At 36.4% G+C, this 144,179-nt stretch overlaps 3 protein-coding genes and 2 long non-coding RNA genes across 10 annotated transcripts in view; 3 read left to right on the top strand and 2 right to left on the bottom strand.

Moving 5' to 3' along the window:
- PNPT1 (polyribonucleotide nucleotidyltransferase 1) overlaps positions 1-15,247 on the top strand; it is a 50,612-nt gene extending 35,365 nt beyond the window's left edge. Inside the window, exons 22-28 of one of the 2 annotated variants that reach the window (XM_077915446.1) lie at positions 422-505; positions 821-904; positions 1,956-2,062; positions 2,141-2,196; positions 3,069-3,147; positions 5,607-5,654; positions 15,156-15,247. In XM_077915446.1, the coding sequence (XP_077771572.1) occupies positions 422-505; positions 821-904; positions 1,956-2,062; positions 2,141-2,196; positions 3,069-3,147; positions 5,607-5,654; positions 15,156-15,170 (473 nt within the window). In that variant the 3' untranslated portion in view covers positions 15,171-15,247. Of the gene's footprint in view, positions 1-421; positions 506-820; positions 905-1,955; positions 2,063-2,140; positions 2,197-3,068; positions 3,148-5,606; positions 5,655-6,760; positions 7,134-15,155 lie in introns of those variants that run through there. The other variant, XM_077915445.1, reaches the window with a different exon arrangement.
- The window catches only part of LOC144324173 (uncharacterized), a 164,945-nt gene extending 147,113 nt beyond the window's left edge, over positions 1-17,832 (bottom strand). The window contains exons 1-4 of one of the 3 annotated variants that reach the window (XR_013389584.1): positions 17,416-17,832; positions 13,608-13,710; positions 6,468-6,512; positions 1,549-1,607 (exon numbers count right to left, since the gene is read on the bottom strand). This is a non-coding gene — a long non-coding RNA (uncharacterized LOC144324173). The remainder of the gene's footprint in view (positions 1-1,548; positions 1,608-6,467; positions 6,513-13,607; positions 13,711-17,415) is intronic. The other 2 variants (XR_013389582.1, XR_013389583.1) reach the window with 2 other exon arrangements.
- A 65-nt stretch (positions 17,833-17,897) lies between these two features.
- Positions 17,898-79,168, top strand: PPP4R3B (protein phosphatase 4 regulatory subunit 3B). 2 transcript variants are annotated; one of them, XM_077915443.1, is made up of 16 exons: positions 17,898-18,276; positions 19,580-19,635; positions 28,807-28,905; positions 35,870-36,493; positions 41,311-41,388; positions 42,484-42,600; positions 44,176-44,292; positions 57,082-57,213; positions 58,313-58,415; positions 60,700-60,741; positions 62,374-62,532; positions 65,772-65,941; positions 68,383-68,522; positions 68,942-69,105; positions 70,926-71,128; positions 77,499-79,168. In XM_077915443.1, exons 1-16 carry the CDS (start codon positions 18,135-18,137, stop codon positions 77,592-77,594), a joined length of 2,442 nt encoding a protein of 813 aa, XP_077771569.1. In that variant the 5' UTR covers positions 17,898-18,134; the 3' UTR covers positions 77,595-79,168. The 2 variants fall into 2 exon arrangements, with proteins under 2 accessions (XP_077771569.1, XP_077771570.1); XM_077915444.1 differs by having other exon boundaries at positions 17,901-18,276; positions 68,921-69,105.
- Positions 79,169-81,224: 2,056 nt separating this feature from the next.
- CFAP36 (cilia and flagella associated protein 36) lies at positions 81,225-110,353 on the bottom strand. Its single transcript, XM_077915450.1, has 10 exons — positions 110,072-110,353; positions 107,749-107,813; positions 106,463-106,564; positions 93,672-93,786; positions 89,499-89,586; positions 87,527-87,578; positions 85,306-85,408; positions 82,198-82,337; positions 81,908-82,057; positions 81,225-81,389 (listed from the first exon to the last, which is right to left on the bottom strand). Exons 1-10 carry the CDS (start codon positions 110,181-110,183, stop codon positions 81,288-81,290), a joined length of 1,029 nt encoding a protein of 342 aa, XP_077771576.1. The 5' UTR covers positions 110,184-110,353; the 3' UTR covers positions 81,225-81,287.
- On the top strand, positions 109,465-142,391 carry LOC144324172 (uncharacterized). Of its 2 annotated transcripts, none has more exons than XR_013389580.1 (4): positions 109,465-110,790; positions 115,945-116,060; positions 137,640-138,603; positions 142,254-142,391. It is a non-coding gene; the product is annotated as an uncharacterized LOC144324172 (long non-coding RNA). The 2 variants fall into 2 exon arrangements; XR_013389581.1 differs by lacking the exon at positions 142,254-142,391 and having other exon boundaries at positions 109,466-110,790; positions 137,640-137,781; positions 138,522-139,671.
- Positions 142,392-144,179: the final 1,788 nt, after the last annotated feature.

Below are 144,179 nucleotides of genomic sequence, written 5' to 3'. Positions count from 1 at the left end.
TTTTTCTAGTTTACTTTATTGTAAGAATACAGCATATAATAGATCTACAAAATGGGTTACTAAACTGTTTCTTTTTTTTTTTTTTTTAAGATTTTATTTATTCGAGAGAGACAGAGAGAGAGAGAGAGAGAGGCACAGACACAGGCAGTTGGAGAAGCAGGCTCCATGCAGGGAGCCCTACGCGGGACTCGATCCTGGGTCTCCAGGATCACGCCCTGGGCTGAAGGCAGCGCTAAACCGCTGAGCCACCCGGGCTGCCCGTACTTAACTGTTTCTAGTCAACAGTAGGCTATTAGTAGTTAAGTTTTGGGGGATCAAAAGTTGTACATGAATTTTCAAAGTCGGGGTGGACATCCCTAATCTCTAGTTGTTCAAGGATAAGCTATAGTTAGAATTTTTATTATGTTTTTATCTTTCATAGTGGCAAAGAGGGAGATACTACAGATTATGAACAAAACTATTTCAAAACCTCGAGCATCTAGAAAAGAAAATGGACCTGTTGTGGGTAATGTATTAAAATTATTTATTCCATGACAAGGTAAACATTAATATATAAAGATATATAATTAAATTTTCTTTAACTCCATACACAAAACAAAAATATTTTAACTTGTTTCTATAGTTTAAATACTTTAAATTTGGAGAGATATTTTTAGACATTAGACCTTTCAGAAAGTTTAGTTAAGTAACTATTTTTCTATTTCCCATGAAGTATTTTTACATGTGTCTAAGTGAAAAAAAAGTTTCTCTGATCAAGATAATGTTTTAAGTTTATATATGTTATTGCATTATTTATAATTTTGTCTGTACTGCATTTCAGAAACTGTTCAGGTTCCATTATCAAAACGGGCAAAATTTGTTGGACCGGGTGGATATCATTTAAAAAAGCTCCAGGCTGAAACAGGTAAGAGCTGTATGAAGTTTGGGGATTGTGTTTTATTATTTTTATTTTTATTTTTCTTAGGGAGGGAGAAGGGAAGAAGAGGAGAGAGAATCTTAAGCAGGCTTCATGCCCAGCCCAGCATGGAACCCACCTTGAGGGCTCCATCTCAATCCTGAAATCATGACCTGAGTTGAAATCAATAGTCAGGCACTTACCTGACTGAGCCACCCAGGAGCCCCAAGCTTGAGGGTTTTAATGGTAGGCCATCTAGGTTGCCATTTCAGCTCTATTGTGTTGCTCCAAAAATATGTTTGAGAAATTAATAAGAGAAAAGAATGTAACACTGGCATGTCTTTACTGTAGGTTTTTCTGTATGCCTCTTAATAAATCAGCATTCTTAACTATACTCAAAGAAGATGACCTAGAATTAATCAATTTCTTTGCAACATTTTAAAATTGAAGATTTAGAAAAATGTTTAGTTTTTACTTTAAAGGATTTTGCTGTCATTTTCTATTCTGCTATTTTTCACTTATTTAGACTCTTGTATTTAAAGAGAATGTATAGAAATAGTATGCATTGTTTTTTCTGGAGGCAGTATTTGAGTTACCTAGTACTTACCAGCTTTGAGGTTATTGAAGGAAGATGAGAAGCAGAGTTACCTTACCTAGCTCTTTAGATTGAGAAACCAACATGATTTCATCCCTCATCCATCTGTGCACCACTCTAAAGAGTAATAGAAAGAAGAAAAGTTGAGGAAAAGATTCTAGTAGAGTTTCTACTCATAATTAAGAAATCAAAACTAAACCTTCCAAAATGAGAACTCATATCTGCTTTCTCTTAAACTGTGAGCTCCAAGAGCACAAAGACAGTGACTCACTGTTGTTTCCCTAGGACCTAGTGCAATGTCAGATACATAGCAGGTGTGCAATGTGTATTTGTTGGTGAATGAATCTCTTCATTCCTAAAGCAGTGACTAAATATAATACAACCCTGTCTGCTCTCACATCTACTTCTAAGACTACATTGGAGTAAGCAAGTTAACTTTAATATGTTAAATTATCTTTTTAAAAGGAGTAACTGTTAGTCAGGTGGATGAAGAAACATTTTCTGTATTTGCACCAACACCCAGTGCTATGCACGAAGCAAGAGACTTCATTACTGAACTGTGCAAAGATGATGTAAGTATAGATCTTATAATAGTTTCTTTTCCCCACATTTTGTTGTTTATTCACTTATGGCTTATTTTGCACTTACAGCAAGAGCAGCAACTAGAATTTGGAGCAGTGTATACCGCCACAATAACTGAAATCAGGTAATATCAACTAAGGCTATGCTGATTTTTTTAAAATTTTATTTATTTATTCATGAGAGACACAGAGGGAGAGAGAGGATGAGACACAGGCAGAGGGAGAAGCAGTCTCCATGCATGGAGCCCAATGCGGAACTCGATCCCAGACCCCCAGGATCGTGAACTGAGCTGAAGGCAGATGCTTAACCACTGAGCCATCCAAGTGCCTCTGGAATAAGGTTTAATATCACAGGTGAAAAACTAAGAAACGGTGGCTTATTTTAGTAGACTAGTGAAAAGAAGGAAGACAAATTTTTTAATGAAATAAGTATGCTATTTTATCCAACCCCCTTCCTTAAATCATTGCTTAATAGGTTTATGATTAATCTACACTACTTTAAAATATTTAATGTTGCTTCTCTGTCTCCTCCCAGCACATGCTCTCTTGCTAGCTCTCTCTCAAATAAATAAATAAAATCTAAAAAATAAATAAATAAATAAAATCTTTTTTAAAAGGTGGGGAGGTGCCTGGATGGCTCAGTTGGTTGAGTGACTGCCTTTGGCTCAGGTTGTGATCCCAGAATCCTGGGATCAAGCTCTCTACTCAGAAGAGTCTTCTCCCACTCCCTCCCCTGCTCATGCTCTCTTTCTATCTTCTCTTTCACTGACTCTCAAATAAATAAATAAAATATTTTTAAAAAATAAATACAGGGTGTGTGTGTGTGTGTGTGTGTGTGTGTGTGTGTGTATTCAGTTGAAAAATAAGAATCTCTTTTAGATAATCCTACTTATAATTTTGTGTATGTTTACTTTGCTCTCCAATAAGTACATAATCAGTTTGATTAGCAGTAGATACACAGATACGTATGTTTTAACCAGGCTTATTTCCTTTTCAGAGACACTGGAGTAATGGTTAAACTATATCCAAATATGACTGCAGTACTACTACATAACACACAGCTTGATCAACGAAAGGTAAAAAAAACAAAAAAAAAATTACTTGATAATTTTTAAAACTGCCTTAAAATAATCATAGTGAAATTACCTGGGTTGGTAAGGATTGTCCACTTTGTCCACTACTAGCCTAAATATAGAAAACTAAAAATGACAGGGATGTTGCTGACAAAAATGTTTTTACAGTTTAACACATTTATGTTCATTCGTCCTTGTATGATGGAATAGAAACACTCTTGAGTATTATATCTAGAGTTAACGTATAACGGTTACTTTTTAAAAATACCTAGCTCTACCCCTGTCTTTCCAATTTTCTTGGCCAAGCATGGCAAAATAAAACTAAAAATATGAAACTATGCAAGAAAACTATGGGGGTAAAGGGATAATAGTGTTTGGTTTACCAAATATTGAAATATAAAGCTATACAGAATAAAACAGTGTATTACTGACCTAGAATTAGACAAATTACACAACAAAAAATTAAAGACCAGAAATCATCCAGTTATATATATATGAGAATATAATACATACCAAAGTTGCATTTTCAGTCTGAAGAAATAGATTATTCTTCAATACATTGTACTGAAATAGCTGGTTTTCATAAAGCAGGATGCCTACCCTACTTTATTGTTTATTTATTTATTTGAAGTTTTTTAATTTATTTATTCATGAGAGACACAGAGAGAGAGAGAGAGAGAGAGAGAGAGGCAGAAACATAGGCAGAGGGAGAAGCAGGATCCTCCTAGGGAGCCTGATGTGGGACTCAGTCCCCGGACCCTGGGATCACGACCAGAGCCAAAGGCAGATGCTCAACAACTGAGCCACCCAGGCACTCCAAGTTTCTATTTATTTTAAAAAGACTTATTTTAGAGAAAGAGAGTGTGAACACAGGAGGGGGGGAGCGGTGAGACAGGATGTCAAACAGACTCCCTGCTGAGTGTGGAGCCCCATGTGGTACTTGATCTCAAGACCCCAAGATCATTACCTGAGCTGAAATCAAGAGTCAGATGCCTAACTGATTGAGCTACCCAGGTGTCCCTGACATTTTTTAAAAAGTATATGGCAAAATTATAAGGTTGAAAGACAAGTAGCAACTTAAGGTAAAGAAATGTATATAACATATGAGAGAGGCTCCACATGCAAAGGGCTTGTAAGAAAGGTCAATATCAAAGCAATTTTTCTTACTAAAGATTTATTTATTTTTAAATTTTAGACAGAGAAAGAATGTGCATGAGCAGGGGGAAGGAGGTAGAAAGGGAGAGAATCTCCAGCAGACTCCATGCTACGTGCAGAGTACAACACAGGGCTTGATCATGGCCTGACTGAAATCAAGAGTTATATACTTAACTGACAGAGTCTCCGAGGCACCTCAACAGCATTGTTTTAAATGCAAATAAAACTAAGTTAAAATTTTCAACTTTCAGATACTTAAAATTTTCTAATGTGGGTAAGAATATGGAAAATAGACATTCTCCTATACTTGAGATACTGTTGATAGGAAGGTAAATTGGTACAAACTTTTTAGAGAGTGTTTGGTAAATTGTATGAGTACCTTTGGCCCTAGAAGTTCAACATTAGGACTTTGTTCTTAGAGGATAATTTGAGTAAATGAATACATAATCATTGCAACACTACAGTTTCCTACAGAAAGGTTGAAAAAATAGTACACTGAACACCCATATATACCTTACATCTAAATTCAGTAATTATTAACATTTGCAATACTGGAATTTAAGGGGCTCCTGGTGGCTCAGTCAGTTAAGCATCTGCCTTCAGCTCAGGTCATGATCTCAGTGCCTGCGAACGAGCCCCTATTGGGCTCTCGGCTCAGCAGGGAGTCTTCTTCCTCTTCTTCTGTGTCCTCTCTCACTTGCTTTTTCTCTTCTAATAAATAAAATCTTATGATGAACACTCAACTCTACTGTTTGATTTATTGATATAAAAGGATGTCCTCAAAAAAAAAATTAAAAAAAAATAAAAGGATGTCCTCAACATATTATTGAATGAAAAATGAACATATTCTAAAACAACAAGCTCTGTAAGGTCCATTTTAACAAACGCAGTACACATTAAGTAGGATACTTGTTGGAGTATAAGCCGTAGTTATCTAAAAAGTAGAGAGGTTTTGGAAGATTGTTGCTATCATCTGAATACTTACGTAAGTCTTGGTAATCAACAGATTTTATAATCAGATGTTCCCACTTAAAAAAAATTTAAAAAAAAAAGGTGAGCAGCCCCGGGGGGCTCAGCGGTTTAGCACCACCTTCAGTCCAGGGCGTGATCCTGGAGACCTGGGATCAAGTCCTGCATCGGGCTCCCTGCATGGAGCCTGCTTCTCCCTCTGCCTGTGTCTCTGCTTCTCTCTCTCTCTCTCTGTGTCTCTCATGAATAAATAAATAAATTTTTTTTTAAAAAGTGTACTACTATGGATATTAAGAAATTATGCCCAGCAACTAATAAATGAGTATGTTCTCTTTCAGATTAAACATCCCACTGCCCTAGGATTAGAAGTTGGCCAAGAAATTCAGGTACTTGTATTCAACTTTTTAAAGCTGTAAATTGTACTCGAAGTTTCAATTTTTTTTTCCAGAAAGCTAAAAGAATCAAATCAACACTTGTGATTTATATTATTTATGTTCTGTACCTTTTTAACTTTAGGTCTGCTCTTAAATAGACTAAGGATTTAAGATGTAATTCTTTCCCTTAGGGAGCTTATAGTTTAGTTAGAACAGTAGTCTCCCCCGCCCCCACCCAAAAAAAAAGAACAGTAGTCCCCTTTAGAGCTTTTAAAAATACAAGAGGTCAGTGATACCTATGCAGTGTTTTACAGGACAGGAAAACTCTGAAAATTTAACTCGGTTGAAGGCCTTGAATGTCATATTTGAGACTTTAATTGCTTCCTTACAACTACAAATTTTTGAGTTTGATGAAAGTCATCACGTTTGACCTTGTGGATAAAGGAAGTCATTATCAAAGAAAAAAAAAAAAAAAAAAGGAAGTCATTATCAGTCTGATGTAGTTTGGTTTTTGTTTGTCCATGCCACATTTTGTTCCAGCTATACCTATTACCTACGACCTAAGTAACCAAGGCTTCTAGTTTATTCCCAATTTGTAATCCCATTGTTCAAGTAGCCCCGAGGGAAAAATAAGAACTAAGACGTATTATCTGTATAAAATTGTGTTTTTACATCAGAAGGGACTGTAACATTGTCACATTCCTAAAGTCAAGCCAAATAATCTCAACTGTGATAGTCCTTTGAGGAAGAGTGAATGGCATGACCATATCCTGTATAGTTTATAGCATCATTAGCCTCAGAAAGCTCTTGCTTAGAATCACTCACCATGGCTTTCACTGTTTCACTGTTCTTCCAATATAGGGACCTGGCCTAGAGAAAATAAGGCACAGTTAAGTCTAACAGATTTTAATAGGGCAAATAATTGCTTGTCCTTTTAATAATGGCTATTGAACCAAATTATATTAGCATATACCTCTATTTAGCACTAAGCTATGCTTTCAGCAAAGTAGAAACATTAATCATTGTCTTTTTTGTATCAGGTAAATTTAAAAATCTTCTAATTTGGATGTCAATCACAATACTGTAACTTTAAAAGTAAATTGGCTTCTATAATACAGGTGAAATACTTTGGACGTGATCCGGCTGATGGAAGAATGAGGCTTTCTCGTAAAGTCCTGCAGTCTCCAGCTACAACTGTTGTCAAAACTCTAAATGACAGAAGCAGTATTGTAATGGGAGAATCTATTTCACAGTCATCATCTAATTCCACCCAGTGATTTTTTTTTTTTTAAGGAGAATTCTAGAGTGATATCCTGTAGAGCAAAATTTCAGCAGTGTCTTCTAATGTGTAGATTTATACATAGTATAAATATATTCTAATGATTTGTATGAAATTATTCATTTTATGTGGTCTATTTTTTATTTCAAGAGTTACCTATATTCTCTTATTTTTATTTACATTATAAATCAATAAATATTATTAAAACTAAACCATTTATATATCTAAAAAGATTGCCCTTTAGTGCCTATAATTCTGAAATCGCTTAAAACCTTAGAAAAAATAGATCACATTTGCTATTGCAATGGATCTGTTCCTACCTATCTTCTTTTTCTTCTTTGTATATTGTGACAGTTTAGTCCTCTAATGGCTCACCTCTGTACAAGAGCTGTATTTGCCTACTTTTATGTTAAAGTAGGCTCCATGCCCAGTGTAGAGCCCAGTGCAGGGCTCGAACCCATGACTCCAAGATGAAGGGTTGGACACTTAATCGACTGAGCCACCCAGGCACCCCAGGACTTATGTTTTAAACAGAAGGCAAGTGAGAATTAAAGATTTTTGTCACTATTAGAGAAAAATCAAATGTATAAAGCATATAGTTTATATTTAATGTCATTTTATTATTTTTTTAAAGATTTTATTTGACAGCGCACAAGCAGGGGGTGTGTCAGGGAGAGGGAGAGGCAGAAGCAGGCTCCCTGTGGAGCAGGGAGCCCCATGCTAGTAGGCTGGATCCCAGGACCTTGGGATCATGACCTGAGCCGAAGGCAGACGCTTAACCAATTGAGCCACCCAGGCACCCCGAGTTTACTATATTCTTTTTCCAAGGGACCCAGTTACTACTAGGAGAAAAATGAGGCTAGTTCTTAAATTCTAGAGACCATGGTTCCACAAAGTGACATAAAGTCCACAAACCACCAAAAAGATTCCATTTCCACTTAAACCAAGATCTTATTCTTTAAATCTGAAACTTTTATTTTTGTCTTCATTCACATCTTGGTAGTTTTTCCTGCTCTCCATGAAGTACTTCCAAAAGTGCAATTAAATGCTAAAAACACTAAAATGACTAAAACTCAAGTGCCCATCTCTATTAGTACAATGTGGGTACTTACAAGACTTTTTTCTTCATATTTTGTTACTGACACTCCCCTGTCCATAAATTATGGCTTTTTGGGTTTTTAAAATTTTTTTACTTATTCATGAGAGACCAGAGAGAGAGGCAGAGACACGGGCAGAGGGAGAAGCAGGCTCCATGCAGGGAGCCCGATGTGGGACTCGATCCCGGGTCTCCAGGGTCACACCCTGAGCTGAAGGCTGCGCTAAACCATTGAGCCACCCGGGCTGCCCAATTATGGTTTTTATACATTTTTTCTTTTCTTACCGAACATCTTCTAGATCTAAAGATAATACTATAAATATCAGTATCTTTCTTAGTTCAGTTCTGCCAAGCATAATATTCATTAGTTCAACACTTATACATCAGTAAACAAATACATCAGTAAACAAAACAAAACATCAAGTTCCATTGCTCACATTCTAGTGGATGGAAACTAACGAGTTTTTTTTTTTTTTTTTTTAAGATTTATTCACAAGAGAGAGGGCAGAGTTATAGGCAGAGGGAGGAGAAGCAGGCTCCATGCAGGGACCCTGATGTGGGATTCGATCCCGGGACTCCAGGATCACGCCCTGAGCCGAAAGGCTGTCGCTCAACTACTGAGCCAGCCAGGCGTCCTGTAAACTAACCGTTAAGAAGTATATAGCATGTCAGGTGGTAGTAGGTTTTTTAAAGAAAAACAACTGAGTAAATGGATAAAGTGATCAAGAAAAGGTACTAATTTAGGTAAAATGGTCCAGAATGGCCTAAGCAGGTAACATTTGAGCAAACACCTCAATGAAATGTAGGAAGATATGCAACTACTCTGGAAAGAGAATTCCAAATGAAGGCACGGACAACTTCATATTCATTTGGTATTGTAGGTTTAGAATATGGAGCAGCTTGTTCATTTTATAAATCAATTTAACAGTCTTTTACTCCTTAATCCTTTGCCTTTTCTTCCCTAGAATTAGCAAATTTTATTAAAATACGAGAGAAGGCTAGTGCAAGGTGATATTTTCAAAGCACTTAATCAGTAAGAGTATGCCTGATTACTGGCAAAAAAGTAGACAATGAGATCATGTTAAAGTTCAACAGGCCTTTTATAAAATTCTAGGCTAATGGGAGTAGAGACCAGGGTGGTAGGCAGTATAAATGGAAAAGTGAGAATATATCTTGGTATCAAGGGACAGAAACAAACATAAGCTAAAGCGAAGGGGGAAAGGCGGGGGGGAGGGGAATTTATCACAGGGCCATGAATTTATTTTACAGAAGCCAAGTCACACTTCCTGTGCATCATAATGAACTAAAGGTGGTTCTCTCTATATACTTTGCTTTGGAGTTTCCTGGCCTCTCATTTGTACTTTGTACACAATAGCTTATTTTTATATACAAATATTAATGTGATGTATCCTATTGATTGATTTGCAGATGCTTACCATACTTGCCTCCCAGGAATAAATAAACCTTGATCACAGTATATGATTCTTTTAATGTACTGTTGAATTTGGTTTGGTAATATTTTATTGAGGACTTCTGCATCTATATTCATCAGGGTTATTGGCCTGGACTGTAATTTTCTTCTCTGGGATGTTCTTGTCTGAGAAGGATAAGTATTACATCTTTGAATGTTTGGTAGAATTCACCAGTAAAGCCATTTGTTGACTAAGACTTTTGTTTATTGGGAGGTTTTTGATTACTCACTCAGTCTCCTTGCGAGCAACTAGTTTATTCTGATTTTCTATTTCCTTAAGATTCAGTCTTGGAAAATTGTACATTTCTAGGAATTTTTCCATTTCTTCCATATTGTCCAGTTTGTTGGCATATAATTGTTTGTAGTGGTCTGTTCTGATCTTTTGTATTTCTATAGTGTCAGTTGTAATTTCTCTTTCATTTTTTATTTTATTTGAGCCCTGGGATGAGTAGGTCTGTGCATGGGTCTTTAAGAGTGGATTTTCCATTCCCTAAAGCCTTTTATGGTTGTAAGTCCTGTTAGTTTTCAAGGCCAGGGGCTTTGGGGGCTCATCTCTCTGATGCATTTCCCAAGGGCTGGAGTGCCTGGTATGGAGCACAAACTCCTCATTCCTTGGGGACAAAACCCTGTATTACAAGATCCCTCCCAATGGTTGGTCTCTGTGCCTGATGGGGGAGAGGTTCTTGAAAGACCATGTATTTAATGCCTCTCCTACCCATCTCAGTGTGGCCCTTTTATTCTTTGTTGTAGAGGTGCCATTCAGCTAGCTTTCAGGTTCTTTTCAGAGAGAATTGTTGCATATGTAGCTATAGATTTGTTGTGTTCATGGGAGGAGGTGAGTTTAGGATCCTTATATGTTGCCATCTTGAACTTCCTCCTCATAAACTGTCTTAATACAATATTGACAACAGCTATTAGGATCAAGTAGATCTGTGGGAATGCAAAGATGGTAAGAAATAAGAACATAATTCATTATAAAGATTACAAGAGAAAAACTATTATCACCAGATCAGAAGAGGCCATTTATAATTCCCAAGAGAGTTTAAAATACTAGGAAATATCCTTAACTCCGTAAGTGGTATCTATCAGAAATTAAGAACTTGTATACAATACTGGGGACATTGCCATTAAAGTCAGGAAAGAAATAAGAATCACCACTGTTACTCTCATCAGTGTTCTCGGGTCCTAACTAACATAATAAGATTAAAAAGAGGTTGAGGAGAAGAACAAAAACATGCAGGTGATCTTCTAAAAAACACTTTCAACGTTACAAAATAATTGGTTAGAACTAATATGTGAGCAATAACCATACAGGTATGCCAAAATAAATAGGTATCTTCTCCAGGAGTCATAAGTTGCCATCGTGTAAGCTCATTTCCACTCTTACTTTTTCCAGACTTCCAAGAGCTATCTTAGCAGTAAGTCTTCTGTTCCAAAGGTATCCCAAATCAATGAAATCTTTACCAATCTTAACCTCCAGCCCCCTTGATTAAGGACACTCAAAGTCCAATCCCAAATGTACCTCTCTGGCTCCTTAGTGTAGTATATGCTAGATTATTATTTCGGTTCCTTCAGTGTATAATCTTTTTCCTCCCTAGGCCCAGCAGTCCCTAGGTGGATTATGCTGAGATTTAGCCATAACTACCATAGCCTCTCAGCTAGGATAAGATATGAGAACAACTAAGTCTTTCTACAAGGGGAGAGAGTTGTTATCTCTTGTAGGAATTATGAGCCACTTCTGCAATCCCTGAGAGTCCAGGGGTATCTGCAGAACCGGTAACCCCCATCCCATACTTCAAGCTTCAAGATTACCCAGTCAGGACACTAACTGCATAGCAAATCCACCCCCACCCCCACCCCACCCCTCACCAACAAGCTGAGCATTCAAATATCTTTAGAGCTCTGTAACTCTGACAAATCCCATGTCTGTTCTTCCACTGCAGAAAATAAGGGCCTTTTTGTGAAGACCAAAGAGGTCTCCTAACTCCCAAACTTAGCTTTAACTGTGTATTAAGTGCCCTCAACTCAATATCCCTCTGCAAGCCAGTAGTACAACTTAATTGGCCAGCTCTGCTATCTTTGTAGGCATTGTTTTCCCCATATTTTTCAAATGCCTGAATCACTGCATAGACCATAGCATTCCCTCTTATGGCATGTCTTCCTAGGTCACTACTGGTCAAATCAGTAGTCAAGTGGCTACCTTGTGCCAAAGACTGAGTAAACTATTCCCCAAGCCCCATCTTACTGCCTGATTTCTTAGACCACTCCCGTATCACCTGTTAGTTCTGGCCTTCAAAGACACATATGACAAGAAAAATACTGGAGGAAACACTTTGTTAAGGATAAAATAGGCTCAGGAATTGACAGGGAGAGCTTATAGACCATAGCACAAGTTTGACCTCTGTAAAAGAGGGAAGGTAAGGAAATACTGGGTGGAAAGAGCTTCAGACTATAATGTAGCTCCAAGAAAGTCTCATCCAGCCTGCTAAGAAGTTCCCCATGCCAAAGTTGCCCGCTAAAGGAGTTCTGCCTGCATAGTAAAGGGCAAGTATAGTACCTGTGCTGAGCTCAGTTACTGGCTGGGAGCAGCTTGAGATCTTTATGGTCTCAGCTCAAATGCAATGGTGGATCCAAAAGGGTGGCAACTGGCTATCAGTCAAGTATGTTCCCCAGACTAGGGCTCTTGAAGGCAATCTAAATGGTGCACGGATATGGCCACCACATCAAGCAAACACCAAAACAAATAATAAACTATAGCAATTAAAACTGTCACAGTACAGTTGACCAACTAAAACAAAACAGAGTAGTGTTCAGACTCAAATCCACACACATGTATGGATATTGACAAGTGGCTCTCCGTTTGGAGGAGAAATTTTATTTATTTTTTAAAGATTTTATTTACTCATGAGAGACAGAGAGAGAGAGAGAGAGAGAGAGAGAGAGGTAGAGACACAGGCAGAGGGAGAACCAGGCTCCATGCAGGAAGCCCGACATGGGACTCGATCCCAGGTCTCCAGGATCATGCCCTGGACTGAAGGCAGCACTAAACCGCTGAGCCACCTGGGCTGCCCCGGAGGAAACTTTAAATGGGCATCCTACTTCACATATACAAAAAATTCCAAGGGGACTACAGAACTAAACATTAAAAAAAAAAAAAAAGAAAAACAAAAACATGTTAGAATACCTTTGTCAAAAATGAAAAATTAATTTCACACAGAATATAATTTTTTTTTAAGTACAGAGCCGAAAAGGCAAACAAAAGAGACAACAGCAGATGAGATTTTAACAAATGTCATTTGCATGGCAAGCAGCTGGTAAAGCAGTAGTGGACCTTAGCAGGTAACAGGAAGTTACAACCTAAATGGCCACAGAGGTAATCAGAGAAGAAGAGAACTAATTATCTCCACAACGAATCAGGATCAGGGCTGAGAATCTGAGGACAGGGTCAAAGTCTATACAAAGAGGGGCTACATACCTTTGTCCCCTTCGCAAACCCACATAACCAAAGAACTACCACCTCCCTCCACACATGCTCATGCATATATAAACCCTTTGAACACTTGCCCCCGCCACCTCAGGAAACATTTATTTTATGAAATAAGAGAGACTTGGAGACACTAGGTACAGTAGTGGGAGACTGGGACAGCAGTGTTAAAAGGAGTGATTAAGTGAAAGCTTAAATACTAACCAAATGGACCTCTTGCCTTCTTCCTCTGCCTTTACTCTCTCCGGGTATGAGGTACCTGAGGAAATACACTTACCCAGAGAAAAGACTTATAAAAACATTAGGTAAGGTGAATGGGAGGGGCTATGGTTGAAAAAGAAAGTCGCCCCCAGGGAAAATCAGTCTGAACAGTCCATAGCCTCACTCTTGAGAGTAGACAGCCAGGGTTTGGGTAGAGGCCAAACCATGAAGAGCTTTGCATACCATCCTAAAGAACCTTACTCTACAAGAAACCAGAAACTCGAAAGATACAAAAACAATTTAATATCAGATTGGTTTCACAAATATTCAGTAGTGTGTCAACACCTGATTACTTAGAAATAGAGATACCAATCTGGAGCTTTCAAAGATGTAATTTCATCTCAGTTGATTTGATAGGGTAGTTATTAAATTACCTGTTAGGGAGAATGTCCAATTGAGTAGTAAACTTCTAGATGAAACTTCAATCTTTCAACAGTTATTGAGTATTTGCTATATTCCATACCCTCTTGCTAGGCCCTAGAGATAAAATGATGAGAAAAAAACATAGTTCTCTGAACTCACAGAAATTTGTCATCTAGATGTGGAGACAGTTATAATCAGAAATCATAGAAATAAACCCAAAGCTATAAAGATGACAAATGCTAAATGGAAGGATGCATGGTGCTGTGTGTAGCAAAAGATTAAGTGGATACTCTGGTTGTCTTCCTACATCCGTTTTACCCATATCCTATGGTATAATATCCATGGATTTGGGTGGAATTAACCCTAAGCTCCAGTGACAGGCCCCCTGATTTACCTCAGCCATTCAGTGCTTGACATTCCCCAAACCTCAGATCTTTAGGTTCACAATGCAACTGGGAATACGTGAAGAAAAAAAAAATGCTTTTTTGCTGCGAATTAAGAACTGGAAACTTAGGAGCTCTTGGCCACTATCTTAAGATACAAAAGGAGCCAGCGATGGGATGGCTGGGTAGCTCAGTGGTTGAGTGTCCACCTTTGGCTCAAGTCGTGATCCCAGGGTCCTGGGATCAAGTCCCACATCTGGCTCCCACGCGGAGCTTGCCTCTCCCTCCATGTCTCTGCCTCTTTCTCTGTGTCTCTCATGAATAAATAAGTAAAAATCTTTAAAAGCAAAACAAAACAAAAAACCAAGAGGAGCCAGCCTCAGTATGAATTGGAGAGCAAAATACAGAATTGAAAGGCAGAAGGAAATCGAGTTCTCACTGATACTGTTGAGTCAATCCTACGTGAGGTTCCCCTTTATCTCTAGATTTTCCTTCTTATGAGCCAATAAATTCTCTTATCATTTAAACCACTTTGAATTGAGTGTTTTGGTACTTGTAACATTTCAAGGAGATACTATTATCTGGTCAGGAGAGTCAGAAGAGTCCCTTATGAAAGTGATTAACTGTGGCAACATCTGAAGAATAAAGCAAGAGTTGCCATAATATGACTGGGAAGGAACAACATTCAGACAATAAAGTGCCAATTTTAACTTAGATCAAGTAAAACAGGTTGAAAATATCCATAGCATTATTAATGTAGATATCTTAAGTTAGTTTATAAAGAGCTCTATGATGAGAGCAAGGGGTGGTGATGGAAACCCAAATGGGTTCAATTGAGGAATAAGTGGGAGGTGAAGAAATGAAGGGAGTATAAACAACTTAAACACTAAATAGTCTGGTTGTAAAAGGGAAAAGAAATAGGAATGTGGCTAAGAAGATACAGGTTATCAGTTTTGATGGATTATTGTAATGGAGAAGATTTAATCACCTTAAGGGAAAAAATTAAATTAAAAACTTAAAAACTTTCATAAAAACATCTAACAGAATGGGAAGGGTGAAAACAGAAAGTTTGACATTTCAAGGGCGTTAGTGAAATGGACAACCAAGTTTACCCTATAGAGATTAACATTTTTTTAAACCCTCAAGAATTAAAAAATGTAACATGTCTTCTTCCAGGAACACTGGCAATGATGGCAGATTATTTGGGCTGTCACAGCTGGAAGAGAGGATGCATTTCTACTGGCATCTAGTGGGTAAACATAAGGGATGCTGCTAAACATCCTGTAATGCACAGAACAACCTCTCACAACAAAGAATTATCCAGCCCAAAATGTTAGTAATGCTAACGTTGAAAATCCCTACTCTAGGAATTCAACATCAAGTATATTGTAACACATGAAATAATTTTGGTAAATTGTTTGAGGTAGGAAACTACTGGAAATGACACATATATAAATAGGAGGTGGTTTATTTTTTTATTTTTTTATTTTTATAAATTTATTTTTTTATTGGTGTTCAATTTGCCAACATATATAATAACACCCAGTGCTCATCCCGTCAAGTGCCCACCTCAGTGCCCGGCACCCAGTCACCCCCACACCCCGTCCACCTCCCCTTCCACCCCCCCCTAGTTCGTTTCCCAGAGTTATGAGTCTCTCATGTTCTGTCTCCCTTTCTGATATTTCCCACTCATTTTTTAGGAGACGGTTTAAATAAACTAGGGTACATCTGTACAACAATATGTATAGTATTCCATTATTTAGGTTTAAAGATACTGGTTTCCTTATTATCCCTCCCACTGTAGTCTCATGGCATTGTATTTGCTTTTCTGTTTCCTCATGCTCTCTTCCCTTTGGGGAAATGCATGGCTGACTGCCTCCCTCAGAGGCCTTCCTCAATAACACCACTGCCTTTCCCAAGCTCACTAACCTTTTGCTACCCTTATTTTTCTGGTATTAATATTTATCAGTATCTGGCGTGTATTAGTTTATTGTCTTCCTATATACTATAGTGCAAGCTCCATGAGAAGAGGGACTTTTCCTATTTATTCACCCTATAGTATCTAACACCTAGTTTATGGTCAACAAATACTGGAATGAGTAAATGCAGGAAATAACGCTTATTTCACAGTTTTGTCCAGTTAGTTCTATTTGTAGGACATTAACCTCAACACATATAAAGTGATTTCTGTATAGTCTTTAATCCTTTAATATATACATAGCTAGCTAGCTAGCTATCGTGTAAGTTCTTTTAGGCCAGTAACATACTCTATGACTTTGTTCACCCTGTCCCCTCAGCCTTGAATGGCTTCCCAAGCCAAAGTGCAAACTCCTACTTAGGGATCCTCTAACATCTAGTTCAAAACTTAATCTGTTTTCTCTGACCCAAGACAGAAATGTTATTTTCTCAAATATGGGCTCAAATGCATTTTGTCCACATCAATCACAGCTAGTAATGGGCTCTATTATTACATCTAACTACTTAAGTACATTTTCTGAGGTCCTCTTTAGATTTAAAAAACACATGGCGATGTATCCAGATTTTGAAATTATAATTTGTTTTTTATCAGGCGCCTGTTCTGTGTAAGACGTTTCACGTGTTTAGCGCAGCGCCCAAAGTGTCCACAGATAAGATCTGGTCAAAACAAAAGCACGTTTTGACAAAACCACTGATAAGACTACAACCCCCAAGATGCGCTGCACGGTCAACGTGTGCAGCGCTTCTGCTTTTCACCTTTCAGACTAATGGGTTGCCGGTAAAGCACTGACGACAGAAGCGGCTGAGAAAGTCTTTAAACGCGAGTAAAAGGAGCCTATCAAGAGCGAACCGGGACTGGACTGCCCGGCACGAATGGCACGCACCGGGCGAGGTTTGACAATTAGAGTGCTGTCTGATGACGTGAACACCCAGGGAATTCCCCCTTTGCTAATTCAGCGCAGACATCCCGAGAGAACGCAAGAAACGTTCGCAAGAGCAACTCAAAAGTATCAAGAACGATGCTCTTAGATGTGTTAGGAAGGCAGGTCCCCTCTGCTTCCCTAAGAGTCTCTGGAGACTTATCTTCCGAGTTACAAACACGGGAAGAGCACAGCACTTCCGTGAGGTGGAAAGCAGGCTTTTCAATGGCCAGCTACCAGATGCCCAACAGTGAGTGATGGGCTTTGGCGGGAAATAGGAACTTGTCAACACACTTCTGTACCGCGTCACGCTCGCCTGGAGATCGACAGGACACTTCCTGAGGAGATGCTGACTCTACGAGGCTCCGCAGCCAGCTTTAGTGGGCTTCGGGTCCCCGTGCTTCAAGGGCTCAGAGTTCTTACATGTTCACAGAAAAAAAGTCAAATTATTTTTCTCCCACAGGCTGACAGGTTTAGCTTCCCTTAAGCAGTGCGAGCACATTTCCTTCCTTTCTGCTCAGGGTTAGTCCCATGCGTACCTCCCAGGTATGCTTTACTTTTTCCTCACAGCTGGATCCCACGGCTCGTCACACCCCAGGCGCAGCCGGCAACCGCCCAAGGAAAGATCCGAGGCTCCGCTCTCGCCGCCGGCTAGGAAGAGTCTCGCGGCAGCAGAGGGGAAAGGAACTCGCGAGAACCGACCACCCGTCCGAGATCCCGCGCCGGCAGGCGGGACCGAGAGAAGAGGAAGTCGCACTTAGACCCTCCCACTTAGGGCCAGTACCCCGCCTCGCGAGAACACCGAGCGCTGCCGGCTCGGGAGGCGCGTGCGGAAAGCAGAAGTGCCGCGCGTTGGGCTCGTCGGCCGCCGTAGCCCCTGCTAGGACAGCCCGTGCGAGCCTGCTTGGAGGAGGAAGAGAAAGGCAGAGAGAATCGGGTTACAAGATGGCGGATCTGTAGTAGTTACCGCGGCGGCGGCGGCGGCGGCGGGCGAGCGAGCTCTGGGGGGCAAAGGGAGGGGAGGGTGGGTGTGTGCGGGGGCGAAGTGAGAGGTAACCGGGACTCCGGGCGGAGAGGTCTCGGTGACTCTTGTTGCCCCTTCCCGCGACTGAACCTTGGGAGCCATGGTGAACTCGGGCCTCTCCGGAGCCGCCGCCGCCGCCGCCGCCGCCACCGCCGCAACCGTCTCTCAAGAGTGAGGGGCGCGGACGAGGTGAGCGAGGAGGCGGCGGCTGGGGCGGCGGGGACGGCAGCCACCATGTCGGATACGCGGCGGCGAGTGAAGGTCTATACCCTCAACGAAGACCGTCAGTGGGACGACCGAGGCACCGGGCATGTCTCCTCCACTTATGTGGAGGAGCTCAAGGGGATGTCGCTGCTGGTTCGGGCTGAGTCCGACGGTAAGGTTATTGGAACATAGGATAGGGGACAGTCGGTGCCTCCGGTTTGGGCATCGCCCCGGTGGTTTAGGCCCCGGGCCGGGTACTGTTCCTACCACATCTGGGACAGCGCAGTGGTTTTGTGCCTGCACTTCTGTACGGTAAAAACAAACTACTTTGTCCGGGTTTTCCCTCAGTCAGACGTTGATTCTGTTCCCCCGCCTCCTGTCCCTATTCAGGATTTGACCCCTTCCTCTCCAGTCTCGCCTCTGAAGAGGGGAGAGTGAGAGGGGAGGAAGTAATGAGAGACGGAGTAGTTCTCTCCTCGTTCTAGGGAGCTGACCCTCCCCCTCCCTTTATTTTTGTTTTCTTATCTATTATACATCTGTTTCAAAAAACTCAGTGAAACTATACTTTCTGGGTGGCTTTTAAAAAAATTTTTTTTAAACCCATTTTTACTCACGAGCCCGTGAGTTTGCCCTAGTGGACAGGTGCTGGGGAAACCAAAAGACACCTTTTCCTGCGGTTATTGCAGACCGTTGCCACGATACATGCACGCACGAGCATATCTGTAGTCTGGATTCCTCCCAGGCTACTTTACAACCTAAACAAGTTAGGACACCAGAGCAGATTGTAAACTTGTGTCCGTTAATTTATTGTGCGAGTCCTGTGTGAAGTATTTTTAGATTCAAGTGTAGAGCATAATTAAAACCTTTATCACTGTAATCTGAACGCCTCGATTTGAGCAGTTATGTGCAGATAATAGAAAGGTAACAATCCCAGATTTATTCTTGTATTTTGTACTTTTGCACTTTCCCTTTAAAATAGTTACGGACATTTATTTCTATATGAAATGTCCTTTGTTCTGCTAAGGAGAAAAGGATAAATGAAGTCCTGTAATTTGTGTAACTAAGTACTTAGATTCCTGTTGTGGTCCTTTGTAATTTGTTTTATTTGTTAAACTGGAAATGAAATAAAATAACTTTGTTAAAAAGAGTTTGGCTTCAAGTAGTCTTTTAGACCTTAAAATTTTCATCTCAATAAAATTTTAATGGACATCTAGTCTCCTTATATTTTGGGTCTGAATGTTGATATTAGGTGGATTTTTTTCATATAAGGGCATATGCGGGATAAGATGGTGTGTTCTAAATTAAATATGAAGCCCAGATCTGGAGAGAAAAATGGGAATCAGGATACATTTGATTACTTCACATGTCTAGCTAAGGGAAGAGAACACAAGTTTGTTTTTTAAATTCATATTCTGATATTTTATTCAAAATTTTACAAAGTCAAACTTACAAATTTTTTTTTTTTAATCTTTCAGGATCACTACTCTTGGAGTCAAAGATAAATCCAAACACTGCATATCAGAAACAACAGGCAAGTAGTTGTTTATCTTTAATTTGAAAGATTTCATCTGTGGTCAAGGAAGTGTTAATCTGACAAAGATGGGAAAGCTTTCCTGAGAAGAAAAAACATGTTTGGTAAACAGTTACACATTATCTGTATTTCCCTGTAGGTGAAAAGTTTCAAACTGAAAAGTGAAAGTTTTTGTACTGGCAGTCATTTATTATCTTTGAATTGAGCCACTGTTATTTTATGTTAGAATACAGTGTATTCATTAATCTTATTTAACTACAGATAGGTATCTTTGATGCCCTGTACACTAAACCTTTTATTCTCAATCACGTTTAAAGGAAATGACATAAAAGAAAATTCAAAGAGATACTCTTTTAAAGCAAGGAAAGCCTATTTGTGGTGTGAAATTTGATCCTTTGACTCAAGCAAATGTAGAGTTTTTGAAGTAGAAGCATTTGAATCCTGTTCTTTAATTGTTGTATATTTTTAATATAATCAGTGGATACTTTATAAAAGTGTATCATGTAACGTTTTCTGTTAATATTTACCGTCTTTTGCGGGGGGGCGGGGGGGAATACCTGTGTTGTGTTTTAGTGTCCCCAGTTATTTAATCTGGAAATGGCAGCAGTGATTCAACCTCTTCTTCTGTGAATGTTTTCATTTTTATTATGAAAGATTTCAAAATTGAAAAGTGCCGAAAATACAGTGTGTGTCTGTGTAACACCACCAAATTTAACAATGTTAACTTTATACCATATTTGTTTCAAATCTTTGTAATGTTGAACATTGTGGATGGAGTTAAACCCCTCTTTGTGCCTGTCTCATTCTGTCCATTCTCCATCCTTCCTGTAGGTAACTACAATTCTGAAGTTGATGTATTAGTTCTGTGTGCTTATATACCTTTTCTGCTATGTATGTATCCATAAATAATATGTTGTCTTTTGTATGTTTTTAAACTTTGCACGGTTGATCTCTTGCTCTTACATGTATTCTGAACTTTCATTTTCCACTCAACAGTTAATTTGAAGATTTGTTGATGTTAAAAATGTAGATTTAGTTTAGTTTATTTTTTTAACTGTATAGTATTCTTCTGGTTGATACCACCTATTGTTAGACACTTGAATTATTTCCAGGGGTGTATGTGTGTGTGTGGTATGTAAAGTGAATATGGCAGAGATTTTTGAAGGAAAAGATAAAATTATTTTAGGATTGTATTTACATCATCAATACCTACATTCTTCAAGATCAATGAAAATTTGAATGCCCAGAAATAAATAACTTCAAATTGGAGGAATGAAATTATGTCCATTGCTCAGCTCATTATTAGTAAAAGTCTTACTGTTAAACAATTTGTTTTGTGTATGCAATACATTTTTAATCACTTCTTTGAAATACTTAAATTTTCAATACTCAGTTAATAGTTTTTTGCCCTCTGCGTAGAAAATATTGCATGTCTTTGATGGAGAATCAAACATTAGCCCTGTATTGACCACTTGAAAAATGTTTCCTATATCTTAAACATTTAAGTAAATTTAATTTCTAAGTCAGCCAAGCAGATGGTTTTTTTCTCTTTGCATGGAATTTTACCAGGTAGCCACTTTTGTTTTATTTTTTGTTGGCCTCCTTTTTTGTGAGGAAAGAAATACTGTTTTATAATCTTTATCTTCCCCTGCACAAATATAAAATTCTCAGGAACTGTGTTCTTAAATGTGACTCCCTACAATTTAATTATAATATGGATTCTTCTCAGATTGTATATAAGATACTTTAACTATTGTTATTATTGGAAAGATCATATAATGGTGTAGGTTTGTGTATAAAACAGCCCTCCAACCTTAGTCTAAAAAAATACATGGTGGTTCATTAGAAACTTTGGAATATGTCTTTCTGTATAATATCACTCTAGAAAACAAACATACTGGAGAAAAAAGTACTTATTTTTGAAATTTTATACTATTGGGAGAATGATTCCTGTAATTAATGATGTTTCAATAATATACTATCAGGATTTTTATAGGCAGAGAAAGAAGCAGGCTCCATGCAAGGAGCCCGATGTGGGACTTATCCTGAGACTCCAGGATCACACCCTGGGCCGAAGGGGAGGTACTCAACCACTGAGCTATTGAGGCGTCCCTGTTTTCTTTATTTTTGTTTGAATTGAAATGCACTTTTCTAGTAGAACCAGAGAGCAATTTGAGGATTACGTTAAACTTAGTTTCTTTTTAGAGATACTTTTTTCATTTTTTTTTTTTTTGCCAAAATCTTGCTCAGTTTGCACTTTTTACCAGATTATACAGATTGAGATTTCCAAACATATTGATATTTTTGTGTTCATTAGAGTTATCTTTTTAAAATATCATTGTTTAAGTTACTCAATAAATTAGTCCAGAAAATAATTCATTTCCAAAGTTTATATGAAATCTATTGATCATTGGCAGGTTTTTAATCTTAAAAAGACTTGAGTGAATGAGATGCTCATAGTTTATAGGCTATTTTGCTACAAAATATATTGAATAAATTCAAAGCAGACTAAACATTGTTTCTTAATACTATAGTTCTAAAATGAGCCAAGTCCTGAATTAATGGGCTCAGAATAGGTTAGAATGAGTTGAGTTGAATGTCAAAGGACTCCATATCAATAGATCATCGATTTACAGCACTCTTGCTTCAGGACTATGGGCAGTACTGAAGTTGCTGTTGGGAAGAAGATATACTTAAAGGAGCCAGTAACTTGTTAAGTGTTTAAACACACTGCAAACAAAATGATTATACAATGGAACATGAGATAGTGGCTGATACATGTCAAAATTTTAAGTTACTTAGAATCATTCCTACTGATCTAGACCACCAAAAGCCCAGTCATAGGGATGTATACCCTTTATATTTAATATAATTTTAATATAATTTGTATTAATTGGGTTTAGGAGAGAAGTATAAGGAAGTGCCCATCCATAGTTTTATTGGGAGACAAGACATAACAAATGAAACAATTATATAACTAATAAAATTGCTGGTGAAGTGTTTTAACCCAGTCATTATTGAAAGACCATGAAAGTATTTCACAGATGAGGCAGTTAAGGCACAAAAGGTCAGGTTTCTTGACTGAGATAATACAGGAGGTATGTGCCAACACAAAATACATAAAAAGCAGTTTTATTCCACAGACTTGGACAGTAGAAAATTAAAGAAGGAAGAGATTGATTTGAGTTAGAATCATTAAGAAAAATTTCATTCTGCTTGGTGGTGTCTGTTGAAGGAATGGTGATAGGGAAGGAAATAGTACACCTGACATAAAAGTTACTAAGCCTCTTTGCAACGGAGGTGGAGGTTTCTTATTTGTGAGCTTGGTTTACTAAACAAGAGGGAGCTATTCTAGATTCTCGAGTAGTGGCCTAAAGTGATGAAAGTGATACTGTGTTTAGGAAGCAAGCGTGGCAATGTCATGAATAATCAATTGGAGGCAGAGAGGGAAATAAGAGCTTTAGGTTAACAAGACCTTTTACTATAATTCAGATGCAGAAAAATGTAAATCTGTAAGTAATAAATGGAATTGTAAAGAAGAAATAGATTTTCATTATATTAACAAGAAAGTGCTGGCAGATTTGCTAAGTGATTAAATATGAAAGAGAAGGAATCAAGGGTCACTAGTAGTGTTTTGAGTCTTGGGGCCATGAAAATGATGGTTCTCTCCAGAAAGTGAGAAGTTGAGAGGAAAACAGGTTTACATTTACATTTGGCTAGCAGCTTATTCATTTCAAAAAACAAACAAACCCTCTTTCTTTATTTTGAATAGATAATATATTCATTTCTGTAAAAATTCACAAAGTATTTAGTGAAGTCTCTCCCACTCTGGATTCCATTCTTAGTTTCCCTTACTAGAGGCCACCAGTATTACCAGTTTCTTGAATATCTTCCTGGAGGTTTTATGCATGTTTAAACAAACAGGTATGCAATCACATATATGTTTTCCCTTTTATTGGTATTAATGGTAGCGTACTGTATATTCTTCTGTACCTCCCCCTCGCCCCCCCAACTTGGGCTCTGAAATGATAATAAAATAAATGAAAAGGTCTTGTAGTGAACATCTAGGACTAGAGAGAATAAGACTTGGTGCAGAAGATTCTAATTTGAGAATCATTAACTTCTATTTTTAGCTGTAAAAGTGGACCTCTTTCAAAAGAGTAGATGGAATTTGAGAAAAGAACAGAGAACAGAGCATTAGACAGCCTTGTTGAATTGTCCACATTTATTCATTCATCCAGTAATACTTCAGTGCTGCTTATGGGTTGTTCACTATCTCTGGTTTAGATTTTTTTTTTTACCCCCTCCCCTTTAGATTTTTAAAGTGCATTTGAAAGCTTTTGAAAATTTTCAGCAGAGGAATGGCATCCAAACTAGTAACATCAGTGTATAGAATTGGAGAGAAGCAATAACTGGGAGAGTAGTTGAGAGATCACAACATAATCCAAGCAAGATATAATGTTGAATAAGTTTAGGGTCAGTGGAGATGGAAAGAGGTGGATGGATTTCAGATACATATGGAAGATAGAATTGACAGAACATGCTGCAGGGTTAGGTATTTGGTAATCAGGAAGAAGATCTAGTCAAGAGGAAGAATAAGCATTTGGAAAGAGGAGAGAATTAGGAAAACATGTTGTCTTGAAACCAAGGGAGAACAACTTTGGTAAGGAAAGGGGGTTCAGTCAATAAATGGTTGTTCATATCCTGGAAGGGAAAGATTGAGACTATTCTAGGTTTTAGCCAGAAGAACATAACGCCAAGATCAAGATTGAGGTGAAAATGGTCATATTGAATCTCTTTATCTCCAGTAAAATTGGGGACCTGGGGTTTTACAAAACTGAGTCATTGTGGGGAACAGTCTAATGTAATTAGTATAGAAGAAGGAGCTTCTCTATAATTTTGAATGCTGAGTTAAAATAATAGCATGAGTTTGAAATGAGTATAGTCTATTCTAACTATAGATTAGGAGCATGAGTAGAGGACATGAATTACTAAATTGGAAAGATTTGGCAGTAACTGCCAGAGGTATGTTCTGGTTGGTGATTTAGAGTGAGACTAAAGAGGAATCCTTGGAAATCGGATGGAGAGGGTTCTTAAATAGGGGTCCAGACAGATACCTAGAAGCAGAAGGTTGGGAAGCAAGTTGCTGAGAACTATGTGTCCTTTTAGTATAGTTCACATTTTTTATTGGGTATAGTAGCAGCGACATGGGTTTTTGTTTTTGTTTTGTTTTTTTTTTAAGATTTTATTTATTTATTCATGAGAGACACAGAGAAAGAGGCAGAGACACACAGGCAGAGGGAAAAGCAGGCTCCGTGGAAGGAGCCTGACATGGGACTCGATCCTGGGTCTCCAGAATCACACCCTGGGCTGAAGGTGACGCTAAACCACTAAGCCACCAGGGCTGCCAACGACATGGGGTTAGAGTTGAATACTCTTTTAAGTTTTTTATTTCATTATTGTGATTTTTAAGCAAATTTTTTCTGAATCTTAACCTTTCTAAATGAAACTACCTATATCATGTAATAGTTTGTGAATTAATGTATAAAAAATGCTTTAGCATAGTACCTGACACATAAATTGAATAAGAAACCTATAATTATAATAATCTCATCATAATCCTCTTTTCCAATGAGAAAAGAAAAATCAGATTATTTTGCTGAGTCATGGAAATAGTAGACAGTGAAATTGAGTGGTGCTCAGGTCCTATTTCTAGTCTGGATTATTCCCATTATACCCAAATATATCACTGATTTTAGGATGATGTTAGTATTTTTAGCAATATCCTCAGGTTTGTCTTGGACTTTATGTTATATCATACTGTATTTTAAAAATCTGTCTCAGAAAAAGTTTAGGTCAACCTCCCATTAGGAACAACTAGACAGCTAGATATTGCATTATATGCTGGTTAATCTCACTCATTTTCAGACTTCTAAGTTGATTTTGAATCTGCAAGTTGAATTCTACGAATCTGCTGATATTTGTTTTCCTTTTTTGAAAAGATGAATATTCCTTTTGAAAAACTTCATCTTTGTATGGAATTCCGTCAGAGCTATTGGGGCAGAGATAGGATTAATTTGACAAGCAGGATCTCAAGGATCTCAAATATTTCATTAGTGGATTTTATTCATGTTAATGTACTAGAGAAGAAGATTGAAACTGGTAATCCATTGGTTTGGTAGACTTTTAAAATGTGTCACAGGTGCCTTTGTGTGAGTATAATGTAAAAACTGGAGACCCTTTCCACAGAAAAGATGTTAAAAACCAAATTTTAGGTACAATTCTAAGGTGTCATTTAGATTTTGGATCGAAAACCTTTGATTTAAACAGTATTCACCTCAAGAATGTATTTTTAATATTTAAGATTGAAAATGACCATTTCTCATAATAAAACTACGTTGTGAAATCTGATTCAGTAAAAAGCTAAATTATCAAGCTTCTCCAGCTCATGTCTCGACTTCCATTCTGGCATTAGATTTAATCACCTTTCCTGTTTTTTTAAAGGACCAGACTAAGTATAACTCACTTTTTCTATCCTCTCTGCAGTCTTATTTTAAATCTGATTTCCATAGGGACATAGTGGTGATTAAATGTTTAGTTGGTAGAGGAAAACTCTAAGCTTTTCTTAGTTTAAAACAGGTATTAATAATATCCCGAAGATTGTGTGTCACGCACAAATGAGCAAAAAAATACAACACAAAGAGCACAGCAGTTGAAAACAGACCTTACTACAAAATTGAGTTTTACTTTTGAGAGATGTCGGAAACCCTGCCGTTTGACGCTTTTTATTGTTTTAAATATTCTTGTGCCAGCTTTGTGCTCTCTTACCTAGAAGCTTTTATTGTGATCCTTGGAATAAGCAGTTGTAAGAAGTACTTCTTACAGTTATTTTTTGACTGAAATAGTAGGTTTCCAAAGAGGGGAAGAAGAAAAGATGAGACTTGTCACCCATTTTGAGTACATTTCATAGAATTGGAAGGTGCCTGCTCTGATGGTTTCCTATCCTCTGTTAGCCAACGAGAGATATACTTACGTGATGTTTTCAAATTTGACATATCGAAAGAATTATTTGAGACCCTTGTTAAAAATAAGGATTTGGGGTCTTCATTGCAGACCTTTACCTCCCCCTGGGAGAAGCATGGGGATCTGTGTATTTAACCATCACCCAAGGTTAGTCCTCCTTACGTTGAAGAATGCTTCTGAATATAAATCCCGTTTACTTTGGGGTTTTGACTGGCTTGGGGAGAAGACTTTATGTTAAGAATAGGAAGAAACAGACAAGAAAATGTTGGTGAAGAAGGGGACTCAGTTACCTAAAGTCAGACTTCATTGCTTTTATCTGACTTTCTCTCAGAAGATAGATTGGAACCAAATTGGAAAAGGCCTTGAATGCCTGGATAAAAGATTCTGGATTTCATCCTGTTGTATTAGTGCTCCAAAATGGAATGTATGGTATAAAGCATTGAAATTTGAGAAGAAACCTGCTTGTACATTTAAATCAGAAGAAAAAATTGGCTTTTGCCAATACTTAATAAGCAAATAAATGATCAGAAGTGTAAAAAAAAATAGACATGGTATTCTAAGAGTAACACTTCCATAAAAAGTGTTTCCTAACTACTGTGAATTACTTTAGCCTGCATGTGCAGCTAACTATTTATAGATGTTTTCCAATGTAAACTGACCTGTAACCCTAACAAAATGAACATGTGCCTTACAAAGGGCTAAAAACAGTAATGTAAGTGCAAATGAACATGATAATGGTAAAACTGACATTTATTCTAGTTTAATCTGTTAGACAAGTGATAATGCACAGTGATAAAATACAACTCATGAAGTTTCCCCTCCCCCAAAATTCAGAATTATTAAAAGGCATTAAGTATGGATTGGAAGTTAAAATTTTAGAATACCTGGTGACAAATTTTCCTTCCGAGAAGCATAGCCAGGCAGAAGGGAGAACACTGCTTTCCGGCTGTTCTTCTTACCTGATTACACAGCAAGTAAGTATTAATCTGAGGCCTGGGTTAATTGACGGATATTTTTCACTTACAGATTGGAGCTACCAGAGTATCGAAGTGTTTTCATTTTGAAGACTTTGTTAATCTGAGGCTCGCTTTTAATATTATATATATATATATTTTTTTTTTAATTTTATTTATTGATGAGAGACCGAGAGAGAGAGGCAGAGACCTAGGCAGAGGGAGAAGCAGGCTCCATGCAGGAACCCTGATGCGGAACTTGATCCCAGGACCCCAGGATCATGCCCCAAGCCAAAGACAGATGCTCAACCAGTGGGCCACCCAGGTGTCCCTAGTATTATATTTTTTAATATCAAGTCATAATAGAAGTATTAGATGAATAATTGTTAATTATAAGGTATTTTGTAGATTATATACTTAGTAATTAGGATATAAACTCATGTATATTTTCTTTTTTCTTAAATGCATATTTTCTGAAAATCAAAGTTTTAACCATATTAACCTTTCATTATTACATATCCTTTAAAAGTTGGCCATTTCATTTGAGTGTTGCATAATGATTTTTGTGTTTAAACTTGTCTATGTTTTAACTTAAACCCAAACTTTAGTTTTTAGTAGAGAGGTTGACAACTTCCTAAAAGCTTAACTAACTTTTTGTAGGGATACTATTAATGACATTTGTAGAAAAATACTGAACCTAGGGTTCTTAATTTTTCTACAAATTGAGCTGCTGAAATAAGTGCTGTTTGTAGTACTTAGAGCTAGAGTATCTTCATGTCATCATTGTTTTGAATTCCTTCATATTCTGAAGGCTTTTCCAGATTTAGAGGAGAGAGTCAGTAGAGGATTAAAATGTCTACGTTACAGTTTGGCCAGGAATGGCTCCACTTTCCATTCAGTGTTATGTTGGTAACATAAGCCAGTGCCTGCTAACCTGTTTTAATATTTTTTGTTTTAGAAAATTATTATCATTTTATTACCCAAACTGTTCCACTGCCAGTATATTACTAAGTTTTGAAGGATAACAAAATACAATAACCTGATGTCAATTGACTACACATTAATTGCACTCATCAGAGGGCTTTTGTCATTGCTATGCTGTTTTTTGTCCTCTTGATTTCTATTTATACTTCATAGTTATTTCTTTTCTAGCTTTTTCTTGTGTGATGATGTAAAAATCTTTATTTTTAAACAGGATACATTAATTGTTTGGTCGGAAGCTGAGAACTATGATCTGGCTCTGAGTTTTCAGGAAAAAGCTGGCTGCGATGAGATCTGGGAAAAAATTTGTCAGGTGAGGTTTTTTAAATAATATGTTTGCATTCTTGATTTTTTTTTTTTTTTTACATGAAAGATGTATTCGAGTGTGGAGAAATAATGTGTTTATTACTTTATTTTTGATAGCAAATGTTCATAATAAAAGGTCAAGTTGTTTTTTTTTTTAAGTGTAAGTATGTTCTAAGTCTAGAGGTTTTTCTTTAATATTTGGTCACCTGTTTGCTTGATGTTTATGAATAGTGTGTGCCAGGCACTAATATCAAAAGCGCTCATGACTTAGAGTATAGCAAAATATAAGATAAGTGGTAACTCTCAGGTAACTGGAACTTTTTTAAGATTTATTTATTTTTAGAAAGAGAGCACACACACAAAGGTGGGAAGGGGCAGAGGGAAAGAGAATCTCAAGCCAATTCCTTGCAGAGCCCAACATGGGGCTCGATCTTAGGACCCGAGACCATCAGTGGAGCCGAAACCAAGAATCAGATAGATGCTCAACCCACTGTGCTACTCAACTGCTCCTGGAACTTTTTTTTAATAATGTTTTTATTTTAGAGGTTCAGATTTACAGAAAATATGAGCAGAAAATGCAGAGGAAGTTCCTATAGATTTCCCTCCCTAACACCACTTTCTCTAGTTTCTCCTGTTAGTAGTTTCTTATGTTAGTAGGATACACTTGTCACAATTAATGAGCTAATATTCATATATCATTATTACTATTCATTATTATTTATACATTATTATTAGCTAAAGGCCATACTTTATTCAGATATCCTCAGTTTGTTACTTTATTCAGATATCCTCAGTTTGTTGTTTATTTAGAGCAAGCACACGAGTGAGCAGGGGAGAGACAGAGGCAGAGGGACAAGAAGAGAGAGACTCCTAAGTGGGCTTAATGCCCAGCACAGAGTGCAACGTGGGGCTCAATCTCACAACCCTGAGATCATGACCTGAGCCGATTGAGCCACCCAGGGGGCCCCAGATTTTGTTTAAAATAAACCTAGTGTCTTTTTTCTGTTCCAGGATTCCATTCAAGATACCATATTATATTTAGTAGTTATATCTCTTTAGGCACAGTCTGTGACATTGGTAACTGGAATTTTAAATTAATCATAATATTCATTTTAACTATTGTTTTCTGTAAGTGGGATCACTGTCTCTAGCAGTTGCCTAGTATATTCTGTTCTAGTGTTTGACTTTTGTCATTCTCCCCTTTTTTTTTTAAGATTTTATTTATTTATGATAGAGTGAGCATGAGCAGATTGAGGGGCAGAGGGAAAAGCTGACTCCCCACTGAACAGGGAGCCCGATAGGGCACTGGATCCCCAGATTCCAGGTTCGGGGCCTGAGCTGACGGCAGACGCTTAACCGACTGAGCCACCTAGGCGCCCCTGTCATTTTCACTTTTATCAGCTTTACTCTGTAGTGATTCTGATCCCTGAAGGTTTTGTAGTTTTAATGCATCTCACCATAGTATTTTTTTTCCCTTAGTCCTCCTAGTAACAGTGCCACACAGTGCTATAAAGTAGTCCAGTAGCCCAAGGAAGTATAATGTGAACCTCCCCATTCTATGTAAACCTTATTTAACGCATGGCTCTAGGTCACAAAACTGAACTGGAAGTAGATGGTTTCTTTCCACCTTATATCTTACTATGTATGTATCATGTATTACTGGAGCATTATTAGTGTACACTATTAAGTAGAAGAATTTCCATTGATGAACAGGTGAAAACACTGGTAAATATTAGTTTATTTTAATTTGTAAAATATACGTAAAACTATAATCCATAATGTTTTGTTATTTTGCCTTTGTGTTTTGCCTGTTTTTAAACCTATGGGTGGTGATGATGAAAAGGTCCTAGTATTTACTCTTTTTTTTTTTTCTTGTATGACCTCCACAGATTGGGATTGAATTTTATGTTTGCAGAGTTTTCTGTAAAGTGAGTTGTAAGATCTAAAAATGACCTCTATTGCAGACTTAGACATATGCAGGCCACAGATATTTGCTGCTCTGTTCTTAATTCAGTAAACTTAAATCATGCATGCATTCATCCACAAGATAGGGGTTAAAACTGGTCCATGAAAATAATGAAAGCATACTGAAGGATATAAAACTTTAAAAGTAAAAGAGGGAAAGATTACTTTTCTGTAGTGTTTAATGGCTGTTCAGAATATTAATAGTATATAAAGATTAACCTTTTTTATTACAAGTTCCTGAAAAGTGATATTTTATTTTGTATTCTTCCTCCAGTATACCAGCATGGCAACTGGAACATGTTGTGTGTGGACTTAGTACATACTTAAAGAATGAATAAGACAGAAGATAAACATCTTACTTAGAACTAGAATGTTAAATAATATTTCCACTAGAACATCTGTGGTGGATGATATTTTTCAGTGATCAGCATATTATGTTATACCTATTCCCATTTCTTCCCACTCCACACATCAACATGTACTGTTTAATATTAGTTCCTGAATATACATATATTCCTGAAGACTTTGTACATTTGTCCTAGAAAAAAAATTTTTTTAAGATTTTATTTATTTATTCATGAGAGGCAGAGATACAGGCAGAGGGAAAAGCAGGCTCCGTGCAAGGATGCAGGAATCCATCCCAGGATCCCAGGATCACAACCTGAACCAAAGGCAGATGCTCCATCAGTGAGCCACCCCTGTCCTAGAAAGTTTTGCTGAAATTTTAGTATTTTCACTCATACAGTCTAGGAGGTCCCACAACCATTGTCAGGTAGAAGGACAGAACTCCACAAAGCTGTTATATTTATTGTTAACAGTTTATTACGATGAAATGATACAGATTAAAATTAGCAGTGGGAAAAGACACATAGGAGAGACCAAGGCATGAGCTTCCAGTTTTCTTTCTCAGGATTCTTAAACAGATAGCACTTACTTCCAGCAGTGTTGTGTGGCAACCTTCACATAGTATTGCTGACCAGAGCAGCTTATCCAACCTTTGTGTCCAGTATTTTCATCAGTTGTTGGTCCTATAAGTAGACTGACTGCCCTGTGGCTGACTTTAGTTTCCAGCACCTCCACAGGTTGAGCTGATACTGTGTGGCCCAAGCCCTCCACAATAAACCACCTAGTTACCCACACATAGAATATCTGGCATTGCCCAAGGCTCCCAGGTAAACAGAAAACACTCATACTAGACAGGATATTGAAAGTACTTAGAGGTTACCTCTCAGGAGCTAGGTAAGGGCCAAAGTTTTAATTTCAACAAAAATATTACTCGGTTACTTCTTAACTCCTTATAATGAGAAAGTAGAACCCCTCTGAAAAATTTGACAGCCCAGAGAATAATACATTTTTTAAGGGGAATGGTAAATAATAGAGCAGAAAGAACAATTGGAGAGGAAGAAGTTAGAGCTGATTTCTGTATATATAGCTTTTAAAAAGCATGAAGTCAAAAGTACATATGGAAGTTTTAACCTCAGAAAATGAGAGGGTAAGGATATTTTCTTTGAAAGAGATTAAGGAAATGAGTGAAAATAAGTTGTGAGATGGAGAAGGATGTTGGAGTATGTTGAATACTAGTGGTCTCTTTCTTTCAAAGGAAAGATTCTCTTTCCTGAGATTTAAAGGAGAAAGTAATAGTGTTTGATACTTAAAAAGGGGGAAGAATCAAAACAAAAGCTGTAAAGAAGTAAGCTAGGAGTGTGGAAAAGAAATTATTGTTGAGAACCCTACTGACAGTATAAATTTTTTGTGAACGTGCTCAGCATAGTTAGTTGACTGACTTTAAGGATGTTAAGGTTAGATTGTGTTACAGTAACAAAATCCTAAAACCTCAGTGGCTTATCACAACAAAAATTTGTTTTTCCTTAGTGCTATATGACCAGTGAGGAGTACAATTGGACAGGAAGGGGCTGTGCTTATCAGAGCCACTCAGGGACCCAGTTGATAGAGAATTTATTTTAGTATTTCCAAAATCATTGCAATGTGAGAAAGAAAGATGGCAATTGGCGCATTGGCTTTTAAAAGTTCTTCCCAGAGGTTACATATGGCAGTTTTGCTCACATTTCATTGGCCAAAACAAATCATAGAGCTACGAATAACTTTGTGGGCACAAAAGTCGCGCCGCAAAAGGAAGAGAACCCGAAATACTTGATGAACAGCACTGTTGACATCCAGATAGTCACTTGGGTTTATGTGGGATTGACAGATCATATCAGTGAGAGTTAAATTTAGGAGAGTCCAGGAGGCTTGTAAGGGTTATACTGGATAACAGAAATAAACATCACCAGTGAATGCTTCTATAGCTGTGCTTTTATTCTGAGACATGTGCAAACTATATTCATTTAGAGTGTAAGTTAAATATTTTATTTTTAAGTAATCTCTATGCAACCTGGGGCTTGAACTCACAACCCTAAGAGTTACATGCTCCACAGACTGAGCCTGCCAGGCACCCCTCCTCTGATTTCTTCTTCTTTCTTTATAACCTATGATTCTCCTTCCTCTTCCTTCCCCACGTCATACACTACTCCTGTTTCTCTGGTTACTATCAGACTCCTCTGTCTTTAAGTGTTAATCCTAATACCTAATTTCTGTCCTCTTACTTTCTGTCCTATTCTCTTTCCTGAGTAGTAGGTCTACAGATTTAATTGCAAGCTGGGTATTCAGACACCTCAAACTTAATAAAACTGAGCTTGTACTAACCATTCCTCTCTGGAATGTACCAGTTTTTATTAAAGGAGCCATAATCTTCCTAATGACATATTTAAAACTGTAGGATAATTCATGGTTCCTCCTCTCTTTCCTTTTTTCTTTTAAATTTTTTATTTATTTATGATAGTCACACAGAGAGAGAGAGAGGCAGAGACACAGGCAGAGGGAGAAGCAGGCTCCATGCACCGGGAGCCCGACGTGGGAGTCGATCCCAGGTCTCCAGGATCACGCCCTGGGCCAAAGGCAGGCGCTAAACCGCTGCGCCACCCAGGGATCCCCCTCCTCTCTTTTCTACCTGTCCCTTATCTACCCCACCATCACTATCCAAATTCAGTTGTTCATATACACTTTGGAATAACACCTTAATTTATCTATATTCTCAAATTTATTCCATACATCTGATGCCAGGTTGACTTTATAAAGGATAATGCTGCACATTCACTTCCCTGAACTCAAGTGTTCTAGCTTGACTTTCCATAATCTGGCTTTAATCTACATTTCCAGTTTTGCTGTTTGCCATATGCATGTCACACATTTCCATCTGTCTGCCTCTACTATTCCCTTTGCAGACTTTTATCCCCATCTGAATCTTACCCATCTTTGAAAGTCCAAATGCCACTGCTTTTTTTTTTTTTTTTTTTTTCATAATTTCTTCCTTACAGTCTCACTCCTGTATTCCTGAAGAGCTGGGAGGAATGTCCCTTCCTCTGAATTTCCATGGTATTTTCTCTCTCTCTCTCTCTCTCTTTTTTTTTTTTTTTTAGAATTTGAGTATTTTTTCTTCTTTCTTTTTTTTTTTTTTTTAATTGAGTTCAGTTTGACAACATATAGTCTAACACCCAGTGCTCATCCCATCAAGTCCATGGTGTTTTATCTGAACTGCTCTGTTACTTGTCCTTTCTCTGTTTGTCTGTCTCCCTAAACTCAGCTACTCTGTTGAGGACTCAGAAGTAAAAGAAGTACTCTCATGCTGTAGGAGGAAAAGTATCTTATATGCACTAGTGTATCTCTTTACTTTCTCTAAGCTCTTAGGACTTTTTTCACGTGTTGTTTTGGTGGATTTGGAATTATGTGGAGCTTTTTTACCTCAGGATATTGGAAGTTTTGAGGGGAAAAGAGGATAATTACACTCTCGTGTTGGGAATTAGAAAAAAAATTTATAAAGTTTTTATATTAAACAATCATTATAGAAATCATTATAGAAAACTTGTCATAAGTTAGCCATGCTTTTCTTGAGCTGTCAACATGAATCATAAAACAGTTTTGTATTTATTATGTTTTCTATGTATTGTAACTTGGAGGCTTTATCACAGATGTTAAATGAAAGCCAATTTTTAAAAGAATATTCTTTGTTTTTTTAGAGCAGTTTTAGGCTCATAACAAAAGTAAGTATTTTTCCCAAAGTGAATTTCAAAAGTAATTTAAGGAAATCTCCTCCCTCTTGAATATGCAAGGAGTTGGGTTTCAGTTTCATTTAAACTTAAGAGTGTTTGGGGTGCTTGGGCGGCTCAGTTGGGTAGGCATCTGACTCTTGATTTCAGCTCAGGTCATAATCTCAGGTTTGTGAGATTAAGCTCTGCATGGAGCTCCTTGCTGGGTATGGAGCCTGCTTAAGATTCCTTCTCTCTCAGGACTGATTGAGCGTCGTCTGCCTTCGGTCCAGCACATGATCCTGGAGTCCCGGGATTGGGTCCCATATCGGGCTTCCTGCATGGAGCCTGCTTCTCCTTTTGCCTATGTCTCTCTATCTCTCTGTCCCTCATGAATAAATAAATAAATCTTAAAAAAAAAATTCCTTCTCTCTCTCCCTCTCTCATAAAAAAGTGTGTGTGTGTGTAAAAATAAATACATATATATATTAAAAATTAGTAGTTTTTTTCTTGGTTTAATCTGATGGTGCATTAAGAGTCATACAGAGTGATTTGGGGGACCCACAGAAGAGTTAAACTGCAAAATTCAAAATTAGGAATACTGAAGTTACTAAACAACTATGTAGTTTCTATATAACATCACATAAATCAATGTAACAGTTTAAATGTTCAGGTTGTCAAGAATCAGAGTTAACTTCAAGTTTTAAGTTGTGAAATTTAGAGGTGAAATTGAGACGCCAATAATTTAAACTGGATGTGTTATCTCCCTCTAGACTTCACTTCTAATTAACAATGGACTGTGTGGCTAGTATTGTTTCTTTGCAAGATATATTTTTACTTAAATTCAGTGGTCAGTGATTTGATTTCCAAAACTTTGAATTCTTTTGTATTTTAAGGTAACCAGCTATACTTGGATGTTTTTAGGTTCAAGGTAAGGATCCATCTGTGGAAGTCACACAGGACCTCATTGATGAATCAGAAGAAGAACGATTTGAAGAAATACCTGAAACCAGTCATCTGATTGACCTACCCACATGTGAACTCAATAAACTTGAAGAGATTGCTGACTTAGTTACCTCAGTTCTCTCCTCACCTATCCGTAGGGAAAAGCTGGCTCTGGCCTTGGAAAATGAAGGCTATATTAAAAAACTACTGCAGCTGTTCCAAGCTTGTGAGAATCTAGAAAACACTGAAGGCTTACACCATTTGTATGAAATTATTAGAGGAATATTATTCCTAAATAAGGCAACTTTGTTTGAAGTAATGTTTTCTGATGAGTGTATCATGGATGTTGTGGGATGCCTTGAATATGACCCTGCTTTGGCTCAGCCAAAAAGGCATAGAGAATTTTTGACCAAAACTGCAAAGTTTAAGGAAGTTATACCAATAACAGACTCTGAACTAAGGCAAAAAATACATCAGACTTACAGGGTACAGTACATTCAGGACATCATTTTGCCTACGCCATCTGTTTTTGAAGAGAATTTTCTTTCCACTCTAACGTCTTTTATTTTCTTCAACAAAGTGGAGATAGTCAGCATGTTGCAGGTAAGTGAACAAAGGTGTTCTTTTTTTTTTTTTTTTTTTTTTCAGTTATTTATCTCCTATAATAGTTTATGCTGGTGTTCATTCCTTTTTGGAAGATTTCTTTTGTTTATCTTAAATATACTGTCAAGCACAGAAAACAGGACTTTATCTCATGGGTATTTGAAGGAGAATCCTTTCTTAATGCAAACTTTTACATTTTTAAGTGTTCTCTGATGGAGCTTTTTTTTTTTTAACTTCATTTTTACATGCATTAAAAAATTATATATATGATACAAAATTGATCATTTTAACCATTTTAAGTATATAATTCATAACATTAAGTGCATTCACAGTGTTATGCAGCCATCACCACTATCCATTTCCAGAACTTTTTCATCATCCTGAACAAAAGCACCTATTTTAAGACTATCTTTTAGTTCATTTTATGAGCCCTAATTATCATTGGAGGTATATATAAGTATGTGTGTGTGTGCTTAAAGCTTCCCAAATAATTGAGATATGCAGCCAGGACTGAGAAACAGTCATTAATTTTCAGGAAATGATAATTAGATTATTTACTGTGTGAAGTTGGTTTTATTCTGTCTCCTTGAGTTGTAAAATAGAAGTTCATACTGTGTTTATTGTGTTAATCCTTTATACCCTAACAGTGTAGTAAAGATGATTTTGAAGATTTTTATTTACTATAACCGCCTATATATAACTATATATATCTGTAACTGCCTATATAACTGCCTTTGTTATGTCCATATCACTCATTAAGTTTTTTGAGCAGCCTCTGTATACATCATATAGTGGTTCTCAGGGTTTCTGAAACCGTTTTCAGAGAGATCTGTGAAGTTTTTCCTTTTCCAGCTTCTTGTCACTGTGAGGCCATATATCCTTCATATACTTCAACCAGAACAAGGTATCACAACAGATTGGACTATAAGAAGATAATGGAATATAGCTTTCTTCTATTAAGTCAAACATTATAGAGATTTGCAAAAATGTAAAAGCCGTTTTTTCTGAATTTATAATTTTTTTCTAAATTTATAAAATTTTCTCATAAAATATTTACATAGATTTATAATAGCTTAGTTTTAAAACAAATTAATGTTTTAAAATGTTTGTTTTTATTATAAATATTGATAAACATAATCCACATAATAAAAGCTCTTTGGAGTCCTCCATAATTTTTAAGAGTTCAAAGGGGGCCTGAGACCAAAAAGTTGAGAATCTTTTTCTTAGTGTTTAGCTATGTGATTCATTTTATGATGGCCTGATATCTGTAGCTTCTTAAGTGAGTATTAACCTGCTGTTGTAGGAGTTACATAAGCAAGCAAAAATGTAAGAATTCTATCTGGACCAAAATGAGTTAGTCAAAGGTACATAACTCCTAGCCTGAATCAGGTTAATTGAGAAATTAAAAGAAAGCACTTACTATGGTCTCTGGCTCCTGGTATGTACTCTTAATATACGTTGAGATTCTCTTAAGTTTGTTTGGGGCATAAGAGTTTGGTTAATCTGAACTTTTTTTTTTTTAAGATTTTATTTATTTATTAATGAGAGACCCAGAGAGAGAGAGAGAGAGGCAGAGGCAGAGGCAGAGGGAGAAGCAGGCTCCATACAGGGAGCCTGATGTGGGACTCTATCCCGGGACTCCAGGATCACACCCTGGGCTGAAGGGAGGCACTCAACCACTGAGCCACCGAGGCGTCCCAACCCTGAACTTTCTAACTACAAATCAAAATCCCATGTGCCCAGAATTAAGAAATCTAAGTATGTTTTAAAAATTAATTTTCTAAAAGCCAATAAAGTGAGTTATTTTGCATAGACAGCTACAGATAAGATCTTTTTCAGAACAAAATTTCACTTCCTTCACTAGAAATGGTAGAGGACAGGTATCTCAAATTTAACATATAACATATATTTCCACTATTCCATAAATGAGAGTTGAGCTAAAAACCCATTAAAATCAGAAGTTTAGTTCTTTTTTGATTTATTTTGTGGATTTCAGCCCTAAAGAAAGACATTTCTAACCTTTATCCCAGTTATTAATATATTAAATATTCCAATGCCTTTAAGAAAACAACTGTTTACAATAATATAATGCTTCATTTTGTTTTAGAGGTTTTTGGACTTCATCTAGGATTTAACATATTAAATTTTACTAGATTTGGCCTATTCTAGTTTGTGTCTATGTTTTACTTTGGGTTCATAACTTTAAACTACTTAGAAATTTGTCCTGTGGTTTATTATACATGGTAGGAGTGACAAAAACCTGATTGTGTAGGAAACCTAGATTCTAAATCCATCTTTGTTACTAGCCAGCCTCAGGAAAGTCCACTCTTTGGGCATTAGTCTCTTGAAATTTAGAATTGGACTAGGCAATGTATGTAATCTTTTAAAGCCTAGTCTAATTCTAAATTTCTGCATTTACATGACTCTAATAATGGTGAATGGGTTCTGGGTTTGGGATGGTTTTTGTTGTTGTTTTTAAAGTCAACTCTGCATCGGACATGGTCTCAAACTCCACTCTAAGATCAAGAGTTGCATGCTCTACTGACTGAGCAAGCCAGGCACCCCTGGGTTTTTGGATTTTGAATGTGTCCTGTTTTTACATTACTACAAGGAAAAGTTTGACTCAGACTTTTTAAAAGTAGTCCCCTTTTCCCCCCATAAGGTTTTTTGCGTAATTCAGAGAAGCAGCCATACACAATTTGTCTTAAAATAATTGTTTTATTAAAAATAAAGGATTTTAAAACTAAATGAAAAAGCAAAACTAAATTTATCTAAAAATACTAGTTTAATTACTTGGAGAACCAGGTATTTGGAGGGAAACATTACAACTATATGATAGGCTTTAAGTTGTCAATTAAATTTTTTTTTTAAGATTTTTATTTAGAATGCTCACAAGCAGGGCCGGGTGTAGGAAGAGCAGAGGGAGAGGGAGAAGCAGATTCCCCACTGAGCAGGGAGCCTGACCCAGAGCTCAGTCCCAGGACCTGAAGACCACAATCTGAGTCAAAGGCAAAAATGCTTCACCAACTGAAGCCACCCAGGCATCCCAATTAACTGTTTTTTTTTAATGTACACTGGAACAGAATGCTTTTATAGAGTATTATCAAGAATAAGGAAATCAGAAAAAAAGTATATGTGTATAGTAGGAATTAGGAAATATTCTCATAGCGGGGTATATAATCCTTGAAATTGCCTCCCTAATACATTATGCAGTTCTAGCTGTCAGCACACAAATAATCATGGAAGAGATTGCATTTATCAAAGAAATGGAATTGTTTTCCTACGAAAGTATTCTCAAAAAAGTTAAAAATCTTTAGATAAGAAAGGGAGTTTAATCTGGGAGAGATGGAAGAAGAAAAAAAATTATAAAAGGTTTAAGTGGAGGTAAATGCATATTCACCAAAACCTAAAATATTGAGATGAAAAGTACTTAGAAAAAGTGATTTGAGAAATGATTATAAGATTGTATATGCAGGGGATCCCTGGGTGGCTCAGCGGATTAGCCACCTGCCTTTGGCCCAGGACGTGATCTTGGAGTCCCACATCGGGCTCCCTGCATGGAGCCTACTTCTCCCTTTGCCTGTGTCTCTGCCTCTCTCTCTGTGTCTCTCATGAATAAATAAATAAAATCTTTAAAAAAAAAAAAAAAAGATTGTATATGCAGTTGAACTCTCTCAGAAACAGATGGTTCAGGCCATGGTGTATAAGGGCCAGAAGTCAACAAAAAAACAAAAAAGACCATTCTGAGTCAGACTAATGAACGGAGTTGGCTCTCAGTGGTTGAGTAACACTGATGAATGATTATTGGGAGAGTATGTTATGTCATCTGTGATTCTAGTGATTTTTACTCGTTTATATATAATGAGTTTATCTCTTTTAGACTTTAGACACACTAGTTTATATTAAAAATAAGGTTATACAGTATGTACTATACTTTTGTCCTTGTAAATAGTGCTTAGAGAAACTAACACATATGCCCTTTAATACCTCAGAGTCATCAGTGTGAAAAGCAGTTATTGTAGTGTTTTATCATTTAGTTGTATCCTTGGAAACTATAAGAAAATGTAAGCCTGTACCCCAAATGGCCCTAGATAATTTTATTTCGTGAGTTCTTGTGTTTTAAAAAGCTTTGCAGGGACACCTGGATGGCTTAGCAGTTGAGCATCTGCCTTCCACTCAGGTTGTGATCCCATGGTCCTGGGATCGAGTTCCGCATCGGGCTCCTTGCAGGGAGCCTGCTTCTCCCTCTGCTCTGCCTCTCTCTCTCTCTCTCTCTCTCTCTCTCTCTCTCATGAATAAATAAATCTTAAAAAAAAAAAAAAAAAAAAAAAAACTTTGCAGTCTTACCGCTGCCAGAATTCAGTCTCCTTTTACTGCTGTTCCTATGCCATATATTTGTGATTCTCATTTTTCTAATCTGTGGCAGACTGACCATGAGATCTTCAAACTTGCTTGAATTACATTTAAATTAAAAGTAAATAAATAGACCCTGAGCAGGAGTTGCAGAGCATCTCAGTTAAAATATATGAGTTTTCATGCATGATTTCTAGACTATAACTGGTTATTTTTTGTTTTCCAAAGAGTTCTTTATATCTCAAGTTTCTGATTAAATAAGGCAAATGCATGTATAACTAACATTAAATGGTGTAGTCAGGATTTGAAAATTATAACATGAATATACCCTGGAATTTTTAGGTTTCATGATGAAACTATTAGATTTTCAGCTATTTTTATTATAATTTGTGTAAATTATACAAATGTGTGTAAGTGTATACTCTTGTTAGACTGTTTCATAGTAATTATTTCTTCCCATGTAGGAAGATGAGAAGTTTTTGTCTGAAGTTTTTGCACAATTAACGGATGAGGCTACAGATGATGATAAACGGCGTGAATTGGTAAGTTATTTATTCTTGAAGTTCAGACCTTTAAAGAGAACTTACTGTTGGGATACACAGCTTTTCACATTGAATTTGTTAAGAATTTTTTATAAATATGAGATGAAATTTACATATTTATGCTACATGATTATTCTCAAAGTTTCTCAAACTTCCTGTATATTTACAAATTTTTAAAAGTATTTTGATGTGTTTCCCACCCCCACCCCCCAACTACCCCCAAATGAGGGGATTTGTGTGTGTCACAAATCCTGAAATTAGATGTGAGGTTTATGTTTGGACAGAACTACAAATTCATACGTTTTTATGGTTATAGGTACATTATAAAACAGCTTTTTTTTTTTTTTTTTTTTTTTTAGAAAAAGGACAGTGCTTCTTGAATAAATGAATAAGTAATTTGGTTCTTGGAAGTGTTTTTTTTTTTCTTTTGAATGTGTGTATATTTTCTGAAGAATAAGCCATGCTTTGGAGGAAGAATATAGTAATGCTGTTTATCAGCAGTTTGTCTTTTTTTTTTGTCATTTTTTTTTAAACATTATAATCAGATACTGGGTTTAAAAAAGTAATGAAAGACTGCTGACTTAAAGTCAGCCAAGTCATCCTGGTGTAATTAATAGTCTACTCAGTTTTCTCATTTATAAAATTAGTTCTTTAAACTGGGGATTGTCTAATGTCCTTTCCAATTCTTAAATATGGGACTGTCCTTTTGAGAACTTCCTGAGAACCCAGCCAGTATTTGTTATATAGCATATTTCTGTGAAAATACCTTCTCTAATTCAAAATACATGCCTTACGTGACATTCTTACAACTAAATCATAAGAGCACTATTGATGGTCTTCTCACCCTGGGACTGCACATATAACATGTGTACCATACTGTCTTTGGAGAGGTCGTTGTTTGAAAATGATGCAAAGCTGACTTATTGGGATGCTAGTTTTTCATGTGTCCTTTAACGTAGGCGTTAGGAGCCGGGTATGCCCTGGAAAATCAAGGTCCTTGAGAAGGAGGCGGGACTCTGGGAGGCAGCACGTTAAAGGTGCCCCAAGTTTGCTCTTACGCGTGTCAATTTCTCACTATACTTTCTGATATTACAGGTTAATTTTTTCAAGGAATTTTGTGCATTTTCTCAGACATTGCAGCCTCAAAACAGGGATGCATTTTTCAAAACTTTGGCAAAGTTGGGAATTCTTCCTGCCCTTGAAATTGTAATGGTAATTATACAGTTTCTTTTCATGTTTGAAGTTGTGAATTTATAGTTTTATATTATGTATGTGAAAATATTTATTTTAGTAATGCATATTGAGTTATTAAGTTGTGATTCATTTGATAGTGAATTATTACAAGTGTGTTTTCAGTCTTAATATTTTTATTAACTGAAATTTGTAATATTAATATGTAAGTACTTGCATATAATACGCCTTCAAGTGAATAAAAATCCACATGCTTTTTCAAGATTATTATATCTTCTGTAACAATATTATGTTTCATAGAAACTATTAAAATATCTTTCCTTTTTAGACCAGTGAGTACAGTGAGGACAGCCTGGACAAAGGGAGCTCATGCTGCGATGTGGGTTAGGGTGGTGGTCCTCATACATTTGCTTATATGATTTTTATCCATTGGTATTATATGAAAAATTAAAACTGAAAAATTTAAAAAATATTTATTAATTCATTGAAAAATAATAAAACATGTTGACAAATAATATAACTTCTGTGAAAAAATAATTTGCCAGAAGCAAAAAAAAATTTAGTGAGAAGATTGGTGGTGTTTCACATTTTTTTTTTTTAAGATTTTATTTATTTATTCATGAGAGACAGAGAGAAGGAGAGACACAGGCAGAGGGAGAAGCAGGCTCCACGCAGGGAGCCTGATGCAGGACTCGATCCCGGGACTCCAGCATCACACCCTGAGCCAAAGGCAGGCGCCTAACCGCTGAGCCACCCAGGCGTCCCTAGTTTCACCTTTTTTTTTTTTTTTTTTTTTTTTTTGCCAATCCCTTCAACATTTGGTGTAATATAAGACAGCTAGATTCTCATAGCAACTTCTACATTTAGTTTGTTGTGATATCACGTGTCTTGTAGCCTCTGGAAAACCCCATTATACTTTTGATACACTGAGAGTGAAAAGGGCCAATGAGGCCCTAGTATTATTTATTATTATGAAGCAAAAGAAAAGGGTGTTGGACACCTCCCCAAAATTCCATGGACCACACCTTGAGAATTGCTGAGTTAGGGATGTTTTCAGAATCACTTGGAGATTTTATGACTTATGAGTCATGTATCTTTTATCTATTAAAGAGAGAAAAGCATTCAAGATCACCACTTTAGAAAACTAAGCTGTGAACAAAGAGTGAAAATATCCAGAGTGCTTTCAAAAGCATCCTCTGTTAGGAGAGTCATAAGGAAGACAATCAGTTATTAAGAAGTAACTGGCAAATCCAAGACCAAAGACAGATTCTGGAAAATTTTGAAGTCTTTAACTAGATAACATCATTCATATTTTGCATATATGTAAATAAAAATTTTTTTACAGCATTTGTAAAGTATAATAGTATAATCCTGTGCTGATTCTTACATTTAAATTCTCTGAATCTTTATCTTTGTTTTGATAAAAAACTGGCAGAAACCAATGCTGCTTAAAAGCTTTTTAATATTCATAAAAGAAAAGGAAGAAAAGATTTCAGTACAATGTCTAAATCCAAAAAGTTGATGTGCATAGATTTGGGAAGGGGAACACAGCACAATTTTTGTTAACAGTCTCTAACCTAATTTTCCTTTTACTAGGGCATGGATGATTTGCAAGTCAGATCAGCAGCTACAGATATATTTTCTTATCTAGTAGAGTTTAGTCCATCCATGGTCCGAGAATTTGTAATGCAAGAAGCCCAGCAGAGTGATGATGTAAGTAATAATGCTCTGATTCTATATGAATTACCTGTAATGTTTGCATACTATTGAGGAAAAAAGGTATAACTACAATCTTAATCTTGAATGAAGCAAAATAGGTTTCTGACAAGTTGTGACTTCAGCAAGCCCAGAATATGTGGCATTTGATTTGTTTATTGTAAAAAAAAAAAAAGTATTCAAACTTGTATTGAGATAGATTATAATAGAATCAAATTTTTCAAAGAAGTTCAAGTGCTAATGATATGTAATTTCAAGCCTGTAAGTCAGGCACTTCTAGTATAACTAACAAGTTGCTTTCACTTGTTCAAATTTGTATTTTTTTCCCAGTGTGAATAGATGTTTAAGAATGAGACCAATGTGTTTTCTCACTACAGAAATACTTAAAACTTTACCCTTATACTGTTTTAAAAATAAAATGAATATATAGCTGGAATTTAAAATACCCCTTTATCAAATATATTTTAGTGTTAAATAGAAAATAAATGTATGTTCCTACTTAAAGAAGATTTTGATTTCTGTTGTTAATTTGATCCTTCTTATGAGTTACTATTGAATTAAACCACAGTTGTTTTATATGTTTTGTGTTTAATCTCTTAATGTCTTCTTAGATTTTTGCATTTTTTGTTAGGGTTTTTTTTTTTTTTTTTTTTTTTTAAGCAATTTTATTTCAGAATCAGTTTGAGCTAATGCTATAGTTTTAGGCAATAGAAAAGAAGTAGAAGAAATCTTATGTTAAGTATATTTCAGGGTAGCCCGGGTGGCTCAGCGGTTTAGAGCCGCCTTCAGCCCAAGTCATGATCCTGGAGACCCGGGATCGAATGCCACATCAGGCTCCCTGCATGGGGCCTGCTTCTCCCTCTGCTTGTGTCTCTGTCTCTCTCTCTCTCTCTCTCTCTCTCTCTCTGTGTTCTCATGAATAAATAAATAAAATCTAAAAAATAAAAAAATAAAATAAAATTTTAAAAAAAGTATATTTTAAGTTTTTTTTAAAAAAACCAAATAATGCTAAATCTGACTTGAAAGAAATAAATATCTAGCTTATTAATCAGTTTATAATCTCTGTTGGTGTGTATATCTTTGTGTCATCCTTTACAGTAGGTAACTTCGAATTTAATACTCTTAGTTGCTGCATTCTCAGTGATGTGTGTGATTAAGGGCATTCGTTATTATATCTTTTCAGACCGTGAAAATAGTAAGCTGCTAATAACTTTTAGAATTAACTCTGAAAGTTTTTATTTCTATTTTCACTAAAAATATTTTCTTGTTCATTTAATTGACAGGTAAGACTTAGAGAATACCTTACTGATTTTTAACAATGGAAAGTCCCTTTCTCAGTTTTTCTTTTTTCTTATAATCATAGTCTTCAAAGTCTTTCATTTCCCCCAAATTTTCTGAGATTTAGCAGTTTAACAATTTAAAATTTTTGTTGCCTCAAAATAAATGAGTTAGCCCACAATTTCTTTTTTTTTTTTTTTTTTTTTCTTTCTTCAAAATTAAGTTATTCTACATGGTAAATTCTATGTTGAGTTCCTGGTAACCTTTAGAAAGAAAATACTTTCCTGTGTATTTATTTGGTGGGCAGTTGACATTTTGATCCCCTTTTAAATAAAGTAAATTCACAGCATTCAAACTTTCCTTTCCAGTATTATGGAGCAGATTTGGTTTTAAGAACTTGGATTACATATTAAAATACGTGTTGAGCAAGAGGAATTATTAACATATTTTACTATAGTTGTTATTTCTATCCAAGCTAGAAGGATAGATTTAGCCATAATTGTCTTTTTGTTATGCCACTGATTTCACTTATTTTTATGCTAGTGTCCTTTGAAACATTTAGTAAAGCTTATTGTGAAATCTGACTGGATAAGTAATGCATCTATTACTGAACCACTTATTTTGGCAGGTATTTTCACTGTATTTCTCACTTGAGATTGAACTCCTTTTAATTATTTAAGAAATAATAATAGCATTGGAGTTATTTTTTTAAGAGTCCTTATTTTGTAAAGTTTTATACTAAATACTTAACAAATTATATATGCTAAAGTTACTTTTAAATAATAATGAAGATGAAATTTGCAATAATAAAGTTTAAAAAAGGCATAAGCTAATCTCTGTGGGTTAACTGTTTGATAGTTTGCTTTGAACATGTTTCTTAAAATTGCATCCATTTTTGACTTCTTATTCTGAAGTGATTTTAAATTTACAGAAAAGTTAAAATAATAGTACAAAGAACTCCCATATATACTTCACCCAGATTCCCCAGTTGTTAATATTTTATCTCTAATTTGCTTTATCATCCTCTCTTTGCTTATATTTGTATGTACACATTTATACACAGACATAATTATTTTTGTTCTCAGTCATGGAAGAATAAGGTATAGAAAATATGACACAGTGCCTTTTAACCTGTATCTACTTTAGTGTTTTCTGTTATAATTATCAATATCAAGAAGTTAGTATTTTTACAGTCCTAATATCTAACTGTAGTCCTAACTAAAATTTTGTCAGTTGTCCCAGTAATGTTCTTTTTAACCAAGACAAAACTGAAAACTTTGAGGTCCAGTATCCAACAATCTGGATTTATTTCATGGTTCCTCATGATTTGATTTAGGTTATTTCTTTGTGTCAGGAGTGGTATAGAAGTAATGTTTCATTCATTGCATCACATCAAGAAATTCCCTCAACTTTAAAAAATGAACTTAAAGGGTTTTTTGTTTAGATTGTTTTGCTATTTCACAGACTTTAAGGAGCTGGACCGTTAAATTCTGTAGAATTTGAAGAGCTGTGTTTGCTTTCTTCTGACATGGCAGATGGATTAAAAGAAGTATTATATTTGTAGCCTTCATTCATGTTGCTATGAAACAAATTTCATGTGCATTTTTAAAAATAATTCTTACATTTACATATAAAAAACAAAAATGTTTCCACAGCATCCATCAGTTTTTAATCTGCTACTTCAGAATAATGTTCCTGCTCCTGACGTTCTTTCTTTTTCCTCTTATTTACTATATTCATGGAATCTAAGACATGTGGATGCTAATATTTTCTTGATCTTACAGGAACGCGTTAGTGGAAAATTTTCATTTGACTTTGTCATGCTTGTGACTTGTCTGATAATGACTGTGTAATGCCATAGATTGTAAAATGTATCTCAATATCAAGAAGTTAAAAGTTTTAAGAAATCTTAGAAACAATGGAATAAAGTATGTTCTTTATCTTTCCCAGTCAGAAAATAGAGTTGCCAGATGATAACCTGGATAATCTCTGAATTCCATGTGTAGGAACCCAGAACTTCCCCTCTGTTGGCTAATTATTTTTTGCGGTATTGCAAAATTTTTAAACCCACAGAAATAAACTTTTAAAAACCAGTATGTGCTTCTAAGAATAGTATGAGATTGGAGTGTGATGAAACTAATGGGAGTATCATTTCTCTAAAACTTTGATTTAGAAATAACTAAAACCTTGAAAAGTCTCTTGGAAACTTTGGTTAAATCAGATTTCATGGGCCTATGGCCTCTGTTACAATTACTCAACCCTGCCATCATAATGTGAATTGTCCATAGATGGTGTAACCATCTTCCACTAAATTTTTCACCTTAAAGTTTTATTTACAAAGTAGCAGCCAGCAAAGTAGTCTTGTAGTTTGCGAACCCCTGACTTAGACCCCTTTCTCAGAGCATTGCAGGTGTTTAGAGGCTCACTCTGAATTGAAGGTTTTAATTGCAGAAGCTGCTATGGCAGTGTAAAAAGAAGTTAAAAGAGAGACCATAGGAATAAGCAGGCTTCAATAGGAAGGAAATCATTGGGCCCTCTTAATTAAGACTGTAAATTTAAGGGGAGATGAAGGGGTGTGTGTGTGTGTGTGTACACACACACACACACACACACACACAAGAGTGTTCTCTAGAATAGATTTTGGTGCTCCAGCATTGACACATATTAACTGGAGTTACTCTATAATGGTTTATTTGCACATCAAGTCATCATTTGGCTTTTGAAGGAATATTCCAGTAGTTTTTCTTACATCTTCTTTATTTAGCTGCACTTGCTTGAGCAGGAGTTTTTTTTTCTAGCCTGAGTAATGCCATTGTTGGAGAACCAGTTTAAGGAAAATTAGATTTGTATGTGTAGTATTTTAATGCCAGTAAAGAACTCTAGTAGACAGAAATAAGTCAAATTTTGAAAGAGGTTCAACTTACAGTGATTTTCTATTCCATTCCCTTTGTTCTGCTATTGGAGAAATAGGCATGGGAGAGTTAATAAGGATACTTAGTGTGTATTTTAGATGACTGTACTGCAGTTAGAGAGTCTAGGTCCTTCAGTTCAGCTAGGTTCAGCTATTCCTTCTGTTCAGGGAGGCTTGCTCTTTTGTGTTAATTAAGAGATGAAACGTGCCTTACAGACATAATGTTGATAATACATTGCTCATTGATATATGTTCAGTCATTTGTTACATTGTTTTTGGAGCTATTTGTTCATTGTTTCTGAAAAATACTATTACTTTTGAGCAGATGTAGTCATGCATTGTAGTAGATTAATTTTAATTGTTTACTGAGGAAGATGTACCTTTGGAATAACACTGTCTTGTTGTTCCATACTGCTTTGTGGGGTAGAATCTCTAAATCTGTGGTTAATTCTAGTATTTTATTTTATTTTATTTTATTTTATTATTTTTTACACAGAAAATTCTATTATTTTAGAAGTTGATTTTTACTTAATTTGACAGAATTCAGAAAAATAATAATAATAATAGAACCTAACATATATCCTAGGGCTTATCTCATTTTTCCACATCTTTCATTGTCTTTCACTGGCCGATGCCTACTGTATTACCAACTGTAGTTTCATATTTTGTCCAGTTTTCTGTTGTTGTTGTTCCAGGTAAAAACTAAACCTAGTTCCTGTGACTCCATTTTATCCAAAAGCAGAAGCCTGTGTGTAGTTTCAGAGCAGATTTTAGTGCAGAAGTCTCTTTTTTTTTTTTTTTTTTTTTTAATTTTTATTTATGATAGTCACAGAGAGAGAGAGAGAGAGAGAGGCAGAGACATAGGCAGAGGGAGAAGCAGGCTCCATGCACCGGGAGCCCGATGTGGGATTCGATCCCGGGTCTCCAGGGTCGCGCCCTGGGCCAAAGGCAGGCGCCAAACTGCTGCGCCACCCAGGGATCCCAGAAGTCTAACTCTTATTACAGAATTAGAAAGTTTGTGGATTCATCTCTCTTTTGTGTTTTCTTTAGTAAATTATTTTTGTTTCATTAAAGTAATACTTAAGAGCTATAAAAATAAACCCATCTGACACAAGAATTTGGAAGCCATCTTTTTTTTTTTTTTTTTTAAGATTTTATTTATTTACTCATGAGAGATACAGAGAGAGATAGAGAGAGAGAGGCTGAGACACAGGCAGAGGGAGAAACAGGCTCCATGCAGGAAGCCTGATGCGGGACTCGATCCCGGGTCTCCAGGATCACGCCCTGGGCTGAAGGCGGCGCTAAACCGCTGAGCCACCCGGGCTGCCCTGGAAGCCATCTTGTTTCAAGACTTTTATATCATTGCATGTGGAAGTTAGTATTTTGATTATGAGAAATTTTCATATTTTGCCCTTTTTCTCCCCTTGCATCTTTTTTCTGATTATCCTGGTTTTTTTCCCCCTTTTCTTTAACAATGAAACTATAATAATAAACTTGAAGAGTGCTGTTTAGTTTCTATGATGATGGAAAAGTTTATTCTGTTACCATTCAACAAGGTAGCCCCTTGCTACCTATGGCTACCAAGCACTTAAAATGTAGGTAGTGTGACTAAGGAATTAACTGGCTTTAATTTTAAACTGCCTTTTGTGTGGCAAGTAGATACCATATTGAACAGCACAAGATTAGAATATTTGCTACCTATATAGTCTAGGATTGAATCTTTTCTCTTACAACCATTCTAAGCAAAGGATGACTTGATCAGGTCTCTGTTTTAGAAGGATAGTTCTAATAGCATCATGATGGAGAGATAACTGGAGAAGGAAGGCCTGACCTGTGACAAAAGAAAGGAAGAGGAGAATAAGGAATTAATGTATTACTTAAGAATGGGTTTGGCCTCATATATCAGAAGAATCAGGAATGGCATCACTAAGATAGACTAGGAAATACCAGGTCTCATCCCCACAACAGAAATTGATTTAACAACTAGTAACAGACACAAATACCTCCACCCAGCTTCTAGAGTCCAGATTAGAGATTATAGTACTTGACTGGAGCACAGAAATGAGAGATGATGCATTGAAAGGGTAGGAGCAGTTTTACTTTACCTTTGTCACTTCTCCCCAAGTCAGCATAGCACACCACTGAGAGAGATCCTCTGGGCCCACAGATTCTCTCATGGGGAAAAGGAGTATAAAGTGAGAGTGTGACATCCCTAGCCTTTCAGAACACTACCCATGAGGGCCATTTCTTTCTTGTACTATCCAGAACAGTGAGGGAATCACCTTGCAATAGCTAAGAAGAAAGAAAAGGAGCAGGGACTCTCAGCACCACCACACATCTCAATAACTGGCCCATGTACTCTGGTAATGAACCCCATCAGCTGACCCAGCCAAAATCTCTGACTAGGCTGACTGGTGAAGAATTTTCCCTGCCAAAGCCAGTCTTTAAAGACCAAAAGAGCTAATTGCTTCTTTAGATGGGCAGACAGCAGTGCAAGATTACAAAGATCAGGAAAAACTTGATACCACCAAAAAAACTAAGCTATCATAGCTGACCCTAAAATAATGGAAAACTGTGAACTACCTGACAATTCAAAATAATTGTCTTAAAGAAGCTCAGTGAGCCGCAAGAGAACACAGATAACTAAACAAAATCAGAAAAATACTATGTGAACAAAATGAGAAGTTCAACAGAGACACAAAAATTAAAAAATAATCAAAAAAAATCTGGAGCTAAAGAATACAGTGACTAAACTGTAAAGAAAGAAAAACAATAAACAACTTTAGCAGCAGATTCAATCAAGTAGAAATAAAAATAGAGAACTCAAAGACAAGCCATTTGAAAATACCCAGTCAGAGAACTTAAAGAAAAAAAGAATGAAAAATAGTGGAGAAAAGCTATCATGTATTATGAGATATCATAAAGAAAACTGTATACACATTATATGAACCTCATACCTTGAAGGAGAAGAGAAAGAAAGGGGGCAGAAACTTATTTAAAGAAATAATGGCTAAAAAAAAAAAAAGAAAGAAAGAAAGAAAAAAGAAAAAAAAGAAATAATGGCTAATAGCATCAAATCAGGGGAAAGAAATGGTCATCCAAGTACATGAAATTTATATGTCTTCATATAGGCTATCCAAAGAGATCTTCACTAAGACACATTACAATAAAACTATCAAAAGTCAAAAACAGAGAATTTTTAGAGCAGCAAAACAAAAAACTAAAAAAACCTCATCATATACAAGGAAACTCCCATAAGTTTTAGCAAATTTCTCAGCAAAATCCTTGCAGGCCAGAAGAAAGTGAGATGATAAATCCAAAGTGTTAAAAATGCCAACTGAGAATGCTTTACCTGGCATCACTAGACTGGTCTTAAAGACATGCTAAAGGGAATTCTTAAAGTTAAATGAAAGAACACTAAACAGCTCCAAGAAAACATGTAAATAGAAACAGTGTAAATCTCACTGGTGAAGGTAAATATGTAGACAGATACATAATGATATAATACTCTATTCATGGTGTATAAATCACTTTTAACCCTAATACAAAAGGTAAAAGACAAATATTAAGAATAACTATAATTACAAAAATTAATAGATACACAATATAAAAAGAAATTGACATCAACAGTATGTAGGTTGGGAGTAAAAGTGTAGAATTTGTTTGCAATTGGTGATGAGATGTTAATATTCAAAATATGTAAGGAATTCCTACAGCCCAGTAGCAAAAAATATAACCAAATTTGAAAATGGGCAAAGGAACTAAACAGGCATTTCTCCAAAGTACACATACATCTATTAGGATGGCTAGTATTGGAACTGCAGGAGAAGATGGTGGTCTGTAGAGGAGTTAAAGTTCCTCATAATTTTCTCTTGTTGGAAGAACTTGAGGGACGAAAGGTGTAGTAAGCAATGGTACTGTCATTTACACATAAACCTAGAGTACTCAAAATAGAGTTCAGGCTTACAAGATGAAAGCATGGAGAGAAGAGTCCGATGCTGTGGAAGCATGTGTGTTTCTGAAAAGTGAAAAATCTCAAGAAGAAAAAACAAATGGCATGCTTTATCCATCTTGCTTATTGAAAGCTTCAGGTGAAGTCGTCTGAAGTAGCAGGTACAATGAATATTGTCACAAATGGTATTAAGTTTTGAAGTGGTGAGGGTGCTGACTAGTAGTATCAAACATAGTTCAATATTGTTTTGATGCCTGTATTTATAATAAAAAAATGTGGAGGAAATCGGATTTCTGTTAAAAGCCATTCCTATGTGTGTTACATGTAACAGACATTGTAAATATTTACAGTCTTTCTTTGACAAACCAATGCATTTAAGTGCAGCCAACAGAAAGGAAATAGTTTTATGGATATATGATTTTGAGATGAAGGTTAGTCTTAAAATGTAAATAAAATGTGGAACCTGTCCTCAAAAAAAAAAAAAAAAAAGGATGGCTAATATAAAAAAATAAAGATAACAAGTCATGATAAGGATGTGGAGAAAAGAAGAGCCCTTGTACATTGATGATGGGGATATACTGGTGCAGCTATCACAGAAAACAATATGGAAGTTCCTCTAAAAATTAAAATAGACTACTATATGACCCAGCAGTCTTCTGTCTATAAATCCAAAAGATCTTAAAGAGAAATTTCTTCCTTGTTCATTACAGCATTATTCACAATAGTCAAGACATCTAAGCCACCTCAATGTCCATCTGCAGATGAATTGATAAAATTTGTCACATATATACAGTGGAACATTATTCAGCATTATAATAGGAAATCCTGTTCACTTGAATGAACCTAGAGGACATTTTGCTAAGTGAAATTAGCTAGACACAGAAGGAAGAATACGTGATAATTCTTATATGAGGAATATAAAATAGACTCCTAGAATAAGAATAATGGTGCTTACTAGGGGATGTGGAGTGGGGGAAATGGGGAAGACATTAGTTAAAGGGTATAGAGTTTTAGTTATACAGGATAAGTAAGTTCCAGAGATCCACTACTATACAGCATCATAGTACCTAAGAATATTATATACTTAAAATTTTGCTTACAGAGTAGATACTATGTTAAATGTTTTTATCACACAAAAAGAGAAACCAACTTAGAATAGTTCTACCTAATAAAAGTTTTATTAATGTCACAATAAGTCATGAGCAGCTCCATGATACCCTCAGATAGCAGCTCATGATGCCAAAAGACTTTCATCTTTTTTTCTTTAATTTTTATTTATTTATGATAGTCACACACACACACACACGAGAGAGAGAGAGAGGCAGAGACACAGGCAGAGGGAGAAGCAGGCTCCATGCACCGGGAGCCCGACGTGGGATTCGATCCCGGGTCTCCAGGATCGCGCCCCAGGCCAAAGGCAGGCGCCAAACCGCTGCGCCACCCAGGGATCCCAAGACTTTCATCTTTTGAATCAGTCATCCTCATTTTCTGGTTTTAAAGTCTGTTACCATGAGGTTGAAAGATTTCTATTCCACCTCCAGGAATAAGAAAGGCAGAAAGCAAAATAAGAGGGCAGATAGCTTCTGTGTTTCATTTTAAAGCACTTTCCTGAAGGTTCTACTTAGCGGTTTCTACTTGGATTTCTTTGGCCAAAAGGAAGTTACCCTTAGCTATGAAGGATGCTGGGAAACAATGTTTTCACTAAGTACATTACCTCTGAACAAAATTTGGGCTCTGCTAGCAAAGCAAAGAAAATAGAGACTAGGTTGGCATCTCGTAGTATCAACCATAGTCCACTCTAGCTACCTAACTTTTATACATATTTTACTTTCCTCACCCACCCTTCCCTCAAGGGAGACAAATCAAGTTTCTGTTCACTTTTGTATCCAGTACCACGTACAGAATATTTGAGTATTAGGTAGTCCTCTTCAAGTCCAGATAAGCCTCCCCAGTGTTTCGGTGACCTATAAGCAGATAGTTTATCTGTCCCCAACATCACAACTAAAGTGCTTTTGTTTGGTAAAAGAGAGCATACATATAGCAGTCATTCATTCACAACTGTGATTCACTGGTTCATCAGATATTTGTTGAATAGCAATAGTGTGGACTCCTTGTCCTGGGAGGTCCTTGATTAACTAAACCAGCAGTCTTTAAAGAATCCCCCTTGCCTATTTTTTTCCAAAGTCTTTCTTCCCTCAAGACATTATCACTGTGTCTACATCTGAGATGGGCAACAGAAGATGCCTTTCCTTCAAGGACCTATATAATCTTCACAGCCTACTTTCTGTTGGTGTGAGTTCTCTGGCCCAGTGGTGGTCTTAGAGATTGGACAGTCATGGAAGTGTTGCTTATTTTAAAACTTTCTTGACAGTTAAGCTACCTTAACTATGTAGAAGGCTTACAAACTATTTGCTTGATACGGATTTTAAAGATTTTATCCAGGCCTAATCTCTTTTTTAAAAAGACTTATTTATTAGAATGCGTGCTGCACGAGTGGCAGGAAAGGCAGAGGAAGAGGGAGAGAATCTTAAGCTAACTCCCCACTGAGGACGGAGCCCAACTCCGGACTCAATCTTAGAACCCTGAGATCATAACCTGAGCCAAAACCAAGAGTCAGATGTTCAACCGATCGAGCCATCCAGGCACCCCATATCCAGGCATAATTAATTCAGTTTATCTACTAACCTCTGTGCCCTTCGTGTCTGAAGCTTGAGTATCTTAAAATGTTCTAGAGAAGAGTATCTAATAATGCATATATCTCTCTCTGTCAGGGAAGTCTTACAGGCCTTTGAGAAAGGCAGTTCTTTTCTTATTTCCTGAAAAGGCTATAGCTCTCTTTAGCAGTCATTTTCACTATGAAATACATAAATCAACATTTTTCACTTCCACGTGTTACTAAATTATGGGACTCAAAGTTTGGCATTCATATTGATGGAAGCAGGATTTATGAGAACCTGCATGTAAGAGAGAAAACAGGAATAAAAAAGTTTGAAGAATGTATATTGAAATGACATTTCAGTGTTATGAGCTATACCTTAAGTATTTCTTGCCACTATGGTTTTATTTAGATATAACCTACATTCATCATTTATGATTTTTGTGCCTACTTTAAATGCATAAACTTATGAAAGAAGATTATATATAATTCAGCGAATTATCTAAGGCCCTAATTAACTGGTAGAATATAAGTAGTACACATTGACATAAATTTAAAGTAAGTAAATGCCCCAGCATTGTCCTCAAGAAAGTTCGTTGGATGACACCTTTTTGTAGTATCTTAATATTTACGTGAGTTGTGCTTTGCTGATCCTACTAGAATAAGAAAGAGCAGCAGATTAATGTGGAATCTCCCTTTTTCCTTGTAACTGAAATGAGGCTTGGTTCTGGATTTATTAATTCTGTGATTTTTATTTCATAATTCCTCTTTGAAGAGATTTTATTCTGTTTCTAATGCCATGACATTCATTAGTGTTCAAATTTTGAAACATGGTAGGGGTTAGGGTTCTAATTTTAAGTTAAGTGACTGTGACATGCTTTTGTTGGTTCTCTTCATGGAACACAGACAACTTTGCGGGGAAATACTTGTGGAAACCACAGTATGTTAAGTTTAAGAGGGGCTAGCACAACAAAAGTAACAAAAAGTACTTTATCCTGGGGTTGCCTGAGTAACTCAGTCCGTTAAGCATATGCCTTTCAGCTCAGATCATGGTCCAAGGATCATGGTCTCAGGGTCCTGGAATGGAGCCTTACTTAAATCCTTGTCCCTGCTCAGCAGGGGGTCTGCTTTTCCCTCTGCCCCTCCTCCCTGCTCACGTGCATGCTTGCTCTCTCTCAAATAAATAAAATAAAATCTTTTTTAAAAAAGTGCTTTATACTGAAAATTTATTGTTTTACAAAATTCTCCCAATTTAAGAAATTTATCTTCATCCCATGCAGTTCCTTCATTTCATCTCCTTCAGTTACTTTCTTCCCCCAATAATAATTCTCAAATCAACTGAGTTGATGTCAAAACTTTTTTCTTTGACATGAACACTTTGTACTATAATTTTCAAGATTTCTTAAAAATACAGGCAAGAGGCAAATACTGTATCTGCAAGCTACTTTGTAGTTTCATAATTAAGATCCCAAAACATGCAATTAATGCAGGTCTCTGTGGCATTAGATTATTATGTAACACAGTGTGCACCCACTTGCCTCCTGTGGAGAGTTGTATACTGGGTTTTCCTCACTGTTTGGTAGAAAGGATTTTCTCTTTTGAAACTGATATAATCTGTGTTTTAGGGTCACATGATGTATGATCTTCCTTGTTCAGGTGGCTTCTAAATTCCAATCTGAGGCTGAAATTTAGAACAGTAATCTTTTAGAATCTCTAATGAACAAGAATCACTGATGATAAATGATTTTGTTTTCTACTTCCATATGTTGATGTTGCCATAAGCTGTAGTGTGCTCTGCTTTTTTTAGTGAGCTTTTTTCACTCTAGTGTGTTTATAGAACTTTGAAAAATACTGGGAATATAAAAGTTTAAACAAGTTCATTAAAAAAAAAAACAAGTTCATTTATTTTTTGGTTCTGGTTCTATTCTTTCAGCTGGTATATTTGTCTTCTATCCAAACCAGATCTAATGGAAATACATTTTCTTTCAGGATATCCTTCTCATTAATGTAGTAATTGAGCAAATGATCTGTGATACTGATCCTGAGCTAGGAGGTGCTGTTCAGTTAATGGGACTGCTTCGTACTCTAATTGATCCAGAAAACATGCTGGCTACAACTAATGTAAGAAATTATTCTGAGATAAAAATGTTTTGGTCTAGTCAGTTTAGATAATTTAATGTATAATAAATTATGTATAAATATATAAATTATATGTAAATATAAAATCTTAAAATGTGTACAATTTTGGAAAATAATATTTAAGTATTTGTACACTTGGGATCCAAATAGCTGTGGTGTTCCTGCAGCAGTTTATTTGTGGTAAAATGCAAATTGTGATCTGTGAAAATCTTAGTAAAATGTTAGCATTTCTATTAATGGCCCTTGGCCTCATTCTGTTAACTTCTTAAAAATGAATGCACAACAGGGTACGTATGTGTAACACTGCTGAACTGTAAACAGTAAAAATGCCTAAGATAGTAAATTTTATGTTATGTATTCTTTAATCATAATGAAAGAATTAATATGTACTGAATGATATCAACTACATGGTAGGAGAAGTCATTCAGAAAAGACTTATGGAAATATTCCAAAATATTAGTAGTTGTCTCAAAGTGCTGGGATATTTTTTCTTTATAAAAATTACTTTATATTTAGAAAAGAATGTATATATTGTGTTTAAATCATTACTTGTTTATGAGACCATTGTATAAAAAATAGTGGCCAGAAATCAAAAGACACTGTTTTCCAAGTTTCCAAATAATAAATTTTTGAAATTTAGAAAATAGATCTAAATTCTGTACTGTTCAAATGGCTTAATAAATCACTTTGGTGTTTTTTCCAATTTGGATATGCTATGAATGTAGTTTGAAATTTGGATATGGTATGGATATGGAGTTTGAAATTTTAAGCAGTTAAGTTGGTCCTATATCACATTGCTTGACAGAGCCTTTGCATTTCAGATCACAAGCATGTTAGAAAAAAATTCTTCTGAATAATTTTCCTCAGAAATATTTTTTATAATCTTTTTCTTTTATTTTAATTTAGTTATATGAAATATATTTGATTTTTCAGTTCTGCAGAAATACAATTAAGGTGAATATAACTAGTTTTTTGGTGCTTTCATGGTATCTTAAAGTATCTGTTATTTGTATATGACTTGCATTAACTCTTAAAGATATTAATTAAAAAGCAATATTTTAAAAAATTCTGTGTGTTTCAGAAAACTGAAAAAAGTGAATTTCTAAATTTCTTCTACAACCATTGTATGCATGTTCTCACAGCACCACTTTTGACCAATACTTCAGAAGACAAGTGTGAAAAGGGTAGGTAGGGTATCTTATCTGCTTATGATTTCCATTTTTAAAGAGTGAAATAAGTAGTATAACTATAACAGACTGTCTACTCAGTGCTTTATATGACAGAAAAATTACTACTGAAAAATTTAAACTGCAGTATAAAATCACGATATCCATTGTTTCAGAAGGTCTGTGTTAGAGAATGATACAGAAAATGTGGCAAAAAGTATTACATTTTGAGGAAGAGAGATATAAACACTTTAACAAAAGGAGATTATCTAGAGTGGGCAAGAGTAAACAGTGTATTACCCTACATTAGAAAATCCAAAGGAACAGTCATTTTGGAGAATAGTTTGGCAATAAAGTACAAGCTCTCTAGTTTCACAACATAAGGATCAAAAGTTGATGAGGTTAATCAAAAAAGTCAGTTAAAGCAGCAAAAAATTAAAATAACTATAAACACTCAATGCTGACTCATTTGCTAATATTTTCTATAGGGGTAAGGCTTTTTTTTAATACTTTTTATTGTATTTCTATGTCGTCATTTAGGCATAAACTACACACACAATTCATCAGCTATAACTTCTGGTTTTATAGACTTCTAGACTGTATTAAACTTAGCCCATAGATACTACATTTTTATGATATTTCATCAGTCTGTGGTATTTAAATTATGTAATCATACTGCCAAAAATAATTAGTGTAAACAAAGGACATTTTGATATGCATACAATGTAACGGTAAAATGAGAAATGAGGGGGGCATATTCTCTTGAGAGCGTTGGCTAATCTGGTAAGTCATTTTAAAGAGGAAGTCAGTTAAAGAGAATTTTACTAAACTAAGTTGTGAAATGGACATACCTTACATAATACCATCAATTCAATTTCTGAGTGTATATCCTAGGGAACATTTATGTATAATGCATGAACAGTTACAAGCATGTGTAAGAAAATGGAGAATGTGTTATAGTCATACAGTGGAATTCTGTATAGCAGTTAAAATAACAATTTTGATGCCATCTAACTAGTTCTCAAAAATACAAAATTGGGTAAAACATGTTCCAGAACGTTTTCATGCAGAATAGCTTCATTTGTATAAATTAAAATAAATGCATTTTTAATCTTTATTTAAAAATAAGACATTTCCAGCTTATAGAAATATTTAGAAAATTGTAGGACAGACACCCATATATATCCTGTTGGCTTTATCAAAACAAACTTGCCCTATTTTTTTTTTCAAATTATTTTGAAAAGAAAATAAATTACAGACACTGTTAAAGTTTCCTATGCACACCTTCACATTCTCACTTTACCCCATCCCTCAAGGAATGCTGAATTTGAAGTTTATCACACCATGTGTGTTTATATTATTATGACCTGTAATACATTGTTTCTCATGTTTTTAAAACTTGATATGAATTCATTTCTGTTGTACACATTATTTTACCTTTTTTTTCTTTTACTCAGTGTATTTTTGAAATCTATCCATATTGATACCTAGAGTTCTTACTTATTTTTAACTTTTGCGTAATATGGTCTCTTGTGTGTTGTAATTTAGCCATTCTGCTTCTAATGTACATTTGTTTCTAGTTTGCTATTACACATGATGCGATAGACATTCGTATTTTTCCCTATGCCATTGTGTTCTAAGATTGTATGCCTAAAATTCAGAACTTACAATATCCTACTTACTTACTTTCAAAGTATAAATGATAATTGTTAACATGTATCATTCTGTAGTTTAAGAAATTCCTATATTGAGAGAGACATGCCCTAATTGTTGGAGGATGACTAAGAAGTAAAAGAAAATGTGTCAGTCTTATCTCTGGTTGTAACTTCACTTTTTTATCAGAATATTTATTGTTTTTTAACAGTTTCTCATCTGCACTCAGTTCTGTAAAAGATTGCAGATACAGGTATAATATTTGAAGCAACTATTTTTTTAAATTGAAGTATAGTTGACACATGATGCTGCATTACTTTCAGTGGACAGCACGATAGTTTAACAAGTCTATACATTAAGTTATGCTTACCACAACTGTAGCTACCATCTATCACCAAATGATACTATTACAGTACCATTGATTATATTCCCTGTGCTGTACCTTTTATCCCTGTGACATACATTCCATAACTGGAATCCTCTATCTCCCTTCACCCATTTTGCCTGTCCCCTCACCCTCCTCACAATTAATTCTTCTTAGTGGTTATTATGCAGGTAAAATGAGATAGTCAAAAACATGCTTTGTATGTTGTGACTAGGAAAATATGGAATAATTACTGAAGTAACTGACTTTAACTTTTTTTGTTAGATAATATAGTTGGATCTAACAAAAACAGCACGATTTGCCCTGGTAAGTATAAATTCCTATTTTAAGAGTTAATAGTAAGCTTTTTTTGCTGAGAATATAATGCATTTATTTATACAAGGCTAGGAAAGGCATTTTTTTAAAAAATCCAAAAAAAAAATTACCTTTTTTCTTTATTGTAAAGAACATTCTGCTTTCTCTAACATAAAAGATGGAAAACTGGTTGGAATTTTGTTTTTTTCCTCTAAATTTAGAAATTATTTTCTGATATCTTTTTGAAAAGACATCTGAAAGTTGAGTTCATTATTTTTGAAACCTAGTAAACTAAGGCCAGTTAGGAATGCTGCATGAAAGCATTATGCTTAGGTATTTATGAATCTGAGTGTAAGCACTGTTGCTTCTACTTGGAGCACACATACCCAGGTATCACGTTGGAAGTATGGAAAATATGCTGCGTGCACCTAGCATCCTATCTTTCTCTACTAGGCTTATCAGTGGTCTAGGAGAGCCAGTTTCAGTTGAGGAGACCATTTAGAGATTGGATTAGTTAGAGATATAATGATTAATTTGAGAAAGTGAAAACAAGACTTTTGATTAACACTGAAGATGACTGTTACAAAATCTTTTGTAATTAAATTGAGGAATTAAGAGAGTTTACTTTTTTATTGGTGAGGGACTCTTTCAAATATTGGCTGTGGTGTTAGCGTTTATAGATTGGTCTGAAGCAAGTAAAAGTCTTTACTTGCATTTGATGTAGGAAAGATCTTTATAAATACCAGAACTATATTTTGTATTTTTAATGGCTATTCGGTTCTCAATAGAATGCTCATTTATTCCCGATACCTTCAGAGTTCCACAAAATATTTATGTGTTAATCTTCTCGAAAAATAAAATAGTTGGATTAGATTTATTCTCTAAGGCTGTGATTCTAAAATTTCCTTGCAGTTTAATTTTTCTTCCCTAAAACATTTATGATAGGTGTCAGTAATTATTGACATAAGTCCTTGGACCATTCAGTTTTGATGTTTAGGAACCAATTTGAAATCATTTCATTAATGCATACATACACCAAGGCCTCTTGAGGGAGAAAAAGGTAGTGTATTTCAGTGGGCCTATCATAGATATCACGATTTAATGTTAGAAAGATTATTGTTAAAAAATCTTGTGTAATATTTTTCAGGTGATATTCAAATAGCCAAAATATCCTTTCCTTAAAGATATCTTTAAAGAAAGCATGTTAATTTTTCTTGGGGGAAATTTTGCTGCACCATGATAGGCAGAAAGCCTGAGGTATTTATTATTCTTTACTGTGAACCCTTTAATAGATTCATTAATATCAATAATGAAAGCATATATTAAAGAAACATTACTAAGAAGATATCAATGCAATGAGGGTTTTCTTATCATGTTTGTAGATTTTTATTTAGGCAATTCTTTTTTTCCTCTTACCACTAATAAATACTTTATACAGAGCCTTAGAAAGTATCAGTTTGATCAATAAAACAATAGTATTTGAGAGTCTGCTAATGAAAAAGTAAAAATCTGTAGCTTCTTTAATTTATATAAAAATGAAGAAATGCAGTTTAGCTTTTGCTCTAAAATACGGGACATAAACTTTATTCTCTTTAGGTGAATTGCAATATTTATTTTATTTTCATGTGATGACTTTCTTTGTAGATAATTATCAAACAGCACAGCTGCTTGCCTTAATTTTAGAACTACTCACATTTTGTGTGGAACATCACACATATCACATAAAAAACTATATTATGAACAAGGACTTGCTAAGAAGAGTCTTGGTCTTGATGAATTCAAAGCACACTTTCCTGGCCTTGTGTAAGTAACAATTTAAAAGAACATTCTTGTAAGATATTTTAAGGAACAATATTTTTAATAAAGATAAAACCTGAAACTACCCATGTGAATTTTTTTTTTTAGCCGTATATACGCTATCATGAGAAGTACTAATCTTTTGTTTTCTTTTATTTAAAGGACAAGAGGAATAGGTCATGGTGCTTCCCTACTCACACATTACTCACATTTAGATTGAATTAGATTAACTGTTGTGATAAAATACCATGTACGATGACGACATTTCACTAATAGAACAAGTCCTGCTGTCTTTCACATCTGTTTCATCAAACTATCATAGTGACTTTTTAAATTTGAGATATGGGCCTTGAAATGTTTTTGTATAACTCGGGTTATTTATTGAATTTATAATATAGCTTATGAGTAGTCCCCCTCAGTATACCACTGGGACCAATAATCTCCAAACTTAAATGCTGATACTTGCTTCAGTATTGATTTTTGGCAAACTGTTAATTTTCCTTTCCTCTTGATAATTTTACCTGCAAATAGAGATAAAGTGATCTCCTTCACCCTCCAAATAAAAAGAGTTTTGTGTGTTTTTTCTGAGCATAAAAGTTAGTTAAAATTGAAACATTTAATGTATAGTGAAAAGGTTAATCTCCCACCTACTACTTTTAAGACCTTAAGAGTAGCCATCATTAGCTGCATGCATAATTTTTTCTATTCCTTTTTCCAGCTCCATACAATTTATATAAACACTCAGATATTTACAGGGCTTTTATTTTTATAAAAACAGGATCCTATTAACCCACTTCGTAGTCCCTTAGTATTACTCTATGTGATTGAATATGGTCTCAACTAAATTTTTTTTCCTAAATGTAAGGGAGTGACACTTGATGGAGTGGCTCCTCCACAATTATTTTGCCATTCTGTAGTGCACAGATTTTGGGATTGTTTTGGTATTTTGCTACTCCACATAACACTGTAGTGAATAGTATAGAAGTCTTTTAAGTACTGGTTTCTTTATTTCCATAGTATAGATTCCCAATAATGATAATGCCAGGACAAAATGTTTATATAGTTTAAATGTATCCTTTTAAATTTGAATTTCATATACAGCCTCCAGATTACTTTCCCAAAAGATTGAAGCCCTTGACACTCTTGCAGCACTCACTGATTCCTAAAATGTTACGAAGAGGATGATGGAAAATGTGGTATTTCATTTGTGTTTTAATATACCTTTTAACTTCATTTTCCTTGGCAACGTATTTTCATGTTTTAGTGCTTTTGAATTTTATCTGTTGTGAATTGCCTATTATCTTTTTCTTAGAGCTTTCATATTAGAGATATTAATAATTTATCACATTTTTGGGGAAAAAATGACCCAGTCTCATTTGTCTTTTGCATTTGCCTTTATTTATAGTATTTTTTCATATAACAGTTTTAAGATTCTCTGTGATGAAAAAATATATCTCTTTTTTCCCTTTATGAGTTTTAGGGGTTTTGTTTTGCTTAGGAACATCTGTGTCCTAATATTACACAAAGAAAATACTCTATTCTCCTCAATTTACTTCTAATATTTTTGTTATTTCACTTTTAACTTCCATATATAATACATTTGAAGTTTGTTTTTGTATATGGTTTGGAGGGCTCACTTTGTTTTCTTCCAGATGGATAGCAAGTCATGCCAATCCCCTTATTAAATAAACTATGTTTTTCTTACTGAATTAAAATTTCTCTTTCGTTATGCAGTAAATTGCCATATACATCTTGTGTCTTATTTCTTAACTATTATTTCTGAATCTGTTATTTTATAGATGAGTTAAATAGGAAAGTTTATTCTTAGGCCATTATGGCATCTCTTTTGTAAAGTTTAATATATGCTAACTCCCTATTCACTTTTCCTTTTCATAATTTTCTCGGTTCCTGGACATTGATTCTACCATAATAACTTAAAAATAATTTTATCTGGTTATTTATGATAAGATTATGTTAGGTTTTATATTAATTTTGGAAGGATTGATGTTCTCATGATCGGTGTTCCTATCTGACTTTCTGTAAATAATCCTTTTGGATAACTGCAAAGTAGTCCTATATCAAATTTCCATTATTTAAATGTTTACATTGCTTCAAGATCCATCATTATAAGTAGTGCAGTTCTAACTATATCATATCATTTATCAGCAGTATATGAGAGTGCCTGTTTGCTCACATCTTTACTAATACTTACTTGTCTTTTTAATTTTAAATAACTATTTCTTGTCCTACAAAAAGAGGCGATGTTATAAGTCTAGCACTTCTCTTCACACTAGGTTTTGTTTTTGGGGTTTTTTTTTTCTTCACACTTCTTTAGTGTTACAGTTATCATAGGTTTATACCTTATGTGACCTATTTCAGTTTTATTCTCAGATAATATTTAGGACCTCTTTTGACAGGCACATCTTCTTTTAATGACTTCCATCTGTGAATAGCGGGTTGAAATGAGAGATTTCTTTTCAGTATTTAAAATATGAAAAGCCATGTTATACTGCTTACTTGTTACTCTATTGTTCTTTTACAAATACAGTCTGACTTGCCACAGTACATGTTTACCAAAGGCAAAACAACTCATAAGCAATTGGTAAACAAGGGTTAAAACATAGAGGGTTAAAATGTATGTGTTATAATGTATAGGTAGTGTCAGTTCACAGATGATTTTTCCAAAGCAAAGAGAACTAAATTAGTGGGAATGAAACTATAGCCTTCATCAGAAGAGTAAAAGACCTTCAGCTCTCCTGTTAAGCTGGCAGCAGGAACCCCTTTGGCTTTATTTTCAGAAAATCGAAAGAAGTACCTACCTCCAAAGCTCCCTCTTGCAGAGAGATGAGGCAGTCTTGGGCAGGTTGCACCACTCTTGCGCCCACCTTCATGACAGACAGCCCTGCACTGATTCTGAGCTGCCATCGCTACATCGTCTGCATGTCTACCAGCACTGCTCTGAGTACTGCCAGCATTGGCATTCGATGGTTTCTGTGGGTTTTTTTTTAATCTCTAAACCATGGAGCTACCTACCAAGTATTGGGTTTTTGCTAGCTCTAGCTACATGAGTTATACATATTTGAGTAGTCTTTCCTTAACTCTGTTTCTCCTCAAAACCCAATTATTTTTAGTGCACGGCTTTACTTTTTATTTTAGAAGAATATATACATTGCTTTATGTAAAAATGGCTGTATAATAATTATTATTAATGAGATTATCAACTTGTTCCCTGTATTTTTAATTAGGTGCTCTTCGTTTTATGAGGCGGATAATTGGCCTTAAAGATGAATTTTATAATCGTTACATCACAAAGGGAAATCTTTTTGAGCCAGTTATAAATGCTCTTCTGGATAATGGAACTCGGTACAATCTGTTGAATTCAGCTGTTATTGAGTTATTTGAATTTATAAGAGTGGTAAGTTTATGTTAAAGGATTATTAGTGAAATAAAATTATTATATATTTAGCAATGTTAATATTTTAAATTATGAAATTCAGCATAGTATTTTAATCCATGTTTATTCTATATTATTCCTAGTTCCATTTTTATTGGTCAAATGTTTCAGAATTATATTTGCCATATGTGGACGTTTGGCCAAGCATGCCATTCATGAGATCTCTGTAATCTATTGTAGGGGTAGTAATAAATAGAAAGGTTGAAAATGATTACTTTGGTAAGCTTTGATAGAAGATGCATAAAAGGTAGCTGTTATCATGGAATTTTAAGTTGAAGAGACCAGGAAGTTAGGTGGATCACTCCTTATTTTATAGATAGGGGCTTCACACACTCGAAGTGATCAAATTGTTTATTCAAGAGCATCAGTTTGGTTATAAGTGCATAGTCAGAGCTTGAACATAGGTCACAGCTCAGTTTTGAGCAACTGAACATCTGTCATAAAAAGATCTGGAGAGAACTCTATGTGAACAATAGGGTAAGACAAGTAACTATAGAACCAGTAGAGTAGAGTAATTTTACCCTCTCCCATATACTGAAATCATTCCACCATGGAAAATGCCCCACATGGTTAGAATTGGTTCAAATTTATAAAAAGAAAGTCAAAGCTAGAAATTCATTCTCTAGGTTTGGCTCTTAGAAATCAGATTTCTGCTCATAACATGCTGTTCTCATAAAGATTATTTGGCCTACTGGATTACTTTTCTAATAGTAGTCATTTGCCAAGAGTGTGGTTTTCAAAAGGATAAAGAGAGTAGAAGCCTTAGAAAAGACTTTACCCTGGGACACCTGGGTGGTTCAGTGGTTGAGTGTCTGCCTTCAGCCCAGGGTGTGATCCTGGAAACCCAGGATCAAGGATCAAGTCCCACATCAGGTTCCCTATGAGGAGCCTGCTTCTCCCTCTGCCTGTGTCTCTGCCTCTCTCTTTCTCTCTCTCTCTCTCTCTCTCTCTCTCTCATGAATAAATAAATAAAATCTTTAAAAATAAAAAAATTTAAAAAAAGAAAAGACTTTACCCTTAGAAAAGAAAGAACATAGTAAACCAGCTTACTAAGTATCTGAACCCTGGTTCACAGTGCACTGTTTTAATGAACCAGAGATTGACTTTTATGATTTTTTCCTTAAAATTTTTGGTGAGGTAGTACTGATAAAATGAATTAGTTGTAGAGTTCACAACCCCATCCCTATTCCTATGATTGAATTTGTTTTTCAGAAAATTATTTTGTGTGGTTGATAAAATGTACATTGAATCCCAAAACTTAACTCATCTTTTTAAAGATTTATGTATTTATTTGAGAGAGAGAGAGTGCAAGTGAGGGGAGGGGCAGAGGGAGAGAATCTCATTCAGACTCCCTGCTGAGCATGGAGCCCCACATGGGGATCAGTCCCAGGACCCCAGACTCATGACCTGAGCCAAAACTGAGTCAGGTGCCCCAAAACTTTACTCATCTTTTTGTTCAGTATATAGCACCGACCATTTACCTGGCTTCCTAATGTTTCTTCTTTGCATATTATTTAATTGAGATTTCCAGGGGAACTAAAGACAAAATCCTTAAAAGAAGCAGATTGTGGTGTATTTTTTAAAGAACTAACATGTATATTTCTTATAAATACTAAATTTCTGAATCACAACTTTAGTTATTATTAATACTGATCCTGCTTCACACCCAGCACTTGGAATGGTTATTTAGAATGGTTCATTTAGAATTTAAAAGAATTTAGAAGTTATGACTGTCCATTTATTTCACAAAAATTATACTGTTGGAAGACTGTGGAAATAGGTGGAATTCAAGTTAATAGTTTATCAGATCTGTATATGTAATATAGTCAGAGGAGTCTGACTCCTAAATAATAATGTTTATTATTTAGGTAGGGCTTACCGCATTTTTTTTCTCTTAACATCATTACTTTTCCTATTTTGATACCAGTTAAACAAGGAGCCATTAAGTAGCACCTAAAATTTATTGAAAATGTAATTTCAGCACCTGCCTTCGAACTAGTTGTGTGCTCTTCATCAGGTCATCCAACCTTTCAGATCTTCAATTTTCCTTTTCTGTAAATTGGGGGTAATAAAACCCATTTCATAGAATTTTTAGAGGAGGATCAAGTGAAAGTATATATTAAAGTGCTTTTTAAATTGTAAAGTGCTATGTAAATTCAAAAAATAAACAGAAGATGTAAAATAAATCTGTTTACTTTCAGATGTTTTATAGTCTCCCAAAAGGGCTTCTTTTTTATTCCAAGTTTTCTCCGGAGGCCTGGCTCATGTGTACAGAAACTAGGACATTTATTTTTGTGATGTGATTTTGAAAAACCTTTTTTGATCAGCTTTGGAACATAAAAAAGTTTTTCTCCTAACAGTCATTGACTTATATTTGAATTGTAAATTTTGTCCTTATACAGGAAGATATCAAGTCTCTTACTGCACATATAGTTGAAAACTTTTATAAAGCACTTGAATCAATTGAATATGTTCAGACATTCAAAGGATTGAAGACTAAATATGAGCAAGAAAAAGACAGACAAAATCAAAAACTGAACAGGTACTGTTTAAATATATTGCATTTATAGTCTATAAAATTACATCTGAAATCATCTTCTGTTTGGATCTGACATGTGAAATTTATCCAGGAGTATTCTTTCTGTCATTAGATAGTACGGGATTGTGTAGAAGGGTAGGATATTCTCCCCACCCAGAATCTTTTATATGAAAAATGACTGTTCTGTATAATAACTCAAGATAAATTTTTAATTTGCAATATCCTTAAATATTTTGGAGTGTTCTCTGGTTATATCTTGTATCACAATTGAGGTAATGATGTAAATTATATGAAGTTAAAATTACTTTAGCTCCTCTTAGTGTTCTATATATTTATTCTCAAATTTAATGTGGTCACAAACTTTAAATCATTACTCAGTGTTTGTGATATGTTTCTTACAGTGTACCATCTATATTACGTAGTAACAGATTTCGCAGAGATGCAAAAGCCTTGGAAGAGGATGAAGAAATGTGGTTTAATGAAGATGAAGAGGAGGAAGGAAAAGCAGTTGTGGCACCAGTAGAAAAATCTAAGCCAGAAGATGATTTTCCAGATACTTACGAAAAATTTATGGAGACAAAAAAAGGTATTAAAATTTTGAATTTTTAAATAATGTATCACTTAAGTACAGAAATTATCAGTTGCTTGTGAAAGTCTGGTCATAGTATATACAGCATGAAAATGAATTTTATAATGAATCAACCTTTTAAAATATCCACATCTTTTTCTAAATCTGGGAGTTATTTTCATGTGTAAACTGTTTTTCTTGAAACTTGTCATTTTGTGACGCTCATTTGCTATTTATTTATTTTTAAAGATTTTTAAAATTTATTCATAAGAGACAGAGAGGCAAAGACCTAGGCAGAGGAAGAAGCAGGCTTCCTGTGGGGAGCCTGATAACAGGACTCGATTCCAGGACTCTGGGATCCACGACCTGAACCAGAGTCAGACACTCAACGACTGAGCCACCCAAGTGCCCCTTCATTTGCTGTTTAGAATTACATTGTCTACTTATACATTGCTTTCTGTAAACAATCTTGATTTATTTCTGTACTGAAAACTCCAGTAATAATAGAGACCATATAGATCCATAGAAACTTTCCAGAGTGCTCTGCCTTTTATAACTGAGGAAACTAAGTTCAAAGAAGTAACTTTGCTATTTGACGTTTTTAAATCATTATAAAAATTTCATAAAGATAGACTATCAAGAGAAGTAGAATTTCCCATCTTTCAAATGTGTTTCACTTGTCTATAAAACTGAGATCTGGGCAGCCCGGGTGGCTCAGTGGTTTAGCACCACCTTCAGCCCAGGGCATGATCCTGGAGACCCCAGATCAAGTCCTACGTCAGGCTCCCTGCAGGGAGCCTGCTTCTCCCTCTGCCTGTGTCTCTGCCTCTCTCTCTCTCTCTCTCTCTCTCTCTCTCTCTCTCTCTCTCGGTGTTTCTCATGAATAATTAAATCTTAAAGAAAAAAAAAAACCCTGAGATCTTACATTTTAAAAGAATTAATCACTTTAAATCTGTAGCTAAAAAAAATCACCATTATTTGAGTACTGTCCTACATCATATAAATGTTTACTACAAATTTACATTTTGAAAGGCAAAAGCATTTCTCCTTAGTGTTTCAGTCACTTACTACATTTTTCCTGCAACTGTTATTCCCAGCCTCATTCATTATGTACTCACTTCTTAATGTCTGAAATTCTATTGACCTCAGCATGGTGTAGCAGATAGCCCAACAAGATGTCCTAAGGTATAGGTAACTTTGGTAGCTTAATTCTTCTACCTTTATTCATTATAGGCACTGCTCTGACTACCATAGAAAGGGGCAGCAAGGCCATACTTGAAGCTTTGAATCCACTTTAGAATCATATACAAAAAAAGGAGAGCAAGCAGGAGTGAAAGGATAGTAGACGCCTAAGTCATAAGAGAAACAGTTAAAGGAATCTGGAATATTCAGGAAATAAGAGACTGATAGACATGATCATATCATTGTCTTTAGGCATTTGAAATACTGACTTGTGGGAGGGGTTAACAGGTTTTTCACATGGATTTTATTTTATTTTTTCACACGGATTTTAGAAGTATAGGGTCAGTGCAGTGAAGAGAAGGTGCAAAGAAACAATGAAAGGCAGAGTCAAACAGGTAATGAATCCTTGATGTGTCCTAGATACAACACTGTAGAATTCTAGCGTAGGATGGCTAATTCTGGTATATGATTATTAAGGTCCTTTCAAATCCTGAGATTTCTAAGATTAAAGACTAATTACTGTACACATCATGCTCCATGGCTCTTATGAAACAAAGGTAATGTTTTATAAGTTTTTAAGCTATTGTTCTTTTCAGATGCTTTGCTTATTTAGGAATATTTACTGAAAAAGATTAAAAATTTTACTTTCGCTTTAGCAAAAGAAAGTGAAGACAAGGAAAACCTTCCTAAAAGGACATCATCTAGTGGCTTCAAATTTACATTCTCCCACTCTGCCAGTACTGCTAATGGAACAAATAGTACAAACAGTAAGTCTGTAGTGGCTCAGACACCACCAGCAAGTTCTAATGGATCCTCCTCCAAAACTACAAACTTGGCTACATCAGTAACAGCCACCAAGGTATGTGAAATTATTCTATATACAAACTTTGTTTTTTCCATCTTTAAAACTGTTTCATATTTACTGAAGAAAATTTGAATTAAAAAATTAATTTATATGCAATTGATAAATTACTGAACACCACATCTGAAACTAATGATGTACTTACATGTTGGCTGTTGAATTTAAATAAAAAATAAATAAATTTCAAAGAAGAAAAGTTGTACACATTGTCATCACATAATAGTGACTGCTAACATTTGGTTGATTTCTTTAGGTGTATGGGTTTACCTGACATGCAGTTGAGGTTTTTCTAGAAACACAGTTTTGTGTCCTGCTTTTATTTATTTGTTAAAAGAATTTTTCTACATTTTTTTCTTTTTCTTTCAAAACACTGTTGATGACTACAGAATTTCATTTTATTTAGGCATATCATAACACTTGTAAGCAACCCACCTAGTAATATTTTGGAACACATAAGTTGATTCTGACGTTTCTTTCATTGATGGGACTACTGGTGGTGTTGCATTTTATTTTCTTGAATCGATGAGTAGAAGAATGTTTTCATATTGTCATATACCTCTAGAAGTTTCTACCAGTTTACATTACCATAAGCATTGTATGAGTGCTTGGCTCACTGCAGCTTTGCCAGTGTTATTACAATTCTTTTTAATCTTTGCCCATTAGGTAGCAGAAACAGTATAGATTTCATCCCCAATCGTGTGTCCTTTTTTAGTAGCAAGTTTGAATATTATTGTCTTTTGAATTTGCTCTTCTGCAAGTTGTCTTTTCATAGTCTTGCCTTTTAAAAATTGGATTACATGCTGCTTAATATGAATGAATCTTTATAAGGATATTAGCCGTTTTGTCATTTGCATAGCAAATGTATTTCCCATTGGTTACTTTTTTTATATAAACAAGTTTAAATTTTATATGAAACATTTTTCATTCATTTAAATTGTTATGGTATGTAACCATCCTCATCTCCAAAAAACAGTGGCTTAAAAAGGCATAAATATAAGACAACTATTAACATAAGGGTAGAAGGACAAGAGGATGGAAATGCCATAGTAGTAGAAAACCTAATTTGAAGAGATGCTTCTAGGTTTGAATACAAAATACAATTTGAGTTTATTTTACAAAAATGTAGTCTTTATTCAGTATTGTATTGTGGTAGGTGCTTGACTAAAGATCACAGGAGTAGCATTTTCAGTGAGATGCTACTGCTTTTGAAACATTTTATTTTTTAAAAGATTTTATTAATTTATTCATGAGAAATAGAGAGTCAGAGACACAGACAGAGGGAGAAGCAGGCTCCATCCTGGGAGCCCTAAGCGGGACTACGATCCCAAGTCTCCAGGATCACACCCTGAGCTGAAGGCAGTGCTAAGCCACTGAGCCACCCAGGCTGCCCAAAACATTTTAAATTTTTTAACTAGAAATTTTAAAATTAAATTTCACTTCTTGATAGGATAGTTTGGTGTAATATTTGTGGCACTATATTAATATTTGCTGTGAAGTTAAATTTTTCAGGTAAATCTTGGTTCTGCCTTTTTCTAGGCTATATGACCTTGAATAAGTTATTAAAATAATCTCTCAGGACCTTAATTTTTCTTCATTTTAAACAAGGATAAAATAGCACCAACTCAATAGGCTTTAAATATATTAAATTATTCAATAAATGTAAAAAGCTTAGAACACTACTTGCACCTTCTCAATATATATACTAGCTTTTCTTTCTTTGTTTTTTTAAGAATGTATTTGAGAGGGATGCCCGAGTGGCTCAGCAGTTGAGCGTCTGCCTTCAGCTCAGGGCATGATCCCGGAGTTTCGGGATCAAGTCTCACGTTGGCCTCTCTGTGAGGAGCCTGCTTCTCCCTCTGCCAATGTCTCTGCCTTCTCTCAGTGTCTTTATGAATAAATAAATAAAATCTTAAAAAAAAAAAAAAGAATTTGAGAGAGAAAGACAGAGATACAGAGATAGAGCACAAGCAGGGAGGAGAGGGAGAAGCGGGAGAAGCAGGCTACCTGCTGAGCAGGGAGCCCACATGGGACTGGAGAACTGGATCCCAGGACCCAGGATCATGACCTGAGCTGAAGGCAGACACTAAACCAGCTGAGCCACCCAGGTGCCATGCTTTTCTTTTTTTTAATCCAAGTGATACATGCACTTACTTTGAAAAATCAAAATAGTGTTAAAATGTTGAGAAAAATCAGTCCTCTTTTTCCTCTCCAGAGATTGCTTTAGAACTCTTCTTGTACCTATTTCTTCTATTTCTAAATAATCTGTTAATAATTCATATTGTTTTATCAAGTTTAAACCTAATTTGTTAAATTCTTGTTATGGTATATAAAGAGTTTAGCATGTGAACACTCCTTAGCACATCCTCACTCTTATTTCTCCCTTATATCAAAATTTTTGGTTAAAATAGTATTTGATAATTTTATAGCTATAATGACAATGTAAATATTCTTTACTCATGAATTTTTTTTCCTGGTCTTTTTTTTCCTGGTCTTTTTTTCTGTACTGTATTTTTCTTGGTAACTTTTCTTTTTGAATAAATAATTACCACCATTTTTTTTTTCATTTGTTGCAATAGTTAGGTGTCTGTCACTAATTCTTTTAGTATCTTTCAGGTTAGTTTCTATATTCTCTGGAAGTCTGTCTGGTTCTGGCCTAGATCGCTTGCTCTCTAGACTTGCTGTATAGCTCTTGTCTTAAGGCTTGCCTAGGCCTCTCTCTTTCTTGTATTGTTTCCTGGGTCTTATGTCTCTGTTCTCTTCTAGATTTTCCCTCTCCTTTTGGTGGAGCAAATCCTGTAATAATTGTTTTCTGAGAAAATCCCATTAGAGATAAAATTTGAGCCCCTGCATGTATGAAAATGTATTGATTCTGTCCTACCTGACAATTTAACTGAATATAGAACCAAATTGGAAATCATTTTCTTCTAAAAATTTGAAGTTACTGCTGCCAAGAAATCCAGAGACATTCTTCTTTCTGATCGTTTGCATGTCATTTTTTATTTTCTTCTTGAAAGCAGCTAAATAGTCATGACCTTCAGTTGAGAAGCATTTTATGCTATTTCACTGTAACTTACTATTTGAATGTTGGGTCTTCCGTATTGATTTTACAATTGTCATAATTTTTCTAATATTATTTTTTAAATCTTATTCTATCTCCTGGGTTATTTCTAAGAGTTCTTTTTTTTTTTTTTTTATAAGATTTTATTTATTTATTCATGAGAGACATGGGACAGGGTGGAGAGAAAGAGGCAGAGACACAGGCACAGGGAAAAGCAGGCTCCATGCAGGAAGCCTGACATGGGACTCAATCCCGGGACTCCAGGATATGGCCTGGGCAGAAGGCAGGCGCTTAACCGCTGAGCCACCCAGGGATCCCCATATTTCTTAGAGTTCTTAATTCATTATCCTTCCAGATAAGTTTTTACTTATGATTGAGCAAAATCAAGTACTAACACAAATTTTTCACTCTTTTTGACACTAATAGCAGATTGCTGAATATATTTGTTCTACACCTTTTTGGGGTAGAAGGAGAGAACAGTGATTGTTCTTGGAAAATAAATGGCTCATCACACTAGATTATGACAAAAGTTTGAAGTTCACTATCTTTTGATTACCACAATTGAATTGATTGGTTCTTAAAATTAAAGAGATGAAGTGTGAACCTGTCCATTTTCCTTTGCAAGGCATTCTAATAAAGTTCTAATATGTTCTAATATGCTTTTAAAAATTGCATTCTTTGAAAACTTGATAGTTCTCAAAGCTGGTAAGACATTAGCTACTAATGAAATTACAAAGATTTTTTTTTTTTAACTTGTAGAGCTGTAAAACATGCACTTTTTTCTTGAAGACGACTACTTACCCCCCCCCCCCCAAAAAAAGAAAGAAAAATATTTTAAAAATCAGAATCAGAAATGATTAGTGGGTCCTAAAACCAACAGTTCTTTTGCCACAGATTAACAGAAGAGAATACTGCATCTTGCGTTTTCTCTTAACAAACTTAACCTGGGTGAGCTTTCCAAGTTAGGACATAAAGAGAACTCTCTCCATAGAATTCCAGAGTATGATATACTTTAATTTATAATTTACTCTTGATGCATTTTAATGTTGTTTCCAGCTTTTTGCAGCTAAAACAATTTATGTGACTTTCTCCACAAAATATTTCATATACATGTTTATTTCTGTATAGAATATGCTTTTACAGTTCTGATTAGTTATCACATTTACTCAGTAAAATGGAAATACATCGAGAGTTCTTAACACGGTATATATATGGCTGATACCAAAAGCTTACTTAATACTTTAGGACATATTAGAGGTAGTCCCACCAAAGTTGGGAACAAGATAGGACACCACTATGATTGCTGTAACCATTGTTCGGGGGTACTTGCCAATGCAGTTAGCTGAGATAAAGAAATTAAAGCTATAATAATTAGGAGATATAAAATAACCACTTTTGCTGATGATTTTTAAAATTTTTATTAATCATGTTTATGGAAGATCTATATATTTTGAGTAGAAGATAATTTTTGAATTCTCTCCTTAAATTTTTAAACATGATGAATCATGATAATAGTTTCCTAACTTACAATTTGTTAGTTCATTGGTTTATTTGGTTCAGAAAAACTGTCATTGTTTCTTCATAGGTATTGTTACTTGTTTTCATCCCTTCTTTCATATTGGAAACTTTTCTCAAGAGTATTTGGCATAAGTGGTGCAATTGCAATCTGATAGTTATTTTAAAACAAGTATGTTTATGTTTTTATATTAAGTCTGGAGTCTGTCAAATTCTTTAAAAGATGTATCTCTGGATTATAGACCTAATATTTCATGTTTTATATTGTTATTCTCAATAAAAATGATTGTTTTAACGTATAGGAGTTTATGATACAGATAGATAATAGAGATGAAATTAAATTGTGTAGCTGAGTGTTTCAGATACAATATTTATTAATTTTAACAAACATTGTGATATGTAATCTATAATCTTAAACACGATCAAAACATTCCTTGATAACTTGTTATCTTTGTGAATATTAGATTGTGCCCTTTTAGAAGGTAATTACATCTTCTGTCTTCTCTCATCTAACTTGTTTGGCTTAGAAAACCAATGAAAAAGAATGATTTTAGTAATAGTAGCTAGTAGCAATTATTGAACACTATATCTACATACCAAGCACTGTGCCAAGTGCTTTTTATGTTTTATTTTCAGTTTAATTTTCAAAGTAGTTCAGTGAGGTCTAACTACTATTATTATACCAATTTTGCAGATAAGGAAAATGTGGCATAGAGATTCTAAATCAGTAGCCCATAGTCCTGCGTCTAAAGTGTGGCGTTGGAATTTGAAGTCAGGCAGACCACAATGAATATATTCTTAGCAATTGAGACAATACTGCCTCTTATCAAACTTAAGACTTGAGAAAGCAGGATTCTCACATATGTAAATATGGTATAAATAAGTTTAACTCCCAGACTTTCTGATAATGGTTTCTAGCTGCTCATTGGCCTTTGTTGACTAATATTACAGTGGTTCAGTTATATCTTGGCAAAGTGTTATGGCTAGATGTCTGAGTTCTTCAAATATGAAGCTACTTAGCTTTGAAATAGGAGTTATTTCGGTTGTATTTGTTTATTACTTTGTCTGAAGGGTTTGAACTAAATTCATTTTTTACAGTAGCCCTTGTAACCTGTGGGACATATGTATAAACTTGATGGGATGGATTCTAAATGAGTGCAAACCTGAAGACATTTAATTTCCTGGGTAGTGTCCAGAGCTTTAATAGGAATTTTAGGGGTCCAAACATCTGAATTACCTCATTACTTTCCTTTTGGTTACAGAGAGGTAGCTCTAAATTTTTTAGTTATTAGTTTTAGGAATCATTTCATGTGTTTATCATCAAAAGCATTATGAAAACAGTGGTATGCACTGAGTGATGAAATACATACCTGAAGTACAGAGACAAAAGGTGGGCTTCCTGTCACTGGCTGACTACTCACTCCTGTTTAAACGTAGAGAAATGAATGAGTTCATTTTCACAATCTTAGCTCCCAGTGTCATGATGATTTGTGAGTCCTGCTATGTAGAGATACATGTTTCCACAGTGAAAGTTCGCTGAATTGAATTGGGAGGTGTTGTTAAAAATCTAAGAGCTAAATAGAAAAGTTGGGGGTAACCTAGAGTGCCATCAATGTACCAGGTGTTCGTAATTTTCAAGCTGTTCCTTTATCAAATTCAAATATATCTGTTTGAGATATATATGATTAAATAGTTTAGAAAAGTTATTTGTGATGTCTTTAAAAGTGATTATACTAAGTAAGTTTTTTTCCCCTTAAGTTACATATGTTAAGAATTTTTTTTATTCTTCAATAGGGAAGTTTGGTTGGTTTAGTGGATTATCCAGATGATGAAGAGGAAGATGAAGAAGAAGAAACATCTCCCAGGAAAAGACCTCGTCTTGGCTCATAAAATACTTAGTGGGGACCCTCAACGTGTGGTCTTACTAAAATGCTGCAACTGTTCGATGAGCTGAAAATCTGAATCAGAAAGCTTTCTCACTTGAACTTATAAATATATGAGGAGTAGCAAAAAATACTCAGTATATCAGCTAGGAGAGTTTAGTTCTGTAAAAAAACCAGGCTTCCCAGGAACTTGATTGCTTGCTAGTAATTAAGGGTTTTGCCTTTCAGGCTGTCAAAAAAAAGTAAAATAAAATAAAATAAGGTTAGTAACCAGAACCTGGGAGATAGCTTCTCAGTGAGGAAACTCTCAGGTTTGGGGATGGCTTGGGGGAGGGACAAGGTTGATAAAATAATATTAAATGCAGGGTTGCTCCAGGGGGTATCCGATCTAGAAACAATTACAAAACTTTAGTTACAAACCCAATAACATTACTTGTATAATGGTGCTGGCCATGTTGTTCTTTTAATCAGTTGCCTCTTTTTAAAAAATTTTTATGAAACCAAATTCAACTATCATAAAAGTGAAGTTATGCTGTTGGGACCATTTTTTTGAAGATTTAAGAGAAATTCAGCCTTAGTTGGAAGGAAGTACACTCTGTGTTACAGTACATGTTGAGTTTTCTACACCAGGAATTTTCAGTATGTATTTTGATGAAAACAAACTGGATTCAAAATGGACAGTTCTTCTTAATAGAACTTTACAGCACTTTTAGAGATAACTGATGCCAAGAATCAGTACAGTAGTATTTCATAATGACTTTTCTCCAGAAACTTGGGAGTGGATTGAACAGAATGTTTCCAAATGTCTCCCCGTAGTACATACAATCTTTTGTGCAAGATAATTTGAAGTCACTTTCTGCTTTGTTCATAAAGTTGTCTCTCTCCAGAGCTGCGAGTAAGTTTTAAAGTATAATATATAAAGACTCACATACAAAGACTAGTGCTGAATTAAGTGGCATTTAATATCTAGAGGCCATTTGGATCCAAGAAGTTATTACTTCAGTATCAAAGTCAGTATGCAGCACATAAAGTTTTCCATAAAACAAACAAGGGTGTAATATGAAAGCTGCTTTTTTAAAAGAGTAAAAGCACATTCCATGTACGTAAATGAATTTAAAATAAGTTGAGGCAAACAGTTAAGAGGTTTTATTTTTAGAACAGCAAGTTACCTGTAAATATTTTAATGTTAGTTTGCTCATCTATGATCTGAGATCATGCTGAAGTGAGGAAATACGTCCCCCAAACAACAACTTAATGCATTGGGAAAAAAACTAAAAACAGTAATTCTGGCTACAATCTTCAGATCACCCTTGTAATGTGTTATGGGTCCATTTTTCCTGGAATAGCTTAACCTGAAGCAGTTTCCCCTGTTTTGGAGATTTTGTAGTTAATTTTAATTTTGGCTATTGTTTGGAAAAGATGGGCTGTCTGTGTAGATATGAAGTATAGTTTTTCCATAAAACAGATGTTTATTTTGTATTAAAAATACCACTGTACTTGTTTTACACCATTTGTATACATGTGGTGATATTAATGCTGAACTGTAAAATTCAGGAATTAAAATGTGACCCTGTAATTCTATGATTGTTGCTTTTGTTTGGTTTATTGTAAATATAAGTTAATTCCATTTTGAGATATGTCCATTTTATAATATCTTTTAAAAGCCAATAAATTATCCATAGATATTTATTATAAACCACTAAGTCCTACACCAATCTGAAAAAATTCTAAACAAACGACGGTTGACTGCACTTTAAGTATCACTGATTCTACTTACAGAAGGTATGCCTTGGGCAAATGAAGTTCCAGCACCAAAACATCACAGCAATGGGGCTAGTCTCATCTCTTATTAAAGGTACATATAATGATGAAGACCTTCCACTTTATAAGGCAAAGGGACTCAGGATAATTTAAGATCAGTAAAGTTACCATCTGAATACATTTTTTTTTCAAGCAAGTTCTATAAAGCCCCTTTCATTCTTCTTAGCTCTTAATAAATTTCCTCTTGTCATCTAAGAAGCCCAGGCCTAAAGCATTTCCCTATTGACTCTTGACTCTTCCTGATTAAGTAATTTTAAAGTTCCAGTAGGAAGTAATATGTTTATACTTCATGAAGAGTTTAATTTTCCTTTCTAAAGAATTGCCATGAGTCAAACATTTAAATCATCATCTTAATAACCTTTCTTCTTGCAGAAATGTGAATGTTTTGTTGACTTACAGGATAACCGTTTTCATGGTACATATGCTCACCCACAATGATATGAAAACAGGGCTTAAAATATCCCTTGAAAGAATAACTATTAAAGTTTCCACATGTTAGCTGCTGTCTTAATGACTATCCTCAGGCAGATCAGGATTTTTATATCTTTATCTTCACTCAGTGAAGCAAGCCAGAGCCCACATTTGTATGCCTGAGGTTCTCTTAAAATTATATCTGTAAACATGTATCCAGTATAAAAACTATTTTTAATAAAAAGTTACATGAAACAGATTTCTGTGTTTTAATCACTAGTTCTTCCTCTTGTCCATCTAAGTGATGAAAATCTAACAACTGTAATGCTGGTTTTTCTCTGCAGGTTGAAGACTGGAGCTAAATAAATTTCGGTTTCCCTTTTTAAAAGTTTATAACTGTAGATTTAAAGAGATAAAATGGAACTATAAATTAAACTGAAGGAGCAGTCTGTAACTAGAAATGGGAGTGCTTGTTGGATGATGACACAGGAAGTTTTCTGAAAGAAGGGTTTATCCTACTATTCTGACTCTCGGTAAGCCAACCACCACGGAAAACCATCCAGGACCACTTCACATAAAAATGACCCGACACCCGCAGCTTCATTCCCCTCGGAAGGCTCAGTCGATTGTTCCCTTTATCTTTTTAAATGGTAGGTTTTCTCAAAAGAGTACCTGAGTATTTTTGACATCCATTTTCCAAGTCCTGTTTGCTCCTGCACGAGATTAGTCTTTTAATTGGATTTCCTTACAGTTGGTACCCTCACGACTCGAACTCCCCCAGTTTCCATACGGCAGCCACACGTTTTTTTTTTTTTAACAACATTGTGATGATGACTTCCCTGCTTTCAAACTTTTCAGTGACTTCCCATTGCCATTATAAAATTTGAAATCTTCACATTTCCTACAAGGCCCTTAAATCAATACCCCACCTATCTCCAATTCCATATGCCAGCCTTCCCCCTCATTCTACATACACTCACCCTCCTGCCCATTCCTCACTAGCTGCTTCATTCTTTCCTGCACCACGACCTGGTGTTCCTTCCCATTGCTCCCAGCAACTGGCTTTCCAATCAGCTTAAACATTGCTTTCTCAGGAGGCTTGGCCAGCCCTCCTGATAGTACTGCACTTTTCCCTTCTTACAATTTGCTCCTTGGGCCTTTCTCACTAGCCCCATGAAGGCAGGGACCCTGATGACCTAGTTGACTACTGTATCCTTGGCACAGTGTTGAGAACAAACAGGTAACCAAGTATGAATGAATAAATGCACTATCGGCTTTCTATACCCCTTCTCAGCCCAAGTAGCTGCCTTCTCCACCACCCTTTACCTCCAAAATTTAATAAAGTAGTAATAATAAGCTTATATTTGCATTTACGAACACAAGTATTTGAAACTAACAAGCTCGGTTTAAGGATTAAATAATTTATTTTTAAGAAAATTTGAACTGTTTTGCTAGGTTGTTTTTAAAATTACTTATTAATAACTTCTTCTTTAAGTTTCTCTGCAAGCAATCTCCTCTTTAGTAATGTTTGCTTCTCCTCTGCTGTCATTTCTGGTTTCTCTGTCATTTCCTTAAACAAAACAAAACAAAACAACAGAAAAGAAAAAAAAATTGGCTATAGTATAAGATGGGTTCATTTGTCTAAAATTCCCAACATACTGCCTCAAAGAGCATTTTCAGTAAATAAAAATTTAAAAAGCCACATGTGGACTGGGTTCCCTAAATCTCTTCTTTGCAAAAATCCTTTTAGGGAAGAAAGCCTCTTGGAGGTGGTGATGAGGGTACTGTTGCTGCTTTGTGGATAAAATACTGCAAAAGGCTTAGGTAAAATAGGCTGCTGACCCATAAGCACCCAGAGCAGGGCAAGTAAAGAAACAAGTGTAAATGAAACCGCTATCATTTCAACCTCACAAAATCATATCACAATGATCTCATGGCCTAGAAAAAACTGAACATGTGCTACACCAGCAGTGAGGTTAATAAGACTGGATCTACAAGCAACATTATCAAGGCTATCTTGCACACAATCTGATTTTGACAATTCCACCTCTAGATTTGCAAAGCTTTACACACTAAAGCTAGTCATACCTCTACCTCCCCAGCAGGCTTTCCTTTCTGCTCCGAGTTTTGTATCTGCTTAGTCTTCATATCCTTTCTCATGGACATCAACTTATCTCTCTTCTGCTTGAGATAGCGCTCTCGTTGTCGGAGCTCTTCTGTTCCAAGTGTTGATAAATTCTGGGTCAAAAAAGAGAAGGAACTATTTAAATTCAAGTCCAAGATACTAACAAAAGCCAAGTGTATGGCTGTTCACATTGTTTGTTCCTATTACTTTGTCATTCTCTTCATAGTCCTTAAAAAGTAATTTTTTTACTTACTGCTATTGGTCCTTCAATGCTTGCATGTTCCAGGCCAGGGATCTTCAGGCCTTTTTGTGGGAAGGAGGAAGTTTCAGACAGCATTTCCGGCTTTCTTGCCAAAGGTTGTACTGACTGATTAGCAAAATGCACTTTAACTTCTGGCAGTAATTAGATAGAGACCAATTAGAATGTTATAAAAAAATATTAAGTACCAGCCTAGGCTCACCAGAATGCTTAGTGTTTTCTTCTTCTTTTTTTCTACCCCCCCCTCACTTTTACTTAACACACACTGATTCAGTGCCTAGATTGTTTCAAGCCCTGGGTGAGAATAAACATGGTCCTTGTCTTCAAGGAGCTTGAACTACTCTTACTCATGAGTAAGGACATTTCAATAAATCCCAAGCTCCTGCTGTTTGGTACTACAGCTACAAGAAGTATAATACTTGTCTAAAGATTAGAACTACAATAGAATGTAATACAAGGTTCCCACATACGCTAAATAAACAGTACACAAAAATCCCTTACTGGCAATGTAACTCGTTGCCAAACTTGCTTACAGAAGAAACTAAGTGACCCTGTGTTTTCAGAACAATGAAGTTAAAGCTTTAATTATTGTACTAGACAATAATACCAATATCAACTTTTTGTTCATAATTCATACTGAAGATAACTTTAACAAACCTACCAATACTGTAAGAAAATGTAAAGATTTTAAAGTTAAGTAGAAGTTAGAAGCAGACACAACAAAGCACTCAATATTTTCCAGTGATTTGGTGACTGTGCTAAGATTAAGAAACCAGATTAACATGCTAGTTGCTTTTCTGAGCCTTTTTTATAAGACAAGGTGATTTTTTTTTTTTTAAGATGAAACATTTCATCTGAAACATTTTCAGGGTAAGGACATGAACTATGAAAGCAGATTGAGACAAGAAAAAAACTCAGATAAAAATGATAGCAAGAACTCAAAGGATGGGTGAACATGATATATATACATGTCTCAAAATGTTTAAAAATCTTGACAGCACAGTAAAATTGGAAATAAAATTCTGCATGAGCAAAAAACTTGCCAAGGACCACTGCTTTAGCATGGGGTGAGTGGACTAATGGCAGTGCCAGAGAGGTTGGAAGAACAGCCCTTAAGCCTCTTGGACAGTATGGAGAGTCTCCATAAGAGATGAGGCTGGAACTAACCTCCAACCAACAAGACAGGGAGTTACAGAATTAACTTAAAAATAAAGATGCTCAAACAAGTTGGTCATTACGAACCAATGTTGAACTCTTGTTCAACATGCCACTCTTGCTGATGGTGACTTTACGCAAAGGTAGGCTTAACCCTCAGATATGGAAGCACACAGTGAAGAAAGGGTAATTTGTTTCATTTCTGAGGAGGGGGATCCCAGGCACATAAGCATTTATATTCAATTCATGTACTTGTTCTGGATAATTCTTGCCTTGAGTTTGTTAGTTATGAACAGCTTGTATATTCTAACTCAGACCTAGGAAAGTGCTTGAAACCAAAATACTTAGCTTCTCTGATTTCTAGGAATAGACAATCAGAAAACTAGGAAGCTTAAAGAAAGATCATCTTATCTCTGGCAACTCTTTGCATCAATCTGAGAACAGATGCCATCCATTTCTAGCAGGAACCAAGGAAACACATGAAAAAAGGAAATTAACTCTTTTTTTAATTCTTCCCCAAATTAGGTTTTCAAAATGGACTTCCATCACTGTGCATGAAATGATTTTCAGGAATATCAGATATACTCATTCTTAAAAATAGTTTTTGGAAACTAAAGTCATTACTTTAGAAATTATCTGCCATTTATTCGGAGCCACATTAAGTCCATACTTGAGTTATATGTGGTTTAAGATTAAGTTTTCTATAACTTCTCTTAATAGATAATGAACTAGACAAAGCAGATGTATTCCAATTATGTGAGACACAAGACTGAAACAGTGTGGACTTAGGTCTGCATAAAACAGAAAGTTAAACTTGGGCCAGGAAATTTAAAAAGAGCTCAGACAAATCTAAAGCAGGTGCTTTCACAAACATAATTCAAATGAAGTTATTCTACCTAGAATCTGATTATGAAAAAAGAAAAATGGTTAAATTTGCTAGGAAGAAAGAAGAAAGGTAATTTCATAAACCTGCTTCTGTTTCATATGCCCCATTGTTTTATTAACTAAGAGTATAGTTCCTTAAAATCAATGGGTAAATATCAAACCCATCTTATCTCAATTATAAAAGTTCTTATATACTAAAGTGTAAAAAAACACAAGATTTGGATGAGGCAGAAGACCAAAGTAGGTTAGAGTTTTACCACTTAACAGCTCAGTGGTTTTGGACAAGTCACTCAACTTCCTCAAATTTCTTCTAAAACAAAAATAAGACAACAGAAAAATAAGGATCATAATTTCTTTTTTTTTTTTTTTTTAGGATCATAATTTCTATCTCAGTTGTGTGACTTGTTTTTTTTTTTAAAGAAAAGGACATTTATTTAAAGCCAAAGAAATACATGAGAAAATGAACTGAATTCGTGATTATGACTCAACTTCTGTTTCAGAATTTCTTGTTTTCTTATAGAGAAAATCAGAATATATTGAAAATGGATTTGCCATTTCTTGAACAAATTCATCCACTAACATTTTCCACAAGGATTCCCATCACTTTTAGTTTCAATATTTCCTGACTAAACGTCTCAATAAACTGGCTAATTCTTGGTTTCCTAGTTATGCTTTGATTCACTAGGAAAATAACTCGATATTACCTTTCTAAGTTCAGCTTCTCACAAATACTATATAATTGTGGTCAAGGAAGAGAACACAAATGCAATGTGAGCATATCTTGGAAGCTGCAGCCATGGCACAAAGGCTGGTGGAATTTTACTCACTGCTCGGGTTCCAGGCTTCACTTAGAAATCTGGGGACTACACCCTCTCTGTCAGCTGAGTATTTCCTACCTACAACCTCCATAGCGAAATTAAAAAAGAATTTTAAATACCCATGGGCATTCAACTCTCCCACCCAGGGGTTTTGAAAGTTAAGTATGTATGAGAAAGTAACATATTCTTTATAATGTTTATATATTCACATTGTTAGAGAAAGTTCAGTACACTTCAACCTTACCTGAGGGTGGGTGTGCAAAATGTTCACCATCCCCCTGGGAATTCTTCATTTCTGCAGTTTCATTAGCGTGCACTGGAGGTTCTTCTGTTTTAGCCTCTGATAACTTCAGGAATCCATAATACAATTTAAAAACAATTTTAGATTAATTTTGACTAATATACTACTTAGGGGACCCAAAGATGTTACTTTAAAAAATACGGTCTACTAAATAGATAACGAACAAGAGATTTTCCCAAGTTTTAAAGATGGTGCCAGCATTTTATAACTTTTATTTTTTGAGGCAGATATACATTCTCATTTTAAATCATGCAGTGCTAAGAGTAACTAGCTAGTATGCTTAGGACTTTGGACTTCCCAAGAAGTTAAGTTCAAACCCAGGCTTCGGGCAGCCCGGGTGGCTCAGTGGTTTAGTGCCGCCTTTGGCCCAGGGTGTGATCTTGGAGACCCGGGTTCGAGTCCCACATCGAGCTCCTTGCATGGAGCCTGCTTCTCCCTCTGCCTGTGTCTCTGCCTCTCTCTCTCTCTGTCTCTCATGAATAAATAAATTAAATGTTTAAAAAAAAAAAACAAACACGCTTCACCCTTACTGCTCATGTGACCTTGAAAAAGACACCAAAAATACTCTAATAAGAGAGATAAATCTACTGAATTAGTTAGGTGCTTTTCCACTTAGAATAATCTATATATTACCATGGTATGCCCAAAGAAGCCACAAATGGGTTTATTTCCATTTCTAAAATAAGCTCGAATATTTAAACCAAATAAATCATTTAAATCTTAGAACTAAGTAAACTGATAAATCATTTTTCTTAAAAACAGAGCAAAATCTCATCATGTGTAGATTATTATGTACCTCATGTCATAAGCCCCTATATGCTGGGTAATAGACTCAGGAAAATTCGTTATCATAATGTCAGTTCTACTTTTGTGTGTTTCAAGTTTTTTATAATACGATGTTTTTTAAAAAAGGTCTAAAAATCCATACATATACCCCTAAAACATAGTATTATTCAAGAAGCCAAATACAGGGGATCCCTGGGTGGCCCAGCAGTTTAGCGCCTGCCTTTGGCCCAGGGTGTGATCCTGGGGTCGTGGGATCAAGTCCCACATCAGGCTCCCTGCATAGAGCCTGCTTCTCCCTCAGCCTGTATCTCTGCCTCTCTCTCTCTCTCATAATAAAATCTTAAAAAAAATTAAAAAAAAAAAAAAAAGAAGCCAAATACAGTTTGCCTCTAAACCAGAGGGTTAATACTAATGTCTCCTGATAGCAGTTTGGAACTTATTTCTGTTCTATACTCTTACATTAAAAAATATTAATATCTATGAATTGCACCTCCCTTTACTAAAAGGAGATTTGCTTAAAGATAGATAAATCACCCCTTAATCCTAAAACATCTCTGTTTCTTCTGCTCTTCATTGGGTACCTTGCAGTAAAATAAAGCTTTTCAAAGATAGCGCATGATCCAAGCATGTATGATAGTGATTGAAGGAAAAAACAAAAGTGACTTTCAGGTGACTGAGAGACAGTTGCTATGCAGTTTCTCTTCCCTGTAAAGAGATTTGGGAAAACGTAGAAAGAGAGGCAGCTACAGGAGAGGAGAGGAAAATTAGCTTCCTTCACCTCAGCCAGATACATGTTTAATTTATCCTTAGAAAAGACTAAGCACTTTATGGAAATAGTTCCTAATGGAAGAACAGTATGTCAGGAAACATCATAACCGAATCACTCTGCTTCAGGCCAATAATATCAAAGTCTACAGGGGGCCTCAGGAATGACTGCAGCTGCTGTTTCAAAACAGTAAAGCAATCAAAGAGAGGGAGAAGTAAAATATTATTCTTAATGGACTCTTATTCATAAAATTAAGGAGAAATTCTTATAAGAAATCCCTCAAAATAGGAATGATATTAGTTTTTTGTAGTTAATCTCAGTGTTCATTGGGTATCTAAAAAGTAGTTTGTTGAGTGGGTTATAAAGTGAATATGCTTAGAATTGCCAAGAGAATATGATACTCTGAGGAACCGTGTAGTTCCACATAAGCAGCAAAACCTAGGTGTAAACTTAAGAAATAACAGCAATGAGGGGCACCTGCTGCTCAGTCAGTGGAATATGTGACTGGTGGTCTTGGGGTCATGAGTTTGAGCCCCATGTTGGGCGAGTTTACTTCAAAAAGAAAAAAAAAATGAAGTGCTTCTGTTATATTAATATGCTTAATGTGGGCACCTGCTTTTTTCTCTTCCTTTCTTCCTCCTGGTCATATTCCTCTTTTGATTTTCTGAAATATACAAAAATAAGGTAGAAAAGTAAATTTTCTTTTTTGGTCAAAGAACAAATATTCAACAAGCAACATGCTAAACTAAGCTCACAATATGTGCAAGGAATCTTGGAAACCTAAGATGGAAATAATCAGGCTTTTCTTAAAGCAGCTTAGAATCAACTGAGAAAAACATACATAAGCATATACAGCATAACATAGTAACAAAAACCACAGGTTTACCCATTTCTTCTGGATATGCGAATGACCCTTTTACTGAACAAAGACCTACACATTTGAAATCTTAAACCTAAACTTGAATGGCAAATCTGATCTCTCACTTTCAAGTAATAAGATCCATCTCTCCCCTCATTTTAGTTTTTCCAGTGGCACCAGGACTATCACAAAGCTCTTCTGATATCATTATGCCCTGACAGTTCTTGTAAACTGCTCGCTGGAGGCCTCTGATTTAGGAAAACAGCCAAGTCAACTCTCATCCATAACTAATAACTAGCTCTACTACTTTAAAGAGTACATTCCCCTCAAAAGTCCTTAGAAAATAAAATCTAAAAGTACAATATTGATCAATTTTCAGACCACCAATCAACCAACAGAAGCAACCAGTTCAAGTCAAAATGACCAGTCGCCTAAACCCATTAACAATATCCTTAATTCTTCAAACATATAAACTTAAAGCATTCTGTGTTGTCTCAGGCTCCCATCTGACCCTGCTGTGGAAAATAGGATCTGGCCAGAAGAGGTTGGGGTCACCAGCACACCTGCCTTCCTCTCCAAACTACTCAAATCCCCTGGGATTGGGATCCCTGGGTGGCGCAGCGGTTTAGCACCTGCCTTTGGCCCAGGGCGCGATCCTGGAAACCCGGGATCGAATCCCACGTCAGGCTCCTGGTGCATGTAGCCTGCTTCTCCTTCTGCCTATGTCTCTGCCTCTCTCTCTCTCTCTCTCTGTGACTATCATAAATAAATTAATTAAAAAAATTAAAAAAAAAAAATCCCCTGGGATTAAGCATTGAGCTCCTCCCATAGTTCCCCACTAGACCTATCCTCCTAATCACCATCCTACCTTGTCCTCCCTTCAGGTTTGGAATTGAGGAGAAGGTAGATAGGGGTGAAACTACAGGATGCTAGAAGATGGCCATGTGTATGGTTAGAGCTGAAGAGAAAGGAAAGGCTCCCAGAGAACAAGGTCCCATTCTGCAGGTGACACAGTGGCTGCAAGTATCCTTCTGCCCTAAGGCGATACATTTTAAACTAGGTGCTGCAATTGCTGCTCCCTTCCAAAACTCTCAGAGGGGTCAAGAGACAACAGGCCCAAGGGAAAAAGAAATGTTCCTTTAGTGGCCTGCACACTTCATGCCAGGCATTTGGCTGAGAATCATGTAACTGGGGTGAGGAAGAGACCAGCAAGACAGTCATCTGGGATAGGCACTTCCCACTGTCCACTTTTCCCTTGCAGGTTACCTGCTACCCAGTCAGATAGTTATTTCATCTGTGGAGTATGAATGTCCACCCTCCTAATGTTGAACAACTGGAATGAGTCACCTCTAATACCAAGGTCCAGAAGCCATGAAGTGTCTTGCTCACTCAGGCCACTACATGTACCCTTTCTAGGCATCAGGCTGGGTCTACAGCAGCCTGTTCCCACTGGTGGCTGCTCTCCTGTTCTCATGATAGGAGGGGCAGAAGCCCCTCCCATTTAGACTGATAGGGTATGAGGCATCTAAAAATCATTTTTTCTGTCCGTTAAAAATGTTATACTTAGTTATAAACAAATTCAGTGATGAATCATTTTATGGTTTTTCAGTAGAGAACTGTTATTTTTTTACTAGTTCATAATATCTTGGGGGAGAAAATATGTATGCAGATCACATCACAACATTACTAATCATCCACTCAAAAAAAATAATTAAAGAAGGATACCTAAGAACTTCCCTCAGGATTTTCATCTCTTCCTGTTCAAGGTCATTGACCATATCAGAACCATCTGTTAAGCAGTCAGGTAATACACCTGTTCAAAATCAAAGACCACACAAAAGAACATGAACTCAACTGAAAACATTTATTGCTCACTATTCTAACTCATCAAGAAGTACAAATCGGTTTATTAATATCTTTCACTTAAAAATGTGAAGCTATTATCTTTGAATTATCTAATTAAAGCTATTATCTTTTATAAAAACGGTCTTTTCTTACTTTTTCTTGTTTTACAGAATCAGCCCCACCAAAAACTCCAGTTTTACCTAGAAATTCTCTTCATAATGATTTGTATTACGTGTTAAAAATAACAATATAGCAATTAAGATTAGTTAATATAAACTATCACCTCCACTAATCATATACCGTCTGAGGATATACCAATGAAATCATTAAGCTCCTAATAATGAAAGTATGCTCTAGAAGTATCCTTTAAGTGTGAAAAGAGTTTACAAGACAAAATATAAAATACTTGGGCAGCCCCAGTGGCCCAGCAGTTTAGCGCCGCCTTCAGCCCGGGGTGTGATCCTAGAGACCCGGTATCAAATCCCACATTAGGCTCCCTGCACAGAGCTTGCTTCTCATTCTCTCTCTCTCTCTCTGTCATGAATAAATAAAATCTTAAAAAAATAAAATACTTTGTTAATTGAAACAGCATGTTAATACTCTACTATAGCAGATGCTACTGAAAAGGGCCCTGCTTACTATATGGGAAAAAGCACAGTGCTAAGCCCTCAGGGGGAATATAAAGATGAATAAAACAATCTGCCCCCAGAGCTCCTTTCCAGATATAGGGCCAATAACAACTTCAGTCCAAGGCAAATAATAATTCGTGGCAAGTAATATTAAGTATTGGTTGAATTTACTTTATTACCTATATCTTCCTAAGAAGCAGGTAGACTGGTAATCAGTGTTCTATTCATATCTATAATTAGTATATTCCCACAACATCAGCAGCATGTCTCTTAATTTTTACCTTCCATTTCTTTATCCACAGATGACTATGGGATTTTGGATCTGCTCTAAATTAAAGTAGCTTTATTATTCTAATCCCCTTGATGTTTAAATACATTTTTAATTAAACTTTTTATTTTGAGATAATTGCAGATTCACATGCAGCTGTAAGAATTAACACAGAGAGAGAGAGAGAGAGAGAGAGGCAGAGACACAGGCAGAGGGAGAAGCAGGCTCCATGCAGGGAGCCTGATGTGGGACTCGATCCCAGGACTCTAGGATCATACCCTGGGCCAAAGGCCTGGCGCTAACCGCTGAGTCACCCAGGGATTCCCTATGCATGCACCCTGTATCCAGTTTTCCCCCAATGTAACATCTTGCAAAGTAAAGGATAGTATCACAGCCAGAAAACTGACAGCTGTAAAACTAATCAATCTCAAGTGCATTTTTGCACTTTTTCCAGTTGAAAGATATAAAATTAGTATTCTCTGATAGTATTTCTAAGGAAAATTAAAAGAACTAAGGAACAAATAATGCAACAGTATAAAATACTTCAAAACCATCAAAATAATGCTCTGATTTGCATTCCCCCTGAAATTCTTTGATAAAATACAAGCAAGAATCCAGAGAGCCTTTGAAGTTTTCTTACTACAAAGACAATTTTCAAAGGGTCCGCAGTTTGAGTACAATCAACACTGCTCTAAAGTCCTAATCCCTGGATCTAAATTAAGCTACATTTTTAAATGCAAGCATTAAAAATGCTATGGCAGAAACTAAGTATTAGTTTGTATTTAAGTGTAAGCCAATAGTCCCACCCTATGGTTTGACACCAGCACTATTCCACATCATTGCCTCATCCTCCCTTGTTAATATAAACCAGATTTGTTTAATTATCAGGCAGCCAAGTACTTAGAGGGTGAGCCCTATCCCATCATAGGAAAGTGATTCATGATAATGGTCTCATTTCCCTTGCCAGAGGGTTTAAGAAAAGCATGTGACCCCAATCCTGACCAATAGGACCTGACAGGGAAATTCCTGGGGGGTTTCCATGCAGGTTTTCTCCTGCTAACAAAAAGAGATGTACAGGAAGAAACACCCTTTTTCTTCATGAGATGTTGTTGAGTCTCATCCAATGCAGCTAGAGTGCAATCAGGAGAGAGGATCCTGAGAACAGCAGAGTATAAAGACGGAAAGTGTCACATTCTTGATGATATTGCTGAGCCACTAACTTAATCAAGGCGAACTGTCTTCCTTCCCTCTTTCCTCTGGACTTCTTGTTTTGTGAGATGATCATTTCTTACTGCTTAGGACATTCTCATTGAGGCTTCCTGCTAATGGCAGCCTGAGGCATCCAGCTAATACAACTATATATACTTGTTCCCTTTATATTAAAATCTAATTGAGTTTCCAGTTAAATTGCATCCTGAAAACTACAGAGTGCCAATATCAAGTTTACTAGCTTTTTTATCAAAACTGATCCCCCAGAACAATTTTAACAACAGGGATCCCTGGGTGGCGCAGCGGTTTGGCGCCTGCCTTTGGCCCAGGGCGCGATCCCGGAGACCGGGGATCGAATCCCACGTCGGGCTCCCGGTGCATGGAGCCTGCTTCTCCCTCTGCCTGTGTCTCTGCCTCTCTCTCTCTCTCACTGTGTGCCTATCATAAATAAAATAAAATTAAATTAAAAAAAAAAAACATAAAATAACTATTCACATTCTCCATCCCATAGGTCAGAATAAAGCATAATTTCAGGAAACATTCAGAGAAAAGGATTTTATAAAGTAAACCATGGTAGAAAGACAGACTGTTTTCCAAGCTTATTTACACCAAAGCAACAGCACAGTGTCATGCATCACTCAGGGTTAGGGTGATGCTATCTCCTACCTCACCTGCTGTGAAAAGCATCCTAGGATTTTACAAGATAGCTATTGGCTCTAAGAGACAGTCTCCACTCACATATTAATAAAAGGAGAATCCACAAGGACTCTACAACACTCCAATGTTTGCCCTGCAACAACAGACGCTCATGTTGGATGTCCCAGACCTTAAAAGCAAACAGTACAACTGAATATAGTTCTCACATCCTCAAGAAACGATTTTTAAAAAGGTCCTGCCACCAAGCCATTAAAGATTACATAGGCATGGTCAAGAATATCAGTCCAGTCTATTGAGCAAAGGAACACATAGGTATTAAAGTATACTAGAGCTAGAAATCAGAAAGGAGGTAAGAATCTGGATTGAATCTGGATTGAAAAGGAGATAGTACAATAAGAAGTATGGTTAGAGGGATCCCTGGGTGGCGCAGCGGTTTGGCGCCTGCCTTTGGCCCGGCGCGCGATCCTGGAGATTCGGGATCGAATTCCACGTCGGGCTCCCTGCATGGAGCCTGCTTCTCCCTCTGCCTGTGTCTCTGCCTCTCTCTCTCTCTGTGTGTGTGACTATCATGAATAAATAAATAAAAATCTTTAAAAAAAAAAAAAAGTATGGTTAGAAACTCAGATGTGTTGAGTCAAGCTGTTACATGTAATTCAAATACACAAGAAGGGAACAAAAGCAGGAAGAACTAGGGATAGAATGAGATTAGACAAAGGAGTCAGGGAATAGATATAACTAGAGAGGGTTACTAGGGCCTGGAGTTCTGTTTTCCTTTCTACCTGATGGTAGTGCAATACCTGCCCATTGCCCTAGTTTGGTCCCAGGACCAGCAGCATCACCTGGGAACTTGTTAAAAATGCAGAGCATTCAGTCCCACCCCAGACCTACTGAATCAGAAGTGGGAAGCAACAATATGTGTTTCAACAACCCTCCAACTACTCCCAAAGCCACTGTCTCCTACCAAGGTCCTAACAATAATAAGCCAGAGGGAAAAGACTAGTCACCTTCTCTCAACAGTAACTAAAACTGTGACCTTTCAAAAATACTGAATTTCATAAACAAAATGGCTAGAAGAAAAATCAAGCTCTCTGAGCCCTAAAACATCCATTAAATCAAATTCTGGTCCACTTTCTTTGAGGTGGCAAACACAAACTTATTGGGAAGTTTACATTCTTGAATCTTTTCACTCAGCAAGTTTGAAATACATTTACACAGAGCAGCTACATTTAAGACCATAATAAAATCAGAATTGACAAAACTGAAAAAAAAAAAAAGCATTTAGCATTTTACCATTTCTCTCTTGAATTATTCGAATGGCTTGCAGCTGCATTTCAATGTTTTTCTGGACCATCATTGCTTTAAAGATAGTAAAATCTTCTGCTGCCAACACAGGTTGCAAAATGGCCTATGGAAAGAAGTCTGAAAGTTAGATGAAGATTCAAGTTTCATTTAAACTATTTCCCACACATTTAAATCATTTTTATGGTGAATCATTTCTATTAATTCAAGAATGCCATATTATTATTTATGGTCAGATGACTCAAAAGGAAAAGTTTAAGATTCTAAAAGCCTTTAATGTAAGGTTCTCAAGAGGCTGACTCTCCTAATCCCCAGAACCCCAAGAAGCTAAGGCTGACAATGGTGATGTATTTTCCAAATGAACCAGAGCTGAGTAACTGAAAAACAACATAGAAATTGGGCTTACTTTTTTAAAAACACCACTTTAGTATCTGGATTCATTTTGCAGCCAAAATAATGATATTTTTTTATTCTATTACTTGAAATTTACTGTTACTAATAAATTGGTAACTAAAAAGTTATCCCTTAATAAAAGTACCAAGTTAAATAAAAGTAAATGCAAAAAAAATGAAGTCTGGAAAGTAAGTGTCATGAGATACTAGTAATGTGAGAACACAACTGTGCTAGACAGAAAGTTTCATGTAAGAGGTAAATCAGAAATTATGATGTGAAATCATCTTCTGGATGAAACAAAAATGTGACACATTAGGGAAAGAATGAAGGGGTCTACCCTAGAGTACCAAATTAACACTTCCTTAACTATAGGGAGCTATTGCTGTATTAAAGAGAAAACCAATTCCCAAGCTGATCAATAATAAGTAAAATAAGATTTGCAATGTGTAAAAACCCAGAAAACACTCAAATTTTATGCACCTGACTAAAATCTTATTTCAAGTTTTACGTAATATTCATGTAAAAGCTGAACACACATGCAGAGGCAACCAAGTGTGTGCTATTGTTCACCAGGCAGGCAGCAACGATAATGTCAGACACCTCAACAAAAGCTCTATCAAACAGCTTAAGCAAAGAGGAAGGAGCCCTTCCCCCAGAGACCAGCTCATATCCCAGACAACTGCAGTATATAGTAAAGCAAAACAAAACCTAAAAGCAGCTCTCTGTGACATTTATGAGGAGTCAACTGTAGAAAAAAATGATGGAAAGTTTCTTCCCCTTAAATTCACATACACTGTTCAAAAGACCCACAGCAGGACAGAGCAGACAGGCTTGATTCAAAGCTGTAACCTAAAGCTCAGTATTGAAAACATTTGTGGACAGTCTCTGTGATAGATTAGTGATGTCTGCCAAGACACCCTTCTAGGATTATGCCCGCATGCAACTTTGTTCTGGGGCTTCCTAGACTTCTTATCAGTGATATTAAGGTCTTTATCCTTCACACTAATAAACACTTGAAGGGCAATGCTATTAATAGCAATGTATCAAGTAGAGCTTCTAACAGCAAGTCAGAGTTTGAGTTGATACATAAGTGTGTACCTTGACACATTTAAGAAATGCATATTCCTAAACCATGCCCTAGATATAATGAATCTAAATTTCTAGAGGATGGGTGCTGTGGTCGCTTCCTCAGTACCATATACCTAAAGGATGGATCCCCATGTATCTCCACAGATAATTCTTAGAACATTAAAGCTCGAGAACAATTGATACACTAGAAGAAAATGAGCCCATGATATCAAAATCCATTTCCAGCTTAACCATGTACCAAGTGTTTGATTCTGAGTATGTCATTTAGTTCTCTAAACTTCAGCTTTCTTCATCTGAAAATTGGTACTAGAATAATAATAGTAATACAGTATTTTGTTGAATCTAAGACTCCACATAAGTAAAATAAGCCTGTACTTCATGTACCAATTACAATATGTTATACATTGTAAAATACATTCTCATTTCAGAGGTATTACAATATGAAACATTTGCATTTTGAAAGAAATATAATAATAACTTTCTGTCTGGGTGTTGAAATTAAATAAGGTGAGTAAGCACTTTTTAAATAGAAAAGTACCTATAAAAGTAATTGTTTTGGTCCTGTAGAAGCTGCTTAAATATCAAAATGGTACACCAAACCTAACAACTTTATAGCAATGGGGTTCTTCTGGTTCAATGAAATGGATAAGCGCTTCTGATAAAGGCAGTTAGAGGAACTAAATATAAGAGTTACTTTAAAAAAATGGCAAGTACCTTAAAAACAACAACAATCTTAAGTATTCATTAAGTTAACTGAAATGTCAAACTACTATGACAGAAGACTATGAAGTAAGGTAAATGTGATAGTGTCTATGTTTGAGAAAAGCACATTAACAAATAAAATGAACACTGAGTACTTAGGACTCTGACTTACATGAGTTTACAAGACATTCAAATATATTCACACTTAGCCTAAAGTTACCCTATTATTATCTCTGCTTAGAGTTCATCATACCATAGTTTTGAAAAGTACGAGTGATTTCATGCACTTATAGTCCTCCATTAACAGACGTAACTACCAGGAGAAACAGATGAATTCATGATTATAGCTGGAGACTTCAATACCCTCTATCAGCAGCAGACAGATCCAGCAGGCAGAAAATCAGAAAGGTCATTAGTTGAACTGAACAGCACCTTCAGTCAAGTGGACCAAATTGACATTTCTCCAAAAACAGAAAAATACAAATTTTTCTCAAGCACACATGAGAAATTCACCCAAATAGACTATATTCTGGGCCATGAAACACATCTTAATGAATTTAAAAGAATAGGAATCATATGAAGTATCCTCTCACACCACAATGGAATTAAACTAGAAATCAATAGCAGAAAGATTGCCGGAAAAACTTAAAATGCTTGGAGATTAAACACACTTCTAAAGAACATGTGGGTAAAAGAATTACAGTTGACCCTTGAACAACGTGGGGCTAAGGGGCACTGACCCTATGATAGATAGGGTATTTGACCTATGCAGTCAAATATCTGCATATAACTCTGACTCCCCCAAACCTAACTACTAATAGCCTGATGATGACCAAGAAGCCTTATCAATTACATAAACAGTGCACTAACACATATTGCATACGTTACATGTATTATATACTGCATTCTTACAATAAGCTACAGAAGAGAAGAGAAAATGTTACTATGAAAAGGACGGGCATAAAAAAAAAAAAGAAGAAAAAGAAAGAAAGAAAAGGACGGGCAGCCCCAGTGGCCCAGTGGTTTAGTGCCACCTTCAGCCCAGGGCGTGATCCTGGAGACCCGGGATCGAATCCCACATCAGGCTCCCTGCATGGAGCCTGCTTCTCCCTCTGCCTGTGTCTCTGCCTCTCTCTCTCTCTCTCTGTCTCTCATGAATAAATAAATAAAATCTTTTAAAAAAGAAAGAAAATCATAAGGAAACTAAAAGACAACCTCCTGAATAGGAGAAGATATTTACTTTTTTTTTTTTTTTTTTGGAGAAGATATTTACAAATGATATATCCAATAAAGGGATAGTATCCAAAATATATAAAGAATTTGCACAACACCAAAAAAACCCAATCATCCAATTAAAAATGGCTAGAAGATATGAACAAACATTTCTCCAAAGACATACAGATGGCCAACAGATCTATGAAAAGATGCTAAACATCACTCATCATGAGGAAAATGCATATGAAAACCATAATGATATATCACCTCATACCTGTCAGCATGGCTAAAATTTAAAAAAAAATGAAACAAGTGTTGGTGAGGATGTAGAGAAAAAGGTGGATTGGGAATGCAAGCTGGTGTAGCCACTGTGGAAAATATTATGGAGGTTCCTCAAAAAAATTAAAAATAGAAATATTATAGGACCCAGTAATCTCACTCTGGGTATTTACTCAAAAAATACAGAAACACTAATTCAAAAAGATGTATTTACCCTATGTTGACTGCAGCATTATTTACAATAGTCAAATTATGGAAGCAGCTCAAGTATGCACTGATAGATGAATGGATAAAGAAGAGGCAGTATATACATACAATGGAATATTCATCCATTAAAAAGAATGAAATCTTGACACTTACAGCAACATAGTTGGATCTAGAGAATATAATGCTAAGCGAAATAAGCCAGTCAGAGAAGGACAAATACCATATGATCTCACTCATGTGTGGAATTTAAGAAGCAACAAAGGAAAAAAAGAGACAAACTAAAAAACAAAAAAAAATTTTTTAAAGATTTTACTTATTTGAGAGAGAGAGAGTGCACATGAGAGAAAGAGAGAGAGAGCACATGTGCACCCGAGCCATGGGGAGGGGCAGAGGGAAAAGCCGACTCCTCACTGAGCAGGGAGCCTGAGGCAGGACTCGATCCCAGAACCCTGGGATCATGACTTGAGCTGAAGGCAGACACCTAACCAACTGAGCCACCCAGGTACCCCAAAAAACAGGCTCTTATTACAGAGAATAAACTAATGGTTACCAGAGGCAAGGTGGGTGGGAGAGGATGAAATAGGTGAAGGGGATTAAGAGTACACTTATCGGGATCCCTGGGTGGCGCAGCAGTTTAGCGCCTGCCTTTGGCCCGGGCGCGATCCTGGAGACCCGGGATTGAATCCCACATCGGGCTCCCGGTGCATGAAGCCTGCTTCTCCCTCTGCCTGTGTCTCTGCCTCTCTCTCTCTCTCACTGTGTGCCTATCATTAATAAGTAAAATAAAATTTAAAAAAAAATTAAAAAAAAAAATTAAAAAGAGTACACTTATCATGATGAGCACTGAATAACGTATAGAATTGTTGAATCACTATATTGTACACCTGGAACTAATATAACACTGTATATTAACTATACTGGAATTAAAATTAAAAAGAAAATCATAAGGAAAAGAAAATGCATTTACAGCACTGTTCTGTATTTATAAAAAAAAAGAAAAAACCTGTGTATTAGTGGATCCACACAGGTCAAACCTGTGTTTTTCAAAGGCTAACTGTAGTCCAAAGAGAAGTTTCTTTTTTTAAGAGAATTTTGTTTTAAGATTTTATTTATTTATTCATGAGAGAGAGAGAGAGAGAGAGAGGCAGAGACAGAGGCTGAGGGAGAAGCAGGCTCCATGCAGGGAGCCTGATGTGGGACTCGATCCCAGGACTCCAGGATCATGCCCTGGGCCAAAGGCAGGTGCTAAACCCCTGAGCCACCCAGGGATCCCCATTAAGAGAATTTTTTAAAACATTTCTAACTAAATGAATATACAACTTATCGAAATTTGTAGGGTGCAGCAAAAGTAGTGCTCAGGGGAAATTTATAACATTAAATGCATATATTTATTTTTTAATATAATCTATTATTTTCATAAACATTAATTTTTTTAAAAGATTTTACTTATTTAATCATGAGAGATGGAGAGAGAGAGAGGCAGAAACAGGCAGAGGGAGAAGCAGGCTCCATGCAGGGAGTCTGATGTGGGACTCTATCCCAGGACTCTGGAATCATGCCTCTGAGTCAAAGGCAGATGCTCAACTGCTGAGCCACCCAGGCATCCCAAATGCATATATTTAAAAAGAAAAAATATCTAACATTAATAATCTAAGCTTTCGCCTCAGGAACTACAAAAAGAAGAATAAATTAAATCCAAGGTAAGTATAGGGGGAAAAAACAGTAGAAATTAGAGAAGAAATCAATTAAATTTAAAATTAAGTCAACACAATTAAAAGTTGATTCTTCAAAAATAGCAACCTCTAGCCAGGTTAACAATGAAAAAAAGAGAGAAAAAACATAAATTGCTATTATCAGGAATGAAAGATGGTACATCACTACAGATCCCAAGGACATTAAAAGTATATAAAGAAATATTATGAACTCTATGTCCATAAATTGTATAACCTAGACAAAATGGACCAATAACTTGAAAAACACAATCTGCCAAACTCACGCAAGAAAAAAGAGACAATGTGAATAAGGTAATAGATAGATAGGAATATTCTGTCTATATCTACATCTATTAAGAGAGGGAATCTGGAGCACCTGGGTAGCGCATTCAGTTAAACGTCTGCCTTTGGCTCTGTTCATGATCTCAAGTTCCTGCATGGGCTCCCTGCTCAGCAGGAAGTCTGCTTCTCCCTCACCCTTTGCCCCTCCCCCTTGCTTGTATGTGCTCTCTCTCTCTCTCTCTCTCTCTCTCGCTCTCTCTCGCAAATAAATAAAATCTTTAAAAAAAGAAGGAATCAATAATTAATAACCTTCTGAAACAGCACCAGGCCTAGCTAGGTCCACTCGTAAATTCTACCAAATATTTAATGAAGGAATTATACAATTCTCTACCAAAAAAAAAAAAAAAAAGATAAAACTTAGAAAAAAACTTACAGATTCATATTATTTCTCAAAAGAATAATGATTAAATATTTACTTGCAGAAGTTAAATAGCATAACCTAGAGAACTGATGTAAAAGCCTTTATACTGATTCAAATTATCAAGGGGAAAAAAAGTATGACTTTGAAGTCCACTATCTCTTCTATATATAACTTAGTGTCCATGCTATTGTTTCACCAACTCTCCCTGTGTGATTCAGATTAGGATTTACATGTATTTGAACATGCATATGAAAATCTGCCCTTAGATAAGAATCCTCAAAAAAAAAAAAAAAAAAAAAACCTATACCAATTCTTCACAATCTCTTCTAGAAAATAGAAGAGGGAATACTCAACTTATTTTATGTGGCCAGCATTACACTTACACCAAAACTAGACAAAAACACTATAAGAAAGAACAATATCTCTCATGAACAGAGATGCAAAAATACCCAACAAAGTATTAGCAAATTGAACCCAACAATGTATAAAAAGAGCTATACACCATGACCAAGTAAATTTATTCTAGTTATGCAAGGTTGGTTCAACATCCAAAATTAATTAATGGAATCCATCACATCAAGAAGCTAAAAAAGAAAAATCATATGATAATTTCAATAGATGCAGAAAAAGTACTTGACAATATCTAACATCCATTCATGATAAAAACTCTCAGCAAATGAGGAATAGGGAGAAATTTCCTTAATCCAATAAAGAACATCTATAAAAAACAGACAGAACATTATATATAATGGTGAGAAACTAGATGCTTTCCCACTAAGATCAGAAACAAGTCCCCTCCCACCACTCCAATTCCACATTATACTGGTTAATGCATTAAGAAAAGGTACAAAGGAAGGAAGAAATATAACAGTTTTTGTCACAGATGACAGACAATCCCAAAGAATCAGTTTAAAGAAACTCCTGGAACCAATAAGTAATTATAGCAGTAGTGCAGGATACAAGGTTTCCTATATACTGGCAATGAAATGGGAATATGAAATAAAAAACATAATAGGATTTACATTAGCTCCACAATAAAAGAAGCACTTAGGAATAAGCCTAACAAAATACACAGAAGATTTATATAAGGAAACTAAAAAACTCTGATGAAAGAAATGAAAGGTAATGTAAATTAATGGAGAGATATTCCATGTTTATAGATAAAAAATACTCAGCATTGTTAACATGTCAATTCTTCCTAACTTGATCTGTGGATTTATGCAACCTGAACAGAATACAGCAAGTTATTTTGTAGACAACAAACTGATATTAAAATTTACATGAAAAGTCAAGTCCCAGAATAACCATACAATACGGAAAAAGAACGAAGTCAGAGGTACTCATACTACCTGACTTCAAGACTTACTATGAACTACAATAATCAAGACACTATGGTACTGGTGAAAGAGTTGATGAATAGATTAAAATAGATTAATGGAACAGAAAGAACCTGAAAATAGACCAACACAAACATAGTCAACAGATTTTTGAACAAAGAAACAAAGGCAATCCAATGGAGAAAAGATACTCTTTCCAGCAAATTGTGTGACAAGAATTGGATATCTACATGCAAAAAAAAAATCTAAATACTGACTTTACACCTTTCACAGAAATTAACTCAAAATGGAACACAGACTTAAAATGTAAAAAACAAAACCATAAAACTTCTAGAAGGTAGCATAGAGAAAGTCTTGCTAACCTTGGGTTTGGCAATGACTTCTGTAGATAGAACACCAAAAGCATAATCCATGAAAGAAAACTGATAAATCATGGGCTTCATTAAAATAACAAAAACATCTGCTCTGTGAAAGACACTGTTAAGGAAGGAAAAAAGTCACAGAAGAAAATTCGGTGAAATATTTGCAAAACCCATATCTGATAAAGGAGACTTGTATCAAAAATTGTATACAAAGAACTCTTACAACTACTATACAAAGAACTCAAAGAAAACAACTCAATTTTAAAATGGGCAAAAATAAACCACTACACACCTATTAAAAAGGCTAAAAATGCAAAAAAACTGACAATACCAAGTGCTTCCAAAGATGTGGAGCAACAGGAACTCCTAGTCATGGCTCGTGAAAATTCAAAATGGTACAACTACTTTAGAAGAGAATTTGGCAATTTCTTATAAAGCTAAACTTAATCTTACTATGTGATCTAGCAATCTTGCTCCTAGGTATTTATTTGCCCAAATGAGTTGAAAACTTTATGTACACACAAAAGCCTAACTATGAATATTTGTACTACCCTTTTCATAATTACCAAACACTGGAAGACACCAAAATATCCTTCAAAATGTAAACTGATAAACTGTGATTCATCCATATAATAGAATGTTACTCACCAACAAAAAGAAATGAACTATCAAACAACAACAACAAAAACATGAAAGAACCTTAAATTCATATTGATTAGTGAAAGAAGCCAGTCTGAAAAGGCATATAGTATATGATCCCAATTATATGACATTCTGAAAAATGCAAAACTAGAGAGCCAGTAAAATGCAGTGGTTGCCAGGGGCAAGGATGGAAAGGATAAATATGCAGGGAACAAGGGGATTTTTAAAACAATAAAACTATTTTGTAAGATATTATAATGATGAATATATGACATTATGTATTTGGCAAAATTCATAGAACTGTATAACACAGAGTAAACCGTAATGTTAACTGTGGACATTAGTTAATAATTAATGTATCAATGCTGACTCATCAATTTTAACAAATATACCACACTAATGAAAATGTCAATAATAAGGGACACTGTACTATCTGCTCAATTTTCTATAAACCTAAAATTGCTCTAAAAAATAAGCCTACTGAGGCACCTGTGGGGCTCAGTCGGTTCAGCGCCAACTATTGATTTTGGCTCAGGTCATGATCTCAGTGAGTGAGATCCAGCTCAGTGTGGAGCCCCACATCAGGCTCTGGCTCAGCACAGAGTATGCTTGAGATTCCCTCTCCCTACCCAAGCGTGCTGTCTCACATTTTCTCTTGCTCTCTCTCTCATAAATAAATAAAATCTCTTAAAAAATAAAAAATAAAGCCTACTAAATTTTAAAAAATCTTACTAATACACAAAATATTGTTAATTATCCTGTGGTATTTTTAGAAAATGAAAGTTACACCACATATGCAATCTTTTCAATGATATAAATCATTGGAAAAATAACATAATTTTGCCTAATTACTATCATAATTTAAATGTTTCTTAAAGTGTTAACTTTTATAGTATAAAAGTCAAAACAAGGATGTCTGGGTGGCTCAGTGGTTGAGCATCTGCCTTGGGCTCAGGAGTGATCCCGGGATCTGGGATCTAGTCCCACATTGGGCTCCCTCCAAGGAGCCTGCTTCTCCCTCTGCCTATGTGTCTCTGCCTCTCTCTCTGTGTCTTTCATGAATAAATAAAATCTTTTTAAAAAATGAAATAAAAGGCAAAACAAATCAAATAAAAGCAAAAGTAAAAAACACTGTCTCTTGCTATATAAAAGTCTTTTGCAATACAGTATATAGAAATCAATGATGAATTTTATCCTTAACAAAAAATCATAAGGAAGTCAAAATAAAAGAAGTCACCTTTGTCTACTTCAGTTGGAAAACACCACAAAATTACAAAATTCAACTTAAGATGACTGAAATAATAAATATCTCAGTAGCTATTATAGTATCATATTTTCTAAACAGTTAATTCATGAGCATGTTTTAAGAAATCACATATTCTACAGAAAAATATGACCTTAAGGGTTTTTTGTTCTTGTTGTCTTACACAGAGTTCTTCATCTGATGCACTCCTTGCTACTCCTGCTGACTTCAATAAACAGAGTATGGGAGGGGCAGTGGTATAGGTATAATGATACCAAGCCAGGTGAAAAGAATTTTGTTAAGTGGGCTTTAGCAGTATAATTCATTGGGAGCTGGTTTAAACAATCAAAACCAAACCAAGCAAACCAAGACAAAGTAAAAATTATCCCTTCAATAACCCAAGGCAAGCAACTGGTCCTTGGTTAATTCTCAGGCACCCTTTACTGGCATAATGGAATCAGCATCCTGATCTTTACGTATAAAGAGTAGATTATTGCTGCAAAGCAGTAAGTAAAATAGCTTTAAGCTGTTTTTCTGGTAATGGTAAAGGCCTTGTGCTGATTCAGTCATATTGCTATTCAGTATATGATGCTAAGTATTTGCTCCAGAAGAGAAGACAGCTAACTAGTCCACATGGGGATTGAACCAATGACCCTGGCCTAATTAGCACACTGCTAATCAACCACCAAAATAGCTAGTATTAATTAGGAGGTGCTTCCATTTATAGACCACCTTAAAAATGTCAGGTATTGTGCTAAATGCTTTATGAACATTATCTCTCAAATTTTGCAAAAAACATTCAAAGTAAATACTGTCCAGATTTTACAGATTATGGAAACTGAGAATCAGTATGGATAAGAAAGGAAAACAGCACAACAATCTTATAGCTAGTAAATGAAAGATCTAGGACTCATATCTGGGTCTGTCTGTATCAAAAGGCCTGCCTCCTTATACACGGTAAGAACGTATTACCAATCAACTCCAAGTAAATCAAAAGGTGCTGTACGACAGAACAAAAGAGAAAAAATGTGTTACTCTTGATCTGAAAACAATATTTTAAAATTCTGAATGTCTTCATTCAATTTAAAGTTATCCTAATAATGTAAACAAAAGATGGATGTGTCTTCTATTAGCATGAACATATTTATTCACAGAGTAATTCAGGCCCATTCACAATGACTTAATTAAGAGGCTGACAAATATTAACCAAAGTAGAAAATATCCTGAAAAACAAGGAGAATAAAAACAAATATCAACATCTTAAAAGAAACCTAAATACTAGTTAATAATTTTCAAACTATTTCTGCTCACCTAAAAAGAAGAAAATAATGCCTGTTGTTATTCCTTAAATGAAACTTATGGTAGAGAACAAAAGCTATTGGTGAACTATAAAACAACTTTTGCTTTATAGAATTATTAATTAATCAAATAAGATGTTTATTTATATTAGTTGGGGCATACCAATAATATTTAAATATATTTTTCAAAATGTCATGTTAGGTTAAGGATGTTCTATCTCTAGAATTAAGGATGATCATTAAATAAGAAAAACTTGCATAACCAAGAACATAGCTAGAAGTGCTGGATTAAACAGTAGTTAAAGCTAAAACAACTTGTTGAGAAGAAGGCTATTTGAGTAGAAGTAACATATCCCTATCCTGGAGCTCTCAGCAAGGGCTCACAGTTGGTATCTTGCACTACCACTCACTTAGTGGTGGACTTTGCACTAGTCAATATATCTGTGCATTGTTTTTCATTTCTAAGTGAAAAGAAAATAGTGCCAAATTCTTAAGGGGCGACAGGAAGATTAAATGAGATAATACATGTCAAGTGCCTAAAACATAACTAACATTAGCCCTCACTAAATATTAGTTATAAATACACATAATATCTAATTCAAACCAGCACTGTGGAACCAATAAGACAATAAAAGTAGTTCCAGGGGTGGTTCAGTCAGTTAAGTGCCAGATTCTTGATTTTGGCTCAGGTCAGGATCTAGGGTTGTGAAATTGAGCCCCATGTCCAGCTCTGTGCTCAGTGTAGAGTCCGCTTGGGGATTCTCTTTCCCTCGCCCTCTGCCCCTCCCCCTGCTCTCTCTCTCTCTCCCTCTCTCTAAATAAATAAATAGATCTTTAAAAAATTAAAAAAAAATTTTTTTAAAGTAGTTCCAAGGGAAGGAAGCTGCAGGAACTGTGTACTATGGAACTGCTAAGACTAAAAGAGAGGCAACTGAAAAAATGTCAGAGCTGTATATAAATAAAACAGTAGTTTGGTCAAACCTTGTGATCTATTACAGTTTTGGATTCAGAAGGCTCCTTTTTAACTGTGTTTGTTCATTAATGCCTCAAATTACTTTTCTTTATTTAAAGCAGGGAGGGCAGAGAGAGGGAGAGAGAGAACCCCAAGTAGGCTCCAGGCCCAACAGGGAGTCCCACAGAGGGTTCAATCCCATGACCCTAAGATGATGAACTGAGCCCAGATCAAAAGAGTCAGATGCTTAACCAACTGAGTCATCCAGGCACCTCACAAATGATCATTTCTTGAGGTAATTATAAAAAAGAACCTACATGTGATGAATTAGCTTTTCACTCTTACAATGTCTAAAATAGTATACTTTGGGCAGCCCGGGTGGCTCAGCGGTTTAGTGCCGCCTTTGGCCCAGGGTGTGATCCTGGAGACCCAGGATCAAGTCCCACGTCAGGCTTCCAGCACGGAGCCTGCTTCTCCCTCTGCCTGTGTCTGTGCCTCTCTCTCTCTCTGTGTCTCATGAATCAATAAATAAAATCTTTTAAAAAATAAAATAAAATAGTATACTTCGACAACAAATATAGCAAATTTAAGTGAAACCCTGGGCATTTTTGTCAAAATTATGTTAGCAGAGTGACACAAAAGCAGAACCTGTGATGTACGGGTCTTTGCAAGAGGAGAAGTACATGCTTCTTGAAATTGATCTTCATTAATTCCAATTTCTTTGAGGTAGCTTTCCAATAGCTTTTCAACCTAAAAAGAGAAATAAATGTTTAACTTTTATAATTTACATAGAAAAATTCCAAATGAGTTTTCATATTAAGTGTTGTTGAGAAAAGGATAATCAAATGCTTGCTTGTAATTACTAATCTATACAAAATTATATTATATGGCAATGACAGTATCTTCATCAAAAATAACAATGAAAAATTAAAATGTTTGCAGAGAATCAAGTGAAATTTTATTAATGTACTTGAAATAACTGGAGTCAGGTTTATGACGTTCAATGTGGTACAACTCTTCTGCTACTCAGAGGCATTTTTTAAAAATCACAAGACAACCCTGGCAAACCAATAATTAATACTTCTCTAGATGCATCTGCAGAAGAAGAATAAAATTTATTTTTTTATATATATATTTTTTAAATTTTTATTTATTTATGATAGTCACACAGAGAGAGAGAGAGAGGCAGAGACACAGGCAGAGGGAGAAGCAGGCTCCATGCACCGGGAGCCCGACGTGGGATTCGATCCAGGGTCTCCCGGATCGCGCCCTGGGCCAAAGGCAGGCGCCAAACTGCTGCGCCACCCAGGGATCCCTAAAATTTAAAAATTAGATGCAAGATCCCTTAAAATAGTTGTCCTAAATCCATTACTTAGATTCTAGTGCAAAAAGAGATAAGAAATCAAAAGAATGAAATGTCTCAGAGAAGCCTTAGGCCTGATGGACCTGGTAGTACTATTAGGGTAGATTGGAATTTTTTTTAAGATTTTATTTATTTATTTGAGTGAGAGAGAGAAAGAAAGCACCAACAGGGGGAGGGAGAGAGAGAAGGAAAAGAGAAGGAGAGGAGGAGGGGCAAAGGGAGAAGCAGACTCAACACTGAGCAGGGAGCTGGATGTGGGGCCCCGTCCCAGGACGAACATGACCTGAGCTGCAGGCAGACACTTAACTGAATGAACCACCCAGGCACCCCTTTTTCATTTTTCAACCACCCAGGAACCCCTTTAAGGAGGTTCTACTCCCAACACAGGGCTTGAACTCACAACCCCAAGATGAGTCACATGCTCTATGACAGAGCCATTCAGAAGTGCCAAGAATGGAATTTTTTTAATTAAAGAATTTTAAAATGGAAAAATTCCATGTTTTTAATTTAGAAAAGCTAAAAGTAATATTATTTTAATTACCTTTAAAAATCAGTAGAAAAAAATACTCACTAGTTCTTTGTATTCCTGATGAATCTCTGTATAGGTCAATTTGCTTTCTTCTTCATCATCAAAAACTAAATTTAAAATAAATATATTACTGAATACTGTAAAAAAAAATCATTTCATTAATGCAAATATAAAAGCCCACTCCTTACATCTTACACTACAACTCATCAACATTATATCTTATCACCAAACATAACACATGCAGTGCTTTAAACGCCTGTACATTTTCTCAAGTGTTCCTAGAGGTTTTTTTTTTTTTTTTGCCTCTACCCAATCCTCTTCTCCCAACTATTCTTCAAGACATTGCAAATAGCACATTCTCCAAGATCTGCCACCCACCCTCAAATCCTTCCTCTGATTCCTTCCTCTGAACTCTTAAAATAGTACCACATGCCTCTCTTTATTATAACACCTGCCATTTTAGATATAAATTCCATTTACCTGCCTGTCTTCCCCACTAAATCATAAACTTCTCAACCACAAGGATTTTGTTTCATTCATCTTTCTATGCCCAGGTTCTGGCCCACAGATACTCAATAAATGTTTACTGAAATCAATGCTAATATCACAGATTGTACAAAACTAATCTTTAAAGAAGAGTACACTGTCACTGAAGTATTCACACTGTTATTTCAAATGACACTGGGATGCCACTTCCACTTCTACTGGCATCTGCTCTATATAACGCTGGGCACACACACAATAGAGCAGCAACTTAAACTGTTTCCAGCTAATTCTAAAACCAAATTACTACATTACATGTCTATAAGGCTGAGGATTGCTTCCATCAGATGTATCATTCCTGAGATGCAACCACTTTTGACATTTGGGGATAAAAGAGAGCAATGCCTCATTTTTTTTTTTTCCATTTTAGCAGTTAGTCTCAGAGGGGTAAACAGAATCAAAAAGTGACATAGTTCTTTTTCCTCCTAAAGGAGGTCAGAATTCCACATTCCATTGATCTTGCACTTTCAAATTCTTAAAAAAAGATCACAAATAAAAAAATTATTTTGAACTTCCTTAGAAATTACACATAAAGACAATCCTTAAATAACTATCTGGATTTTGATTATGCCATAATTTTGCTTACGGTAATGAAAAGATTCAACGGTCAAACTAAAGTCTATCTTTACCAGATTCATGCATGGCATCTTAGGGTTGAAAACGATTCTTAAAAGGTCATCCCGGATAACTAACCGTTTGACGGTTGAATTCCCCTCTATCACATCTCCATTAAGTTGCTGTCAAATCCACTTAAACGCTGCGAGCGCCTGGGGAACTCAACTCCTTACCTTCCGAGGTAGGCTAACTTAACTGGGATACATTCTGCTATGGATCACGCCCTTCACAGAAATTTGGCTGCGGGGGGGGCGGGGGGCACTTGGGTGGCTCAGTGGTTGAGCATCCGCCTTTGGCTCAGCTCTTGATCCCGGGGTCCGGGGATCGAGTCCCGCATCGGGTTCCGTGCATGGAGCCTGCTTCTCCCTCTGCCTGGGTCTCTGCCTCTCTCTCTCTCTCTCTCTTTTTCATATAAATTAATTAATTAAAATCTTTTAAAAAGAAAAAAAAAGAAATTTGTGGGGAGCTTGTACCCACCGATCCTAGCTCTATCCCACTGAACGTTACAAAAGCAAGTCTAAACCCTCCAGCGTAAGGCAGACGTTCAAACGATTGATGGATATCACTACCCTGAAAGTCCTGCCCGGCTCCACACCCATGATACCGGTTGGCCATTCGTTCCTACGACATGGCTTCTGGCTCCTTTTCTGAACGTGGGCTCCAACCCGTCTCCGAGAACTGAAAGCGCTCACAGGGAATATTGTGACACTTTTGTACATCTCCCTTGTTAGAAGATACCCCGTTTCTTATCTATGCGAGGGTCCGAGCGCTCGGGAAAGGCAAACAGGCCACGGGGCCGCCAGCTCGGGGCCTGCTGGAGTCCAGCAAGCCTTCGCTTTGCGGTGAAGCGTCTGGATCAGAAGCACACAGGCAAACTGGCCTCTCCTCCCCAGGCGCTGGGGAACCCGCGGAAGCCCCACCAAGCGGCGCACCTGCTCCGGGAAGAATCGCGCAGCAGAATGTGAGGCACCCAACCCAGGCCTGGAACCGAATGATTTTCGGATGTGTCGCTGGGCCGAGGGAGAGGGTTCCGTTGGGAAGACGCGGGCGCAGCGACAGCAATACCTCCTACAAACCAGCTCGAAACCTGGCCGACCCGGGCAAAGGCCTGAGACGTGGGAGCTGGTGTGGGGTCCCCACCTTCCCGCCCGCCGCTGGTGAGAGAGAAGCCAGAAAGAACTGTCGGCTCGGGATCCGGCTTTTTTACCTTCGCATTTCTGCTCCACAAAGTCCAAGATGGGGATGGACCAGTCCGGGCCTCGCAGGAACCCAGCGATGCTCTCCACCACCCATTCCACCTCATCCTCTTCCGCAGCCATCCCGCTCCGCGGGGCGCCGCGCAGCCCTAGGCCCGACCCCCGGAGCCTGCCCCAGGCCCTTCGGCCGCAGGGGGCCGAGACAGAACCGGCGGAGAAGGAGTGGACCCCGCGGTCGCCCTGCTACCTGGACCGAACCCACAAGCCAGTTAACGTAAAATGGTCGCTATGGCAACAGGCGCAGCCGCCCGACAGCCTCCCGGAAGTGAGCGGGCGGCCTCAGAGAGGGGGGAGCTTTTGAAGAACGTTTCCGATTGGCTGGAACGGGACAGTGTCGGATCAAAAGATAGCCTTCCGCCCATTGGTCCGGAGTTGCTAGGGCTGAGAGGGAAAGTGCAGCCATTGGCTGGAGGCCTTAGCGGGACTGGACTGTGTCTCTGCGGAGGAGCGCGTGGGAGCCGAGGCCGAGACCCCGCGGCCCTAACCCCGTGAGCGCGTTAGAGGCCTCGGTTCAGCGTGTGTCCCCAGCACCTTGAAGATGCCAACCACTTGCAAACCCGCTGTCCTGGAAACCTTCGTAACGAAGGGGTTGCTCGAAAATACAAAGGCCGAGCAATGGAGTTCTGGAAGACTTGATGATGGGCCCTCTCTTTGCATCTCCCAGCTCTGGGTGGGTCTTTTTCACCTTTCTTGCGTAGATGGAAAAAAAAAAAAAAACTAGAGTTAGGAGATATTCGAGGGCAAAAATCGGACTTTATATTCACCCAAATAGATGTTTACATAACCAAATCTTACGTCTGATGACACCCAACTCGAATTTTTAAATTAAGGGTCCCCTGTGGAATGGGTCATGAGAGGTCATTGCCAAGGTGCTGGGTGCACCCAAGCCTCCCCAAACAGCCTTATATGGTGTTACAGTTGTTTTCAGGATCTAATTGAGTGTATTGATCGATTTCATGAATCAGGCAGCAACCCATATGGCAAGCAGAGGAGAGCTCCTAGGGAAAGGTTTTTAAAGGTTTTTTTTTTTTTTTTTTTTTTTTTTTTTTTTAAGGTTTTAAAGGTTTTTAAAGGAGTGGGAAAAGAAGTTATCAGCAAAGAATCCATTGCTTCTAAGGGGGACGGAAAGAGTGTATCAGTAAGTGTCCTAAAGCTAGCCAAGAAATTCCCATGTTGACTGATGAGAGGTCACATTGCTGGGGAGCCGAAATGACACGTTAGTTTTAAGTCTTGGTTTACTGGTTCTGGGCCTTAACCTAAGTGACACCATTTCGAGCCTGTGGTTTTCTTTTTAGCAATATATTTATATAAGTGAGATCATATTATATGAATAGTCACAGAACTTTTTTTCACTCTGAAGTCACTTTTCATGTGAAAATATAGAACTGCTTTCTTTGCAGCTGCATAGTATTCTATAAACTACCACTTAGTCTATTTTTACTTTGTGCGTGTGTATAAACATACAATATCTTAGTGGGTCCAGAAATGTGATCATTACTGTGCAGTGTTTTTCTCCTTCCCTGATGTGGGTGTACTCTACCATTTTTTTCTTTACAAACTGCTGAAATAAACATCTTTGTGTCACTAAGAAGTGAAGTGTTGGTTTTATTGACTATTTTAGGGGGTAGATTCCAGCAGATTTGCTAAGTGAAAGTATATATGTCTGGATTTATTCGACTAATCTTCAACTGCTAGATTAAATTACTTCAATTTTTAAAACTCATAAGCGGTTCTGTGATGAACATATGTCACATATTTTTGAACCCAAGTCTCATTATTTCCTTTGTATTTCCTTTGAACAAATTCCCAAACGGAAAATTACTGAACTTATTTTTAAAATCTTTTTGAAAAATGTCTTTGTCAATGTACTAGGTTAAAAATAGAACATAGGGGGATCCCTGGGTAGCACAGCGGTTTAGCACCTGCCTTTGGCCCAGGGCATGATCCTAAGGACCCTGGATCAAGTCCCACATCGGGCTCCCTGCATGGAGTCTGCTTCTCCCTCTGCCTGTGTCTCAGCCTCTTTCTCTCTCTGTCTCTCTTATGAATAAATAAATAAAATCTTTATAAAAAATAAAAATTTGAAACTGAGCATTATTTGACATTGATTCCCCTTTGTGTTTGTTCCTGGGTTACCTTTCCCTATCCTTCAACCATTTCTTATTGGAATGTTCTTTTTTATTATTGATTTATAAGTGCTTTTTACATTATTATAAGAATTTTCACCCTTGGACACACATTGCAGTGACATGTTTGTTATTTGTCTTTTAGTTTAGTACATTGTGCATTTTGCTATGTGGACATTTTGTGTTTTCCATGTAGACTTTACATGGGAGATTGTAAGTTAATTATTTTCGTTAGTGGATAGCTATGCTCCAAACACCACTTGCTGGAAATGGGTGTGATAAAGTGTTGTGGTTTTTTAATTACTAAGTAGAGGGAAAAGAAAAGGATATCATCATTCTTAGGCTAAACTACTGTGACACCAGAGGTGGATTTCTATAGTTTATTTTTCTGTTTTTCTGTTTTTTAAACCAGCTTAAAATAGAATTCCCACTGTTGCCCTGCCAGTTTCCTCTTTTCATAAAGAAGTTGCTTGTATGGTTTCTAATGAGCTTAGAGGCCGCAGAGTGCTCTTCAGCTGCCCTTGGCATTTCTTGGCATCAGAGTCTTCATCTTGATTCTTCCAAATGCTTTCCCATTTCTCAAGAAGCAAGCAATAACTGGGATGCACAAGCTCTCCTTTTGTTTATTTTCTCAGCATTATTCCTGAATGTGGGCAGTGTGGATTTCCTGAGCTCTTGAATTTTTCTCATTTATTTCAAAACATTATTTCAACTTTCACCTCTAAACATAAGGCTTTTCTGTTTATTCACTACTTGTGATCCTTATAACCAACATGCTTCTACAGTTTTGTTTTGTTTTTTAATTTATTTTATTTTATTTATTTATGATAGGCACACAGTGAGAGAGAGAGAGAGGCAGAGACACAGGCAGAGAGGGAGAAGCAGTCTCCATGCACCGGGAGCCCGACGTGGGACTCGATCCCGGGTCTCCAGGATCACGCCCTGGGCCAAAGGCAGGCGCTAAACCGCTGCGCAACCCAGGGATCCCTGCTTCTACAGTTTTAACAAAACATATTCAACATCTTCACCATTAAATAACACAAACTCAAAAGAACAGGGCACATACTCAGGGCAACACATGTGGGTGCACTAGTGTAAGAGTATGAAAACAATGTGGATGTGTGTTGTGCATTTTGTCATAGGTCACTTTGTTCAGTCAGGTAGTGTTTCCTGTTTCACAGTAGTACAAAACATAATTATCTCTTGAAAAATCACAACTTCTTATTTTTCCAGTTTTATTACTTTTTACCTACTGCATATAAATAGACTTTCATATTGAAGGTATGTGTTGTAACAAAAGAGACCATAGATAACACATATATGCATGAAAACATATATATATACACATTCTTCACATACACACAAGAATATAATATATACACACACACACATAAACATACACACAACTACATTACTTTTACCATAGGGTTGGTAGGGGCTAAATTATAGAAAAGATATAAAAAGCACTTGGGACCATGCTTAGTACTTAGTAAATGCTCAATACATATTAGCTATTACTGTTACATATAGTCTATTTTTTTATTTTTAAACAACTTGCAGCATGGGGGTAAGAAACCATTCTTTTTATTTGCCTTTCTCCTTTCACTGCCAAGTCATTTGTGTTCTTCACTACAGTTCTGCTAAATCTGCTTCTTTCCATCTTCTGTATAGGAATTGAGGCTCTGCCTTACAAAAGGTTTATAAATCCAATCTTTTTTAAAAAAAATTATTTACGGGATCCCTGGGTGGTGCAGCGGTTTAGCGCCTGCCTTTGGCCCAGGGCACGATCCTGGAGACCCGGGATCGAGTCCCACATCGGGCTCCCGGTGCATGGAGCCTGCTTCTCCCTCTGCCTGTGTCTCTGCCCCCCTCTCTCTCTCTCTGTGTAACTATCATAAATAAATAAAAATTAAAAAAAATAAGATATGTGCTAAGTTTAAAAAAAAATTATTTGCTTACTTATTGAGAGAGAGCACATGCAAGTGAAAAGAGGGGCAAAGAGAGAGGGAGCCCGACAGAGGGCTCCATCCCACAATCCCTAGACCGTGACCTGAGCTGAAACCAGGAGTCAGATGCTTGAATGATTGAGCCACCCAGGCGCCCATATAAAGTCCAGTCTTCACAAGATGACTGCATTCCTCCAGGTTTTTTAGGGACCACGTGAGTAAAAACTACTCACATTTGTGTAGTGCTTTGCAGTTTCCAAAGGGACTTACATCTGTTCGACTCAGTGCAATCTTGAAAGCTAAATAAAGAGGATATTAAGATTTTCCCTAACTTATAGGACTGCTAGGATTGCTTCAACAAAGAACCACAGACTAAGTGGCTTAAATGACAGAATTTTATTTTCTCACAGTTCTGGAGAATGGAGTCTAAAATCAAGGTGTCAGCAGAGTTAGTTTCTTCTACAGCCTCTCTCCTTGGCTCCTACATGCTGCCTTCTCATTGTGTCCACATGGTCTTCTCTCTTTACCATCTGTATCTAAATTTCCTCTTCTTATAAGGACATCAGTTGAAGGGGAGTCAGAATATGATATCCTGAAATATGCCACTTTCAGAATATTGATTATTTTGAGCTGAAATGAAGGCAAATGAGAACTCTCTGCTCTCTCACCATCTGCATAAAAGGAGGGCATAAATTTCCCATGAGAAAAGACTTTTCCCAGGAGAGTACCGGGAAGAGGAGAGGTGAAGAGAGCATTCTTATCACTGCAGACAAAGAGTCAGTGCTGAAATGAGTTTGCATAAGCAGACTTTACTAAAATGACCCTTACCTTACATTAAAAGATCTTTGTCCCACACACATAATTCCTAGTCACTTTTGTACAATGAATGCACTCTAGAAGCCCAAACCCCCTTTGCTTACTCACTTCTCTACAATTTATCACCTTTTTTTTTTTGAAAGATTTTATTTATTCATGAGAGACACACACACACAGAGAGGCAGAGACACAAGCAGAGGGAGAAGCAGGCTCCATGCAGGGATCCCGACGTGGAACTCAATCCCAGGACTCCAGGATCATGCCCTGGATTGAAGGTGGTGCTAAACCGCTGAGCCACTGGGGCTGCCCAATTTATGGCCTTTTGTTCAAAAGTTATGTAAGCCCCCAAGTCTGTCTGCTCTTGGACTTTTTCCCCTTCTTTTCTGTGAAGCCCCCATGCACATACAATTTTATTAATACCTTTATTAAAGTTCTCTCTGTTATTCTTTTGTCAGTTCAATTCATAGGCCCCAGCTACAAAACCTAAGAGGGTAGAAGAAAAGGTTTTTCCTTCCCTCCATAGTCATGCTGGATTAAGCACCCCCGCAATGACCTCATTTTAACTTAATTACCCCCATTTAAAGGCCCTATCTTCATATACAGTCAAATTCTTATGTAAGGGCCTAGGACTTCAACGTATGAATTTGGAGAGAACATAATTCAACCCACAACAGATGAGAAAACAGATACTTTTTGAGGTCAAGTTTCTTGCCCAGGGTCAGAGCAGAGTCAGGGCTTACACTTCCTTGTACTTGATACTTAAGCAAGAGGGTACCTTCTACCTTTCATTTTATAATAAATCAGAAAATTTTCCATATCGATGAAAATATTTCTACACGATTCTTTTAAATGTTATCTAGCGTGTTAGCTCAGGCTGCTTTGACAGAATGCCAAAGACTGGGTGGGTTATAAACAACAGAAATTTATTTTTCACAGGTCCAGAGGCTGGGAAATCCAAAATCGAGGAGTCAGCAGATTTAGTGTGTTTGGAAGAGCACATTTCCTGGTTCACAGAGACCTGTCTTCTTGCTGTGCCCTCGCAGGTGGAAAGGGTAAGAGAGCTCTCTTGGGGTCCCTTTTATAAGAGTACTAATTCCATTCATATCAGTTCCACCCTCATAACCTAATCACCTACCAAAGGCCCACCTCCTAGTACCATCACATCAGGGGTTAGGATATCAACATATGAATTTTAGGGGTACACCAACAATTCAGTCTATAGCGCCTATTTTCTCATTGTGTAAACATAACACAATTTAAATAATCCCATATTGACCTACACTATTTCTTGCACTATTTAACAAAGAATTCTGTAGTGAGCATCCTTGTAACTAAGTCTTTGCGTCTAATATTTATCATTTTATGAAGAAGAATTTCTACAAGTAGAATTACTAAATCACACAGTATGCAGTTTTTAAAGATATTTGTACCGTGAAGAGGTTTGCTTTTTTTTTTTAAGAGAAAGTATTGTGCATTCTGCAAAAAATCATGGTTAAATGCTAAGTAATCCTTAGGCTTTACATCCATGAGTCTACACATCCATACACATACACAAATATATCTCAGATACTTTGGAAATCACTAATTTAATCAAATTATGACCAGAGAAAGCGTTGTGAATTCTGGAGAAAGCAGACTCTTCAATCTCACAAATGTATCTCCAACTCCAACACAACACTTGGCACTAAGAGACCCACAGTGAATATTTGATGAATATGTGGATGTGTGATCTGAATAGGTGGTGCCTCATATTTGCCTAAAAATAATCCATTTCTTTTTTCTCCCCCTGGGAGTGAAAGTAAAGGTATGACTACTGGCAAAGCAGGATTGTTTTTTTGAAAATATTAACAAAACATGTTTGCATTCTAGATCAGATGGCTAAAGTTATTATTAGCAATAGGCTTAAAAATACTGATGCAATAGAAATGTCATCTTCATATGTAATTTATAGAACATGTAAAACATCACTAGTGAACTACCTAATTGCTACTCCAAATGGTATGATTTCAGCTTTCAAGTAAAGACGGGGGAGAAAAGGTCACTGCTTTAATCCTGTAAATTGCTTTTATCTTGGCTATAGAAAGACTTTTTAGAAGTTCTAAATTATAGGTTCTTTACAAATACCTTTTCTTGATTATTTGGCCTATGTAACAGCAAAGGGATGGAGGAGATTTCCATGGGCTGGCAAATAAAGAATTACTCACCATATCTTCAAATTCTCCAGTGAATCCTTAGATTTTTATTGCATGTGCAAGTGTAGAATCACAGAATTTTCATTCTCTTTTCAATGTCTTTTGTTTTCTCTTCCTCATAATCTGTAAAATATCCAGCAGCTTGATTTAAAGTAACAGCAAAAATGGGGCACCTCGGTGGCTTGTTGATTAACCATTAGACTCTTGATCTCATCTCAGGTCTTGATTTTAGGTCATGAGTTCATCAAGCTCTGTGTTAGGCTGGATGCAGAGTCTACTTTAAAAAAATATTTTTTTAAATAAAATAGCAAAGAAATAACAAAAACACAATAACTTTTCAAATCATGGCAAAATACGTTCATGTGGTATAAAACAGCATAGCTTAAAAACCTTTTTTTATGTGCCAACCGCTGTGCTCAACACTCAGAATAAAGAGCTCTGGATCTGGTGCATTCTAAATTCCATGTGCATGACAGATTGCTTATTTTCATTTCATCTCTAAATGTTCAGGGTCTTTTTGTGGTATTTCTTCTTTTTATTTCACATCCCTTTCTTTATTCATTTTGGGGTTTGTTTCACTGTTATACTTGTATGTGTGTAAATAATTTTCCTATCTGTTTTCCCTTCTACCTTTTATTATCTACTAAGCTAATTCTTACATTTGTTTTCTATGTGTTTTCTCACCTATTTTTGTTTTGTTTTCTTCTATTACTGACTTTGGGGAGGATGGCTAATTTATAGAACATGCTTGTAGGTGCCTTATATCTGGTTTTTGTTCTCTTAAAACCACCTGTAGCTTAGGTTAATGGCCTCTAAATTTTGTTGACCATATAGTCCATCAGTAAAAAATTTATATATGTGTATATTTTGAATACTTCCTTTAATATGTAAATGCATGTAGCTCATTAGTAAACATACATTTAGTATATTTATATACATTTACCAATGAGCTACATATACATTTATGAATATACACAATTGTATAATATATAATTTAAAAAACAAAACTTGAGGGGAGCCTGGATGGCACAGTCAGTTAAGTGTCAGACTCTTGGTTCCGGCTCAGGTCATGATCTCAGGGTCCTAAGATCAAGCCACGAGTTGGACTTAATGCTGAGCATGAAGTCGGCTTGAGATACTCTCTCTCCCTCTCCCACTGCCTTTCCTGCTCATGCTATCTCTCTCTCTCCCTCTCTCTCTCAAAGAGATAAATAAAATCTTAGAAAAAAACAGAAAACAGAACTGGAAAAAAAATTGAAATTAACAAAGGATGAGATAAAAATATATAGATTGAAATTCTAATACTTTTCCCCTGGGTATCAGTAGGTCATCTTGTGCACCCACTATGGAGCCCCCTAGTTTGGGTTTGATAAACTTCATAGTTTGGTGAAGACCAAACTATCATTGCCAGGAATGCACTGAGCATTCCTCATTGCATTCCTCATTGCATTCCACTGCAATTCCTCATTGCAAGGAAGCCACTGAGCATCCTGTTTGCTCTAGTCACTTTTAGAATATTCTGGGAGAAACAGTAGAGACAATTTTGAGAGTCATATTTAGAGCCCAGCACATTGAAATCAAGACTCTCAAACAAAAAAGCATAATAAGCTCTTCTTGCACCTTCAGAATAGGTAGAACCATCCTCTCTGGGAACAATGCTGATATAGAAGCCAGTAGAGAATTAGCTCAATAATGGAACATTTCTTAAGGATGGCAGGGAAACACTCTTTTACTTACTCGTTTTAAAATTTTATCTTTATTGCTTTTTCTGTTGGAAAAGTAATATATGTGCACTGAAAAAAAGCTCAAACATAGAACTATACAATGAAGAAAATGAAAGTCTCCTATTTTTCCTAACACTTAAAGAAAGCCACTGTAATTGTATGGCCTCTAAATTTTATTGGCCTCCAGATTTTTAAAATGCACATATTAATACGTATTATTATTATTATTGTCTTCTTCAACCAAAATGAAGCCATTCCCATTTATACAACAGTTTTTACTTCATTTTCCAAGGATATCTTTCAATATTAATAATACAAAGAGATTATTCTTCTACATGAATGCATAGTATTCCATCATATAGAGATATCTCTATGTTTTGTTTATGCTCATGTCCAATATTTTGCTCTTATAAACAATGCTATAGTAAACATTAGTGTACATGTATTTCTGCATTCTCGCCTGAATAATTTCATAAAAGAGAAGTGGAATTCCAGGTGTAAGGATATAAAACATTAAAATTTTCCTTTGGTACTACCAAATTGGGGATGCTTGGGTGGCTCAGCAGTTTGGTACTACCAAATTGCCCTGCAAAAGGCAATACCAACTGACATTCCCACCAAAAGATTATGCATTTATTTTTCCACACCTTTTCAGCATTGAAAACTATTAGTATTTCAGTGATTTTTTTTTAATCTGAAAGCTAAAAAATATTTACTTGTTTTAATTTACCTGTGTTTTATTGTTAATGAAATAGTGGATTCTTTCATGTATTAACCAGCCATTTATATTTGTGAGAGCAATGATTCTTTGTTTTGTCTCTATTTTTAACTTTTTATTGTACAAATTTGCAAATTTATACAAAAGAAGCACCATGCTTCAACAGCTATTAACATTTTTACCAAACTCAGACACCATGTCATTTCATATAGGAGTACTTTTAAATAAAGAAGATGTCATTTAGTGCTCTTTAACTCAGGCACTCACCTGTAATTACTTGGCTAACCAGAAAAAGTGTAAACTAAAGGAGTAATCGTCAACCTTAGGTGTCCTGCAGCACTGGAAACCAAGTTACTGATTCAGGCCGCCAGATGGCAGACCAAGGGTAAAAAGAAAAAGAGAGGAAGAAATCTACACCTACCAAGACCCAGCTCCAGAATGACCCAGAGGTCTTAGAGAACTTGGTTTCCTACTAGTTTGGCAGGGAGGGCTGGGGGGACAGGGAAGATTAGTCAGAGGCATTGTTGTTTTAAACCATAGTAATGTACTTATCTGATAGTTAATGTTATTTTCAGACAAAATATCTTTTGTTTTCTTTTGTTTCCCTGTAGATGTTATTATCATTCTTAAGGCCGGCCAAAATAATGTCCTAATTTAAATTGCCCCAAACCTGTAAATTAATTTGAAAAAACTCAAGATCTTTATATTTCTTTTTCTCATGAAAGAACATAATGCTTTCCTCACTTACTTAGATCTCCGTTTGTATCCCTTAATAAGGATCTCAGTTTTCCTTATAAAGATCATGCATACCACTTATCAAGAGTTTTACTTGGGATGAGTTTATTTTCTGTATAGTCTAACCAGATTTTGATGACATTACAGAAATATATTGATTTTTGCAGATTAAATGTTTAATTTCTGTTTTTATTAAAAATAACTGTGGGTTAGTTCTTTCTAATATTCTTGCTGTGCAATTATGTAATCTGAAGATTGCCATAAAATTCTTGTATTTGCCTTTCCACTGTTTATTTCTCTTGCATCTATTTCATGGTTCATTACATTGGCTAAAAATGACATAAAACTATAAAAAATTTAATAGTAATGATAAATAATATAGCTTTACTCTGGATAATTGAGTTTTTATTTGGAAAAAATACATTTAAGTTTTTATAATAATATGTTTTTATTAAGAATATAAATGGGTATAGAATTTCATCCAGTGGACTTCCAGCATCTACTGAGAAGATCATATGTTTTTCTTATTTAATCAATTTATGTGGTTACTTTATTAATGTTTCCTTATATTGTCAGCTTTTTGTATCTAATATTCATAAGTAAGGTTTGTCTGTAAATTTGGGAGGAGAGTATCGTATCTTTATTGGATTATAGTGTTTGAGCTATGTTTAGCTCATAAAAGAATTGGATAATATCCAATAATTTTCTCTGTTTCATGTTCCAGAATAAATACATAATGATTTATTATTATTATTATGTTCCTAAGGCAGTTCTGTAAAGAACACTGTCTTTAAAATTTAAAAACAAAAATAAAGAAATGCTTGTATTACAGTAGAGACGTTTTTACAATTTGGAACCTAAAGAGCTGTAATAAAGTTTATTTCCGCCACCCTAACGTGTTAAAGAAATGCCTGCCAAACCCATTATAAAAGATTATCTCTGTCTGGGTGTGCTTACGGGTTATACTATTACATAAAGCAGACAAAATCCTTTATTTTTCTCAGCTGTTCTGCTCAATCATGGAAAGAATAAAATTATGCCTAGTGATTCAGCATCTGAAATGTCATACCAAGTCAAAATTTGCTGCCTATATAGTTTTCACAAGAAGCTATTGCATTTCTCAGGTTCTGGTAGATAATAATATTCCAAGGAAGGCTTTCTTGGTTGGGGATGGGAAGCACTAAAGAATCTGAGCCTTGTTTTATCTAATTGTATAACTTGCCTCTGGAAGTAACTCATGGGTTGGATAATAAAATAAGTAGTTGTGGTAAACATTCAGATGAGTAATATTGATAAAGCTTCATTATGACCCTTCTCATGATGAATCACAGCATTGTTCAACAGACCTTTCTGGCATGATGAAAATATTCTCTTTCTGTGTGTGCAGTGTATATCTGTGTCTGTTGTGGCTCTGAGGACTTAAAATGTGGCTGATGCCAATGAGAAACTGAATTTTTATTTAATTTTAATTAACTTAGGGCAGCCTTGGTGGCTCAGTGGTTTGGCGCCGCCTTCGGCCCAGGGCGTATGGCTACCATATTGGACCACACACCTTCAAAGCATGAGGTTGAATCAGTATGGATACATTAAGAACACAAAATGTTTTTGGAATAAAACATTTCCTTATTTTGCATAAATACATTTCACTTACCAATATTTTGACAACTGATAAATATCAGTCTCTGCTTTCTTCTCCAAAATCATATATACTTGCATTTTAAAAATTTGATTTAATACTTTTCTCCTGTCTGAGACACCTTTTGCCATTCTGCAAAGTATCTGTTTTTTCATCTTACTGGCATTTTGCTATTGGTGCCTCTCTTTGTTCACATGCTTTTAGCTCTGCCGTGAGGTATCTTTGTAATTTTGCATTCGAACCCACTGAATTTTTGTTCATTTCTTTAAATAAAGCGATTTGGTTTGAGTGCTGACATGAACACAGATAAGACATATATAATGATGGATAATTATATCAATAAACTGGGCATGGGTTAAAAAAATGATCAAGAAGAGTTGGCAAAAAAAAAATTAATGAGAACTTAAGAATAGAATTGGCACTTTAGTATGGAAATTGCAGCCATATCATTGAACTCCTTTTCAAAGATGAAGTCATTTTACTGAATCCATTACTGTAATTACACTTTAAACTTGCTAAAAATGTGTGCCGGTACACACCAGTTTTACATGTAGTCTCCACATCCAGCGTCATTATTATCAAAATTTTAAGATTTGGTGGTTACATTACTGTAGCAGTACTGCATTGAGTTGCTTCTTGTATTTCTGTAGGAGCAATTTGAATGTATATTGGAAAAGTTTAATGGTTCCAAATGACCTAATAGGATCAAGGAATTATTTCAGTGAATTATCTTTTAATTAACAGATTGCTAAGTACTATTTTTAGAGAGATTGGAACAACCATGCATTTGAAGCTAAAGCTTCATCATTTAATAAATTAATTCATCATTCAAGTCATAATCTTCTGTCTTTGGGATTAATGGTAGCTACCTAAATGTAAAAAGCCAAAAGCTAATTTTAAGTGAAATTAGCCATGACTAGAATACAAATATTGAAAACGTTGAAATATTGGACTGCCTGAATACTTAAATCTATCAAGATGCCGAGACTGAGGGTGGAGGCCACTTCTAAGAGGGGTAAGAGAGATAGCAAACTCTTCTGGAAGGAGCAGAAACGAGATGCTACACCTCACTCAGATCAGAAACTGAGATTAGTCTAGCATTTTAATAAAATATAATCTTATTCCCTTGGTCCTTACCAACTCACAAATTTAAGTTTGCATTATTTCTTAGGTAAAGTTTTGCTAACAAAATAATAGTGTGAACAGAGGAAATAATAAAAGAACATGAGATGATTCTTTTTATCTGTTTTGGCACTGTTGTTTTAAAAAATGAATGTAAAAAAATGAATGTAATGTAAGATTATTTTTTATGATGGCTAACAATAGTAGCTCTTTGTTTATTTTTTCATGTAAATTTCAGAATTATTTTGCTAAGTTCTTCCAGAAGTATTTTAATTGGGATTTTGCCTAATAACTTGAAGTATATTAATTAATTGGTAGGGAAAAATGATAGTATTAAAATATTAGACTTCTTTTTTTTAAGACTATTTATTTTTTTGTTCATGAGAGACACAGAGAGACAGAGAGGCAGAGATACAGGCAGAAGGAGAAGCAGGTAGAGGGAGAAGCAGGCTCCATGCAGGGAGCCTGACGTGGGACTTGATCCCAGCCCTCCAGGATCACGCCCTGGGCCAAAGGCGGCGCTAAACCGTTGGGCCACCAGGGCTGCCCTAAAATATTAGTCTTCTAAAGTAGAATACCACTCTTCTGTACTTAATATCTCTCAAAAAATCTTCTGGTTTTCTTTGTATTAGTGATATGTTTTATATTAAAAGTCATTAGCAATATTCATGTCTGCTGCTATTGTAAATCAAGATTCCTTTTTCATTATATATTTCAAACTGAGTATTATTGGTACATATGAATGTTATTTCAATTTTAGATATTTACTCTACTTCCAAGCATTTGACCCAAACTTTTATTTTTTTTAAGATTTTATCTATTTATTCGTGAGACACACACACACACACACACACACACACAGAGAGAGAGAGAGAGAGAGAGAAGGAGAATGGCAGAGACACAGGCAGAGGGAAAAGCAGGCTCTATGCAGGGAGCCCGAAGCGGGACTCAATCCCGGGTTTCCAGGATCAGACCCTGGGCTGAAGGCGGTGCTAAACCACTGAGCCACCCGGGCTGCCCATACCCAAACTTTTAAAGTATTCTATATTTCTCTTCCCAAAATGGAAGTTTCTTTTGTTGTCTATTTTTTTTTTTAAGATTTTATTCTTAAGTAATGTCTACACTCATTGTGGGACTTTAACTCATGACCTGGAGATCAAGAGTTGCATGCTCAACTGACTGAGCCATCTGGGTACCCCTCATTGTCTATTTTCTTAATCAAAAGTAGCACCTACTCATTTCATACATGTCATGTTTATTAAAATTTGAGACTTACTCGGGTTGGGAGCACTGGCCTATCACATATAGACCGAAGGCTCTTGCCAGCAGATGTAGGATAACATTGGCATAGCACACTCCAGAATATCTACAACTAGATTTAGAAATAGCAATTTCTGGGGCGCCTGGGTGGCTCAGTTGATTAAGCATCTGACTCCGATTTCAGCTCAGGTCATAATCTTAGGATCTGAGATAGAGCCCTATGTTGGGCTCCCCACTCAGCAGGGAATCTGCTTGTCTCCCTCTCCCTTTGCTCACTTTCTCTGTCTCTTTCAAATACATAAATAAATCTTTAAAAATAAAGATTTAAAAAAAGAAATAGCAATTTCTGCTTAGACATTCAGAAATGCATAAGGAAGATTTTGTCAGAAATAAAAATCACCCTATGAGTGTTCAGAATTTGTTTCCATAAACTTCTCAAGCTTTTGAAGATGTTACTGTTATGTTGATGGGTTTGCAATAAAATAGGCTTTTAATATTAATTGAATGAATGAATATATGTAGCACTTTGTATGCCCTGAAGATATAGGGATGAGCAAAAACAGAGCTTAAGGGAACATAAGACATTAAATAAAGGCTCACCCAGATAAATGCATCATCTGGTCCCAGAGTGGAGCATTTGAGCAGTCCAGAAATTGTGGCAGCCATGAGAACCTCTTAACCGCCCACAGGATATCTAACCCTAATTAATACTTTGTTTTAGGGTTTTCCATTTGAAATCCCTGATCTGTGAAACAAAGGCCGGAGATAGACTTTGAGACAGTCAGTCCTACTGGACACATTTGTCAAACAGATGAAGAACTAGGGAGGACAACCCCAAAACCACCACTCCAATTTCAGTTAGGTAATAGACTTTCTATTGCCTGGCTGACTTTGTCCCCCACTTGCAAATTATAAAATATTCTCAGTGAATTTTCAAGAAACTATCAGAGCCTGAGACCTCAGTCTGCATTATCTCTTAGCCGCAGGTCAACCTCGCTATTTATATTGCCCATTGGCTAAGGACTTTCACCTGCCCGTAGCCACTGTTCAGAGCGTCCAGACCATACACCAGGTATATCTCAAACGTAGCTTTGAAACAGGACTCGGGGGGCAACTGGGTGGTTCAATCAGTTAAGCATCTGCCTTTGGCTCAGGTCATGATCCCAGAGTCCCAAGATTGAGCCCTGTCCCAGGCTCCCTGCTCTGTTGAGACCCTGCTTCTCCCCTCCCCCTGCTCGTGCATTCTCTCTCTCTCTCTCTGTTTCTCTCTCTCAAATAAATAAAATATTGTAAAAAAGAAAAGAAAAAGAAATAGGACTCTGTTAAACTCCATGATCCATTGCTTTTGGGTGGAACTCCACGTGCCTTGGACTAAAGAAATGCATACAGTCTACCTGATAACATACATAACCAGTCCCATTAGTCCAGTCAGGAAAACAGAAACCAGTGTACATAGTTCAAACAGAGAGGGATTTAGTTCTGGAAAATGGTTACAAAGGTGCTGGGAGGGCTGGAAGAGAAGGGGAGAGAAAAGAAGGAATGTGAACCCAGAGATGAGCGAGCTGCCGCCACCCCTCAGGCTGCATTTGCTGCCAGGAGGTCGCCGTGTGCCAGGGTAGAGCCCCACCTCCCCAGAAGGGGCACCATGCGGCCGGTGCGGGCCTGCCGCCCAGACCCTTCTACCCCTGGTACCGGGCTACGATGGCTTCCTCTTCTCTCCCACCAGTGACTTCCGTTGGCCGACCTGACTGGAAGCCAGTTGGTAAAGGATTTGAGGAATGGAGTTATAGGCTTCCAGCCCCTGCAATTATAAACTACAGAAGGGAGAATGTGGCATTGTGCCAACAGAAAAAAACAACACCTGGCACAATAACAGCATTTAGGTAGACGCTAATCGTTTTTAATCATTTATGTTTGGTGGAAAATTACTTTTGAACGGACTGGGTAAGTGTAAAGGACTAATCACTTTCCGATTATTTCCTGAGAAATCTTGCTGTTGAGGCTCATTAAGGTGGCGGTAGCACAAGACAGTTGGGGAGCCAAGGATGGTTGAGAAAGGGAAGAACGGACAGGACGGAACAGGTCCAGGGGCAGACATCTGGATAATTAATTTGAGAGGCCAGCATGCATTTTGAAAAAGACTCCATCTTTCCAATTAGAAAACATTCTGCCTCTAAAATTGAGGATTGAGTTAGAAGAACAACAAAAGCCTTTTCTTTTGTCTGAGTACCAAGAGCCAGTGGGTTTCATAAGAAGAAAAAAAAATCTAGCTCGCTAATTATATGTAAAGTCTCCTTTTTAATAGAACAAAATGAGTCACCAAAAATACAAAAGCTACATAAATTAGCATCCTTCCATGTTTTTAGATGACTAAATGAAACAGCATAATAAAATTATGTCCCAAAATTAGCTTCCTTTCATATTCCACCAGGGCATATCCACTAGCACTTGTAAAAAGCTCATGTTACCATCAGTTGATACCTCATGTGGATTTTTTTAGACTTTACGTTTCCTCTACCCTCCCTCAGATTCACAAAATCCTTCCTTAGAGTTCACTGGAATTTTGTGGCTTATCTGACTCAAAAACGAGTTAATTCCTATTTTGATAGTTGCATAAAAAACATTCAGTGAGCAATGCTGAACGGGATGATATTCTGTGAGTAAGTATGTACAGATCATTTCAAAAATTGTTTTGAAAATTCTACTTTTTAGTACAGTACATTTAATGTTTAGAGTCTTGGGAACTGAAAACATTAGCCCTTAAAATGAACTTTGCTCCTTGCAAGAGTGTATAAATATGAGGATATACATCTTAAGTTAATGACCATATTTTGTGGGGTACCAATCTACAATGTTGTTCTAGAGACTACTTTTAGAATTGTGAAATGTTTTAGAATTATGAAAGTTGGGTTTCTAAAACTACTTTTTTTAAAGCTTCCACTTGCTGTCATCATGAAATACATACTATATAACCAATGAAAATTAATAGAAAAATAAAGTAAGTTTATATATATGTGCATTTAAATTTTTCACATGTGATAAAAGGAAGAATATTTCGGTCAGGTACTTTTCTTGAGTTCATGCACAATGCTCTCCCAGTTCCTATGGATCTGAAGTAGTTGTTTAATAACTAACCTTCCTAGGAAAATACTGGAAAGGTGAAAGCAGTGGATCAAGTTATATTGGCTTGTGTAATTTAAACTTTCCCCTCTCTCCTCTTTGAGATAGTAGGGTGAACATTCAAGACACACTCCTCCTAGAGTTCTACATAGAGACCCAGAGGGGCCATTTCATAGACCACCTATACCCACTTCCATTCAGGCAGTCAGTACAGATGTGGCTATGCTGTTTGTTCAAACAATGAAACATGTCCATTCACATTGTGGTCGGTTAGAATAATGGTCCCCAAAAGTGTCCACTCCCACCACCTCCAGAACTTGTGAAAGTGTTACTTAACATGACAAAAAGGACTTTGCAGATGTGATTAAGAATCTTGAAATAGGATTATTCTAGATTATCCAGTGAGCTCAATCTAATCACATGGATCTTTACAAGTGAACTTTTTTCCCATCTGAGATCAGAGAAAGGTGAGACTATGGAAGAGGGAGATGCAATGTTTTGCTTTGGAGGAAGAGGCTTTGAAGATGGAGGAAGAGGGCCACAAGTCAAGGAATGTGGGCAGCCTCCAAAAGTCGAAAAAAAGGCAAGGAAACAGAGTCTCCCTTAGAGCCTCTGGAAAGGAATAGAGTTGTGTTGATGCCTTGATTTCAGGTCAGTGAGACATTAACCTGATTGCTGACCTACAAAACTATAAGATAACAAATTTGTGTTGTTTGAAGCCGCTAGATTTGTGGCAATTTTTTTATTGCAGCAATAGAAAACCTATTATGCATAAAGCCACTGCTCTAAACCCACTTTCTGCCTTGACCTTCCTGCTCTTCCCTTGGGACTCTCAATCCAGGAACAAAAGGTGACAACTCTGGCATAGCGGAGTTCCCTGGAGGCCTGTTCTGACACCACATCCAGCTTTTAGTTCTGACTGGGCTATGCCCAACCAAGCTTATTCAGTTGTGAAATATTTTGACCATAACTTTTAATACAGGGACCTATATCAGTTGACTTTCAAACTTTTTTGACCCTAACCCACTACCTACAGTAAGATATACATTTTGATGTCAACCTAGTACATACACAACTCCCCCACACACATATTACTCAAACCAATGTTTCATGAAACAGCGCATATCTTTACTACATGCATTGCACATGGTATTTTCAGTTCTATTCTCTTCCTCTTTTTCTTTCTTTCTTTCTTTTTTTTTTTTTTTTTTTTTTTTTTTTTTTTTTTTGAGAGAGAGAGAGAGAGAGAGTATCCTGGAGAGGCAAGGGAAGGGGGAGGGGGATATTCCTTTTTTTTTTTTTTTTAAAGATTTTATTTATTTATTCATGAGAGACACAGAGAGAGAGGCAGAGACATAAGCAGAGGGAGAAGCAGGCTCCCTCTGGGGAGCCTGATGTGGGACTTGATCCCAGGACCCTGAGATCATGACCTGAGTGAAAGGCAGCTTCTGAACAACTGAGCCACCCTGGTGCCCTGGGAGAGAATGTTAAGTAGGCTCCATGCTCAGCTCAGAGTGCAAGGCGAGGCTCCATCTCAGGACTCTGAGATCAGGCCCTGAGGCCCTGAGCTGAAATCAAAAGTGGGATACTTACCAACTGAGCCACCCACATGCCTCTATTCTCTACGGCTTTCTAATGTAAATTGCAACCCACTCAACTGATTTCATGATTCATTAGGTTGCAACCCTCAACTGACAAACACTGACCTAGATCATGATAACTCTATGTTCAAGATGTAGATTTTCTGCTGGAGAATGTATTCTGTTTTATTTGAAAGTAAGCATAAACATTTGTTTAGAATTTAAATCATTCCTAAATGTGAACTTAATTTATTAAATGTCATTTATTAATGTACCAAAAACATATTAGTTTTCTCAAGGTGAACATCAAACGTGATAGTTTATTATTAAGCCTAATAAAGAGAGAAGGACCACAACAGGGAGGGGATACATTCTAGAAACATATATTTAGTGTTCTGCTTTTCTATTACTGTTTGTTCATTTCTGCTTTTAATTTTAATATGTCCCGTTTTCTTGCTTTTATGATATTACCCACTTCCTTTTCTAGATTTTTTTAGGTTAATTTGTTGCATTTCTCTCCTTTTTTTTTCCCTTATGGCTATTTATAGCTGCAGCATTATTTCAAACACTTATAGTTTGCATCAGTATCCCTTAATTTAGAGGTCCTGGAGGAGTTTACACATGCATTTAAAATTATATTTGTTATAATTCAACTAGCTTTTCTAGGTGTTGGTAGCAAAAGGGTTTGAAGATTGTGATATATTCGTTAGCCTAGTGAAAACTAGGCTATGAACAAGCAACCACCCAACTCCCGGTGGCTTACGACGACAAAGGTTTATTCAATCACTGCACATGTTGACTACAGCTCTGTTCTGGGATCTTCATTCCAGGATGTAGACTGAAGAAGCAGCCTCTATATGAGACACACTGGCTCATGACTAAGCAAGCGTAGTAGAATGTTTCTTAAAGCTTCTGCTCAGGTCGGGGGGTATATGTCACTTCCACATGTATTCCATGGACAAAGCAAGTCAAAAGGCTAAACTTGACGGCTATTCAGCATGAACATAAGCCATTTCATAGGGGATATGGAGGAACAATAGTATAATCTACCCCTATGTTCTCTCCTAGAATGCTGCAACGAGAAGGGTTTATCCTTGTATCTCTGTCAATTCAAAACTCTATTTTATTGTTGGATTATATCTGAGGCTTACCATTATAGCATTTATGCTTCCCTTTTTAATGTATCTTTAATCACGCTATAATGCTCTTTGTCTCCCTTAATGCTTTTTGCTATAAAATCAGTTGTGCTGATCATGTTTTTATAGGCCACACATGGCTGTGGCTACCATGGCTTGTAATAACATTAGGAAAACAGTGTTTTTCTAGCTTAGCCTACACTCACAGCAATGTAAAACCTCATCTCTCTCTTAAAATCCACCAGGCACTGCATGTGCTCCTGCAAGGAGTCCAGGGGTGCCCAGGAGGATCCTTCTTGGTACCTGTGCAGCCTTTGTAGCCTGCTGAGAAGAGAGCAGTGTTCCCTGCCACCTCCAGATGTCTACAGAGCAGAGCTGCTTTGCACAACTCACACCTTCAGAGGCTCCAGGGATTTCACTCTTTTCTAAATTAATAGCCATCTTTCCCCAGAGCTTTGGCTCAAGTTTCTAGTTGCTGGGACACCACTGTATAGAGAATAGTATGATTAATACTAAAAATTACTCTGACAGCCAAATCTTATATTTCAATAAAGCTTCTCTCTCCCTCTCTGCCCCCCCCTCTCCTCCCCTCCCCTTTCCTCTCTCTCTGCCTTGCCTTTCCCTTCTCTCCCACCCCCATTCCCCTCCTCCTCTACTGGAGGCTCTTCTGCTGTGGATGCTTATATATCCCCTAATAACCAACTCCACCCTGAAATCTGTGAAACTGATAAAATTTAAACATCAGGTTTTTATTAGGCTTGTACAGGCGCTACGAATTGTAGGCCATTCCCCTTGCTTTCTTAAAATTTTCTTATTTTAAAACATTTTATCTCAATAATCACAGACACAGGGGGAAAAGCAGTAATATGATAGGGCTTATAATGGAAACAATTGTCTACTGCCCCATCCTCTCCCACCCCTAATTCAGTTTCCCAAAAGGAATCACTTTTAATTGTTTCTGTTTCAAGGCTTCTTGGAGGCTACTTCCCTAGTTCTAAATAAGGGGCTTTTATTGCCATGTCTTGATTTATTGGTAAATCATTACATGAGATGAGAAGATTAATTCCCCTATAAAAGTTGGCATTTATATTGTCTCTAGTAACCGTATTTAAGTTTTCCCTGTTTGGTTCATAGGCTGCTTCTAAAAATTGAAAACTACTACTAATAATAACATAACAATGTAAATATTGTAACTACATAAATATTGTTAATAGAAATATTAGACACTAAGATTTCATTTTCCTCTCCACAGGGGCCGTTAGAGGTCATGTAAAAAAGACTGTTCAAATTTAAGATTGGAGTTTTACTTGGCTGGTTTGATTTTATATTTCCATCTCTTTTCACTTAGGCTGAAAATCTTGGTTCCAACGATAATAACATAACAATCGGTACTTAGAGCTCTATATTACCCTCTTTTCTCCAAAAGTTTATTTTCAAAAATGTCAAACCTACAGAAAAAAGTTGAAAAAATTAGTACAATGAATGTCTGTACATCTTTTATTTAGATTCATAAATGGTTAAAAAATTTTGCCACATTTGCTTTCTCTTTTGTTTTTGCTGAGTCATTTGGAAGCACATTGCAGACAGCATGACAATTCACCACTTGCGTGTTTCTCCTACAACAAGGACATTTTCTTACAAAACCACAATCCCATATCAGACCCAAGGAATTTAATATTAACATACTGCGACATGACCCATATCCAAATTTCCCCAGTTATCCTCTAAAATAGCTTTTTTTTTTTTTTTTGGCTTTTTTCTATCCAGAATTCAATCAAAGCTCTTTCATTATATATATCAGAAATATCTCTTTAGTTTACTTTGTTGTTCCTTGCTTTTTTTGGAGGCAAGGGTGGGGAGGCCTTTCAGGACATTTTTTGCAGAGTCCATGCAATTGCTTTGTAGAATACCCTACATTCTGAATTGAGCTAAGTCCTTCAACATGATTAGATTCTTAAGATTAAACATTTTTTATAAGAATATCATAGTAGAAGTGTTCACTTCCCATTGCATCACATCAAAAGACATATAATGCCAGTTCATCTCATTGGTGATAATGCTAATGATCATCTTCTTCAGATGGTATCCGCTAGTATTTCTCCAGTGCTAAGGTATCCTTCCCCTTTGTAATCAATAAATAGTCTATGGGGTGATTCTTCGAGACCATGTAAATATCCTGTTCCCTAATAACCTCTGACTTGGTGGTTTTAGTATCCCCTGATGACCTTCACTTGAATCCATTACATTGAGGATTTCTTTATTTATTTATAAAGATTTTATTTACTCATTTGAGAGAGCATGAATTGAGGGCAGGGGCAGAGCGAGAAGAAGGAGCAGACTCACCACTAAGCAGTGAGCATGATGTGTCTTCAATTTTAGGACTCTGAGATCATAACCTGAGCTGATGGCAGACACTTAACCAACTGAGCTACTCAGGCATCCCCACAGTAAGGTTTTAAAATAATAATTTTTAAAATCATTCTTTTGTAATGACTGCATAGCATACCAGCCTTTAAAATTGTATCATAAACTTATTTATTAAGCCCCCTATTGATGGATATTTAGGTTGTTTCCAGTATTTTGCTTTTACAAACAATGCTGCAAAGGACACCCTTATATCTTTATGCAAACGTGCAACTATAATTGTTTAGATTAATTCCAGGAAGAAAAATTGCTGGGTCAAAGGCATTTAACATTTTGATAGATAAAAATGCAATGTTCTCCCCTCTCCAACACTACTACCACCAGGAGAAAGGATACAGATCTATATTCCCACTATCAGTGCATAAGACTGCCTATTTTCCCAAATCCCTAATTTTTTTACTTTATATTTTTGCTTTATATGTACTACCATTTCTTATTTTCCCAGCTCACTCTCCCTATACCTTGAGTCCCACAATTCTTCTACTCCTGAAACCTACAGGTCATTAGCATCTTTTCATCTCTGTCTTCTGTACTTCCTCAGTTTATATTCCATGCTTCATTATCATTACTCGTTTGCATACTCTCTTACTCCTCTCTCCCTTCGCTGTACTTCATGGCCAGACCCCTACCCCAGTGAAAGCCAACCCTCTTCCCAGGCCCCACACATCAGCTAGATGTGACTAGAGAAAACCCACCACACAGAAGATACTCACTGTAAATTCATGGCCTCAACTTCAAACGGGCCCTTAGTAAAGTCCCAGTACCTTCTCCAGCCCATTTCTCTCCACCTTTCCTAGAGGACTGTTTCATTTCTTTCCTCTCTCTTCAACCTCCAGCATCTCCTGAGCCCTCGGTTGATGATTTTGCTTCCTGCCTCACGGAGAAGAGAACTTGTACAGCTACCACCACAGCTACTGGCCTGCCAGCATCCATGCCTATATTTTCTGCCTTGTCTCCTGTAACAATAAATATAACATTGGTTCTCCTTTCTTAGGTCCCTACCTGTGGTTGTTCAGTACATTCCACATACTCCAGGTTCTTGATCTGGTGATTGTTCTTTCCCTCTCCTGCATCATTGATGTTTCCTCCCTACTGAATCACTTCCATTAGTATCTGACATACTGTAGTATCTTCCATTTCTGGAAAAATATCATCTATTGACTCCACATCTTTTCCAGCCAGTGTCCCACTTCACATTATTGTAGTGAATACTATTGTGCTCCATGAAGAGGCCTTCTCATGGTATAGGGAGAGTCAGCCAAAATACCTATACCGTTAAGGTATAGGGAGAGTGAGCCAAAATTCCTATTCCCCAGCTGCTGGGAATGTCAACCGCCATTATTAGCTCACAACCACATCTTTCACTAGGAACACCTCTTGGCTGCAAAGAACTGCGTCTCCTAAAGTTCTAGCCCCTCCTACGAGGCAGCCCATCGGTGACTGGCTGAGGCAGAAATATAAAACCTGGCCAAACCTGGCCTCAATTTGGGACAACTCTGAAGAGTCATCCTTGGTCCAGAACTCCCCATAGATTGCCTGTGGCTTCAGCTGAAACATCACTGGCTCAGTTTCTCCACTATCTAGTTTTACCTTCCTCACTTCCTCAGAGGTCTCTCTCCAATAAACTGCATGCAGCTTTCCACGTGGGAATCTGCTATGTAGGGAACTCATCGTAAAACAATGTTCTACCAGAGATGGTACTATCCTCCAGTAGTTTTGACATTTACAACATAATTATAGAGTATTTATTTGTTTAAAAAGCCAGGTCATTTGTTCTGTAGAATATTCCATATTTTGGATTTGACTGATTGTGTCCTGTGTGTATTCTTATTTCTGATACTTTCTGTAAACTGGTAGTCATACTAGAGTATAACTAGTCTGGTAGTTCTATGCTAGATTAATTAGATTCACCTCCACCCACTTAAACCTGTTATTCTGAAACTCTTTTTTACTTTATTTTTCTATGCTGTGAAATTTAAATATTGATTATCTGATGCTAAGAAGAGATAAAATCAAAGCTCCCCATGATCAGGAGGGATGATTTATTATTGCATTTCTTTCCCCCAGCCTCCAAGCCCCATCCACACACACCCACACACAGCCTTGATATATGCAACCAAAAAGCCTTCCAAGTTCTTAATGGAAACTGGGAACAAATAACTAGAGAATGTGTTCACCTAGCTTTACAGCCTTAAACACTAAACACCTTCCTCCCAAAGCAGAGTATGATTATCTTGTTCTCATCAAGGAAGGGAACCAAAGAAGGGATTATTTGCATATAGAATTCCATGTTGTTACTAATTTTAAAAGCCATCCTGGCTTTCTTCTGTCAAATGGTTTGATTGTGGATCACATTCTTTCATCGACAGCTGGTGTATTCTAAGTCAATTAATCAACATGCATTTATCAAGCACCTGCTGTGTGATCAACGTCATTCTTGGAGAATTCATGCTGATTAAATTCTCTGTAAAACAATTAGGAAGCTGTATCTTATTTCTGCTCTGCCCTCATCCCCACCCCCAATTCACACAAATGCATTCCAAAATCAAATAGATGCTCTTTTTGTAACAATTTACTGTTTTGAATTATCTACACCCTGCTCCATTCTGTTGGGAGTTGATGACACTCTGGACAATTATGATTTTTCTAAGGTATTAAAAGCACTTTTGCATAAATGTATACCCTTTTGTGTAATTACGTTCTCTTATGTATTTCCTTTTAAAGAAATTTGTGAAGGGTTTTTGTTCATTTAAATTTTTTTTTTTTATTAATGTCATTACAAGCAACAGAAACCAGCTAGAGCTGGCTCAAGAGAAAATAAAAACTTATTGAAAATCTATTAGGCTCTCTCATGGAATCCAAGAAGAACTGAACTACCAAACAGGCCTCTGGAAAGGCAGAAGACAAGGAAGCTCTGGGGACCCTGACAACAGCTGCTCACAAACCTCCTCTTTGGAAATCTGCCATTAACATGACTCAGAGCCAAACGTCTCTGATCTCTGTATCCTCGTTCAAAATTCAAATTCCTGGGTGGGAGAATCTGATTGGCTGAGCTGTGATCAGAAGGCTGCTGCTGCTCCAATCCAGGATGGCCAGGAGAGGGGGTTGCATGCTCTGTATGTGCACTAATGCAGAAGCCACGAGCCACATGTGGCTATGGAACACTTGAAATGTGGCTAGTGCACTGAGGAAATGAATTTTTCATTTTATTTGTTATTGGTTTAAATTTTGAAACTGAAGCAATGTAAAATATATTCCCATTACCTACATCTTCGTTATTTGGGTAGAACTACATCTCACTTTAATTGTTAAAACTTACCATCTGAATTGAGGTGTGCTGCCAGTGGAAAATACTCATCAGATTTTGAGACACTGGCAAAATAATTAAAGTTAAAATAAGAAAGAATTTAAAATAACCCATTAATGATTGTATTTATTTTTATTACATGTTGAAATTATAATACTTTGGATATCTTGGGTTAAATAAAATACTAAAATTATCAACTATTCTTTCTACTTTAAAAAAATATTACTACTGGAGGATTTTAAGCTACATATGTGGTGCACATTATGTTTCTCCTGGACAGCATTCCTCTGTATAGGTATGAAGGATCCATTTCTGAGGACCAGGGGCAGTTCCAAGATACTGAACAAAAATTCTCAGCAGAACAGACATTTTCAAAGGGGTCATCTACATAGTACAGAATAACAGATACAGAGATTTCTGGGATAATCTGATGTACTTAATCAATAACATCTCTTTAGCACTGTTTGGCTACTTCATTGTAATATTCACTATATCATTAAAGAATATTGAAAGCTGATATCTCAGACTGTAATGTTTGATGCTACATATTTCTATCCAACCAATATTTCTTGACAAAGCCCCCGTTCTCATGAGCTGAAAATCTGGTAGGGGGGAGAGAGACAATAAGCAGGTAAACAAAGACATAATGCTGTGATATTAATAGATGCTGGGGAGCGGGGGAGGTAAGGAGACAGAATGACAGGGAATGCTCTTTAACCAGATGATTAGGGCAGACCTCCCTGATCATTGACATTGAAGTAGAGTGTAGAATAAAGGGGAAAGGGTGAGTCATATGACTCTCAGAAAAAGCAGTCCTCCAGGCAAGTGGAATTAGTTCAGCATGTTTCAGGATCCATAGGGAAGCTTCTGAGGCTGAAGAACAGAGAGAGAGGGGAACAAGGTGGAAAGTGAAATGAGAACAGGTAGCCTGGAGCCAGATCATTCAAGGCCCTCAAGACAAGTGAGTGGAAGCTCTTACAGTGCTGAGAATTGCATTTACTTTTCCTTCCATCCACAAATCATACAGATAAAGCCTGAAATTTTATGACACAGTTTTTTCTAAGGATTTTTATTCTTGTGGTTTTTATCAAAAATTATCAACTCTTACTTTATTTCCTCACCATTTGTCTTATGAAAAATAATTTTGAAAAAATAAAAATCTATGAAAAATATTATTGAAAAAATTAAGTCCAGAGCTGCTTATCTCCCAAATTAATTTGAATCTTGAAAAACTTCTATGTCCTTTGTTTGAATAAAATGTTTGTACAATTGATTCATAGAACAAAATTATTAACCTTAGGGAATGAATTTTACCCATGATAGAAGTCTTTGTAGTGACTAAGAATACTTTCCAAACTTCTTGAACAGAGCTTTAGAAAAACAATTCACTGTTTGCTTAATGCCATAAGCATTTAGCCATAGAACCTAAAGGCAACCCTAAAGGAGATATGAATGCAGAGACATATAAATCCCTAAAGCTTGCTAAACATATGCATGAATAATCTATATACAAGAAGTATATATACATATAATAACTTCTGATTACACATACTAACTACCATTTTTAAAACACTTACTATATGTCATTCACCTGTGACAATCTGTACTAGTTTGCTAGGGCTAGCAATACACACAGACTGGATTGTTTAAACTGAAATTAATTTTCTCTCATTTCAGGAGGCTGGAAGTCCAAGATCAAGATGTCAGCAGTTATGGTTTCCTCTGGGCCCTCTCTCCTTGCCTTGCAAATGACAGCCTTCTTGCTATGTCCTTGTGTGGTCTTTCCTCTGTGTATGCTCAGCCCTATGTCTCTCTGCAGGTACAAATTTCTTATAACAACAGATTGGATTTGGCCCCACCCCAAAGACCTCACTTCAACTACTTTTAAAGACCCCATCTCCAAATACAATCACATTCTGAGTTACTGGGGATAGGGCTTCAGCAAATGAATTGGAGGCAGAGGGAAAGAAACAACGCAGTCTGTAACACTGCCACTTACCAATGTAGATAAAATATTGGATAAGATGCTATTCCTGAAAGAGGTGACAATGTGGAAAGTGCTATCATAGAAGTATGTAAAATTGGTTACATATCTTAGAAGTACAGAAGAAACACGGCAAATTCTTTAATGGGGGCTGGAAGCAATCAGAAGATTTCACAGAGGAGGTTTCATTTGAAGTGGCTTCAGAGGACAATTAGGCATTATATACTTTGTGCCAGCACCCATGGCAACTGTGCCTAAATTATACGTTGCCCATTAACCATTCAATGTATTATAATGAGAAATGAGTAAGAAGCAGTAAGGTGCTATGTAAATATTCAGTTTTTCTTTCTTTTATAAATTAGTTAGACAAATTAATATATTCCCTATTCCTCCAGAAAACAAATTGCTAAATGAAAACCTGAATACATAATACCTTCATTTGCCTTCTTTACTTACAAGCTAATGTTTGGCAAAATATTTTGTTGTTACCCATTGCTTTTCTCACTTGTCTTTGCTTTCTTTGGGTTTTACAAAATAATTTAAATGAGTCTTAAATCTTTTTTTCTGGGATGAAGAAAGAGAGAGATTCCACAGGAATTTCTCATGTGATTGCTGTGATTGATCGCAACACCTGAAAATAACTACTGATTGTGGCAGGTACTTGATGGAATATATACTTAGCAAAATTCTATATTTCTGTTGGGTTAGAAAAGTTCTCAAATTGACTTCAAGTTGAATTCTTCACAACTCTTTTGTTATAATATTTACAGAATTGTTCTCTTAAAATGAAAGACACATGCAAATTTTTAAAAAGTACTTTTTTCAAGATAGCTTCTATAGATCTGAAAAGATCTTTGTGTAAAATTGCATAGTCACTTTAACATTCCTCCAAATTATTCCACATCTTTCTCCTGGAGAGAACTTTCTTTTCCTGGAGAGAACTTTTGGATTTTGTTGACAAGTACTCTTCCCCCAGAGAAGCTGGTTGGACAAAAATTTATTTCTGTGGTCTTTTGTGGTTTCTGTGGCTTAGACTATGATGATTGGATCTGATCTGTAATGTATTCAGGAATTATATTCCCACTACCTTTATAGCATGTCACTGGAATAAAATCCCAACTCTACTAATGCCATTAGGAATAATGAAAGTGTTTTCTACTAAGTTAGAATGTTTTAGTTTTCTTATACTTTTCTCAACTCTTATTGCTGTGAAAACTACATCCTGAAGTGAATGTATGAAACTATATATAGCTAAAATATGCCAAACAAATAATAGAGACTCTTCCCCAGAAGAGCTCATAATCACAGAACAAGTGGCATCTTGACAACTTGTGTTGTTTTTGCTGATGAATATTTTATCTTAAATATTAAAATGCCACGTTCCTCATAATTGTCATAGCTTAACTAGAAATGACTTGAAAAATAGCTTGTTTTAAAACTTAGCAGATTAAATGCAATGTGCTATTCTGGATTGGATCCTGGAATAAAAAGGAACATTAGTAGAAAACTGGTGAAATCCATGTACGGCCTGGAGTTTATTTAATAGTACTGTACTCGGGTTAATTTCCTAGTTCTGACAAACGCACCCTGGCTAGGTAAGATGCCAACATTATGTGACATTGGATGAAAGACCTACAGGGACTCTCTATGATATCTTTGTGACTTTTCTGTAAATCTAAAATTGATCTGAAATAAAAAAGAGAATTCTTTTAACTCAAAAAAGAATTCAGCAGATTGTTGAAAGTTTATTCTCCAGTCTATCTCCATGCATTGGAGGAGCAGACCCACAAGTCCAGGGATCCAGATTGGATTAGAGATTATGGGGAAAAACAAGACAGAGAACCAAGACACAAAACCAAAAGGGCTGGAACTGAAAGAGCTTCTGAGTGAGGATGTTCAAAGCTAACAGAAAGCTCTTGACTGGAGAAGAAATCCTTTAGGTTATCAATATAGGTAGCCACTAAATGCTAAGATAAACCTAGAAGCAAGATTTTAGTAACAGAATATTTTCTAAAAACAAACCCTCCTATGTAGATGAGACTGATGGATGGAGCACTAACTGATGCACCTTTTAAAAGTACTTTTGAAATTTAGACTGTGGGGCGCCTGGGTGGCTCAGTCAGTTAAGCATCTATCTGGGTCAGGTCGTGATCTCAGGGTCCTGGGATCAAGCCCGATGTCAGGCTCCCTGCCCAGTGGGGAGGCTGCTTCTCCCTCTCCCTCTGCCCCTCCCTCTGTTTGTGCTTGTGTGCTCTTTCTCTCATTCACATGTTCTCTCTCTCTCTCAAATAAATAAAATCTTAAAAAAAAAAAAGAAATTTAGACTGTACCTGTCAAACATGTGAAAGCTGTTGGTTGTTGAAAGCTAAGGAAGTCGCTGAATATTTACAGAATCAGCTCTTGCATTTCTGATGTTGTGAAATGGGGTGACAAAGTCTTCTGTTATTTTCCTTGTTCCCTGGTTCTGGCTCTTTCTCATTCTGTTTGAGATCACCTTGCAATTTTTAAGCATGAGGGTGTGATCCTAAGAATCTTTTCTACTCATACATTTTCAGTTTTAAATTTGCTAATTTTTACATGAAGTGCTAAATTTCTTTAAAAATAAAGGTAAAACGGTAGCTCATATTTGACCTCAGCATGGATTCCTACTCCTCTTCCCTTTCTCCAGGAAGCCCTGTGCAATTGGAGGTGGGCACATGACCCAGGCCCAATCAAACATGGTACCCTATTTCTCTGGATGTACTGACAAGCCAGGGTGATGCAAACGTGGAGGAGCTAGGAAGAACCCCGCTGAGCTAAGAAGAAGGGACAAGCTTGAATCCAATCTCACCTTTCTGAAAGTACAAAGGCCCCTTCTGCTTCTAGCTTGCATTCCAGGACCACTGAGGGTCAAATAATAATTTTTCTTGCTGATTTGAAAAAGTTGAATCCTGTGTCTCAGTCTAAAATTGATACAAAGGAGTGAGGCAGGAAACACCAGATAACTCGGTAAAAATTAGTGAACCTTGTTTCCCTTGCCCCTTTCTCTTATACAACTGTGCTCTTCCCTGCCAAGTATAATTAGAAATCATGCCTGTGGCAGAACAGCCCTTACTGGGCTGCAGCCTAGGGGCAGGTTAACCATCATGGAAGACAATAAAGTGAGAGCCTATAGGGTGGGCAAAGCTGAGATCTGTTGCTAAGAGAATGAAATAATGAGGAAAGGCTAACATTTCTGTTATTGGTGCTTAGTTATGAAATCTCCACATACAAAATTGGAGAAAAGCCAGCTGAGACCTGAAGAGGATTGTATTACCAGAAAAATCCAACTTGGAAACAAAGCTCTTGACTGTTCAAAGCCTAAAGCAATACCCAGGCTCCATAATGAGACCAACAAGAAGCTGGGGGCTGAGGTGGTGCCATCCTAGAATATGATGGGAAATGGAGACTTGTTTCCCACATGTATAGACCTAGGGGCAGCAAGACTGAATCACTAAAGAACTTACTTCACTGCAAGGGAAGCAATTGGGCTGCTATTTGCATTTCAGGTCCAGGAGGACCCCCATTTCCATCTGACTAGGAGGAAAGCATATGGCCCAGAGATACTAGACTTTAAGACAAGGTAGTTACTGGATGAGACCTTATGCTGTCTTGTTTGAAGATGAACGGTACATGAGGGTTATTACATTAAATTCAGTATAGGACATTTTTGGAATTTGCTTTTCAGAAAGGCAAGAGTGTGAATGATAACAGTGAACAGTGATAGTATACTGTGCTGCGCGATACTTCCCTTATTCTGGCTGGCCATCATGCTATTTCGTTCTTGTAGGACCAGATCCTCCCTTCTGGAATAGATATGGGCACAGGTCACAAGCCCATCGAATCCTGATCCTGCCTTCCTCAGACATTGTGATGAGTATAGAAGTGAGCATGTGGCCTACAGAGGCTGTGAGTCCTGCATAGTCCTGCATAGGGGTCGATATGTAGACATTGGGGGAGAGAGGTCTCTTTGCCCTGGGATTCCTAAAGCAGATGCTATAAGCCTAGAGCTGTGGGCAACCTAATTCTCTGGCAGTCTGGAAGAGGGAAGAAAATGAGGTCACTACACAGAGGAGGCTGAGCTGAGATTTGGGGGAAGGGTAGAAGAGAGAGACCTGATGATGTAATTTCCACCTGGGCCTGAATGAAACCAAATCCTTCCATGAACTTCTCTTATCCCTACTTCTCCCTCTCTCTTCAACTCCTTTCCCTTTTTGGCTTAAATTAATTTGAGTTGTGTTTCTGTGAATTTCAACTAAAGTAGTCTTCATGTATTTTTATTTTTCTAGATATAAAAGTAATGTGTGCTCACTGTAAAAGAAATTTGGAAGATATGGGTAAGTAGAAAGGAAAAAGAAAATTATTCCCTCATGCTTTGAGTGTAATGAGGCTAGCATTTTAGAGATTTTGCAGTATTTGAGATGCTTACTTTACATAGTTATGATCATAATAAATTTATTTTGCATCGTTATGATAATAAATAAGCGTAACCTCCTGCTTTTCTACTTAATGTTATAACATTTTCCCATGATCTTAAACCACCTTTTAAATAAAATTTTCTAGAATTGTATATATTATTAGATAATTTTGAAATATCATAACCATTTTGGACTATAATCCTAGCACTTGTTTTCAGAAATATAATTACTGGGACTAAATATTGGAACATTTAAAGGCTCATGATATGTTGTTTTGTTTTTGTTTTGGGGGGTTTTTAAAAAATGTTTTTTAATTTATTCATTTGAGAGAGCAAAAGCACGAGCAAGGAGGAGGGACAGAGGAAGAGGAAGAAGCAGACTCCATGTGGAGCAGGGAGCTTGACTTGGGTCGCAGGCACATGCTCAACCAATTGAGCAACCCACATGCCCTGGCTCATGATATGTTTTACTTTATTTATTTTTAAAGATTTTATTTATTTGGGAGAGAGAGAGAGAGCACATGAGCAAGGGCAGAGGGAGAGGAAGAGGGAAAAGCAGACTCCCCTACTAAGCAGGGAGCATGATGAGAGGCTGGAACCCAGGACTCCAGTATCATAACCCGAGCTGAAGGCAGACGCTTAACCGACTGAACCACCCAGGCGCCTCCATAATCTTTTAACCAGTGAGAAAGCATTCTTTTTTCAGGGCTGTCTCTGTCACATTGGGAAGAAACATATGAGTCTCCTCTGTCACTTGGCCACTCTGGTTAATCAGTACCCGCAGACTATTACAATGGTCCCCAAATGCCCATCCAAAATACTGTATCAGGACCACTTAAGAAATAATACCTAGGAAATCTACTTAAAATGCAGATTCTGAAATTTCACTCTCAGAGTATCTGATTCTGTGGGCCTGCAATATTTTTTAACAGTTCTATAGGCGAGGCTGAGATATCAGATTTGGACACAACACTCTAAAGCAGAGGTTCATAGAGTATGGTCCCTGGACCAAAAGCAGCAACATCACCTGGGAACTTGTTAAAAATGCAAGTTCTTGGGACCCCCACCCCAGACATATTGAGTTAGAAACTCTCAAGGTGGGGCTCAGTAATCTGTGTGTGTGCTTTTTTATTTATTTGATAGAGAGCATAGGTGGCAGTGGGCAGTGGGGGAGAGACAGAGGGGGAGGGAGAAGCAGATTCCTCTCTGAACAGGGAGTCCAACACAGGCTCCATCCCAGGACCTGAGCCGAAGGGATCATGGGATCATGACCGGAGCCGAAGTTAAACACTTATCTGACTGAGCCACCCAGGCACCCCCAAACTGTGACACTTTTAAGAGTGAAAAGTAATATAAATACTAATTAAACTGGAACAGGATGTGTAAAATGGCATGGTGACAGGCAAAAAACAAAGTATGGTGACTCTTTTTGTTTTTTAAGATTTATTTATTTGTTGGGAGAGAGGGTGAGGGGCAGAGAGAGAGAGAGAGAGAGGAAGAAATGACCTCTTCCCCATTGTGTCTCACTGACAAGACAGTAAATCAAAGGGCTCCCCTTAGGGTTTCCCTTAGACTTCCCTCTCACCTCCTTGTGTAATCAGGGGGTAAGCATGAGACATAAAAGTAGACCAACTACACTTTCTGTTCTGAGACTCTTTTTTTTTTTTAAAGATTTAATGAAAATTCTTATGGAGAATTTAAACATACACAAAAGTGGAAGGAACAATATATTAATCTCCATAAACTCAAATGCGTTCTCAAGAATGATTAATACGTGGCTATTATGACTTATCTATGC

The sequence above is a fragment of the Canis aureus genome, chromosome 11 (assembly GCF_053574225.1).
Source record: "Canis aureus isolate CA01 chromosome 11, VMU_Caureus_v.1.0, whole genome shotgun sequence".
Classification (NCBI taxonomy): domain Eukaryota; kingdom Metazoa; phylum Chordata; class Mammalia; order Carnivora; family Canidae; genus Canis; species Canis aureus.
The sequence above is the reverse complement of the archived record's forward strand: the minus strand, read 5'-3'. Positions and strand labels throughout refer to the sequence as shown.

Bases quoted from the DNA above. Each gene is read 5' to 3' on its own strand.
- PPP4R3B (XM_077915444.1), top strand. From the start codon at position 18,135: ATGTCGGATACGCGGCGGCGAGTGAAGGTCTATACCCTCAACGAAGAC. The intron at 41,389-42,483 runs GTAAGTTATTTA...CTGATATTACAG, and splicing joins ATGATAAACGGCGTGAATTG to GTTAATTTTTTCAAGGAATT. The intron at 68,523-68,920 runs GTACTGTTTAAA...TGTTTCTTACAG, and splicing joins CAAAATCAAAAACTGAACAG to TGTACCATCTATATTACGTA.
- CFAP36 (XM_077915450.1), bottom strand. From the start codon at position 110,183: ATGGCTGCGGAAGAGGATGAGGTGGAATGGGTGGTGGAGAGCATCGCT. The intron at 106,565-107,748 runs GTGAGTATTTTT...TTCTCTTTTTAG, and splicing joins ATCAGGAATACAAAGAACTA to GTTGAAAAGCTATTGGAAAG. The intron at 81,390-81,907 runs GTATGACTAGCT...GTTTTGTTTAAG, and splicing joins AGCCTGCTGGGGAGGTAGAG to GAAATGACAGAGAAACCAGA.